At 42.2% G+C, this 144,179-nt stretch overlaps 3 protein-coding genes, 1 long non-coding RNA gene and 1 pseudogene across 12 annotated transcripts; 3 read left to right on the top strand and 2 right to left on the bottom strand.

Annotated features, from left to right (window-relative positions):
* The first annotated feature begins 4,922 nt into the window (after positions 1–4,922).
* On the top strand, positions 4,923–52,585 carry ADRA1B (adrenoceptor alpha 1B). The gene is made up of 2 exons (XM_045552685.1): positions 4,923–6,294; positions 51,505–52,585. Exons 1-2 carry the CDS (start codon positions 5,346–5,348, stop codon positions 52,113–52,115), a joined length of 1,560 nt encoding a protein of 519 aa, XP_045408641.1. The 5' UTR covers positions 4,923–5,345; the 3' UTR covers positions 52,116–52,585.
* A 10,800-nt stretch (positions 52,586–63,385) lies between these two features.
* Positions 63,386–69,244, top strand: LOC123638747 (annotated as a pseudogene).
* Positions 69,232–99,275, top strand: TTC1 (tetratricopeptide repeat domain 1). 2 transcript variants are annotated; one of them, XM_045551259.1, is made up of 8 exons: positions 69,232–69,305; positions 70,388–70,750; positions 83,415–83,475; positions 84,937–85,049; positions 90,017–90,053; positions 91,374–91,522; positions 92,577–92,631; positions 98,644–99,275. In XM_045551259.1, the coding sequence occupies exons 2-8, from the start codon at positions 70,421–70,423 to the stop codon at positions 98,775–98,777; spliced, it is 879 nt and encodes a 292-aa protein (XP_045407215.1). In that variant the 5' UTR covers positions 69,232–69,305; positions 70,388–70,420; the 3' UTR covers positions 98,778–99,275. The 2 variants fall into 2 exon arrangements, with proteins under 2 accessions (XP_045407215.1, XP_045407216.1); XM_045551260.1 differs by having other exon boundaries at positions 69,260–69,317.
* On the bottom strand, positions 88,509–106,904 carry LOC123638006. Its single transcript, XR_006735134.1, has 3 exons — positions 106,712–106,904; positions 97,617–97,753; positions 88,509–88,655 (listed from the first exon to the last, which is right to left on the bottom strand). It is a non-coding gene; the product is annotated as an uncharacterized LOC123638006 (long non-coding RNA).
* A 297-nt stretch (positions 106,905–107,201) lies between these two features.
* Positions 107,202–140,475, bottom strand: PWWP2A (PWWP domain containing 2A). 8 transcript variants are annotated; one of them, XM_045551255.1, is made up of 4 exons: positions 139,814–140,475; positions 121,723–122,687; positions 111,993–112,112; positions 107,202–109,509 (listed from the first exon to the last, which is right to left on the bottom strand). In XM_045551255.1, the coding sequence occupies exons 1-4, from the start codon at positions 140,392–140,394 to the stop codon at positions 109,496–109,498; spliced, it is 1,680 nt and encodes a 559-aa protein (XP_045407211.1). In that variant the 5' UTR covers positions 140,395–140,475; the 3' UTR covers positions 107,202–109,495. The 8 variants fall into 8 exon arrangements, with proteins under 8 accessions (XP_045407211.1, XP_045407207.1, XP_045407213.1 ...); XM_045551251.1 differs by lacking the exon at positions 111,993–112,112 and having other exon boundaries at positions 120,990–122,687; XM_045551257.1 differs by lacking the exon at positions 111,993–112,112.
* Between the last annotated feature and the right edge of the window lie 3,704 nt (positions 140,476–144,179).

Genomic DNA, 144,179 nt, shown 5'->3' with positions numbered 1-144,179 from the left:
ACAATAGCATGCACCTCATAATAGTATTGTTAGGATTAAATGAGATAATGTACATAAGGTACTTGGGGCCCAATGCCTGGCACCTAGGAAGCACCTAATAACTCTTGGCTGATAGTATTACTATTACTCTGTGCTAGGTGCTTTGCACACATTGTCACATTTAATCCTCACCATAGCCCTAGGAGGTAGAGACTATGATGATCTTCATTTCACAGGTGAGGAAACAGAGGTCCAGAGTGGTTAAGTGACTTGCCCAAGGACACACAGCTAATAAATAAGTGGAACTGGGATATAAACCCAGATCTGTCTGATGCCAGAGTTCAGGTTCTTAATCACTTTACTCTCCTGCCCAAGGTCACATTAGTAGCTATTAAATGATAGAAATGGGATTAGATTCCAAGTTGGCTCTCAGCTCCTCAGCAGAACGAGCGCTGGCCTGGGAGGAAAGGAAGACTAACTCTCTCTGGAACCTTCCCTTCCCAACAGCGCTACCTTGCCCTCCCCTCCCTGACCTCTGCCTTACTCAAGTCCCAGATCACATTCTGTTTTCTGCTGTTATTTCCTTCAGGCTAACACTGAGCCTTCTGGTGCCTTTTTTTTTTTTTTTAATCTCAGTCTGGTGCAGGGAGAAGGATGCGAGCTTTGGAGCCAGACAACAATGCTTTGCATACCAATGCTGCTTACTCACTGAATGGCCTTGGCCATGTCACCGAACCTCTCTGAACCTCAGTTTCCTCATTTGTAACATGGAGAGAATTCCTTTCTTGCATTGTTGCGAAGATTTGCATAAATGCACATGGAGTACCTAGCACAGTGCCTGGCACATAGTAGGTACTCTCCAAAAAGCGCTTTACCATTGTCATGTCCCACAGCACCTCGCTCAGTGCTACGTTATTGTTTACTTAGTTTAATTCATCTTTGATTGACTCGTAGCAGCTAGTGTGGTGCCTTACACAGAGTAGATGCTCCCTGTTTGTTTGGTTGAATTAAAAACTGAAAACAGCTAGAGAGAGAGAGAACTATGCAAAACTACATGATCATGGGATAGATATCCTCCCATAGATGCCCTAAACAGATCCCTGAATCTCCCACAGCCTCAGTTTCCCACAGTTCAAATTTCGTGGCAGCTTCTCCTAGAGGGTTCACAGAAATGGGAGTTTGCAACATCAGAGGCTTCTAATGCAATAAGATGGATAATGAAAAGGTTCTTCTTCCCCAAGCATCCAGTGAGTCAGAGCTCTGTGCTTGGCTTTGCCCCAGGGAGTACCGAGAAAATGAAATATCGTCTGTATCCTCATGACACCTAAACAAATGGTCACGTCCATGGGTCAAAAATCAGCCAGAGGGGTTACGAGGCATCTCCAGTGAGGAGAGGAGAGGGGCAGCCAGGAAAGGACCATTAGCAAATGTTGTTGAGTGGGGTCCTGCTACATGGCTACTATTAAAGCTAATACCAATTTGCCTTGTGGTGGGATATTTGTTTTGTCTTCATGAAAGATGCCAGTAAATGACAACATGTCTGAAATCTGCAAGAATTTTGAACTTCTCCATCTGGCCCAATAAATTCTTCCACATCCTGACACCTGAATCACTACAGAAGTCCTCCTCTAGGTAACAAACTATTCTCCTTCATAATAAGGATAAACCAACTCTGAATCTCAAATTTGCTCTTTTTTTTTTTCCTCCTGGCCTTTTACCGCCATAAAAAAAATGTCTGCTAGGCTGAGTTTTCACATTGCAGCTGGTTACTGTGATTATGTAGACACAGCCTCCGTAAATTCAATGGTGTGTTGCTGGCTGTTCAATAGCTGGTGAAATTAATGCCCAGGGAAGTGGGAAATGGGCCACCATAATCAAAACTGTGGATTTGGAACTTGGTCTTCATTCTGTCCTACCCCTTCCCTCCCCACACCCTTGCCTTTGTGCTAATTGCCAGCTTTATGCCAGGTTTCCAGCATTCTCTTCCTCCTCCCTCTCCCCTTGGGAGTAAACCAGCTCAAGAGAAGCTCCATTATCTTAGACTTGAAGACACATGGGAATGTGTATATGACACCTCATTCCCACCTTCATGGTAGATGTGTTTCAGAAAGGGCAGCAGGTACCTTCAGGGGCCACTTTGTCCACAAAGAGAAACTGACCACGTGGGAGCTAGAGGATCTCAAAGACCATCTGGGCCAGCCTCTATCTGCAGACAGATGAGTACATGAACCACCCAGGACCAAGGACAACCTCTCCTTTTCATGAAGACCTCTGGCACAGTGCTATCCATGCAGCCACAGTCTCACACCCCACTGTGCAAATCATGAGTGTCTGCAGCAGTGTTAGGAGCACCTTCTTGTGGGCCAGGGAAATAGAGTTTGCTAACTAGCTCTGCACCTGACCAGCTATGACGGCTTGTTGATTCCTTTGCCTCCCACACCACCTCCAAAACAGGAAGATGGGGCCGGGCGCAGTGGCTCACGCCTGTAATCCTAGCACTCTGGGAGGCCGAGGCGGGCGGATCATTTGAGCTCAGGAGTTCGAGACCAGCCTGAGCAAGAGCGAGACCCCGTCTCTGCTAAAAACAAAAAATAGAAAGAGATTAACTGGACAACTAAAAATATACATAGAAAAAATTAGCCAGGCATGGTGGCTCATGCCTGTAGTCCCAGCTATTCCAGAGGCTGAGACAGAAGGATTGCTTGAGCCCAGGAGTTTGAGGTTGCTGTGAGCTAGGATGATGCCATGGCACTCTAGCCTGGGCAACAGAGCGAGACTCTGTCTCCAAAAATAAATTTTAAAAAAAGACAAAATGGAAAGATGGGCAAGCTGGGATCTGGAAAGCTCTTGAAGATCTAAATCACTATAAACCTGTAACTATCTTATTTTAAAATCTTCAAATACAACTGAGGCCAGTTTAATTGAAATAAGAAAAGAACATCTATTTTCAGAGCTGTCTCTACCACAGATTTCTTAACCTCTAAGAAACCCCTTGAAATTGTATATTTTGTGCATTTGAGAAGTCTGTGCATTTGGGTGGGAGAAGATTAAAACCTTAAACAGGTGTGTGATCATTACCTGCCCTCCTTCCCAAAAAAATAAAAACAAAAAGAGGTTAAGAACATACATCTAGGTTGAGGAGCTTAGATGTAAATGGTTTTCCCACTGCTGAATATCAAGTTAGAGACAGTGTCAGGGGTGAGAGGTGAGAAGTCTGAGATGCAGGCTGGTGGGCTGGAGGAGAAGGAGGTGTCAGGCTTTACTTTTCCATCTGCAGCTGCCCCTGCCCATTGCTCTGCCAGCTTTCTGCTAGCCTATGACCTCAGGAGTCAACTAACTCTGAACCACCATTTCCTCAGCTGTCAGTGGAGAATGGTTATGTCTCTCTCAAAGACTTGTGAGAAATGAAAGATGAGTAACTGCTTGGCTATCCATAGGAGCTCAGTAAATGGGAGTCCCCTCCCAGCATCAGCAGCTCATGCCCCAAAATTTACTACTTAAGGGACAGCTCCATCTATAACAGTCATTCTGTCTCCTTCCTTCCCCTGGGGGTGTCGCAACAGCTAAGTGTTATTCCAGTGATAGGCACATTTACAGCCCTGACTCAAGCCTTGTAACAAAAACATTTGTACCCCCTTAATATTTTGAAATTTAAAAAAAAACAGTCAAGTGCTCAGCTTTGGAACAGAACCACAGTTGGGTTCAATTCCTAACTCCTCTCCTCCATGGCTATGTGGACAAAGAGTTAAACTTCCCTGTAGCTTGGTGTCTCATCCACAAAATAGAAATGAGGATGAGAATAGTCCTTCTCTCATAGAGTCATGCGCAAATGCAAAAAGAACTTAGCACACTGTCTAGGACATGAAGGTGCTGGATAAATGTTAACTAATATAATGTTCTTCCTCGGCTTTTTTTGGCCCATCTTTCTCTCCCAAGTACCACTCAGCCACCTCTGGGAGGGTGTGCCTGTACCTGAATGCCCAACGTGGATATCAGACAGAAAATTAAAAATTCAACAAATAACCAAGATTTCCTAAGTCCCTTCTCCAGATACTTGGAGGGCTCTTCCCCTCCTCACCTCCTAGTCCCAGAGAGCCAGCCAGCTTCCTCCCTCATTTCCTTCCGGTCTCTGCTCAAATATCACTTCAGTGACATCCCAAGCACCCAGTTACAAGTTTGAATCACACACACACACACACACACACACACGAAGACACACAACCACACCCCACTGCATTTCCCCCTCCTTGTTTTATTTTCTCCCTAAAACCTGTCATCATATGACACACCTAAGTAATTTGCTTATTTATTGTTTATTGTCTCTCTTGTCCCTAGAATGTAAGCTCACGGAGGGCAGGGGTCTTTGCCTATTTTGTTCAATTGCTATGCCCACGGCACCTAGAATAAAACCAGGTACTCAGTAACACAATTCCTTTAAAGAATGAGTGAGCGTCTCAGTGAATGAATGAACGAATGCAGAAAAGCCAGGTTTTATTGAGACCAAAGAGGTTGCACGGGGCAGATAAAAATGGGGGCTGGTCTCAGATCTGGCTCACGTCCCTTTCACCTGCCTAACCCTAGAACCTTCTTCTCCCAGGAGCCAGACAGGTTGCATACCCCGATAAATCCGGGGCCGACTCCCGGCGCCCCTATTAGAGGTAAGCACCCCCGACCCGCCTTTGAGACTGAGGACTGGGTAGGAGGGAAGACAGTCCCAGCGGGCCACCTCAGGGTGCGCGAGCGGGGATCTCCACGCCCGGGTCCCTCCCCCGCGCCCACCCCCGCGCAGGGCCGGCCCCGGGAGCCGCGGGGGCGCGGCCGGCCTCCCGGCTGAGCACGGTGACGGCGTCGGGGCTGCGGGCGCCGTGGCTGGACCCGCATTGCCCCCTAGTGCCGCGCGGAGTCAGGGCGCCGGGCTCCCCCGCCTGATGTCACCGCCGTGCAGTCAGCCCAGAGGTGGCTCATTGAAAGCAGACCCTCCTCGGCGCTCGCCGGGCGGAGCAGGCGCCGCGGCCCGCAGCCCCGCCGCCAGCCGGGCAGGCCGTGCGCCCCCGCCCCGCGCCCCGCCGCCGCCGCCCCGCTCCCGCCGGCCCGGCCCGCGCGCCTGACGCGGACCATTGAACTTGGAGCCGCCGCCTCGTCCCCTCGCTCCGCCGCCTCCTCCTGACAGGCGGGCGGGCGGGCGGCTCGGTGCGGGCAGGAGACGTGCAGCCGGGCTGGGCTGCCCGGGGAGATGACTTCTCGCCGGGAGGGCGCCCCCGGGAAGAAGACCGCGGGGGAAGCAAAGTTTCAGGGCAGCTGAGCAGCCGGCCCCGCAGCCCTTCCGAGCCCACTCGCCCCCCTGGCGATGGAGGGCGGACTCTAAGATGAATCCCGATCCGGACACCGGCCACAACACATCAGCACCTGCCCGCTGGGGGGAGTTGAAAAATGCCAACTTCACTGGCCCCAACCAGACCTCGAGCAACTCCACACTGCCCCAGCTGGATGTCACCAGGGCCATCTCTGTGGGCCTGGTGCTGGGCGCCTTCATCCTCTTCGCCATCGTGGGCAACATCCTCGTCATCTTGTCTGTGGCCTGCAACCGGCACCTGCGGACGCCCACCAACTACTTCATCGTCAACCTGGCCATTGCCGACCTGCTGCTGAGCTTCACGGTCCTGCCCTTCTCGGCCGCCCTGGAGGTGCTCGGCTACTGGGTGCTGGGGCGGATCTTCTGCGACATCTGGGCAGCCGTGGACGTCCTGTGCTGCACGGCGTCCATTCTGAGCTTGTGCGCCATCTCCATCGACCGCTACATCGGGGTGCGCTACTCCCTGCAGTACCCCACGCTGGTCACCAGGAGGAAGGCCATCCTGGCGCTCCTCGGTGTCTGGGTATTGTCCACGGTCATCTCCATCGGGCCTCTCCTTGGGTGGAAGGAGCCAGCGCCCAACGATGACAAGGAATGCGGGGTCACTGAAGAACCCTTCTACGCCCTCTTCTCCTCCCTGGGCTCCTTCTACATCCCTCTGGCGGTCATTCTGGTCATGTATTGCCGCGTCTACATCGTCGCCAAGAGAACCACCAAGAACCTGGAGGCCGGAGTCATGAAGGAGATGTCCAATTCCAAGGAGCTGACCCTGAGGATCCACTCCAAGAACTTTCACGAGGACACCCTCAGCAGTACCAGGGCCAAGGGCCACAACCCCAGGAGTTCCATAGCTGTCAAACTTTTTAAGTTCTCCAGGGAAAAGAAAGCAGCCAAGACCCTGGGCATTGTGGTCGGCATGTTCATCTTGTGTTGGCTACCCTTCTTCATCGCTCTGCCACTTGGTAAGTTGGGGACTGGCAGAAGGGAACTGGGCATTTTCAGGTCTTGGGTTTACCGATGAGCTTGCTCTAAAGTTTTTTGTGGATTGTGTTTCTTAGGCAGTCTGTGTGTGTGTTTGGAGATTGACTAATACTGTTTGTTCTGCAAAGGCTTTGCAGATTGGGGAGCTGGCTAAGTACCAACTCAGGTGTTAGTGGAACACGCTAAGGTACTAGCCGCTTGAAATAGAACCACGGGAGGAAAATCTGGTATGTGGAATGACTCATTCAACAGCCTCGGTTTAATAATTAAAAAGGACACTGGGCTTGAACATCACAGCAGCGTTATTTCGGTAGTAATGATGTGTCGGCTAAGGCAGCGTCACTAATGCAGCATACAAAATAGTTTGTAGTTACTGCAGACGCGGCATTTGGGAAGCAGGGAGGCAGCTCACACACAGGCAGTGTTCATTCAGCATTTTCAGGGCTCTTGCAGAGGCCACGCTTCTCAAGAGCTTTGCAGAAGCTGCATTCTCCCCCTCCTCCCTTCCCCGATGGCTATCGCCTCAATGAAGTACGGTCATTAGCACTTAATAGGAGCATTTCACAGCCACACAGCCCCAACCCACCTTTAAGTTATCTAAAGCTTGAGATCTGAAAGAGAAGATGACTATAGGGTCATACAGTTTTCACCCCAAAATGTTCCTAACTCTAGTGATTCATGGCATTAAATTATAGTTGTCTCTCACCTTCAGCTGACAGGCACCAAATCCTGGTAAGATGGAATTCGGTCATTCAGTGCATCCCTCTCCTTTTAGAAAATTGTGTCCACCTTCTTTTTGTTTGGTGTTTCTACAAACTGAATGGTTCAAAAGGCTACCTGATTTTTCCTAAGGAAGAAGCCAAGGTCTGGCTGGAAGGTTAACTTAGAGGGGGAAGGTCCACATAGGTTGGGAAACCCATGTTCCTCCTCTCAGGCAGTGATGTGCTCAGATTTCTTCCCATATCCCTGGGGGACACTACAGAAGATGAATGGAGGGAGGTGACCATGGCACAGTTTTGTGCCATGATATCAAGAGAGGTAACAGCTGCTACATGCCAGGGACCATATATGCCTGCAGTCACACCAGGGTCTCAGTACTGAACATAACCAAATCCCTCATGCAACTAAAATTTCTGAAGACACATTGCTTTCAAGAGAAAAAGGCCAATGGAAAAGAAAGCAAATGGATATCAAGAGTTTTCCCCATTTAAAAAGAAAGAGAGAAATAAATTTTTTTTTTAAAAAACGTGCTGTTTAACCTACTCTCTGTGGCATCTTTTCTAAGGCAGGCTTGCAGGCCAATGGCTTTCAGAAATATTTTCAATGGTAAGTGTTAAGTGGAAACGGCTTGAAGTTCTACCCCCCAGGAGTAATCACATCCTGCCACAAAGGAGCTTGCTTTTCTTTCCCAAGGTCTCAGAGTCCTTTTGCAGGCTTGTTGGGTTAACAGCACCTGATGGCTCACACTGCATTGGGCCATTACAAAGATCATGGTTGTACATGGAGGTGATTTGGTCTCTTATTAGACAGATGATCTTGGGTAAAGGACCACTCCTATATGAGCCTCAGTTTCTTCATCTACAAAATGGGGCTAGTTAGTATGTGCTTCATGGGGTTTGTGCTTATGCATGGAAAGGACTTAGTGCAGTATCGGGTGCACAGCAAATGCTCAATGAAAGTTAGCTGTTAGTACTACAAACCAAACCACCATCTCCCCTTGAGTATAACTGTGTGTTTTCTCCTTCTCTACTCATTTGCCGATCCCACATCTTCTACTAAAGGCTCAGAAGAGCCTTCTTCCTTCTGCCCCTGCCCTGCAGCCTGCAGAGGCTGTGACCAGAGCATGCTCAGGAAGGAGAAGGCCCCAGCAGGATGCAGGAGTGGATCAAGGGTGCAGGCTTTGGCTCTAGGGGGCAGGGGAAACATCTCTAAACAGGTAAGGAGGCTTCCAGCAGGTTGCAGTGGAAACAGCACTGCTCTGGTGGTCAGGAGCAATGGAGTTTCCCATTTGAGCTCTGCTGTCAATCAACTCTGTGACTCTAGGCTTGTTGCTTTCCCTCTCTGGGCTTCAGATCTCACAACTGGAGAAGAAGATTGAACTAGATCAAGGGCTCTCAAACTTTAATAAGTATGAGAATCACCTGTGAAACTTGATAAAAATGTAGCTGCCTGATAAAAAATGTAGCTCAACCCCCAGTGAATCTGACTCAGTAAATCAGAGGGATCCCAGGAATCTGCCTGTTTCATCAGCCCACCAAGTGATTCTGAAGTTCAGATCAGGCTTTGAGCATCACTGGCCAGAGGCTCTGTCAGCTCCCTTTAGGCCCCAGCATCCTGGATGCCAAGGTTCTAAATGCTCCACAGCTCAGAACTTTCCAGCCACACGGTGGTCTGGGATGATGTGGCTTCTCCTTGGATCTTGCCCTTCAGAGTCATCAAGCCCACCCTAAGTTTCTTCTCATTCACATCACTCCTACTGTCTCTCTGCTTTCTGTCTGCACCTTTCTGAGACGTTGTCCCCCTAACACCCCAGGTCCTTGGCTTCTATGCAACAGAAAGTAAGAGGTTCTTGCCACCCTGATGCTATCAGAGCTTGGTTCTCCTCTCCTTGCAATGAAAACTTTCTGACTACGCATGCCGTGATCTCCCAATGTGCTGTCCTTCCTCCCTGGAAATCCAACAGGTGAGGAATGCAGCCTCCAGGCCTTGGGTTTCAGATAGACTCCAAAGGGTACCCAAGAGCTTCAAACAGAAAATGTACTTAATTAATGTTTGCTTAATAATTCAGGAAGAGTATTCCAGCAAAATGGAGATGTAGGTTTCTCCTTCCTCTGAGCTGAAATAACACCCAAATAAAAGTAGCATGATGTGGAACAATAACTCCTTTGGAATCTGAAAAAGGTTTCCAATTCTAAATTTTCCATAAAGCGCTTTTCACTCACAAGGGGAGGAGGCAGATCTGGGGGAAGACAGAGCTTGGCAAACAGAGAAGTGCAGGTACAAGTAACTTCCAATTGGTGATAGACTTGCAGGTGCCTGGATGGCATGAGATTTCCATAGCTGTGTTTGTTTTCTCCATGGGAGGGGAGGGTTGGGATCCCTCCTGGGAAGGAGAGAAAATAGCCATCCCTCCTACAGGATCCTGGTCAGGGGCCCCACTTGTTTTCCTTCATCCTTTATTTTTATTTTTGGGAACAGAGTTGGGCTGCCTGCAGAGAGAGGCCTCTCATCTCCTGCTATGCTCCCCCCACCTATAACACCCTCCCCACGTCCCCTCCACCCTTTCCCTGTGGCCTCAGACCAAGTTGAACCACGGACCAGTGCGCACTTACTCGGGAGCAGGGATGGACTCCACCAAACAAGGACTTCTTTATCTGGCCCCTGGAATGAGGCCAGGGAGGGACAGGGAATAATTGGAATAGAATATAGCAGTATTTCTACTGCATGCGCCATGCACAAGATGTCCAAGAGAATCTCCAGCTGCCCAGCATTATAGTGAAGACCAACTTCCACTCACCCAGAGAAGGCCTGGTCAGGGTCTCAAGAAGTGACTGATCAATGGAGGATGTGCATTGCAGTGTCGAGGGAGGAGGGGCAGGGGGTGGGTAGGAGGAAGTGCCGCGCAGCCAACTAGTGGCTGGGCTCAGTGAGTTGTTTAGAAAACACTGGAACCTTTCCTTGCTCCAAATCTTTCTTCTGTCTTTTAAAATGCTGAAAGGCACCAGGAAGCCATTATTGAACTAACTGCTCTCCCCTCCAAATAAATGAAGGTCAATTTCAGAGAAACAGTTGTGCTCTCTGTAGTACTGGAACCAACAAGGAATCCCTCTCAGCATTGATTGGATTCTCTGGCCCCCTTATTCAAATTGGGGCCGATGAATTTCCACCTTCCACACGTGCAACGGGCATTGAGGCTCTCAGAGACGATTCAAGTCAGAGCCACCTGACAAACACATAATTTAATTCTCCAGCTCCAAGATTGCAAAACAAGGGATTAGAGTTGCCCACAAGGAAAGCAATTGGTTTGAGTACTTGGTGAGAGGATATTTTTACACACAGGGAATCCTTCCTGGAAGAGGGAAATCCTACTAAAGTAAAATGCATTTGACCATGTATTAAGTCATTAATGAAGACTCCTAAAGCATCTCCTCTGTGCTGGGCACTGCACTAGACACGAGGTTATTGGTCCAAAACAAGCATGGCCCTGCCCGCCTCGGGCTCCCAGCCTAGCAAGATCCCATTATTATTGGACACATACTAAGTACCAGACATTCGGCTTGCCTCCTTCAGACGTTATCTCATTAACCCTCACAGCCACCCTGACAAGGGAAAGTACTCCCTTTTTACAGATGAATATACTGGAGCTCAGAGAGGTTAAACTTCTTGTCCAGGGTCACACAGCAGTTAAGTGATAGGGCCAAGAGTTGAATCCAGTTCTGTCAGAACAGGCCTATACCTGCTCCACTGCACCAAAGAGATGTGTGGCCTTTTTGCTTCCCGGTGGCAACCTGTTCTCATAGCAAATGGTCCCCAGGAAACCCAGAGCCGTCCTGCCAAAAGCTAGTCATGATGCTTGTGTTGCAAGACCCTGCCTTTCTTCCACTGCCTGCTCGCTCCTGAAAAGAGACCAACACAGGAAATGTCAGGGCAGGCCATCTAAGTTCTAGCTTAGGGCTAGATGATCTCCACACTCCTGCACTGTGTGTGACAAGGGGCTCTCAGAATGGGGCACTTTGTCAGTCACCCCGGGCAGAAGAAAAATGTGGGAGGGACCTTGCCCTTCTTCTAGGGTTGTGGGTCTATATCTCTAATCATTCATTTATTAATTCGCTGAAAAAATATGTTTATTAAGTGGCTACTATGTCCAGGCATTATACTGGAGACATAATGGTGAGCAAAATAATATTCCATAGAATTTCGTTCTCATGGGGAACACAGATATTTTGAAAAACATGCACACACACGCACACACACACACACACACCAGAAAAAAAAACATGAATTCAAATTGTAATAAGTGACTTGAAGAAAAGGGGTGAGATGCTGTTATGATTCTATAACAAGGATCAGTATCTCATGGGTCCCTGAGGGAGTGACATTTAGGCAGAGCCCCAAACAGTGTGGAGGAGCTAATTCAGTGAAGGAGGCAGGCAGAGGGAGAGGGCTGTGGGCAGAAGGAAGGGCACGCCTGAAGGTCCCAAGGAATGAACAGAGCCCGGAGAATAAAAAGGAGGCAGCTGCAAGTCAAGGCTGGAGGCCGGGGCAAAGGCCGTGCCATGCAGAGACTTTTAGGCCACATTAAGGTCTTCAGATTTTTATCTTAAGTGCATTGGCCACTACAGCAGGGCTTGAAGCAGTTGGAAGACACTATACGGTCTTTAAAAAATGACTTGGGTCACAGTGTGGAGCACAGACTGGAGACTTTGCAATGGCTGTGAGAGATGACGGTGGCTTTGGCCAGGCTGGGGGCAGTGGAAGTGGAGGGCAGACAGCTTCGAGGACTTGGCGGTGGGCTGGGAATGGTGTAGGGGCATAGGAGGGTTAGGAGAGAAAGAAATGTGTCCAGGATAAGCCTGGGGTTGCTGGGTAGAGCTGCCTAGGTAGATGGCGGCACCACTTACTGAGAGGTGAAAGACGGGGGTAGGGGGTGAGCGGGCAGGGGGTGGCTAAACACAGCCAAGAGGATTCCTTCTGGATCTCCCTCAGACCTTTCGGCAGGGCTCTTACGACTCCATGCCAGAAACGACCCACCAGACACTCTCATAACTTGAGCAGACAGAATACCCAACCCCAAAGCCAGGAGCTGTGAGCAGCAGCAAACCTAGTTGCTCATCAGAAACATCTGGCAGGCGACTGTTTTTAAAACCACAGACTCTTGGGCCCCACCGTAGACATGTCGTGTCGGATTCTCTCATTGTTATGCGGAGAATCTCCATTTTTAACAAGTTTCCCAGGTGATTCTTATGCAGCCAGCACAGCACCAAACTTCCCCATGCCAAGGAACCCCTGGAATACTCTGCAGAGCAAGCATCATCATCCCTGCCTTTACAGGTGAGGGAATTAAAGTTCAGAGAGCTTCAGTAACTTGCCCAAGGTCACACAGATAGCAAATGGTACAGTCTATCAGAGTACATGTTTGGCACTCAGTAGTCATTATATTATTCCTGGTGTTACTACATTACTTCTCTGATACTTATCTGAGGTCTGGCACCCAAAGTTTTTACTGACTCATGGCAAAATGAGGAAAAAACAAAATAGAAAAAAAGCTGTGTTCTTTTAAAAAACTAAATGTATTCCATATAAATGACTGTTCTTTTATTCTAAAGACTATGTTCTTTCTATTTTGGAACACTGAAATAGCATTTCTTTGATGGAAGGATGGTAATAGAGTGCGTGTGTGTGTTTGTGTTCTAATGTTCTACTTGGCAAAATAAAAAGTTGCTAACCTTGTGTCGGTCCCCTCCAAAAAATTGTTTTGAAATTTTACTGTGAGTCTCCTGAAGCCTTGGAATCGTGGAAGACACCACGGTGGCTAGACACAATAAATATTTGTGAGGACAAAAACAGGAGGGATGAGAGGGAGGAAAGGAAAGATAAGAGAAATGAAAGGAGGGAGGGATGGAGAAATGAGTTAGCCTCAGCATTGCTGGAAGAGTCCGTGCACTGGGCCGGAGGGGCACAGAGGGGAAGGGTGACACGTGTGAAGGATTGTGCCTGTCAGGTGTGACAGGATGGGGACCAGTCATGGAGGCACCCAACCCTGCTGGGGCAAAACAGGCCACAGAAACGCCAGCAGGTGCGTGTGTAGCTGCAGTGCCAACGCAGATGGGCCTATTAAGATCTGTGATGCAAAGATGCCTTTACCTGGGTGTGGCTAGTAAAAATGACAGACATCCGCCAGGCCGCACCGGGAAATTGCTTCCTCCCATATATGCAGGATGTTTCTGCAGTTGCTCTGCTCCCTGACCACATCTGATAATACTAATAGCTACTGTTTATTAGGTCTTGCTGCGAGCCAGGCTCACTGTTACTCCGTGCTGAGCGTGCTCTCTCTATATCCTCTCTCATTTGCTCCTCTCCACAGGCTTGGGAAGTGGTCCCTGGTGGTGTCCCCATTTTACAGATGAGAAAACAGCTCAGATTGAGTGACTGGCCTGGGGTCACCCAGCTAATCAATAAGACCTGGATTCGAATCTGAGCAATCACATGGGTTCATCATGGAAGGTCTCCGAATGTGGGGCTCTGAGCCTCCATTTCTGGAAGTGCAGGAAGGAACTGGAGAAACCAGAGTTTATTCTGAGAAGGAGGAGAGACAGGGCATGGGGCTGCCGATCATTCAGCAACTGGGAGGCACGGTATCCCAGTGAGAACACAAAGAATATAAAAATAATTGGGTCTTTCCTCTAGCAAGATAAGGCAAAATTTCTCTTGTATTATTGATGCTTCAGAAGATTTTTTTCAGCTACACAACTTATTATTGGTAATGTCACATACGTTTTTAAGGTTTTTATGAAATTTGAGGAAATACATAAAATTTGGAAGATTTTTTTTTCACAGCTTACTTTCTGGCTGCACACATTTCAGACCTAGATTCGCCTCCACCACCCACCTACATGTGGTGCCAGCACCACGGGACACCCTTCCATCTCAGATCAGCCTCTGGTCCTACCTCTTGATGTCACAGGTCAGGTGAGCCAGCATCGTGGGCGACACAGTATTTCTAGAAACTGTTTTTTCACTTGGCAGTACCTCTGGCTAGTGATGACCTAGCTATACAGAAAGAAAGGATTGCAAACCGCATAGGATATATTCAACAGAACCTAAACAAGATGTGTCTTAACTCTTAGCTAGTTCCCTTATTGGAGAAATACAAATAATATTTAAATAAGGAGGATAACTAAGTGCAGTTAATAGACCTGACTTCTGGAAACTTTGGACATGGGGGAACATTGCTAGGGTCCCTCCTCAGGCCTTGGAGGGTCCCTTGAAGAGAGGAGCCCTGAGGCTAAGTAAACACCTTTCGTCCACACCCAAACACCCCGGGGTTGGCTCTTGCTAGCAACCTCATGACTTTCTCCTTTACCAGCTGTGAACTTGTCAGCAGTGACCAAATCTCTGCCTAACACGGTGCTCACACAAGCTGAATGAATGAAATAATGAGCAGCACTGTGAGTTCAGCGGAATAATTAGGAGTGCATTCTAATTGCAGCAGAATTATGTGCCATTTCCCAAATACACCTTGCATTTTCCTTCCCCTGTGCATTCGCGCGTACTGTTCCCGCTCCCATCGGTGCGCTTCCTGTACCCTCTGAATATCCAAATCCTGCTCACATGGAAATGCCTGGTTCTACTGACACCTTTCTCGTGAAGTCTTCCTGGTTCCCCCACCCCTTGCCCTGATAACAATCACTCCCTTTATATCTGGTTTGCGGTGCTTGTCACATTTGTCTGTGGGGCTAAGGACTGACACGTGCACCTTTAGCAGTGCTAGCCCCAGGAGGAGGGCAGGGTTGTCCTCTTCTTGTCCTCTGTGCTCAGACAGGAGGTGCACGGTACACTTTCAGTAAAAACAGCAATGACAGCTGTGATTCATGCGGTGTGTGCCAGACTTTTTCTACCATTTGGACCTCCCACAGCCCATCAGATAGGTATTTTGCCCATTTTATAAATAAGGAAATGGGCTTAGAGAGGTTAAGTGGCTTGTCCCATCCCTTGAAACTACTACAAACCCATTACAAGGAGTCTATCATGGTGGACTGGTCTTCTAAAACCAAAATGCCAATCTGGGCCTGGCGGATGGGTGACGACCAGCATGGACACAGGGCAGGAGCTTGGAAATTGGATGACGTCTCTGTTCTTTACTGAAAGGCTGTCATTCCACCTGCCACTGACCTTTGCGTGGCCAGTTGGTCCCCAACTCCCCTCACCTTAGTAGCCCTCATCACCTCCCTCTCACCTCTGGGAGGGATATGGTCCCAGTTGGCGCAGAAGCAGAAAAGGAGGAAACAAATCTGGTGACTTTACAGCAGGACCAGATTAAGACTTTAGAGGCCCAAGGTATTGAGAAGGGAATAATGAAATGCTAAATTAAAACATGCACACATCTACACGCACATGTACACATAGAGCACTAAGATAAAGGAAGGCCAATAAGATTCTAACTTTTTCCATGAAGGTGACTTTGATTCCTTTAATATCAAATTATTTCCCCAAAAAGTGCAGGTGCCCCAGCTTTGCTAATGCTCTAAAGACACGCTGGGTCTTTTCGTTGAGTGATACAGCACTGCTTTCCAGTGGGGCGACCATACATCCCAGTTTGCCCAGGACAGTCCCCATTTGTGCCTATTATCAAAGCATGATTATTACTGTTATCATTATACCCCCCCCAATTCTCAATTTCAATGATAAAAAATGTCCCTGTATGTTAAAACCTGAAATAAGGGTGTTTATAGTGGCACATCAATAGTACCCCAGAGCCTGAGATGAGGAGTGGAGAGAAACTGACACCAACAGTCTCAACAGTCTGGAGGAAGATTCATCACGAGAGACCAAAGCCACCATCCATTTGGGAAGGAAAGAAACACCTTACCATGTGTGCATTTTGTGGGAAGCAGGAGTTATTGGAAATGTTGGTTTGAATTTTTTAAATAAAGTATTCATTTATTTCACTTCCCCTGATGACACGAGCGAGTGGCTGAGCTGGGATTTGAATCTACGGCTGGTTGGGCCTAAATACTTAATAAGTGAATAAATGAAAGAATGGATCAATTGGAGCACAAGCTAAATGGTATGATCCGAATGATGAGTGCTTCCAGAACACAGAGGAGACAGAAAGAAGAGTGGGCTGAAATAAGATTTGGGGGATAAGGAAAGGAGCTGTGTTTTAAGGACTTGTGAGGCTGGAATCCCTGTGGAGGGAGGGGCCTCTTTGCCCCATCCATCGTCACCCCTCCTGGCATGACAGCATGAGTCAGCCCAGGGTACAGTAGAATCTGTCCTGGCAGGCAGGCTTTGCTCTTAGGACTCTGTCAACAAGGCACTCTCAGCCATACCCACCAGCCACACCTCTGAGCCCCCTTTGAACATTCAGGTGCCCCTCTCCAGTGTAAGCACATGCACTGTGCTAGAAAAGTTGCACCAAAGAGCAGTTCAGTTGAAAATATTCAGACACAGAATGTTCTAGCATTTGCAAGTGAATCTTTCCTCAAGGAGCCCCATTTAGGTTTTTCCGGGGGTGTCTGCCCTCAGTGTCTTGCTCCCCCTAAGCTCTCGCTCGCTCTCTCTCTCTCCTCTTGGGATGAATTTAGGGCTTGACTTTGCATGTTTTCTGAAATTCTTAAGATAGAGTTTCCTGCCGGGCCAACATGTATCACTTAAGAGGCTGAGCTTAGCACCCTGGCCGTGCCCCAGAAGGAGGTTAAAATGGGACCAAGGGCAAGCCGGGCTCACTGTCATTCGCAGGCATCGGCCCCAGGCTCACACCACCAGCACGGGGCCGGGCAGAGATCCAGAGAGGCAGCTGGTTGGGGAGGAGGAGGATCCACCAAATGGAACAACAACAAAAAAATTACATCTCCAATTCCTATATTCAGGCCATTAATCGCCTCCTGGCATCAACAGAAAGTGGTAGGGTCCTTTCTCTGTGCTTCTAGGGATATCCCCTCAGTGCCCATGTGTGACTCCCTGTCCCCAACCCGTCACAATTTACCTTAACGCAAGGGTTCCTGGGCTTTGCTGTCTCATGGAGCCCTTCAGCAATCTGATGAAGCCCCTTCTCACAATAGACGCATAAAATAAAAGACAAAAGATTCCAAAGAAAGCCAATTATATTGAAATACAGTTGAAATGTTGGAAAAACAGATTTATTATAGAGCAGAAAAATGTCCTTTAACATATTAAATAAACAAGATGTAGCAGCAAGTCAAATAAATAACTACTATAATTTTGAAGTAGTGACAAGTGGAAATATTTCAAGATATCTGCAACAAATGTAATATGATATTACAAATCTGATTTTTATTGGTGACAAACCCTGCTAACTCTACTATGGCTTGTTGCCTACATTCCTATCGAAGGAAATGCAGACTTTCAGCCAAAGGTTAGTTTTGTTGTTGTTTTCTAGGGGAAAAAAAGGTTTTGTTCTCATCCAAGTCCTGGGACGCCCACCCCTACCCCCAGAATAAGAACCCTACCTTGGAACATTAAGGTAGTTCAGGATGTAAGGTATCCTGTACTTTTCTTCTTCTTTTTTTTTTTTTGTAACAATTTTTTGTAAAGAAAGATTATTTTAGTCTTAGGATCACAGGGAACTTGGAGTATGCCACCATGCTTTGCAGCTATTTTGCATGATTACTTGTAACAATTGTTTTAATCAACTGGTTTGTTTATTTTAAAATGATGTGTGGACTTTTATTCAAATCTGAAAGAAGAAAAAAACAGAACAACAAAAAATATTCTGCCCTTATCAGATCCCAGATTTATACCCACCCAACACTCTCAGTCTTTTTCTCCAGGAGTAAACACCATTACCAGATTGTTTGTATATGCTTTCAGAAACATTCTACTTCTTTGTAAGCATACATATTCATATATGCATGTGCATATATTTGAGTATGTATGCATACAGAATGTGTGTTTTCACCCTGTTTATTTTTACTAATGGTGTGACTTTAGAAACAATTCAGTGAAGGTTACATTTTCCACTGAATAGCGTATCTTACAACTAGTTCTATGTTAGAATGTGTAGAGTTACTGCTCTTTTTTTCATGGCTGCATAGTAATCCATTTTATGGAGTGTTTTATTTTACTTACCAATTTCCCAGTTGATTGACATGTAGGTTATTTTTGGTCTTTTACTACAAACAATGTTGCATTGACTACTCCAGTATGTATGTCTGTGCCCCCATATTCAGGATAAATTCCTAGAAATGAAATTGCTGGGGCAAGGAATAGTTGGTATTTTAGGTTTAGCCTGATTACATTCAATTTTACTAAATTGAAATCTTATTTCAGCCCACTCTTCTTTCTGCCTCCTCTGCATTCTGAAGACACCCATCAATCCAGATCACACCATTTAGCCTGTGCTGAAATTGATCCATTCCTTCATTTGTTTATTCACTGCAATGCAATAAGAAATTTTTTAAATGACACATTGTAAAGTGGTGTTAAAACAAATAAGTCGGATCTATATCTACTAATCTATTAGTAGGGATATTCATGATATCTAAGTAAAAAGTAAAGTCATAGAGTAATGTCTAATCCCATTTTTAAATGCTAATAACTTGGTTATTCCAAGGGATAGGAGGAGACTATTTGCTTTTTCATACCTTCTGTATTATACCACATGTTGGAATGAGCAAATACTCTATTTGTGATTAAGAACAGCAAATTAAGAAAATATGATAGAATACAAATTGGGTTTCAATGGAATTATAGTAGGGACTATCATACATTTTTATGATTTTAGAAGAAAAAACTGTCAATGGCCAAAAAAGAAAAGACTATTGTCTTTAGTCATTTTCAGTCTAATTGTACTGGTTTAATATACATATCCTGCTCTGTGATTACTAGCCCTAGAATATTTAGAAATTACTCTGGCCCCTTCCTCTGCTGGTTACAGCCCTGCCCACTCCCCTGCTTTGAAACCATGTTGTTAGGTTGCTTGTTGGTTTTTATTTTTGTGTTGTTTTTTTTTTAATGAGAAGAATTTCCTCTCTCTTGGTAGCAAAAAAATAATTTTTATATATATATAATAACCATATTGAATATTTTCCTATGGAACTTTGCAGAATTTCTTGTGTGTGTGTGTGTGTGTGTGTGTGTGTGTGTGTATTAACACAAATGGGATCACTCAGTACTTTTCTCACTAATTATCAAGCACAGACTTCTTGTCATATCAAGAAATCTGTCTTTTCATTTTTTTTTGTTTTTCTTATCCTTTTAATGCTGCTTGAATTCCATAATAGAGGGTACCATAATGTACTTAAGCAACCCAGTTGTGTAAGTAACCCACTTATGTAAATAGGTGAGGCACACACTAGGCATCACATTCACAAGGTACAAGTGTAGTGTGAAGAGTATGTCCCTCCCACTTCTCTGGCCCCTCAGCCATCCAGTTTCCCTCCCTGGAAGCAACTACTGTTACCAGTTGCCTATATAGCCTTTCAGACATGTTCTGTGTGTATACAAATGTATTCATATGTTCTTTTCCAATGGAAATAACATTATAAACACTATTCTACACTTTGCTTTTTTCATTGAACAATTTGTTTTGGAGATCTTTCCACAACAATATAAATAGAGCAGCTTCATTCTTTTTAATCACTGCATAGTGTTCCTTTTTTTCCTGCAAATAGATCCCTGTGGAAGAACATTTAGGTTATTTAAGATTTTTTTTATTACTACAAAATGATAATCTTATACATACCTCACCATTTTCCACGTGAGTAAATAGATCTGCAAGATAAAATCTTGGAAGTGGACTATTCTAAGATTTTCATTTCTATAAATATTGCCAAATCGTCCTCCATAGAAATTGTACCAATCCACATTTTCATAACCAACATTTGAGGGTGCCCACACATTCGCCAAGTGTGTTATCAAACTTTTTGACCTTTGCCAATTTGACAGGTGAAATGTTTGTGAAAGAGGTTAAGCATCTTTTCATATGTTTAAGATAAGCCATCCTCTCTTGATGTGCAATTTGCTTTTAGCTGTGATAAATATTCTAATGCACATGTTTTTCCCTTAATATCTTTTGTGCATCTGCCCTTTAGGATTTCCTCAAGATAAAGTTCACTTTGAATGCTTAGACCAAAAGGCAGACTCATGGGAAAGGCCTCAGACATATATTGTGAAATTACCCTCTGGGAAAGGGCTGGCAATTTGCACTCCCACTAAGTACATTCTAATGTAGCTGAAGAAAACCACTTTCTATATTGATAGCTTCTCGTTGCCTGAGGCCTGAGAAGTTTCAGGCATCTACCGGACAAGTCAGCTTCCCTCCCAGGTGATAAGATGGCTTGAAAGCTTCAAATCCTTCCAGCTAATTTGGCGTCAGCTTCCCAGAGTCCATGGCTAGCTAGCTGCCCTCTTGGAATGCACCACCCCATCCATCAGGGGAGCAGAGAATACGGCAGCCTCAGACTGTGTGTATTTTACCCAGAACCCGAGAACAAAAAGCAGTCACCCACGGTGTGTAAACGGATTTGATCTTTCGCACGGCTGCCAGGCCCACCACGGTCCACATCAGTGGTTCGAGGCTCCGGGACTGACGTCCCAATTTAAATCCATAACAGAATAAAATGCTGTAGCCACCCCCAGGAAAACAACTGAGTTTGAGGCACTCAGAGGATGAGTTAATAAAGAAGGATTCCTCCAGGCATCCAAGTGGGCCCCGCCCCACCATGGGGGCCTGTGTGGACCCAGGGAACGCAGTGGACGGTCTATATTTAGACAAGGGCATGGCAAATGCACCACATTTTAGTTGCAAAATTCAAATTGGCCCTGGAAGATGCCAGGCTTACAAATTTCAAAAATGAAAATTCACTTGAGCACCACTCAAGAAGCAAGGAGCTGGCTGCTGAGCAGACTTTGCCAGGGAAGGAGGCTTTTGGAGAGGGAGTAAATGGGCCCTGGTCAGTCAGGGTGTAATTTAATCCTGACCTTGAACTGCTGGTCTAGAAGGAGAGACCAGGTTATTTTCAGACTGTACTAAATCTAGAGGTGTTGGAACCAGACACAAGAACAGGGCAGAGACAGGGTGAACTTTGACCCACTGCCACAGGGTTGGGAGATCAAGGAAACACGATAATACTACCTGGGCTCAACCAGTGATTCTCAGAATCTCACCAGGAAAGCCCTTCCTGCCACCTGACTCTGTGTCACTGCCATCCTGCCCCTCCCACCCCCATCTCGATGAAGAGCGCTGGCACCTTCCCTTCTCTGGGACATCCTTGCTAGCTCTTCATGACAAATGTCTGAGTGGCAGCTTAGAGTACCAGAAAGCAGGGACATTGGAATCAGACAATCTCGGTCTGAAGTTCTGGCTCTGCCACTCATCTCTCTAAGTCTCAGTTAATCCATCTGTAAAATGGGACCAAAAGCATCTACCTCATATAATTATAATGAGGAATAAATGAAAAATGGATGAAAAGGACTCAGCCAAGTGCCAAACACTAGTAAATGTTTCACAAACATGAGCTGTTAAAGCATGTGAAGCTTCTTATATGGTACCCGCTTCGGAGGAGAATTTCGGTACCTGTTAATGTTATGATTGTGATAAATTCTATGAATGGGCAGTGTCTTTTGGGGAAACAAATACGAGATGGGTTCCTTCTCATTAAATAGTTGGGAGAATGCCTCTATTAAAAAAGAGGAAAAGAGTAAAAAAACTAAATTTTTTTAGAGCACCGGGTATGATGGTTACATGCTCTAAAAATATCGGAAGACTTTACCTAACATTTCTGGTTGTGTTTCTCTCTTTTTAAAATTATTTCGATATTTAATTTTGTGATGTTTCAGTCCTTCCAAAAAGTACAAAAAGTAATTTGACACCCATGAATCCTCCACCCAAATTTAACACATTTAACATGTCACTGGATTTGCTACACATCTTCTTTTAAGAAATAAAAATGTTACAAATACATCGAAAAGGCCCTGACCCCTCATCCTATTCACCTCTCTCCTTCCCAGAGGCAGTTACCACAATGCCTGTGACTGTGGGGAATCCCTTCTCTAAACATTCTTAAATGTGTGCTCTAAGAAGCAAGGAGAACAGTGGTCAAGATGGGGACTCTGGATTGTCAGTCTTGGGTTCAAATTCCACTCCTGCTCCTTCACTAGCTGTGTGGCCTTTGACAAATTGCTCAACTTCTCTGTCCCTCCTTTCTCTTCTCTCTAAAATGAAACTAATAATGCCTATTCGTTGGGTTGTTACAAGGATGAAATAAGATTATTCATGTAAAGCGGTAGCTCTCAACCAAGAACAATTTTGCCCCAGGGGACATCTGGCAGTGTTAGGACACATTTTTGATTGTCACACTGGGGAGATGCTACTGGCATCTGGTGGGAGAAGCCAGGGATGCTGCTAAACATCCTACAGTGCTCAGGACCGCTCCCCACAACAAAGAATGAACCAACCCAAAATGTCAATATTACTGAAGTGTGGAAAACCTGGCATGAAGCATGCTGTCACTTTATAAGGACTCAGTAAACATTTGCTCAATAAACATAATAACATAAATTATTATAAATTTTATTTGTAAGACATTGCTTTAGACATTTTTACATACATTATCTCATTGGTATTTAGTGAGTTGCCCCTTCTTGCTAAAAAGAATGGTGGACAGAAAACACTGTCTCTTCCGCATGTCTGAGAATTTGTTACATCAAAATGGAAAACTTACTAAAACTGTAAAATTCCAGACTGGTGGATTAATTGGAAGCTGTTACTCAGAGCCTAACTCCTCCTTGCTCTCCGTGAAAACAAATTATATCAGTACTTTCAGCCACAGAATTGGTTCATTGAAACCACAAATATGGCTTCCACCTAAGCCAGCCCAGGGACCGGCATGGCGATAAATAAATAAATAAGAAATCATAATTAAGAGAACATTTTTGGCCCCTGTTTGCAAGGACTGGCTCTCGAGGGCTGAAGAAACCACAGAGACAGGGTGGAAAGTGGGACAGAGGACAGAAGCCAGAGCTCTACTTCTCTGACTTACCCCGGGCTCGGGTGGACTCGGAATACTCTGCCCATGGCCAACCAGGGATCCAGGCTGCTGCCTGGGCTTGTCGGAGAGCAGGCATTGGAGGTGGCCTTACCTCTCCCAGTGGGGTTCCCAGCCCAGCAGCATCGACATCGCCCAGGAACTTGTTACAGATGACAATTCTTAGGCCCCCACCTCAGAACAACTGGATCAGAAACCGGGGGTGCAGCCCAGGCGATCTGGGTTCTCCCAAGCCCTCCGGGCAGCACCACTGCACACTCAAGGTTAAGAACCACCAACCTATTAAGATCAGATCCCACTTTCCCTGTGTGTACATTTGCCGTTTCCCCACTGTGGCCACGCAGCCCTCCAATGCCAGTCCAGAAGTGGAGGGGCCTCTGCTCACTGGCACTGTCCTTGTGTCGGCTGCTTGACATGGATTCTGTAACTTTCACAATGGGGATATGAGGAAGAGGCTTTTATCCCCTTTTCCAGATAAGAAAACCACAGCTTAGAGAACCCAAGCAACTTGTCCAGGGTCATACCCGCGGAAAAGAGCGGGAACCAGGATCTGAATTTGGGTCAGCCTGATGCTAAATCCTGTGCTCTTAACAATGATGTCATACTGTGACATCACACTGCCCACTGATGAGTAAGAGAGAGAACACAAACAGATCGGCACCGCCCGGGCCAAATTGTGAGCCCTGTTAAGTTCGCCTCTAGTGCCCCTCTGTCATCCATCCTGGGGTTCACCTGGCCTCAGTTAATGCCACCCCCTAGAGCCCAAAGCTTCCCACATGGCAAGCCCACCTAAGCTTTCCCTCTAACCAGCTGTGTGACTTTGAAGCTGACTCAACCTCTCTGTGTTCTCATTTCTCATCTTTAAAGCAGTGACAGTAATACATTCATATTAAGGTTGTTAAGAGGACTAAATGGGATAATAAATGTGAACATATCTAGCCCAGAGCCTGGTGCAGAGTAGAAACTAATCCACTCTTGGTTTTCTTCCACCCTCCTCTGAACATCAACAACTATCAAAACTGCTCCACCCAGGTTTGATTCTCTTGAGATCTCATTTATCGACCAGTTAGCTAATACGATGAGCTGATTCTCGCTGAGGTGTTAATTCACAATAATGGCTTTCTGTGTTTGCCTCCGAAATAACAGTTGCATTTCTACCAGGGGCCGTCAAAATCTCCTCAAAATTTTGCAGCCATGGAGTAATCAATGATGGGAATGTCAGGGAAGTTGGAAGGTACTGGGAAGAGATTTCTTGGCCTTTCCTTATCCTTCACGTCACTCCAATATCGTATTTCTGGAGTCAGCGGGCAGGGAGTCCCAGAGAGTGGGTAATGAGAAAGGAAATACGCCTTCTTCAAGGTTGCACCTGGCTTTGAAGAGGAAAAAGGAACTACAGGCATCTGAATCTCGGGGTAGGTGAGAACAATGCAAAACAGTGAAATCAAAGACTAATGGGTCATTTGCCAACATTTAATAAAATTGCTTGCGATTTGCGTAGTTGAATGTAATAAAGCTTCATTTAAAAGTAGTTATAACAACTAATAAGACCTTAATTAAATTACCTTTTACAGGGCAAGCTGCTTTTGAGGTCCTAATTAGGTTATTTGCTGCCACTAGCCTAGCCTGAAAACAAAAGAAGACTGTTAAGTCCTCGGCGATGTCTAGAAAGCCTGGTCTCTGGCCTTGTGCAGGGAATGCCAGGAGGCTCTAAATTTGGGGGCAGCCAGTCTGCGACTATCTTAGCTTTCCAGAAATCATGGTGTGTAGCCAGAGTCACGTCCCACTGCTCTTAGGAGGCAGACAATTTTGAAGATGAAAAGGGCATATGAAGGTGGAAATGCCAAGAATTTCATTTTACAGATGAGGAAATTGAGGCCATGTGAGAAGTGATTGGTCCAAGGTCCCTCAGCAATGGGCAATGTCCCCCACGCCCCTGATCTTCTTCCACCATGATCTACAATAAACCTAGAACTCGGGGCGCCTACTATGGGGTTTCATTTGGGAAGGGAGACGGAGACAAAACGTCCTGGGTTCTCAGAGGCGCCTTTCGTGGAAGCATGGCGGATGTGTGTGTCTGTGTATGTCTGTCTGTCTGTCTTTGTGTGTGTCTGTGTGTGAGAGAGAGAGATGTGTTGATGGGCGTTCAGCCCAAGGCGAATTGCTGATCTACCTGCAAACAGTCTTTGCATTGCTGCCACGATGATCTTCCTAGAACACAGATCCAGGTGAACCAGTACCCTGCTGAACTGCCCACACGGTGGCTTCTGAGCTCCTGAGCACGGCAGAAAGTTCTCCTCACAATTGGAGTCCAACCTGCCTCATCTCTCGAGACTAGGCTTTGTGGTCAAACAGACCAGAAGCCCAGCCCTGTCCCTCACTAGCTGTGCAACCTTGGGCAAGTTACTTAATCTCTCTCAGCTCCCATTTTTCTGCCTAGAAAACGGGAAAAATATTTTACTTATCTCATTGGCTTAATAGGAGAATTAAGAGACAATGAGGCAGGCCCATGCTATTGCTCCTCCAGACACACAGGAGCCGTCTTCCTTCCCTGAATACGCCTGGCTCATTCATGCCCCAAGCCTTTGCATATGCTGTTCCTCCTGCCTGTGACACCCTTCCCCTTCTTTTCTGCACCATGAATTTTTCCAATTCAGGTGTCCAGCTCAAAAGTCCCCTTTGCTGTCTTCCACAACTCCCCAAGCAGTGGCTACTGCCTCTCCTGTGCTTCCTCTGTCCTCTCCCTCCATGTCCATCAGAGCCTTGTCACACTGGCCTGAAATGAGCTTTCTGATGTCTGTCTCCCCCAGGAGATCGGGTCTCCCCGAGCACAGGCCTAGAGCACAGTGAGAACTCAGTAAATGAACAAACTTTAATCACAATAACTACGAGGAGGAACTCTGAGGAAGGAACAAGATCCGTTCAGTGTCACTTCTGCTCTTGTACCAATGCTAAAATACAGACGAATTCTGTGTGTACTGACAAAGATTCTTCACTTGACCAAATCTTCATCAGCCTCCTGAACCTTCTCCTAGACCCATTTGTGCCCTCCTTGTAAAATCCACTTTTAGCAAGACCCCTGGTAAGCCAGTTCAGGAAGAACCCCCCACTCTTGGTAGCTGATCACCTTAATATCTGATCACTCCCGCTATCTGATCAGGTTCCTCATCCTCCACCATCCCCCAGGTGATACTGGCCTGCCTTCAGTAAGAATCCTGCTTGGTTTAGCCAGAACCCTCTTACCCCTGATGTTTCCTCATAGTAAATTTCCATCTCCTGACTCCACCCTGCTCCTTGCCTATAAGTTTCCACTTGCCCAGGCTGTATTCAGAGTTGAGCCCAATCTCTCTCCCACCTGCAAAATCCCATTATAGTTGTCCCCATACCTATGTCAATGGTCCTGATAAAGTCTTCCTTGCTGTGCTTTAACAAGAATCATTGAGGGGGCAAGGGCAATATACGTAACCTAAACTTTTGTACCCCTACAATATGCTGAAATAAGAACAACAAAAAAAAAAACAAGAATCATTGAATAATTTTTTTCTTTAACAATACACACACATACTCACATACACATGCATATACACACACATGCCTGATACACACAAAAATATACACCATCACCCCCCAAGATATTTGCAGCAATTATCTGTGGTAGCTTTTATTTTCTTCTCATGCTTCTCTGTATTGAGCATATATTGTTCTTGTGGTACAAAACATAACAATAAAGACAGTTCTTTAAACCAATGGGCTGAAAGAATACACAAGAAATGCCAACTTTCTAAACATATCCCTACAACAGTGGGGAGCTACCTGAATTTCAGTGTGGTGCAATTCTGATTTAAGGCATTGCAGTCTCTGAATTTCTTCTCTGTAATGTCTGTGATAAGAGCCAGTTTGGAGCTGCAAGGTACATGCTGTAAGGTGAATCACTTCACCGGTATCTTCACGGTGATCTTTTTGAATACTGTGAGTTTTTACAGACAGTAGAGGATAAGTACTGTGCTATCCAATATAGGAACCACTAAACACATAAGGATAATCACGTTTAAATTAATTAAAACTAAAATTAAAAATTTAGTTCCTAAGTCACAGCAGTCACATTTCAGAGGTTCGATAGCTACACGTGGCTAGCGGCTACCATATTGGACAGCACAGATTTAGAACATTTCCCTCATTGCAGAAAATTCTACTGGATGGTGCTAAGTTAGTACATTTTTTAGCTTGTTCCAAACATGGTTGATGATCCAGCAATCCCATTACTGGCATCTACCCAAAGGAAAAAAAGACATTCTATAAAAAAGACATCTGCACTAGAATGTTTATAGCAGCACAATTCACAATTGCAAAGATGTGGAAACAACCCAAGTGCCCATGAATACATGAGTGGATTAATAAAACGTGGTATACGTATCCCATGGAGTTCTACTCAGCCACAAAAGACAATGGTGAATCTAGTACCTCTTGTACTATCCTGGATAGAGCTGGAGCCCATTCTACTAAGTGAAGTATCCCCAAGAATGGAAAAATAAGACTCATATGTACTCACCACCAAATTGGTATTAACTGATCAACACTTATGTGCACATATAGTAGTAACATTCATCGGGTGTCGGGCAGATGGGAGCGGGGAAGAGTGGATGGGTATATTCATGAACCTAATGGGTGCGGTATTCATCATCTGGGGAATGGACCCTCTTGAAGCTCTGATTCGGGTGGGGCAAAGGCAACATATGTAACCTAAACATTTGTATCCCCATAATATGCTGAAATAAAAAAATAGAAAAAAAAAACCAAACATGGTCGATGACATCTTAAGAATAAGCACATCCATTTGCCCTTCTAGTTTAAAAAAAAAAAAAAAGCATTCATGGCAATGTAAAAGGGCACAGCAAATTTGAAAAACAGTTTGGCAATTCCTCAAAAAGTTAAACATGGACCTTATAACCCAGCAGTCCCACTCCTAGTATAGACTCAAGAGAATTGAAAACACATGCTCACACAAAAACTTGTACATAGATGTTCATAGCAGCGTTATTCATAATGGCCAAAAAGTGAAAATAACCCAAATGTCCATCATCTGCAAAATGAACAAACAAAAGGTGATGTATCCATACAATGGAATATTACTTGGCCAAAAAATACAATGAAGTACTGATACATGCTATGACACAGAGGAACCTTGGACATGATATGCTAAGGGAAAAAACAACAACAAAAAGTCACATACTATATGATTCTGTTGATATGAAATGTCAAGAATAGGCAAATTCACAAAGAGAGAAAGTAGATCGGCGTTTGCAGAGACTGAGAAGGGGGAATGTGAGTGACAGCTGTGGTTCCTTTTGGATAATTAGATAGTGGTGATGGTGTACAACTCTGCAAATATACTAAAACCCACTGAATTGTACACTTTAAAACGGTGAATTTATAGTATGTGAATGATTGTTCAATAAAGCTGGGGTTTTTAAAAAATACTGTTCTAATTGGGAGACAACCTAATTGTCCACCTGTAGGCAAGTGAAGAAATAAACTCTGACACATCCGTATAGTGAGTTGTGATGCAGCTGTCAGAAAAAATGAATTAGATCTGTGTAGTAATCAAGAAAGATCTTTAAGACAAATTGTTAAGGGGGGGAGCAAGTTTCAGAGTGCTGCATACAGTATAAAATGTCACATTTTTTAAAAATCCCAAATATTCTATTTTCTATGAGTATATATATGGAAATACATAGGAAAAAAACTAAAAGGTAGTACATCAAAAAGATTAAAAATAATTGCCTCTGTAGGAGGGTCCTAGAATTAGGGATGGTAATAAAAGGGTATCTTCTTGATTTTTTAAAGGAAAAGGTATTCATTTATTACATGTGTAATTAACAACTTTTAAAGCTCTCTTTATTAAAATAAAAATCCGAATTGGCTGGGCACGGTGGCTCACGCCTGTAATCCTAGCACTCTGGGAGGCCGAGGCGGCCGGATCACTCGAGGTCAGGAGTTCGAGACCAGCCTGAGCAAGAGCGAGACCCCGTCTCTACTAAAAATAGAAACAAATTAGCTGGCCAACTAAAAATATATATAGAAAAAATTAGCCGGGCATGGTGGCACATGCCTGTAGTCCCAGCTATTCGGGAGGCTGAGGCAGAAGGATCACTTAAGCCCAGGAGTTTGAGGTTGCTGTGAGCTAAGCTGACGCCACAGCACTCACTCTAGCCCGGGCAACAGAGTGAGACTCTGTCTCAAAAAAATAAATAAATAAAACAAATAAATAAAGAAATAAAAATAAAAAATAAAAATCCGAATTAGATCATCTCTATGGGGGATAAAAAGAAATATAATAAAGAACGAGTTTCAAAAGAATAAACTACTTAAGTATAACCGGGTACTTTTCCTCTTTGTTAATTCAGCTCATATTTTCCCAGAAAAACAAACTTAACTCTTAATCTTTGCTTAGCCCTGAACTCTCTAGGGCTGAAAATACACCCGCTGGGCCAATTCCTCTGGTCTAAGCCCCTGCCAATAGAGCCCTAGGCCTGAATGTTCTAGACACCCCAGCTCCAACCTGATTAAAGATCGTTAGTCTAATGACTTCCTCCCTGTGTCACCTGTCAACATCTCTCCCCACCCCAATCTATCTAGGTGATGCCTCAGAATTCTTTTATGCCTCCTGTAGCCTGAGCCTCCGCTGAGACGATTGAGGATACTGTGTATGACCTACTTAGCGGATTTCTTTTTTTTCAGGGATTAGGGAGAGAAAGAGATTTGCCTTTCATTTGATTTTTCCCCAATTTTTTCCAATCTTTCCTTCCCCCAGATCACAAGGAAAAAAGGCAAAATTTTAAAAAGAACAAAATGAAACACTTTCTCATTTGGTAGCTAAAATTCTGTGATGATTTTCTTCCAATCAGTGTATTGTTACCTGGGTGACTGACTTACTACCACAATTGGCTTCGCTCTCATTCATTCTCTCTCTCCCTCCCTCTCTGACTCTCACTCCCCAATTTTATTCTTCTGCGTTCTGTCTCCCTTTCAAATCAATACCTCTTTGCCATTCAATGAGGTTTCTTACCCACAATGTGCTCTGTTATTTACATCAGATCTAACAGAGACCACTCTTCATCAACCTAGATTCTTAAAGCGGACAGGTCCTGTTCCTTTCTGAACCTTTTGAGCAGGGATTTTTTTTTTTTTTTTAAACAAAACGCTTCTAAAGATACCAATTTACTCAGGATGCCCCAGGAACCAGTGGCCCCATTTGTTACAGCGGAGAGCGGTGGCTATCAGCTTCCTCTTCCACCACTGTATCCCGGCCTGAGTGCCTTGTGCCTGTGTTTTCCTTTATTACCTGTCTGGCCGTGGTGCAGCGTCCTGCAGGCTGCTCATTATTCTAGATACAAACTCCATCTGCAGTGTCTCGTGAAGAATGATCCAAAGTAGCACAAGGTCTCTGTTAATCAGTTAATTATCGTACGTCACACGGAGAATGGCTAACACTTGGCCAGAGAAACATCAGAATAACGTTGGGAAACCTGGTCTCTTGACAGGCTGGGTTACCATTTTATCAAAGTGCTCCTAATAAAACATGATTGCTCGCTCATGGTAAACAAAGGAGAGAGGCCTTCGGTGGGCATAAAATTAACAAAGCCTTACGATTAGCAGCCAGGGAACACAGCCACCGTGTGTACCATGTGCCAGGCACTGTGCTAAGTGCCTCACATACATCATCTCTTTTCATCTTTACAGTAACCCTGGGGGGGAAGGCTTATATGCTTAATTTTACATGGAAATTGAAGTTCAGAGAGTGAGAGGCTTGTAAAGATCACACAGCCAGATACCTTTTAGGTACCTTCTATGTGTCGGGTACACTTTAAGGCACTATAGATATAAGAGTGAACAAGGTAGGCAATGCCTCCACCTCCATGCAGCTTATAGTCTTAGAGAGTGGGCATGGACAAGGAGTACATATATAAATAAACAATATGATATCAGGTAATTTTAAGTACCATAGAGGAAATAAAATCGGTGGTGTTCTAGAGAGAGGCCAGGTGGTAAAGATCAAGAGAAAGCATGAGAAGGCTGGGAGGGAAGGACTCTTTGAGGTCATGGACTGAAATTTGGTAAGTAGAAGGAGCCAGCCATGCAGGGATCTGGAGGGAGGGCATTCCAACCAGCAGGGGCAATGAATGCAAAGGCCCTGAGGTGGGAATACATTTGACATGGTTGCCATGGAACATGGCAGCCAGAGTGCTGGAGCAGAGAGAGGGAAGGAGAGAGGGGTGACAGATGATGCCCCATAGGAAGGAAGCATGGACATCTCGCAAGGCTTTGTAGTTCACAATGAAGAGGTTAGCATTTTCTCTAAGTGCAATAGAAAATCCCAGGAAGGTTTTGGAAAGGGAAGTAATTTAATCTGATTTACATTTTTAAAGACCTCATGGGGAAAATAAAGAGTGGGTTGTAGAGGCTCAAGGGTGGAGACAGGGAGATCAGCTGTGAGGCTGTATCAGGGGTCCAGAGAGAGAGGACAGTAGCTTCAGATTGCGTTCTGTTCCCACGTATAAAAATCTAGACCATCTGGGGAAAAGCCTGATCCAGGATTTACAGAGAATTCCCCGCCTTCCTTAGTAAATTGACACGAGACACCTTCAGGACTTGTCCCACTTCATAACAAATGTGTCCAAAGTGTGTGCCACTTATTTTTCTTTGAAGAAACTTTTTATCAAAGTGTGACATACATACAGAAAAGTGCACCACTCATAAGGCCACGGCCCTGTCAGTTCTCACAAAGCGAACACATCCGTGTAAGCAGCACCCAAAGGAAGAAAGAAAAAATTATCAACACCCCCAAAGCTCCCTCCCCCTCCCCCTCCCCCTCCAGTCACTCTCTGCCATTCCAAGTGTGTGTCTGTCATGTGTTTTGCCAGAATGACATTCTGTAAATCCATTTTCTCCGTCTTGCTTAGCCCATGACCCTCTTTTCTAAACTGAAAAATTGCCCTCTGCAATCAGGGATTTTCTGATACCACCCGCCAAGATGATTTGAATTTTGTGTTCTGCAATGTGTGTTATGAAAACAACAGGGTTTTCACATTTTAAAAGTATAGATAATACTAAAGATGCTTTTTAAAAACTTGACATAAATTCCCACTCCCAGATTCTGTTGTGCCCCCTGTTAAGAATCAGAGCTCCCTGGCTGAGCACGGTGGCTCTCGCCTGTAATCCTAGCACTCCGGGAGCCCAAGGTGGGAGGATTCTTGAGGTCAGGAGTTCAAGACCAGCCTGAGCAAAAGCGAGACACCGTCTCTACCAGAAAATAGAAAAAAAATTAGCCAGGTGTGGTGGCACACATCTGTAGTCCCAGCTACTTGGGAGGCTGAGGCAGGAGGATGACTCAAGCCCAGAAGTTTGAGATTGCAGTGAGCTATGCTGATGCCACTGCACTCCAACCGGGGTGACAAAGCAAGACACTGTCTCAAAAAAAAAAAAAAAAGTATCAGAGCTCACACACATAAACATGGCATAAATTCTGGAAAGCCTCTAGGTTACCTTGTCTCTAATAGTCTTGAAATCCAATGGCACAGACAGTTGGACTAAGATACATGAGTTTGTAATAAAGAACAAAGACAAGATTTCAGGCTTTGTTCAGAGGGCAAGACACTGATGGAAAACTAATATTTACTGAGCATTTATTATGTCCCCACCACTGAGCTAGGTGTTTTAGTATGTTATCTTATTTAATCTTCACAACCCTTTGAGGATGGTCTAATTCTCTCCATTGTACAAATAAGAAAACCAAGGCTCAAAAAGGTAAAATTATTGACCAAGTTCTCAGGGCTCATGAGTGGCAGAGCCCAGCTTGCAACCAGCTCTCTCTGCCCCCAAATCCCGTGCTTATTTCACTCAACCAAAGCAGCCTCTTCAGTGCTTTTCTTCCTTTGATCTGCATTAAATAGGTTGAAAATGTTTGTCTCAACACTTGGGTGCTGCAATAAGTCTCATTTCTTCTAATGGTTTCCCTTTTATATTCTTTTTCTAATACACTGGCTTTCAAATTAATGGTAAAGCTATTCATAAATGAAATGAGGGACCCAGCTATGACTTTGCTTCTTTCCAGAAGCCTTTCCAAGGCTCTTTAAGCCTGATGAAGTTTAATGCTTGCTGTAAATCCACGAAAAAAAAAATGAATGAGCACAATTTAAATCATCCCAGTCCATAGTCTAGCCACGTGAGGGACATGCAAGGTATATTGCGTCACCGTATTATCTGTTATTGAGAAAGGAGCCAGCAATTAATGAAGCAATTTAGATTAACCACATTAACATCTCAGAGAGGGATTCACGTTCTCTGGCTTTCTGGACGCTCCTCCAAGCTCAGGCTGTCCCTGGGTTCTTTGGCTTTGCGTCATGAAGGGAATTGATTTGATCAATTACTTTGCTGCTGCCTAATTAGAAAGCATGGCCACACTTGCCCATCAGTTTCACAGAGATTAAACTTGGGATCCTCCTGACTGCGGACCAATTTCCGTGGCTGAAAGTCGCTGTACCTTTCATCGTCAATCCATACCAAGTTCCCAGAGTTAATCATAATGGGCCTTTAGCCCCAGGGCTGGAGGAATGTTCTCAAAGTCCAGACAGCTGGGCCTCCTGAGTCCTCCTGCACAACAGTGAGGATTATTTTGCAAAAGTGCCTTGGCTTGAGAAGCCCTGTTTTTCCACACATGCCACGTACCACCCTTCACAAAGCACCTTTCCGCTCCCCCTTTCATTTGAGTTTCCCAGTATCTCAACAGGAAAGAAGGTACAACTCAAGTGCAACAGGAAGAAGGGCACCTTCCCAGAAATGACCACTCAAAGTCACAAAGTGTTTTGCAACTGACATCAGTCATCGTTTTTTCGAAAAATAACTTTTATTGGATGAGTTTTGCCTTCTTACAAGAAGTTATACACTTCAGTATAGAAAATTTAGAAGCTACAGAAAAACAAAGAGAAGATAATAAAAAGGTGCCCCTCAAACATAACCACTGAAATGTTTAATGCCTGTTTATTCAGCCATCTTTCTATGGGATGATGTCAGACATACTGTTTTGTACCTGCTCTTTATCTTTTAACATATTATGAACACTTTTCTAATCATATTCACTGATTTAATCTTCACTGGTTGAGCTACATGTATCATGAAGCCAATCACTTATGCTGAATATTGGGGGCAGTTTCCAATATTTAGTGATGATATGATAATTAATGTGGCAATAAAATCCTTGTATCTAAATAATAATAACATTTATTGAGTTTTTGTTGTGCCTCAGATACTGTAGTAAGTGTTTTATATGTATTTTCTCATTTAAGCCTTCCAGAAATCCTACGGATAAATAACATTACCTCCATTTTACAGATGAGGAAACTAAGGCCTAGAAAGGTTAAGTAACTTGCCCACAGTGACATAGATAATAGGTAGCAATGCTCAAATTTAACTCAAGTCAGTCTGACTCCAGAGCTAGGACACTTAGCCACTAACATAAATTCTTAGAATTATAATTTCAGGGAAACTAAATTCTTAAAACTGAGCCTTTGAGTCACATTACCCAATTACCTTCCAGAAGGTATGTTCCAATGTATACTCCCACGACCAGGATATGAATGCCGATTCACTCACATCATTACCAACATGAGGTACTATTAAATTTGTATTGTTCATTAAAGAAATGAAGCCCAATCTTCTGACAGCTCATTCACGCTTTCAGAGCATGCATGCAACCTGGTTCCTGATCAAAACAGTGATTTTCTTTAAATCAATGGCTCTTATCCATTTTTCAGTACATGGGCCCTTTTGAAAATTTGCTGGAAGCTATGAAACAGTTACACAAAAAACGTACATGTGCACATCAAATAATCCCTTATTTTTCAGTGACTCACAGACACCATTAAGAACTCCTGTGCTTGCTAGAGGATTGATGCACTAACATTAAAATTAGAAGTAAAAGTGGGACTAATAAACCCAGTCATCAAATGCTGGTTTTACCAGATTGTTCTTTTTAACAGTCCTGCAGCATAAGGATCCTGAGCGGGAGGGACTGGAATAAAATGCCCAGGCACTATAATGATGCATTTGCCATGTGAAGGCAAGTGCTCAGGTCAAGACTGTCTCCTGAGGTCATACTGTCCTCTACCAGGCCAGCAAGACCTCCGAGCAGATGGACCGGCCAGCACCAGCCTGCCTCCATTTGTGCACTTCAGCAGCCTCGGAAGAACAAGTCTGGAAGCCTCTTACCAAATGCACTTCCTCACACGCTGGTGTTTTTCATTATCTCCCCTTGCATCCTACTCCTTTATGGTTTCCAAAGCCTCGTCCCAGATCAGTCAAACCTCCACGGACCCCTCCACCTGTCACGAGCAGTGGATCAGGGCAACGGAGGTTGGGAGAGTGAGGTCCAGGGCCTCGCCCATCCATCTGCTCTGAATGCTGCTATGCCAGGCGCGTTTTTTCTGCGAGACCTCGTTGGCCTGAGCACGTGCCTCTGGGAGTAGCGGGGCTGTTTTTCATAAAGATCCATTGAGGCTCAGAGACATTTTCAGAATTGGGGGTGGGACATCTGGTCCCAGCCTGTAAAGAAGAAGGTGGACAGAGGAATTAGCAAGCTTGAGCGAACTGCCCTTTTGGGTGACCCAGTGGGGAATTTAGCTCCATCCGGATGGGCAGGGCCACACCACCGTGAGACACGCACGCGAGCGCAGGCAGCTCCTCGGGCTGGAACGTGAGCTGCCCTGGCCCGGCCACCCACCCATGGCCACCTTTGGGGTCTCACTGTGCTCAAGACCACCTCATCCTAGGCAGAAATATGGAGAGGAGTGGTAATGGGAACAAGGGCTGTTGTGCCTTTTTTTAGCCTTTTTAGTGCCTGGCTTAATTCTATCTTTTCACCTCCATCCTGTGAAAACTTACCCTTGCCCCATCTTCTCGCATTTGTCCTTGGCATTGCCCATCTACAGAGCATGGAAGAATTTGTGAGTTAAGCGTCCACCCTCCCTCCACCTTCTCAGGTGCCCAGGACTTACCTTTCACGAGGCCTAGAGATGGCAGGTGGATAACTTTTCAATTCTAAATAATTACAGTTTCTCCTGGATTTGGCTGGGAAGAGAAGTCATCTGAAAACGGTATATTCACACCTAAACCTGGCTCTTCTTTACCCCTGTGCACCTGCCAGTCTCCTGTGAACTCTGCTCCACTTTCCCAGATTTCCTTTTGGTACAGTGGTCACCCCTTATCTGTGGGGGAGTCATTCCAAGATCCCCAGCAGATGCCCAAAACCACAGATAGCACCGAACTCTACATACACTATTTCTTCCTATACACACATACTTCTGATAAAGTTCAATTTATAAATTCAGCACAGTAAGGGATTAACAATAATCTGTAGATGGGCAATGCCAAGAACAAAAGCGAGAAGATTGGGCACGGGTAAGTTTTCACAGGATGGAAATGAAAAGATACATTAAGCCAAGCAATAAAAAGTCACAAAAGCCCTTGTTCCCATCACCACGACTCCCCGGGTTTCTGCCTAGGATGAGGTGGTCTTGGGCACCATTAGCTATTGTTATGATTAGAACAATCATAACACTATACTGTAATAAAAGTTATATGAATGTGGTCTCTCTCTCTCTCTCTCAAAATATCTCATAGCATGTAATATTTTCGGACTGCAGTTGACCACAGGTAACTACAACAGTGGAAAGCAAAACTGTGGATGGGGGAACTGCTGTCCCTGGTTTCTTGGTTTCTTCGTGGCCTGCCTCACAGGGTCCAAACAGTAGTAGATGGGAAAGCAGGAGCTCGTGGCTTGTAATGAGTTAGTTCTGTGACTCTAAAGAAACTGCTTCTTTTCTAAGCTTCAATTTCAGCATCTGTAAAATGGGGCAGTTGGCTGTACCTCCCACTTAGAATTGTTTGGGGCACTGAATGAGACATGCATCTTAGCGGTCGGTTATGGCGATTGCCCCATGAGCTCTCGATAGATGGTAACTGCTTTTGCTATTGCCATTTTCGTTATTAAAGTCAGATCACCACTATCTTGTGTATTTTCTTTGGAAATCTCATAAAGATTGAGTCTATTTCTATTGCGAGAGTCAGCACACATTCTCCAGGACGCCGTGTAAGAAGTCAGGCCTCCTCTCTCAAGAGCGCAATAACCTTAAGTTACAGGCTTTCTGAAACACGCTTTCCCCACTGCGGTTACGCCCCCACCCACAAAAGGGGTGCCAGTCCCTGCCCTTCCAGCTCCTGTCTCCTCAAAACATGCAAAGACGGAATCATCTTTGCAGGAACATTCTTTGAAAGTAGCAATATCAAATAACACCTCCTTCCCACACATCTCTCCAGCCCTACGTGTAACCGTGTAACCGGCACCTCCTGGTTTTCCTCTAGACACCTCCACAGCGAATGTTCCAGGGGAGTGACAAGCCTCCAGGCTGTGGAAATCAACACTGGGGTAGTGGAAAGACCAGTAGTTCTGGGTTAGGCCTGGAATTGAATCTCCACAGCTATGTAATCTTGAGCATGTTTCTTAATCACTCTGAGCTGTCATTTTTTTTTTTTATTAATCACTCTGAGCTGTCACTTTTTTTTTATCTACAAAATGGGCTTAATAAATATAACCACCTCGTAGACTTGTGAGGACAGAATAATCAGTGAAATCTCTCTGCTTCCCTACTCAATGTTAGTCTCCTTGACTAGATGCTCAGCCCAGCTGCAAGCATCTAAGAACTGTTCAACAAAGACTTTCTCAGTAAAAGGGAGCAAAGCTTGGGGCCCCTCACTAAGAATGATAATCCAAAAGCCTATGTCAAATGGAGAATGGAGCATTTATTCACATGAAAAGAGGTAGAGAGAACCGCATTTTCTGAAAAATCTAGATTTTCTTTGAGGAAACGAAGTGTCTTTGGAGAATTTAGAGGTAGAGGTAGAAGATGAAACCCATCTCTCCCCATCACCACCCCCGACTCTCTCCTCCCTGCTGCCCTCAACAAGGCTGACAGCAAAGCTACCAGAAAAGAGGCTGGAAATTCTCGCCTTAAAAGAGACATAAGAATTTGGAACTCCTGGGGCAATCTGGGAGGGAGGCGGAGAGGAACAGAGATGAGAGGGGCAAGAAGGGGATCAGGGAGCCCAGCATTGAGTAGTTCTAAATGCCTGATGTCAGAGTCATTCATGTTGCTATAACAAGGTGCCCTAGAATGGGTGGCTTATAAACAACAAATGTATTCCTCACAGTTCTGGAGGCTGAAAGTCTGAGCTCAAGGTATCAGTAGGGTTGGGTTCTAGTGAGGGCTCTCTTCCGAGCTGCAGACGACCACCTTCCTGTTGTCGCCTCACATGGAGGAAAGAAGGCAAGAGAGCTCTCCGGGGTCCCTTTTATAAGAGCACTAATTCCATTCATGAGGACTCCACCCTCAAGACCTAATTACCTCCTAAAGGCCCCATCTCCTAAACCATCACATTGGAGGTTACAACTTCAACGTATGAATTTTAGAAGGACAAAAACATTCAGTCCATTCCACTTCATGTGGGTGATTTTTCTCTTGTGGAATCATTGCCTCAATATGGTACAAGAAGAGGAGGTTGTCAAGGGCAATGAAGCCCAAGAGGCAAGAGAGGCCAGATTGGAGTTAGTCCTCCCACCCCACTCCAGGAATCCAGAGACTCTAATGGAGTGTTTTGAACTTCCAGGGTTATGACAAAAGGATATAGGAGATAATCTCACCTAGCTTTCAAGGGGTGGAAAGGCTCCCAGCTGGTATCTGAGCCACACATATATAAACAGCACAGGCAATAATACTGAACACATTCAGACCTTTCTTCGTCGAATTTCTCAGAAAACACTCTTGCATGGCTATAGCAAGCCCACCCAACTTGGTGTCCTACAGGATATCTCCTAGTTGAGCAATGAATCGTGCTCCAGGAACTTCCACCTGGAAGGTTTCCCTCAAGCTACGAGAAAGGGCACGAATTTCCGGCTCGTGTTATGACATGTCTGTAGACCTAGACAGAGAAGGAAGACAAAGCCTCACTGTGCTGGGATCTGAGAGCCGCACACATTCAGCAGCAAAAACCAATCATTTCGTTCTGCAATACGCACCATACCAGTCAACGCGTTTGGCTCTCGGGATACAGAAAGGCAAGAGAGGGCTCCAGCGAGAAGAAAAGACGCCCTGGAGACGTGCACCAGCATCATTCACTCAGGGCTGAGAAACCCTGAGGGCTGCAGGCGACAAGGAAGGGCATGAGTCCCAGGTGTGGCCCGTCAGGGAGGAATGTGTCCCAGACTGGACCAGACAAGTGGAGAGGTGACACAGAGCCTGGCATACCAGTCTGAACATCGGAAAAGTTTTGATTCCCACCAGTCAAAAGACAGAACAAAGAGATGAGTCAGAGAGAAGAGCGCAGGGAACCCAGCAAGCAGCTACTGAGAGAGGGGATGAAAGGGACCACACAGAGCCTAATGGCTTGAGCGGCCCAATCTGGGTGTTTTACCGTCTGATTCTCCAGGGCCAGAAATTGTCCCTGTTCTCTCATGGAGCCTTTCATCCCAAGACACCCAGGCCCGACACCCAGTCGGCAGGTTCATGGACCACCTTGGAAGAATGGATCTAGTGTTGTGGGCCTGTTTGTCCTAGGCTCAAAGCAGCTCTGGCAGGAGGTATATTTGTACCTTCTCCCCTAATTTCCATTTTTTCTCTAAAGAGTGAACACAAGGCTTAGAGTCAGAGAAAGAGGAAGCCCTGGTAGCTAATGCAACCCTCTTATTTGTGCATGGAGAAACTGGGGCCCTGAAAGGCCACGACCCAGCCTGATTGTCTGCCAGCTAATATCCCATGGCTGGCTCTTTTTTCTCCATATATATATATATATATACATATGTAGTTGGTTTTTTTTAGCTGCACTCATGTTCAGGACATCTCCCCCTATATTTTCAACGTTTGTCTCTCTCTCTCAATATCACTCTTTTCTCTCTCTCTCTCTCTCTCTCTCTCTCTCTCTCTCTCTCTCTCTCATTAATTACTAAAGGAATATTTGTTCTTTGCAAAAGAATTGTAACTACAAAGTGAAAATCTTTACATAAACATATCTTCCAGAGATAACTACTATGAATAGTTTTGTATATATTCATCCAGATGTTTTTGCTGTAAATATACTGATACACACACACATAAAGTTTTTTATAGAAATCAGATCATACTCAGCATTCTGTCTTGAAATTTGCATCATTGCCAACTTAGCTTACCATTTTAATAGATGTACACTTTTTCATTGTGTGAATGCTATATGGTTTATTTCATAATCCTCTATTGTTGGAAATTTAGGTTATTTCCTATTTGGGGGGAACATGACTGCAGTTCCTTATACTTTCATCTTTGCTCCCTTTCAAGAATACTTCTATAGGATAAATTCCTGAATGTCAAGTACTTAGATCAAAAGCCATACTCATTTTAATCTTATTAGATAATGCCAATTTTCTGCCCAAAATTGATACCCCACCCAGAATGTATGACAATATGTGTCTTCCCACACCCTCATCAAATTAAGCATAAGCATTTTTAAAATATCTTCCAAATCAATAGACCTAAAATATTTTGCTGCTTTTAAATTTGTATTATTTATTTTATAAAAGAATTTTACATTTTTTCACTAATTCATTGGGTGTCTATTGTGCTTATTCTTGTTATTTGTTCATTCATATGATTTGGTTATTTTTCAATTGAGTTGTTTTTCTCTTATTGATTTGAAAGAGAGCTTTGTGTTTTACAGTGTTCCTTTTACTGTCATTTGAATTACAAATATTTCTCTCAATTCTTCTTGTTTTTGAAGTTTACCGTCTTACAGAAATGTCTAGATACAATACATTTCTTTACAGATCCTGAAATTCAGTTGTGCTTAAAAAGGTCTTTCCTATTTCAAAATTATAAAAACATTTGCCTATGTCCTCCTCTAATATTTTAATAACATTTTTATATTTAAAATCTCGGATCTGAGTTTATTTCAGTGTAAGAAATAAAGTAGAGATCCAGCCTTATTTCTTTCTAAATAGCTATCCTGTTGCTCCAATACCATTTATAGAATAATCTATTTTTTCCCCAAAAGCATTGAAATGGCATAAAAGTTCCTGTGGATATTTGGTTCTCTTTCTAAACTACATAATCTCATTGATCTTTCTGCCTTTTCCGGCACTTCCTGCCCTAGTATTTTTTTAATTACTATGATTTTATGACAGGTTTTAATCTCTATAGAGGTGATTTACCCATTCCCCCGCCCCCATCCCCTACCATTCCTCTTTATTTTCAATTGACCTGGAATTTTTCTCATAGTTATTCTTTCAAATTCCATGTTCTTCCGTACATTTGGTTTTGGATCACTTAGCACACTCACTCTCTCTATCTCACACACACACAAAAGACAAAAACAAACAAACAAAAAACTTGTTAGAATTTTAATGAGATTGTTTTGAATTTTCAGATTAATTTGGAGAGAACTGAAATTATCTTGGATAGAGACTTCCTGTACAAAGCAAACCATGCCTCTCCTTTATAGATGTGTTCTTTTCATGACCCTTTATAAAGTTTCACAGCTTCTTTACATCAAGTCCCACCAATGCCCGGTTTCTAAAAGTGTTCTGCAGGGAAATTGCCATTTTCAGTGAGGTCAAAGCATGGAACAAACCCAGCTTCACATGGAAGACAAACCCGTAAGTGCTGCAGAAACCATTCTGTCCCATCTGCTCCCAACTCTGGGCCTCAGCCAGGAGGTTGCTCCCTGACTGGAAGTTGGAAAGGGTTGATCAATTAATCAATTGGTAATCAATGGGCACTGACTGCACACCTAGCCCTGCGCTAGAAGTCCTGTGCTAGCAGTGTAAGACACAGACCCCATCTTTAAGGTGTTGAAACAATGCCTAAAGTGACAAGATAAAATATATGTAAAGACATCATTACAAAAAACTAAGTAAACAATTCTAGCCTCCCCCACCCCAGAAGTGTTCTAAGAGTCTGGAGACAATATTGTGTATTATGGAAACTGCTCTGGAGCCCAACAGATTTGGGTTTGAATCCTAACTCCACCACTTGATAGCTGTGAGTTCTGCACACTCATAGCCCTGATTTCCACATTTATAAATAGAGAATTACAGAGACCACCTGTCCCTCCTGCCTATTGTGAAGAAGAAATTAGGTAAGGTGTGCAGGTCACCTGGATTTTACCTGGTCTTCTTGGCCTGCTAGTTCCTTTCTGCTGCCTTCACATTTCAGAGGAAGGTAGTTATGAGAAGGAGTTTGAACCAACCTGGAAAGGATGGAAAGGAAGAAGGGAGAGGAAATGGCATCTCAGACCAGTGGACAGCCTGAATAAAGGGGAAGGGGCCAGAAAAGTCAATGAGTGTTACAAAGAATTAGTCCACTGCAGCAAAGTTGAGCGGGTCTTAAATTCCAGCCTAAGCAGTTTGAACTTTATCCTACAAACTGTAGGAGTCACTGGAGTATTGGGAGCACACGGGAGCACGGGAGTCAATCCCTTGGTGAGGTGGCTCTCAGCCCAGCCTTTGCTCACCCATGAATCCCAAGATACGCAGGGAAATAATTTTTAAGAATGAAATTGTAATGCAAACTAAGGCAATACTTCTTACCTCGGGATCTTGTTAAAAAGCAGATTCTAAGCTGGACACGGTGGCTCACGCGGTAGTCCCAGCTATTCAGGAGGCTGAGGAGGGAGGACTGCTTGAGCCCAGGAGTTCAAGCACAGCCTGGGCAATATAGTAAGACCCCATTGCTTAAAAAAAAAAAAAAAGCAGCAGATTCTGACTCACTGGATCAGAGATTCGACATTTCTAGCAAGCACCAGGAGCTGCTTACCTATGAACCTCACTTTGAGTAGCCAAGGGTTAAGCTAATTTCAGTTTTATTATTTTTATCACTGTTATTTATGCAACACCTGTTCACTGAGTGCCCATCACATGTCAGGCACTATGGTAGGCCTTGGGCAGGGAGAGAAGAATCAGGCATGAACTCTCTTTTCTAGACATTCATAGTCTAATCAGAAGATATGAGACGTAGACCTAAGCATTTGAGATCCAAGGTCGAAAGTGATAAATGCCACATTTTAGGTTAGGAAAAAGTGCTTTAACAATCCAGTGGAGAGAGAAAGTGTTCCCAGTTAAGGGAGAAATTGCCTAATGTTTAAGGAATTAAATAGATGCACCTATTTCTTATTATTAAACAATGAGGAAGAGCCCAGGCTTCAGAGCTGGGTTTTCATCCGAACCCCACCACTTACTAGGCATATGATCTTGCTAACCTCTTAAGCCTCAGTTTCCTCATCTGTGAAATGAACTATTAATACATAGTAGCAGGGCTGCCACAAGGATTATATTAGAGAATCTTTGTAAACATAGCACCTAATAACTGATTCAGGAACCGGCAAAAAGTGGCTCTGGTGATTAATACTGTTTTCAGCATTTGCTTTAAGACTTAACATGGCTCTGTTGGCCCCAAAGATATTGGATTTGCTGGACAAGTTTATGATCTCATTCCAGGGGTAAGTGGCAAATGAAAATGGAAAAACCTCGAAAGGAATTTCCAAATCCAAGGAAACCTCCTTTTACAAAGCCGCTGCTGAAAGAATTAGTAACTATTTTAAATTTTTCTAGTTTTTATTGGGCCAAGCTCTTTCAGCTGGGGAGACTTGGTTTGGCCGAAGATGTAGCCAAATGCTCCTAATAAGAGCCATGTTGAGAAGGAGTTCCACTCCATTTACAAGCGGATCAAGAATGGTTTCACCACCCACTGGCTCCCCTGAGGCCGTTGGCTTGTTTGACGCTGACTGTGAAATAAATCAAATCAAATTTACAACCCCAGAGTCCCAGAATGTCAGGGCCCAGAGGGCTGTTAGAAACCACCCAGCCCAATGCTGGCATTTTGTGGACCAGATACGTGGGGCTTTAGGTTCCCACACCTCGCTGCAGTCTCCAAAACAACAGATTTCATTTCAAACCTCTCTGTCTCTTCCATTCGGGGACCTTGGTCTGGGGCTGTTCTCCACCTGAGTCCCCATTTCTTCATCTGTAAAACAGGGATAATCCCACCCCGCTCAGGGACCTGCTGTTGGGATTAAATGACATGGGACCTAAGAACGTTGGCTGGCACATGACGAGGACCTAATAAAGACAGCATCTTTTGGCTTGTTTGTTTTTTCGCTTGTAAATAAAATTCACTGGACTTTTTCCCAGTTCCAGAAGTAAATTATGTTTATGGGGAACGTTTTGGAAAACACCGAAAAGCACAGAGAAGGAAAATTCACCCGTAATTCCCCCACTCAAGGATAAGCACTGTGGACGTTCCACTGTGTCTCCTTCCCGTCCTTCCCATACACGAGCATGTACATTCTGTCTTCCCGTGAGCTGTGGTGTTGGTGATTAAGAGCCTCTGGGAGAGGCTGCCTGGATTCAGATTCTAATATTCCATCACCTGCCAGCTCTGTGACCTCTGGCAACTTACCTATCAAACCTGATTTCTGCTCCCCTGCGTGTAATAGTCACGGCCCCCAGGCCCGTGCATGCAGGTTGGCCATGTAGTCACCAAGGACTGTTGTAGGCGACAATATGAATGCTGCCCCCTAGAGCCGTGCACAGCACAGTCGTAAGGGGCTGCCCTGGTCACAGGGACTGTTGAAGAAGTAACTGGCACAACAATGGTTAAGCACTTAGCCCGGTGCCTGGAACAGGGTAGAGCTTGTTTTGAAGAGTGGAGGTTCACAGAGGGCTGAGACCTTCACTGTTCACTGTTTACTGTTCAGATTTGAATGGCACCTTAAGGATGACCTGCTGGGACCATGTCCAGCCAAGAAATACTTCTCCCTGTACAGATTCTGCTCGGCATTAGCCTTTGATCCTTGCACTTCTCAATCCCTCTAAATCGCCCTTGGGCACTCAAAGCCCAAGTGACGCAGGTGGGTTTACAGCAACATCTGTTCCTGGACTTATCCCTCCTCCCCCAAGCTTCACCTTCTATTCCCCCAGCCCCCAGTGGGAAAAAAGGGTAAAAATAATAGAAATGCCTCCCCAAGGTAGTGAGCTTCCAACCCCTCTAAGCCCTTTCAGAAGTTTTGCCTCATTTGATCTGCTTAATGAGTCTAAACAAGAGGCTGCCAGGAGGTATCAGAGTAAAGCCACAGGGCGTCCAGCATGCAGTTTCTCAGGGTCACGTGTGCACCGCAGGTCGAATTCACTATGGATGTAGTGGTGACAGCTAGAGATAGCACAAGAAACTCTGAGTCACATATTCAGTCAGTGAGAAAATATTTATTTAGCACCTACTATGTGCCAGGACCTGGACTCGCTAGTGATCAAGTGGTTCCCTATTCAGATTTTTTTCAGTCCTTTCAGTTGCTCAAAGAGGGATGCCTCTCAGTTTAGGGCCAAAATGCCTCAACACCTTTCAACCCCTGCTAATCTTCCTTTTTGAGAAAGAGAGAGCAGGTCCCAGGCCCACCACAGTCTGGAGAGATCCAGAAGGTACAGATACTATTTTGTTTTCATCTTATTTTTCTCTAGTATGACATTTTATTTATAGCAAATGATGCAAGTTTTTGAATCGCGACAGAAAGCTTCCTTCAAAAGAATGGAGTTGAGATACCAAAAGTGAATGGACTCGAAGAAAAGTGTTAAGTAAATGTCGGTCCAGATGTGTAGCAAGCCCTAGACTTGAGATGGGTCAATGTCTTAACCCTCTGAGGGTTACGGGTCCCTTCAAGACCACGATGACAGCTATGGACCCTCCCCCTGGAAAAATGCATGAATGTTGCACACGATTTTAGCAGGTTCGGAAACCACGTGGAGTCCATCCTTGGGCTTGTGCTGGAAAGAGCAGCAGGGAGAGAGTCCCAATGCCCGGACAGTGCAGTAGATGTCATTCTCTTTGCCACTGTCCTCATCTCCGTAGCAGTGGTACTGGTGGCAGCAGCAGCACTGGCAGGAGAAATAGCAGAATTCAAAGCAGTCTTCATAGCTCTACTTATTGAGAGCTTTCCATATGCCAGGCACTTACCAAGCCTATGCTCATCTCATCCATGCAAAAAAGAACTATCTCCCTCCCCATTTTTCAGGAAACTGAGCCTTTCCAAACTCAAGGAGTTTCTCCAAAGTCACACAACAGAGAATTCCAGGGCTAGGATTTGAACCCAGATCCACCTAACCACAACATCTGAGCAGGTCCTTAACCACTAAACTCCCCTGCCTCAATAAATGTTTGTTGAAGCAAATGAATGGCAACTTGAACAGGTCCTGGCAGCCACTCTGCCATTCGCCAGCTGAGTGACCTTGAGTGAGAAACTCACCCTCGGCGAGCCTCCATTAAGGAAGGAGGTCTCTCGCAGTCCTGGCAAACCATAATTTTGAGAGCCAGGGCAAGGAGCACTGGGATCATTTCAAGAGCAACAGAAGTGGAGCCAGGCTCAGGGACATGCACAGTGAGTTAGTGGCATTGTCAAAGAACCCAGCACAGCCCTGACTCCCAGCACAGAGCCCGGAGCCTTCCAGAACCCCACACTTGCTTGTATTTGCCTCCCTCTCCTGGCAGCTTCATTAGTCCCCACCTACCCTCCTCCAGTGAAAGGTCTGGGTACCCAGGGGAAAAGATCTCTGTCACCCATCCTCTTACACGCCTAACAGTCTCAGCACCTTGTCAATTAACTACAGCTTCCTGGCTCCCACCCGGGCAGGCACAGCAAACAGGGCCCCTAATCCCAGTAGCTACTGTGCTGCTGCGGGAAGAGGGAGGTGGGAAGAGGCCAAAATATTCATGGAATCCATGGCAGCCTGGAGATCCAGTCCCTGACACACACTGCCCCTCTGTGGTGAGAGCCTAGGACAGCAGGGATGGGCAGGGCTTCCGTCTCTGGCTTCATGGAGATTGAATTTTGGACCGAACTCAATCCACTCAATTAAAGAAGGAAAACTGGGGCAGAATGGGAAAGCAATTTATCCAAAATGATACATGGAGTTAGCAAACACAGGTCTCAAATCTGTTTCCTTAAATTAGATTTCTAGCCCAATCAGTGATTTGCAGAAATAATGTAATAATTATTATTTGGTTAATCATAGTTAATGCAGAGTTGATTGGGTGGCAGGCACCTGGTATGCAGAGTGCTCATGAGGACTTCACATGTGTTATCTCGCTTGATCCTCACCACAACCCAGAGAGGTCAATACTGTTATTAGCCCCATTTTACTGATGAGGACCTGAAGCTTAGGGACAGCGTGCAACTCACCCAAGGTCACAAGGCTGCTGATGGGAGAGCCAAGATTTTACCCCTCAGAGTCCCATTCCAACAAAAAAAAAGGGGAGGTCCCTCCTGCGAGAATTCACTGAGGTCATGTTGGGGGGGGCGCCATGTTGGCATCTGCCTGAGGGCAAAATTAAATGGAATGAGAGGGCAAGATCATTGTTCACCTACCAAACAAACGAGGATTAAAAAGACTGACAAGGCCAGGCACGGTGGCTCATGCCTGTAATCCTAGCACTCTGGGAGGCTGAGACGGGAGGATTGTTGGAGGTCAGGAGTTTGAGACCAGCCTGAGCAAGAACGAGACCCCATCACTACTAAAAAAATAGAAAGAAATTAGCTGTACAACTAAAAATATACAGAAAATGTTAGCCGGGCATGGTGGCACATGCCTGTAGTCCCAGCTACTCAGGAGGCTGAGGCAGGAGGATTGCTTGAGCCCAGAAGTTTGAGGTTGCTGTGAGCTAGGCTGACGCCACAGCACTCACTCTAGCCTGGGCAACAAAGCAAAACTCTGTCTCATAAAAAAAAAAAAAAAAAAAGGCTGACAGACCCCAGAGGAGCAGAGATGCAGGGAAAATGTCACACGCCTGCACAGTTGATGGGAGGATAAATTGGTGCAACCAGTTCAGAAGGTAATTCTGCTAACTGTCAGTGCTGAAATGTGGAAATGGCCCAGTGATTCCTCATGTGGGAATTTATTCTACAGAAACACTCAAATGTGCAAAAAGTGAAATGTGTGAGGCTTTTCATCACTGCAGTCCAGAATAGCCAAGAATTGGAAATCACCTACTCGACTATCATTAGAGAGTGTTAAATAAACTACTCTATATCCAGACAGTAGGCTGTAATGCAGCTCTTGAGGGGAGGGGAGAGAAGTGAAATAGCACCATAGACCCTGACATGGGGAAATATACATATTCTAAGCAAAGAAAGCAATTTGGGGAAAGGTCTGTGTAGTATGAACCCATGAAAAAAAAAAGCTAGAAGGATTAAAAACAAAATTGTTACCTCTTGGTCCCTTCTTCTGGAATGGAGAAAGAATTTTCACTCTATACTTAATAGACTTTGTGTAATACATAATTTTTAAAATTTAGCATGTGTCACTTTTGCAATAAAAATATAAAAATCTGGAAGGGAAAAAGAAAAGAAATGAAGGTATGGTTCCTGCCCAGAAGGAATTTATAGTGAACAAGGACTCAGCCAGCCCTGGGATGGCTTAATATTAACAAGCAAACAATAAAATAACAAAATAAGATGTAGCTGTATGGCTGGGCACGGTGGCTCACGCCTATAATCCTAGTACTCTTGGGAGGCTGAAGCGGGAGGATTGCTTGAGGTCAGGAGTTCAAGACCAGCCTGAGCAAGAGCAAGACCCTGTCTCTACTAAAAATAGAAAAAATTAGCCGGGCATGGTGGCACGTGCCTGTAGTCCCAGCTGCTTGGGAGGCTGAGGCAGGAGGATTGCTTGAACCCAGGAGCTGGAGGTTGCTGTGAGCTAGGCTGATGCCACAGCACTCTAGCCCGGGCAACAGAGCGAGACTGTGTCTCAAAATAAATAAATAAATAAAATAAAATAAAATATCCCCGTGGACAGAGACAACTTGCCCCATCATGGGATGCTAGGTGTTCACACACCATAGTTGCATTTCAGCTGACTTTTGTACTGTGTCTTATCTCCAACGGTGGGACATTAACCTAACGGTGTGGCCCTTGTCACAAATCAGACCACGAGATGGCGCCCTCACCTGACTTACTTAGAGCAAATCTAGAATGTAGCCCTCAGTTTTTCCCCTAAATTGAGAAAAGCGGTCAATACTTCAGTTAGCACTTACACCCAGGCATGGACAACTCTCTTCCTAAGTTTAAACCCTTGGCTGGCTTGCTCCTATACCAGGAGCCCAGCCATCTCTCTCGTCCCAGCTGTCACCAATGGGTTACTAAGCAGAGAAATAGGAGCTGGGCTCCCTGTACCTACAGGCCAAATCTCACATAATCAAGGTGAAGTGCTACAGAAAGGAACCGCAAGGGCAGTCCAAAATCAAACATAGGGTTTTTTGTGGCATCTGTGTCACCACCTGGGGGATTTTCAGCTACTCTCTGGGTCTCGGCGTCTCCATCTGCAAAATGGTTGGACTTTGAATTGCTAAGATCCCTCTCATTCAGCTATTCTAGGAGTGCTGGCTCTCCATTCAACAAATGGATCAAAGATGATCCCACAGTCCAGGCCCTTGGGAAGCTCAGTCTAACAGAAGAGATACAGCAGGAATATGAAAGTCAATACATCCCAGGTCAGGGTTAGGGGCATGGTTTAAAGATCCAAAATGTTCTGAAAAGTATAATCTCATTTTTAAAAAAATATTTAAATATGTATATAAATATTTAACAGAATACATAGGAAAAATCTGAAAGAATATGAAATCTGAAAATAATGTGATATTTTGGCATTGCAGGATTATGTGTGCTTTTTAAACATTTTTTCTTTTCTTTTTGCTTTTTTATATTCTCTCATTTTTCCAGAGTATTATTAATAGCATCCTTTTTTTAAAACAAAACATATTTTGTATTCAAATAGAATTTAGTTTAAATCCCAGCTGTATTACAAATATGCTAGTGACCTGGGGCAAGTTACTTAACTTCTGCAAGTTTCACTTGCCTTGTATTTAAAATGGAAATCATTTTTAATTTAATATTGCCATAAAATGTTTTCGGATCTCAAATTCAGAGGGGTGAGTTAATCATGTTTTTTGATTCCTAACATCTCTCATCATCAGTCTATGCCAGGCCTCACTCATTTTATTGATTTATTTCCTTTCATTCCCATTTCCCTCTGCCTCCACCCCCCCGCAAACATTCTATGTTTAATACGTTTTTTTTTTAATTTGAAAGGTTTTTGCAAACTGCATGCAGCTCTTTGCTAAGTTACTTAAACGGTCTTATGTCGTAAATCTCATTCTCTTTCCTACTTTTTTTCACAAAGAATGATGTATTTAAGATCCTTCCATATTGCTGCTATGTGGACAAGTCATCCTGGACCTCTGAGTGCTGCATAATCTCCAAGTATGCACTTTTCCCAGGGGGAGACACCCAGGTTTTCTCCCACTCCCTGTCACCACACACGAAACTGCCATAGGCACCCTCATACATGTCCCCTTATGGATCTGTGTGAAAATTCTTTGAGACCTGTGCCCTGGAGCAGAATGGCTGGGTCACAAGGTATGTTTATACATAATTAGGCCAAGTGGTGCCACAGTTTTCTCCAGAAGACTCACCAGCCACGCGGAAGGTGCCCCCATCCCCCACACTTGAAATTACCCAGTTTCCTAATTTTTGCCACCCTATCAGATATGTTCTATCTCTTTGTGGTTTCTATTTTCACTTATTTGACTGCCTAATATTTTGAGCGTCTTGTCATGTGTTCATTAGCCCTTGGGTTTTCTATTTTGCAAACCGTTCATTTTCTTTGCCTGGGTTTCTACCGGGAAAGCTTTTTCTTATTTATTTGCAGGAGAGCCTTACATATTCTAAGTGTCAGTCCCTTGACTGTTTTAGACATTGTAAATATCATCTCCCATTTTTGCTTCACGGTTTATCCTTTTGAAGTGTGAAGTTGTTTTTCTCCACCCCTAGATCAAAAAGAAATTGTCCTTTATATTGTCTTTTTTTACCTTTAAAGTTTTGCCTTTCACGTTTAGGTCTTTAATATATCTCCTATTAGCCACGGAAATAAATCAGCGACTACTGCATGGCGTTCTGTGAAGGATAAACTACTATAGGTAAAACACCCAGCCCAGTACCTGGTCCCAAAGAGCTGTGCAATTATGGGTAATTTTTATTGTCACATGGGTTGAATGTGGCAAGTGCTGCCCAAGGAAATCTATAGATATAGGAGTTTAGATGCTGCTTGGATAGATCAGGAAAGGGTTCACGGACAAAGAGGAAGTTATTGAGGTTAGCCCACAAAATGACTGTAGGATTCATTCATTTTTGAAGCAGAAAGGCGACGATCCAGCCTGGGGAAAGGCTGGCAGGAGGCATGCCGGGGGATGGCAAGGTTTAGGAGGGGCGCACCGAGGACAGAGCCTGACTACTCACAAACCGCTGTCTGTCTTTCTGCCCGTGCCCCCCCCCGCCCCCTCCCTCCTGCAGGCTCCCTGTTCTCCACCCTGAAGCCCCCCGACGCCGTGTTCAAGGTGGTGTTCTGGCTGGGCTACTTCAACAGCTGCCTCAACCCCATCATCTACCCGTGCTCCAGCAAGGAGTTCAAGCGCGCCTTCGTGCGCATCCTCGGCTGCCAGTGCCGCGGCCGCCGCCGCCGCCGTCGCCGTCGCCGCCTGGGCGGCCGCGCCTACACCTACCGGCCGTGGACGCGCGGCGGCTCGCTGGAGCGCTCGCAGTCGCGCAAGGACTCGCTGGATGACAGCGGCAGCTGCCTGAGCGGCAGCCAGCGGACCCTGCCCTCGGCCTCGCCGAGCCCGGGCTACCTGGGCCGGGGCGCGCCGCCGCCGCCCGTCGAGCTGTGCGCCTTCCCGGAGTGGAAAGCGCCCGGCGCGCTCCTGAGCCTGCCCGCGCCCGAGCACCCCGGCCGCCGCGGCCGCCACGGCTCGGGCCCGCTCTTCACCTTCCAGCTGCTGGCCGAGCCCGAGAGCCCCGGGACCGACGGGGGCTCCGGCAACGGGGGCCGCGAGGCTGCGGCCGACGTGGCCAACGGGCAGCCGGGCTTCAAAAGCAACATGCCCCTGGCGCCCGGGCAGCTTTAGGGCCCCTGCGCACAGCTTCCTCCCCCGGGGGAGGAAACCACCGTGGGGGGAGGGCGGGGAGTGTCCCCGCGCCCCCGGGGGACGGGGGGAGGGGCGGCTGCTTTTCTGGCAGGGGCATGGGTGCCAGGTAGAGCGCGGAGAGCCGGGCCGAGCATGCTGAGAGCCTGGGGGACCCGCCGCCGCCGCCGCCGCCGGGACTCACCTCCCTCCCTCTCCCCCTCTGTATATACATAAACGAGTCCCTCTCTACATGTATTTAACCGTGGGTCCACGTGCGTGTGTCCGTGCGGTGTGCGTGTGGCCTGCGTGGGCCCCCGCGCGGGGCGAGCGAGTGTGCGCCCAGGAGGCAGCCGCGGGCGCTGTTTGTCTCGTGACTTCGTACCTCTCCAGCCCCTCCTTGTACTTCACCGAATGGTGGCACTTCGGTGGGGTTGCAAACAAAGTCAGACATTAAAGGTCATTTCTCCTGTGCGGCTTTGAGTAGTTTGTGAACTTGGCGGTAGGCAGAGCCTGGGCTGGAGGGGGAGGGGGCGGAGGGGGCAGGGGGTTGTCCCCTCTTTCTCAGATTTGACCCCGTCCTAGGTCTTAGGCTCCTTCTTCCCTCGGGTTCCCTCCACACCACCCCAAGGCCTGCTCTCACGAGGAATCTGCAGCCGCGGCCCTCCCTCCGGTCCTGCGGGCAATAGTTGTGCAGGAAGCCCCTGGGCTCACTTATGCCTTTGCCATTACTGACCTCCAGGGGTAAACAAGTCCGGCCCTGTGACTGAAAGTGGCCCCCTGGACTTGCTTCATAAATCCTGTTTACCTGCTTTTCACACTTAGCAGCATCTAAATCTTCCTGCTGTTTCTTCCTGCTGTGACTGACACCGGGCACTGTCTGGCCTGGCCCTGATCCCTAGAACCCGGATGCTAGCTGGGGCTCCCTGGCCAGTGCCCTAGGTGGGCCTGTCCCCTGAGAAGGGATGGAACCCAGGCAGAGAGATGGGAGGATTCCCTTCCCCTCCCCTCTGCCTACCCAGGCCTAACACTCCATTGTTTGCCTGAGCCCACAGAACCTGAAAAGAAATCCAGACTGCAGAAGTTTCTGGATAAGGCATGGATCCTGTGGCCCTGAAACACAAGGGCACAAAAACTTACTCAAGCTCTGCTAATTTGTGAGCCTGCCTGGGAAAGTCTCACAGAGAGGGGGAGCATTCTTTGGCGAAGATAACTCAGGTTCTAGTCTCAGCCCTGCTACTGATTTACTGTGTAGCCAGGAGAAAGTCACATCTCTCTGATCTTGGTTTCCCATCTGTGTAATAATGGGGTTGATTCTAAGGTCTTTTCTGCCTCCAAGATCCCCCAGTGTGAGAAGAGAATAAAGGACAAGGAACAAAATATGAAACATTTTTCTTCAGAGATTTGGAAAAGCATGGGAGGAATTCCCCTCCCCCATCCCATCCCTTTCTCTTCCTACTTTGCTTTTCTAAGTTGAGCTTCATATTTTCAAATGGCTAAGAGCCTGTTCCAATAATATTAGCACATCAGTCATTCATTCTGTAGGTGATTGAAATAGAGCCAGAAATTCAGGTAGTTTAAAAGTGGGGGAGGGGTAGCAGGTATGGCTGGATCCAGGGGCTTAAACAAGATTGTCAGGTTATTCGCAGTATCTTACTCTTTCATCTAGCTACCATGTTTTAACTCTGCTTATCTTTGCATGTTTCCCTTGTTTCCTTACTGAAAATAGCTTCCTCACACCATTCTTAAAACTTGATACCCCCCCAAAAAGGAGAAACAACAGCAGTTCTGCCCAAAAAACGAAAAATACATTTTTTAAAAGTCCTGGGAAGCCAGAGATTCTGTATTTCAGACCCCTTTAAGACTTTGATGAAAGGTATAGACACTCTTTCCAGAAAAACACACATGCAAAAAAAAATTTACAAACTTTTCATGCAATTTTAGGTACTTCATCCCTGTTTAATATCTCATGAATTAAGTATGGTACCCAAGATTCACAGGTTGTGTGAGCTGAACTGGATCTTAGTAATTATATGAGCTGACTCCCTCATTTTTTCGGGGGGATACTGAGATAGATAACTTTACCAAGTCACACCAAAGTTAGCACTAGAATGCAAGTCTTCTGCCTCCTTGTCCAGTACCTTTTACATTCCCCTGTGCCACCATCCTGGAGTTGACTACATCCATTCTTGCTCCTAGAGAGAAAAGGGGGTCCTAGAAAAAGAAAAGTGTCAACCCCATTCCCAGGAGGAAAGGAATAGTTTGGGGAAGTTTCAAAAACATTTTGTTAGCAACACAACTCTTTCAAACAAACCACACACAGAATCCTGATATAAGAGCAGCCCAGAGTGAAGGGGGGTAAGTATGACAGAGACTGGCTTTCTTGGCCTCCTCCTCAGCCCCTTGTGCTGGCCTGCCCCAATCACCCTGGGGTCCCACTGATCCAGTGCGAGTGAATGGGATTTGGAGTCAGTAGAGGCTGGGTTCAAGTCTTGGTTCTGCATGACCTTGGGCAGTTCATCTTGCCTCTTCTGATCTAGCAAATGGACGTGATCATCACAGCCCACCAGGAAGCACAAAGGACTCAGTGAGATCATTGTGGTATAAACACTGAAATGTAATCACTGGGCAGAGGCAAGTTATAATTGGGACCTTGGATATCTGAAGCCACCAGCACCAAAGGCATTTCCCGAGCTGCTCATTTCTGATGATCTCATTCATTACTGGTGTTTGGAGATCACCCAGGCAGTGCAGAGAGGCAGTGGCTGCCTCCTGCCTCTTTCCAGAAGGAAGGCTGGCCAAGCAGTGGCTCACGTCCCCCAGACAGTGCTGAGTTACAGATCTGTCGCTAGCCAGAGTCTGCAGAATATGCTAGCCTCTCCAAGTTGCCTCACTGTGGCCAGGCCCAGGGAGGGTCCAGAGTTCATCAAGAGCCCCTGGGGCAGAACGGGCCTCTCTGCTCTGACCTCCCAAGTGGCAGCAAAACTTCCCTACTTTCTCCTCCAGCCACCCAAGCCCTGCTGGGTCATTTGTCACAACTGAGGCACACACAGAGATAAATCTGCCAACCCAAGTAAAGAGCCAAGTGGCTTTGCAAGCAGACTAATAGTTAATCCTCCAGACATGGGCTCAAATCCCACCTGTGCCAGTTAGCAGCTGTGTGTCCTTGAGCAACTTACATCACTGTTCTAAGCCTCAGTTTCCTTAACTATAAAATAGGGATAATAATAGCACCTACTTCATAGGAACATTGGGAGAATCAAATGAGATCATGAGGCTAAAACAGCACCATGCCAGGCACTTGCTAAGCATCCCATAAACAGTAGCTATTAACAGATGTATTAATTATTGAGTTCTTTACTTAGATATATGAAATTTGGAAAATCTGAATATAGAGACAAAAAGCCCATTTTGTTCATCAGATTCCAGTTTTTCAAGACTCCATGTCCACCTTGAAGAAGAAAGACAAATTTATCACAGAGTAAAAGAATTCTGCATCCTACAGCACGAAGAAATGGGTTACTCAAAGAGGTAATCAGCCCAAACTAAAATAAAATTGAATAAAAGTTATAGAACATTACAGGTGACAAAACCAGAATGGCTAAGAAGGGAAACCTAGATGTCTTAGGAATAGTATATATATCTTGAGACCGAGGAGCTGGAGGAAGGGACATGGGACAGTGGCTCTGGGTTCTGTGTTTGGGTTTCTGTGTTTTCTGCGGTTGCCTGGGGCTCCGATCCGCCTTCCCGGGTGGGGCGCAGCGCGCGCCCGGGTGCGCGGGTCTGGCCTGCGAGCTCAGCTCAGGGCGCCGCGGCGTCCCCAGCAGCGCGCACCAAGGAAGGCGGGGCCGCTCCTCGCCGCATGCAACCGGGCATCCTCCCTCCGTGCGCGCGGAGACTGGGAAACAGTTCTTTAGACACTGCAGTGAGCGACACCGCTCCACGCCCCCGCTGCCCTGAGCAGGTGCTCGGAGAGGGCCAAGCTCCGCGGGAGGCGGACGGGAGCGCCACCTGCTGTCCAACGCGCCTAAGCGACAGGAGTGTAAAGAAAGAAATTTGGTTTGCAATTCAGCATGTGCTGCTCTGCGGTGCTGGTGTTTCAGCCACAGCCAGACATTCTAGAATTCTAGGCTAGGGATGCTTGATATGGGGTCCGTGTGTTGGCTTCAAGGAATCTGGGAACCCTCTAAAATGTTACGCAGAATTGTAATATTTTTCTGGAAAAGGGGTGCAGAGTTTTCATGAGTCTAATAAATATGGTATATGGACCATGTGCAAGCCATTGGTGGTAAGTGGTGACCAAGCAGATATGTCACTTCTCCTCATGGACTGTACAGTCTATAGTAGGCTGAAGAATGGCCCCCCAAATATGTCCACATCCTAATCCCTGGAACCTGTGAATGTTACCTTATATGGCAAAAGGGACTTTGCAGATTTGATCAAGTTAAAGATCTTGGCTGGGCACAGTGGCTCAAGCCTGTAATCCTAGCACTTTGGAAGGTGGAGGCAGGAGGATCGCTTGAGGTCAAGAGTTCAAGACCAGTGTGAGCAAGAGCGAGACCCGTCTCTACAAAGCATAGAAAAAGTAGAAGGTGTGGCTTGCGCCTGCAGTCCCAGCTAACAGGGAGGCTGAGGCAGGAGGATGGCTTGAGCCCAGGAGTTGGAGGTTGCAGTGAGCTATGATGATGCCACTGCACTCTAGCTGGGGTGAGAGAGTGAGACCCTGCCTCAAAAAAAAAAAAAAAAAAAAAAAGAGAGACAAAACAGGTAACAACAGTATTAAATCACAAAATAAGGTTACTCTCTTTTCAGTCTCTTTTTATTCTCTCTGATTACATTAAGTTAAATATCTCCCTTTGGCACTAATGCAAAGCTGGTTCACTGTGCATGGGTTACTTGCCTAAGTCTGATGGGACAGAATACTCACACACACAACACGTTCAATTAAGTGGGCTTATTACCTACAGATAGGCACCAAAAACAACAGAAACTTAGTATTCACAGTGAGCCAGTCCCTCAAGGCTTAGGAAAGCTGCCTGGGGAAGATTAAGTCTCATCTGCACATGCTCCACTTGCACCACAGCTAAGGGACCCCAGAAAGCAGCTCACCCTGAGTTTTATACCCTGGGGCCACCTTGACACACTGGGCTAAAGCACTGAAGGACATCCTGTTTCTAGGAGGGACTAGAACAGAGCCCAGGCTATTCCGGCCAGTTCCTCCTTGTCTTGGGTTGATGCTTTCCCAGCACATTCTACAGTTATTTTTGCAAACTGTGAGCAAGAAAGGGTGGAGCACTGGATCAGTCCAAGGCCACCCAGAGATCTGTCCTGCAGCTGGTCGATACCTAACATCCCTCTAATACTTGCTGATCTCTCTTTTTATTTTCTTTCTTTAAGCAAAGAGATACCAGACCTCAAGCTCAGAAATTTAGGCAGGCAACCTCAGAGCTCAAATTTAATAACGCTGTTTTGTTTTCATTTTTATTTATTTCTGTTGAAAACATCTCTTTAGAGCAGGTGACACTGGTATTTCAACTGCACAGATGACATAAAATTTTTCTCTTAAAATAAATTTTATTGAGTGAAAAAGTGATGAAATGACTTTAACATTTACACAAATAATAGAGGACTGCAGAAATGGCCAGGATCATGACTTGGATATGATAATTACTGAAGTACGGGAAACAATACACTGTTCAATTACTGACGTTACTTCTTAGGAACTGGGAGCAAGACCTGTAGCTCATCAACTCTTTAGAAATTATAGGCTGTGAACAAAGTTTTGGCCAAGACTCAGATTGTACCAGCCCCACCCTCCCCACTGTGTCACTGTAATGGAGTGACAGGAGTGGGCCAGGGAGGCCTGCAGTTTGGAAATGAAAGCTGAGGAGACAGGAGCTGGCTTCAGGTCCAAGACCTTTCGGGCTGGCCCTGAGACTAGCTGAGGACTCTGATGTGACTCCATCCCAGAAGCCCTCAGCAGGAGAAGGGATGGACAGAGAAGAGAATGCCCAGTGAATCCCACTGCCTCCCATATCCCACCTCCTCCCCCAGTGGTGACTGAATCTTCTAGAAGTAGGCCTTCACAAGTTGTGCTCACACTGCTGGCCATTGCTACCCTCTCAAGAGGATGCTACTGACAGTCAGTTCCTGTGAGGATTAAGTGTGGTCGAGACGACTTTCAGAGCATCCTCCTTGAGCCCTCCAATTCTGTCTCATCGTTCATCCTATCCCCGGAGTCCCTCAAAAAGTGATGACTGAGAAACCCAATATGAATGCCATTTCTAAATCTAAGATCTAAAGATCTAAGGGGCTGATCATTATAAAGAATAACAAAAGCAACTCACTGTGTTTTTTTTTTTTCTTGAGACAGAGTCTCACTCTGTTGCCCAGGCTAGAGTGCCATGGCATCAGTGTAGCTCACAGCAACCTCAAACTTCTGGGCTCAAGCGATCCTTCTGCCTCAGCCTCCCGAGTAGCTGGGACTACAGGCATGCGCCATCATGCCCAGCTAATTTTTTCTATATATGTTTTTAGTTGTCCATATAATTTCTTTCTATTTTTTAGTAGAGACGAGGTCTTGCTCTTGCTCAGGCTGGTCTCGAACTCCTGAGCTCAAACGATCCACCAGCCTCAGCCTCCCAGAGTGCTAGGATTACAGGCGTGAGCCACCGCGCCTGGCCAACTCACTGTGTTTTAGCCCTTAGAAAATTCTCCCTAGATTAGAAAATAAAAATTTAGGAGAGTTCCTAAAATCCCCTAAAGTAAAGACTCGAGAGCCCTGAAAATTTTAGTGTAGACAGCCGGATTAAGTAGCAAACCAGAGCTACCTGGGGTGACCACAGGGGGAGGAGAGAAGAGGGGGGATCTATAAGAAATGCTGAAACATTACTGGGATAAATTGGTGGGAAAGTCCACTGGTCTCATTCCTGTTAATATTGCTTCTGGGAAGTGGTATGGGAGCTCCAAGTTAGTCCTATTCTAATGTTTGAATTTTTTAAATTGTGTTATTTTATAAAGATGATGATTATAAAAGGATATTAATTAGAAGGGATGCCAAATTTTAGCCCATCCAGTATACTTTTGGGGACTCAACCAGCCCTTGGTACAGAGAGCCTTGTTTCTGCCTCACTTCAAGGCTTTGGGTCTAAGGAGGCCCACACTGGCAGGCATTAGCATCCTAAGTGGCCCCCGAACCATCAGTGCTAAGGAAAGCAATGTCAAAGGCAAGAAAAGAACCAAGTAGAGAAATGGCACCATCTTTTGACAGGACCGTAGGCCACGTGTGTCTTTGGCAACCCCATGACATCTTTGTCCTTGGACCCCTGGGCCGGTGGACTTACACCTGCCGTATATGACCCAGGGGGACCCAGCTCAGGTGGGAGAAGGTCCAGCAGAGGGGCCACTGGAAGAGAGAAGGTGTTCGGGGTCCAAAGGTTCTTCACAGCCCCCTACAACCTCTGCACCACTTCTCATCCCACGTTCTTTCTCTAAAGTCAGCACTGTGGTCAAAAATACTACCTCCGGGGCCAGGCGTGGTGGCTCACGCCTGTAGTCCTAGCACTCTGGGAGGCTCAGGTGGGAGGATCACTTGAGGTCAGGAGTTTGAAGTTGCTGTGAGCTAGGCTGACACCATGGCACTCAAGCCCGGGCAATAGAGCAAGAGTCTTGTCAAAAAAAAAAAAAAAACGAAAGAAAGACAGACTATCTTGGGGGCTCAGGCAAGAAATTTGAGGAATAAATAAGAAGTTGCTTTAGTCCCCTGAATTTATGTAAACCTCCTAATTGCCTCCATGTCTGTGGTTGCTAGCCACTAATTATTAGGTGCTTTTTCTCTGTCAGCATTTTCGTAAACTGTTCCTTTCCGTGGGACGTGATAAGCATTTCAGCAAGGCTGAATCTGAGGCGTGTGATGCTTACCAGAGCTGCAGCAGGAGGGGCTGCCTGCGGTGGTGGAGAGCTTTCTGGAATTTTGAGGCTGTGTGTGTGGTTTCTAAGCTATGAGTCAATATGGTAGAAAGAACACTGAACCGAGATCCACAAAGACGCTAATAATATTTAATAACAACTGCCTTTTACTGTACCAGGCACTGTGGCAAGTCTTCTGTATTCCCGAATCCTCATCAAAAAACCTTGAGTGGTGCTCTTGTCAATGAAGGACTCAAGACTCAGAGAGGGTTTAAGTCACCTAGCCAGGAAGAGCAGCGTATCCGTTAGGGAGTGAGTTCGGCTGTACATGCCGGAATGCAAGTAACAGTGGCTTGAACGAGTAAAAAGCATTTTTTTCCCCCATCTCATATGAGAAGTTGGGAGGTGGGCACTCCAGGGATAGCATGGCTAATCCATACTGTCTGGAGGGGCCCATGTCCCTTCAGGTGTTTGCCTGCACCTTCCTTAAAATGTGGCTGTAATATCCCTCTTCCGGGCAGGGAGAGGAAATGGACAAAGGCAAAAGGCACACACAGCTGAGTCTGCCCTCTTTTACGGAGATTTCCAGAAAGTCTCAACTAGCTGCTTCTACTGTGTCATGTGGCCACTGTGTCATGTATTTTCTACAAATGGCTATTGTGTTACTGGCACTGTGCTAAGCATTTGCATATATTATTACATTTATTCTTCATAACAGCCCTGTAGGAAACGTATTGTCAACCCCTGGGTTCTAGTTTAATCCTTGCTGTTATGTAGCTAAGTAGTCTTAGAGAAATCACATTTCCTCTCTGGTCTGCATTTTTTCATCTATTTTATGTGGGATTGGACTAGATAAAGATTTCTTAACTCAGGGTCTACAGACCCCTAAGGGGACCATGTATAAAATTCAGGGGAGGGGGTTGTGAATTTGGCTGGGGGAAAAAAATACATACTTATTTTCACTAACCTCTAATAGAAATTTAGCATTTCCTAAGCCAAGCACAGAAAGACAAATTTGTTTGGAGATGATTTGGAGATAGAGAGTTGAAATATGGTTACCAGGCCGGGCACGGTGGCTCACGCCTGTAATCTTAGCACCCTGGGAGGCTGAGGCAGGTGGATCGTTTGAGCTCAGGAGTTCGAGACCAGCCTGAGCAAGAGTGAGACCCCATCTCTACTAAAAAATAGAAAGAAATTAGCTGAGCAACTAAAAATACATATATAAAAAAAAAATTAGCCGGGCATGGTGGCGCATGCCTGTAGTCCCAGCTACTCGGGAGGCTGAGGCAGGAGGATTGCTTGAGCCCAGGAGTTTGAGGTTGCTGTGAGCCAGGCTGATGCCACAGCACTCCAGCCTGGACAACAGAGCCAGAGAGTGTCTCAAAAAAAAAAAAAAGAAAAAGAAAGAAAGATGGTTACCAGAGGTTGGGAAAGGTAGCAAGGAGGGGGAAATAAAGTGGGGATAGGTAATGGGCACAAAAATACAGGTAGATACAATGAGTAAGATCTAATACGTGATAGCACAACAGGGTGACTATAGTCAACAATAAGTTGTAGTATACTTTGAAATAACTAAAAGAATTGGATGTTCCTAACACAAAGAAATGATAAATGCTTGAGGTGACAGATACCCCAATTACCCTGATTTGATTATTGCACATTGTATGCCTGTATCAAAACATCACATGTACCCCATAAGTATATATAATTATTATGTAACCATAATAATTAAAAGTTAAAAACTTTTTTAATTAAAAAGAAAACAAAAAAAAAGAAACTTAACATTTCCTTTTTTCGATGACTGTAGGCAATAGACCACAGTAGTATTAGCAGAACCTCTGACTTTTTCACCAAAAGAATCCCAGATATTTTATAGTATATTACAGTTGTTTCAGATAACTTGAAATATAGTATATACTCATCACTGCTTCAAAATTATGGTAGTTATTAGACCTGCTATATTTAATGTGGTAATAAAGAGGTATGTGTGTATATATAGAGATATCTTGCAAATTTTATTGTTAATATTTTAGTAATTGCATTTCAATTTATGTCCTTCATAATCCTGTGTATTTTGTTTTATGCATTTAAAAACATTTTTCTGAGGAGAAATTCATAGGCATCAGCAAGCCATCAGTGGAGTTCATAGACCAGATGAGATCAAGAGCTCCTAGACTGAGATCTCTCTGCCCCTCTAGCTGTAATTATAACTCTACTGCCAGTTATCATGGTCATCCTGATAAGTCCCTTCACCTCTCAATTTCCTCAGTTTTCTCTTCTATAAAATGGGAACAAAACCTGCCTCGTGTAGCTCAGAGCTGTTAGGGGAACCAAAGTAAGCTGCATGTAAGCACACACAAATGCAGAGCTTACGTGTATTCAGGTACACAGGGCCAGCTTTTGAAGGGCTAAGTAAATGCTGAGTCTTATGAAATTATTCAGCTGTAGACCTATTTCCTAGAGATGCTGATGTTTTTATATCAATACCACATAAGTGTCTTTCTAGAACTGTATGTTTTTTAGTGGCAGATTGGGATTGAACTAGTATAAAATTCAATAATAAAGGGGGAAATGCACCTTAAGTACACTTGGATGGAATTACTTAAGAACACAGGCGATATAAAACGGGATTTCACTTATGGGTCATGTAGCTCCATTATCTTAGGCTCTTTGAAAAACTTGAGTCAGCATACCACGATTTTAAAAACAAGTTATAGATCAACCACTGCCCTTTTCTCTACAATCTCTAAATACAGCAATAATTGGACAAAAGACAGAAAAATTGGGAAAGTTGGCTTGTCTCCATAATCTGTGCCTTTGAAATATTTATTAAATATTTATTCATCCCATAAGTTTGCTTAGGTGGACATAGTGTTTTAAATAACAAAGTAAAGATCTACAAATATCTTATTTGTTAAATTACATTTAGGAAAGAACATCAAATTATGTTCGGGCTGTTACTAAATGCTTTTAGAGTCTTGAACCCAAAGAAACAGGGTACTGTGAGGTAAACTGCTTGGAGAAACAAGATGGTGCCTGAACAAGCTGCTGGAGTTTTTTGTCTTGTTTTATTTTGGTTTGGTTTTCGTTTTTGGGGGGTTGGGTCTCACAGTGTTGCCCAGGCTGGTCTCTAACTCCTAGGCTCCCCCAGTTCTCCTGCCTCAGCCTCCACAGTAGCAGGGATTCCAGGCGCACGCCATCAGGCCCGGCTCAAGCTGCTATTTTGATCGATCTGTCCAAAGATCTACAGAAATACGCTGAGATGTTTATGCTGGGGAGGATGTTTGGTTTGCACAATGGAAGCTGCCCTTTTTTTCTGGCTTCAAGAGAATTCCAGGCTGGAAGCGTGCTGCCCAGGTGTGGGAATGGTGTTTCGCGGTGGGAGACCAGAGCACGGCGGTCCCCAGAGCTGTTTTACAAGAACGAAGCGTGGAAATAGTTGGCAACTCACAGGTGCTGGATGTCCCGACCCAGGCTGCTGGGCGAGCGCTGGAGCGCCTCTGCCAGCCTGAGGGTCAGCCCTGTTCCCTGTTGGATGTTGGCTGTGGTTCCGGGCTGAGGGGAGATGATCTCTCGGCTGAGGGGCACTATTGGGTGGGCATCGACATCAGCCCTTCCCTTCTGAATGTGGCCTTGGACCGAGACCTGGAGGGAGACCTGCTTCTGGGGGACATGGGCCAGGGCATCCCCTTCAAACCGGGCACCTCTGATGGCTGTATCAGTATTTCTGCTGTGCAGTGGCTCTGTGATGCTAACAAGAAATCTGACATCCCTGCCAAGTGCCTGTACTGCTTTTTTTTCTTCTCTTTATTCCGTTCTTGTCTGTTCTTGCCCGAGCTGTCCTGCAGCTGTACCCTGAGAACTCTGAGCAGCGGGAGCTGATCACAACCCAGGCCACGAGGGTTTCACTGATGGCGTCGTGGTGGACTGCCCAAACAATGCCAAAGCAGAGAAGTTCTACCTCTGCTTATTTTCTGGGTCTGCGACCTTTCTGCCAAAGGGACTGAATGAAAATCAGGATGGAGAGGAGGCCGGGGAGTCCACGTTTACTATTGAGGGGGTCCGGTACAAGATGGCGAGGCTGGGGGTGGTTTTAATTTGCATTTCCCTGATGATTAGTGATGTTGAGCATTTTTTCCTATGTTTGTTGGCCATTTGTCTATCTTCCTTTGAGAAAAATCTGTTCATGTCTTTTGCCCACTTGTAGATGGAGTTTTTTTGTTTTTCTCATCCTGGCTTGTTTGAGTTCTTTGTAGATTCTGGATATTAGCCTTTTGTGAGATGTATTGTTTGTGTAGGTTGTCTATTTACTCTGTTGATTATTTCCTTTGCTGTGCAGAGGGTTTTTTTAGTTTAATGAAGTACCACTTGTTTATTTTGTTGTTGCTGTATTTGCTTTTGAGGTCTTAGTCATAAATTCTTTGCCTAGGCCAATGTTGAGAAGAGTTTTCCCTACATTTTCTTCTAGAATTTTTATGGTTTCAGGGCTCACATTTAAGTTTTTAATCCATCTTTTTTTTTCGAGACAGGGTCTTATTCTGTCACCTGGACTAGAGTGCAGTGGTGTCATCATAGCTCACTGCAGCCTCAAACTCCTGGATTCAAGTGATCCCCCTGCCTCAGCCTCCCAAGTAACTGGGACTACACACTCACACAACCACACTCAGATAATTTTTCTTTTTTTTTTTTTTTCTTTTTTTGTTTTGTTTTGTAGAGACAAGGTCTTGATCTTGTTCAGGCTACTCTCAAAATCCTAGCCTCAAGCAATCCTCCCTCCTCAACCTCCCAAAGTGCTAGGATTATAGGTGTGCACCTGGCCTTTTAATCCATCTTGAGTTAATTTTTGTATGCTGTGAGAGACAGGGATTCAGATTCATTCCTCTGCATGTGGCTATCCAGTTTTCCCAGCACCGTTTATCGAATAGGGTCCTCCCCCGCAGTGTATGGCTTTGTCTGCTTTGTTGAAAATCAGTTGGTTGTAGCTATATGGCTTTATTTCTGGTTTCTGAACATGCCCAGTCTCACCTGAAAATAATTTTTTAAGGTGCTGCAATTCATGAAATGGGGTACATATGAAAGAGAATAACTGGAGTGGTGGGGAGTAGTTAGACTCACCCTCTTTAACATGTAAGCTCCCAGAGAGTGGACATCCAAGCTGAGCTCTCGGTCTCCAAACTGAGCTTCTTGCTGAGGAATTTGTAGGTTACTCAGCAACCCAAACATCCACTACCACTGCTTTGACTTGAACATAGGATGACAAAGAAACTATTCTCCTTTCTGGAGTGAAAATATTTCCTTTCCCTTCAAAGGGAGCCTGGGAGGATTCGGTGAGGGGCATGACAGCTGAAAGTGTTTGGCTGGGTGCTTGGCACCCAGTCACCACTCGGCAAACGTCCTCTTCTTCCATCAGACTCCAGTCCTCGCCACCTGCTGAACCAACCTTGGCCTCCTGCCTGAACTTCCAATGGTTTGTACATCATGGACACAATGCTTTATGCTTTTAAATGGGCATTGACATTTAATATAATAAAGTGAGGGTTGGATGTTTGTTTCGTAACTCAGAATAAATTGTTTGGTCCAGCTGATGAGTCCCAGGGAAAAAATGTGCTAGCTCAATCATTCCATTTGTGGTTGAGGCACTGAACTGTCATTCTTTGTCCAAATGACCAAGGTCTAGGGCAAAGAGGGATTGGGCACTCAGACAAGTGGGAGCAGGATGCTGGCCTTGGCAGCCTTCTGGATGATTCTCTCCGAGACTGTCAGTCTTCATTTCATATGGTACCTTCACCCATCCAACACCAGCATTAATAACCTCATCTTTAACCAGGCTCTGAGCCATTTTCCTGACACTGAAAAACTGCTGAGTTTTCCTGCCAAGTATATATCAACATATTTTTTTATAGATATAAACCATCTTCAAGCCACTTCTTTTTGTAGTTAAGGTTACCATGTCTTTCTGGCCCCTTTGTTCTTTAGAAGAACATAGACTTTTTATTTTAAAAACACAGAGCAGCACAATGTTCAAGAGGGAAAGTGGTATGAGATGAGGTCCAAAGGAAAGGTGGAGGCCAGGAAACATGAGCTTTATGGGTCATAGGAAGGATTTTAGGTTTTATTCTAATCAGGGTGGGAAATCAATACAAATGGTTAAGAATTGTACAGGATTTATGTTTTTAAAAGATCAATTTGGGCTGGGTGTGGTGGCATGTGCCTGTAGTCCCAGCTACTCGGAAGGCTGAGGCAGGAAAAACTGCTTGAGCCCAGGAGTTTGAGGCCACAATGGGCTATGAGCTTGTCTGTGAATAGCCACTGCACTCCAGCCTGGGCAACACAGTGAGACCTCGTCTTAAAAAATAAATTAATTTGAAAAAAAAATCAGTAAATAACATCAGTTTGGTTACTGTGTTGGAAAAGGATTATAAGAAACAAGGGAAGCCAGGGTTGTTGTAAGAATTACCTACAATTACAAATGTAAAATAATGAACACAGCCCTTGAAGCATGTAAGTTCTCTATAAATGCTAATTAGTTGTTCTGTAACATCTAAGCCTGTCACATCCAATACAGTAGCCACTAGCCACATGTGACTCCTGAACATTTGAAATGTGGCTAATGCAATCACGGACATAAATTTCTCATTTTATTTAATTTTATTTAATTAAAATTTAAATTTAAAACCTGATATTTGATTCAGTTATAGGGAACTATGTTTGAAAAACTTGGATATATGAATCTACTTTTTAAATGTAAATGTTTTTAATGTGAATACAGATTCAAGTATTAAATATTTTTGATAAAAAATTGATGTCCACATTGAGATATGCTATAAAATACATACATGATCTCAAAGACTTAGTTTGAAAAAGAGAATGTAAAATAACTTATTAATAATTTTTATATTGGTCCAACATGTTCAAAGGATAATTTGTACATATTTGGTTAAATGAAATATTGATTTATTGAATAATAGTATTATATATTAATTTTACTTCTTTTACTATTTTTAATGCTGTTACCAGAAAATTTTAAATTTCATATGTGGTTCACATTGTATTTCTACTGGGCATGCTGATCTAAGAGAAAACAGAAATCTAGAAATTTAAATGCACAGAATGTTAACTTTTTTTTTTTTTTTGAGACAGTGTCACTCACACTCTTGCCTGGGCTAGAGTGCAATGGCATCATCACAGCTCACTGCAACCTCCAACTCTTGGGCTTAAGCGATCCTCCTGCCTCAGCCTCCTGAGTAGCTGGGACTGCAGGCACGCACCACCACGCCAGGCTAATTTTTTGTATTTTTGGTAGAGATGGGGTCTCGCTCCTGACCTCAAGCGATCCTCCCACCCCTGCCTCCCAGAGTGCTAGCATTACAGGCCTGAGCCACTGTACTGGGCCAATGTTAACTCTTGATTATGTCTCTTATCAGAAATCTCGATTCAAAGATTGGAACTGGGAAAAAAATAAAAAGCAATGGCATCTTTTGGAAACACTATAGGAATTCAGGGTCTACATCTCAGTTATGTATTTTATATACATCTCATTCTCAAGGAGTTCTTTTGGCATTCCTGACAGTTCCTGGATATTGGACCCTGCTTTGCGAAGCTCAGGAAGTCCAACTCTGGGGGAAGGAGGAGAGTGAAGCCCAGGACTTAGAGGATCCCAGAGTGTAAGGTTTTATCCCTAAAACCAGGCTCAGTAAGCCTCTTTGTATTAGTATATCCACTTTGAGCACAGAAAGGACTGAGTCAGTCTAGCATAGCTTTAAATCTCTAACTCCGGGGAATGTAGATGCACAGAGCTTCCCAGAAGTTTAGGACAACGTGTGCATAATAAGTCACTAGGGAAGGCAGTAGTGACTCGTGTCTCTGCCTGCAGATTATCTGCAAAGCAATTTTTAAAAAAATTTTTTTAACCCTGCAGAAAAACAGACAGTAAGGCAATTAATTTCAAGTTAAACTTATGTGCCAGAGTCTGTACTAAGTGCTTTTGGTTTGTTACTTCATTTAAGTCTCATGAAACCTTATAAGACAGGTATCACTATTACATCCATACTATGTTAATCAAGGTTCAATGACTTGTTCAAGATCACACAGTGAGTAAGAGGCAGTTTGACTCCAGAATCTATGCTTTTAACCACCATACTGGACAGCAATCCAGTGGCATGCTAAGGACTCAAAGGACCACCTTTGAAGAAGAGATTTCTTCTCTTGTATGCTCCATCATTACCAGCCATGCTGAGACTTGCTCATTTCTCCCTACTGCCTACCCTGTTCCTGGCACAGAGCTGGCCACAAACTAAGCAGGCACTCATTACTGATTTAGGGATGGACATGTGTCATTAAGAAACCACCCAGCTGCTTCTCCAGAAAGAAAAGCAGAGGGAAATCTGGTTCCTTTGCTACTCTCTTGATCTATTGCTGTACCAACCACTGGACCTACTATGATGCCCAGCATTCATTCATTATTCAGTTATTCATGTTCAACATCAATTCTTTCAACAAACTTGGGTGCTCGGCCCCCTAAGCGGTGTGAATAAAAGCGTCACAAACATTACCACTATCAATAATATTATTAGGAATCATCAGTAACAATAGTAATAGTAGGGCTGGGCACGGTGGCTCACACCTGTAACCCTAGCACTCTGGGAGGCCGAGGCGGGAGGATCACTGGAGGTCAGGAGTTCAAGACCAGCCTGAGCAAGAGCGAGACCCCGTCTCTACTAAAAATAGAAAGAAATTAGCTGGACAACCACAAAAATATATGGAAAAAATTAGCCGGGCATGGTGGTACATGCCTGTAGTCCCAGCTACTTGGGAGGCTGAGGCACGAGGATTGCTTGAGCCCAGGAGTTTGAGGTTGCTGTGAGCTAGGCTGATGCCACTGCACTCTAGCCTGGGCAACAGAGGGAGACTCTGTCTCAAAAAAAGTTTATTTTTGGACAAGGTTTATGGTTCGGGATTCCTCAATACATTGCTAGCACGAGAGATCAGGGTGAGTAAAACCAACACCATGGAGACAGACTTTTTCTTTTCTTTTCTTCCTATTATGCTGAGTAACGCGGCGTTTTGCCGTAACCCAAGATGTCAGTCGCCTCTCAAATTTCAGTCCGCACAATGACGTCACACAGCGACAGCGACGCCCTCCCTCCCTGGGGTTTCCACTACATTACCCAGAATACCTTGCCAACAGCGACGCCATTGGTCGGCGCCGACGGAAGTGCACCTGACTGGGCGGAAGTAGAAGGTCGCAGAGGCCAGGAAGGTGGAGAGAGGAGGGTCTGTGAGGTTGTGAGTATCCCGGTGTGTGTTCAGGATTGGTGGTGAGGAATGGAGATAGGGGATAATCCGCTGGGAAGCGCGGGGTGGCACTTCCCAAACTCTGGGGGCTCATCTTCGTATGTTCTTCTACCAGACTTGGGAGCAAAGAGAAACAAGACATTGCTTGGAGGCGAAGTCTCCGTATTAAGATTTTGCTGTTTTTAAGTTTTGTTGGAACATCTAGGGCAAATTGAGATTCCGGTCACGACGCGAGGTCGTTGGCGTGATTTTGCTGCGATCAGAGGGACGGGGCTGCTGACAGTCTGACTCAGCTTCTAGAACAGTGGTTCGCAATTGGCTGCACATTGAATCACCTGGGATTTTTTTTCCCCCCAGACTACAGATGCCCTTGCCTGAAGCCAGACCAATAAGTCAGAATCTGGGCAGGGTCTGGGCAGTGGTATTTTCTAAAGCATCTCTAGTGTTCTGTTGTGCAGCCAGGGTTCAGAGTTACCCCTTCAGTGCCTGATTCTGACCCTCACGGGGATCCTGATTAGGACCACCTGAATCAGCTCTCCCCTTCCACTATAAGATGCGTGGGCTCTACCACATGCATTTGGATTAAGCTGATGATCACAGTTTTGGCACGGATTCTGTTTTGAGCTCCACCAGACGCTTATTCCGGGCTTCCTGTGGTGGTTCTGGAAAGACAAACCATAGTTTGGAAGTCGTAGTTTGTTATTCACAACTTGGTCATTCATTCTAAATGAAGAGTAGAGCTGCTTCGTTTTTCTTGCCACTGTTTTAGTTTCTGCCTATTTTTTGCTACCTCAACAAAATGCCAGCAGTGGAATGTGGAAGAGCCACATTAAAATCGATCTCTTTTGCGGCTTATAAGAAGTTCTGGTACCAGATTTAACCAAGAAAGGGATATCAGTTAAAATGAGGTTTGCCATTATTTATGGGCTTATGAAAACTTTTTTTAATAATTCCAATGAGAGGAAGTTAGGGTGTGTTTTTGTCTATGATGCAGAGATTCAGTTAGGGATGAAGGGCAGATTAGTTTTTTTCAATTAAACAGCATTACATAGCAGATGTTTTTTCTTTCCCAGAGGTTTAGCATCACCTCCCTCACTGAATTCAGCATGGGAGAGAAGTCAAAGAACTGTAGGGTTCCAGAGGATCTGTTCAATGGTTTGAAGGTAACAGATACCCAGGAAACAGAGAGTGCTGGCCGTCCAGTTCCCGATCCCAAAGATCAGCATTCCCAGAACAAGCTGCTCAGGGATGATGAGGCCCATTCCCAGGAGGACCAGGAAGAAGAGGAGTGTTTTCATGACTGCAGTGCTTCATTTGAAGAGGAGCCAGGGGTGGACAAGGTTGAGAAGAAACCTGATGATGATGTGAATTCCTCTGAACTAGATGAAGAGTACCTAATAGAACTGGAAAAAAACATGCCAGAAGAAGAGAAACAGGTAAATATTTCATTTATTGTATACAGTGTGCCACTTAAACTGCTTTTAAAAATAAGTGTGGTGGATACTGTATCATAGACCACTTCATATGTGGTAAAGAGTAACTTTGTCTTATTGCTTTAGCAGTGATGGGTCTCAGATAAATCAACATGAGAGGGAAGCATTGAGTGTGCCTAGCAAAGAAATTTCCATTTTTTTCCTGTGAACTTTGAGCTATATGTTTGTCTCCTACTTCAGGAGTCTGTAACATAACTGTCCTTTTATGTACTTATTTTCGACGTGTGTGTGTGTGTGTGTGTGTGTGTGTGTGTGTATGTATAATACACACCTTTTAGCTTTCCTTTATTTTTAGAGATGGGATCTTGCTCTGTTACCTAGGCTGGAGTGCAGTGGCAGGAACACAGCTCACTACAGCCCTGAACTCCTTGGTACAAGCAGTCTTCCCACCTCAGCCTCCCACATAGCCAGGACTACAGGCGCACACCTCCATGCCCAGCTAATTTTTCTATTTTTTGTAGAGATGGGGTCTCACTATTGCCCACACTGGTCTCTAACTCCTGGCCTGGAGCGATCCTTCCACCTTGGCCTCCCAAAGTGCTAGAATTACAGGTGTGAGCCACTGCATCAGGCTCCTGTAGCTTTCTTTTATGACCTTTTCTATGATTGCTAAAATTTCTGCAATGAACATTTTTTGTAAGACTGTTTAGGATCAGATATGCTTCCTGTTTATGTTGATCCTTTGTTAGCAAAGTATGACTGCCTGAATATCTTGGTGCTGTTTTGGTTACAGAGAACAGTGATTGGGTCTCAAAGAACAGAATTGTGGATGATAGGGGCAGTCATTTGGTGAACATCTATAATGTGCCAGCCACTGAGCTTAAAATGTTACTTGTGTTTTCATTTAATCCTCACAACACACCTATGAGATACATACTGTTATTATTCCCCATAAGGAAACAGAGCTTAGAGTGGTAAAGTAACTTGCCCAATATGAAACACCTAAGAAATGTCAGAACTGATTCTCAAATCGATATCTATTTGATTCCAAAGCCAAAGTATAATGTAGAATTTAATGACAAAAACATCTCTCTTCCTACAAAGCAGATACACTAATAAAATGTTCAGTTTCTTGCTTCTTTGACCCTGGGCCACATCCTTAACAGGCAAGCCTTCACTTTTGGAGATAAGTCCGACTGTCCTCCACATATCCTTCCTTCTGATCTCACAAGCAAAATAGTCTTTGAAGAGTTATCATAATATCTGAGTTTGTCTGCAAAGAACTTAAATGAGATCATAGTTTATGCCACTAAAGAGCTCACTCACTGAACAGGTTGTGTAGATTGGTAATAGGTTGAGATAAATGTGCAACATAATAGTGGGGGTGGGGTGGTAGCATGAGATGGGGAGGACATCTTCTCTTTATCTCTCCTTAGGCACTTTTCATTATCAAATCAGCTGGTTATAATGTGACAGTATTAGCTTTTGTGCCAGTGTGCTCCACCAGAAGAGGAGGATAAAGGGCAAAAATGAGCCAATTACATAAGCTACCTGAAAAAATATGGCTTAGATAATTAAATCAAGTACTGTTTCATAACATTAGAGAAATGATGTTCCAGAAAGTGACTTCTGTGTTCAGGTTTCAGGCTTTTAGAAACATTGATTAAAAGTATGTGTTAAAAGTTGGCAGTGCTTTTCTGATACCTTAATATATTTTGCCCTAGTATCATAGTGAATTTTCTAACACCATCTGGGTTTAACAATCAAGTGGTTTGGCTCAAAGTGTCACATACTCTGCTCTCCACTTCTCATTTAGTAAAACTGTTTTATGGTCTCCTAGGCCAGGAAATCTATTTTAAATTCTATAAATATTTTTAATTGAATTGTTTTTATGGCCTATAAATTTAATCTAAATAGCACAATACTTTTTTCACTCTTTTAAAAATTGAGATATAATTTACATATAGTGAAACAATGTATGAGTTCTAATGTGTACAGTTCAATGAGTTTTGACACTGCAGTGTCCAATATGGTAGCCACTGGCCACATATGGCTGTTGAGCGCTTGACATGTAGCTAGTACAGCTGAGAAACTGAATTTTATTTTAATTAAGTTAATTTAAATAGTCACATGTGGCTAGTGGCTACCATATTGGACAACATGGCTTTAAACCCCTGATTCTTTTCTAATTATTTGTTTTAAGGAAATTATTAGAGAAATGCACAAATGTATATACATAGATGTGTTGCAGCATCATTCATGATTTTGGAAAGTTAGAAAATGTTGAACAGACGTATTTCTGGTATAATAAATATATCTGGTCTTTGTCCCTAAAAGGGACGGGTCTTTGTGCCTGTCACAGAGCCCTATGGAGGTGCTAGGAGGGTGATACGAGAAAGCTCTTTGCCCCTTCTCCCACACATTGCCTGTGCATCTCTTCACCTGGCTGTTCATGTGTACCCTTTCAGTACCCTTTATAATGAACTGCTAAATCACAAGGAAAGTGTTTCCCTGAGTTCTGTGAGCCATTCTAGCAAGTTATTGAATCCAAGGAGGAGGATGATAGGAAAGAACCCTTTGGTAACCAGTCAGAATAGGTCACAACCTGGGACTTGTGATTAACATATGAAGTGGGACCAGTATTATGGGACTGAGCCCTTAAATTGTGGGATCTGATACTATTTCCAGGTAAATAGTGTCAGAATTGAATTGAATTATAGGCCACCCAGTTGGTGTCCACTGGAGAACTGCCTGGTGTGGAAGAAACTCTCACATCTGGTGTCAGAAGTATCATGAGGGTAGGAGAGAAACAGTGTGTTTTTCTCCAAGTATTATTTAAATTTTTTGTCATCTTTGTACAGTATACAATGCAGTTGTTAAATAGAAAGATAAATCTTAGGCATTGATGTGGAAAGATCCATGTAATACAATGTTAAATGAATTAAACAGGTTATACAACAATGGTGATTCCTTTTAAGTTAAAAAACTATGTGAAAATATGTTCATATATAAAAGTCTGGAAGGGTATACACCAAAGTATAAGTAGTAGCTTTGAGGGGTGTGATTATTAGGGATTTTTATTTATATTTAATGTAATTTTGTAATATTTTATTTTTAATAGCAGACATATATTACATTTATAATGAATAACAACAAAAAAAGTTGATTCCATTTTGAGAATATAAATAAATAAACATTGATTCTTTACAACTAGTGTACATTCTACAAAAAAAGCACATAAAGCTGACCTCTAAGGATTTGGGAAAGAAGTACTATCCTATGCTGCAGTCCCCAACTCCCAGACCATGGCCTAGTACCAGTCTGTGGCCTGTTAGGAACTGGGCCACGCATCACTGCCTGAGCTCTGTCCCCACCTTTGGTGGAAAAATTGTCAGGCCACACAGCAGAAGGTGAGCAGTGGGCAAGCGAGCGAAGCTTTATCTTTATCACTGCCGAGCTCCCCCATCCCTCCCCTTGGAAAAATTGTCTTCCGTGAAACCAGTCCCTGGTGCCAGGAAGGTCGGACACCACTGCTGTAGGGTCTATTTGTTAAATAAAAGTTTCTCTTTGGGCACAGTATCAATAGCCAAGGTCTGTTAATCAAGCTTGTGTCTGGGAAGATAATTCAGACTCAAGTAGTGTGTCACTTCTCAGTAGAATTCAGAAATCAAGAGTAACGGAGGAGAAAAGCAGTTAAGATTTGGTAAAAACAGGGAAGATCTCTTCATGAGAGCACAGTGTATGTGTGTGTTTATTTCAACAGCAAATCTTAGCTGTGAAAGCTTAAATGTAGACCTGACTACCCACAGGAATGGGATTTTAGCTAACATTTGCGATGTACTAGATATTTGAGGGAAATAAGTGATTCTGAAAGGTTTGGGTGAGGTGAAGTACAGATCTAGCAGCAGATGAGAATTATTGCTATGATAATATCATACAAATATACTATCTTTGTGCTGCTATAACAAAATACAAATTATAAATGGGTAATTTATAATCTATAGGAATTTATTACTTGCAATTCTGGAGTCTAGGAAGTCCAAGATCAAGGTGCTAGCAGCTGCAGTGTCCAGTGAGGACCTGTTCCTCACAGATGGTACCTTCTGTGTCCTCGATGGTGGAAGGGGCAAGGCCACTCCCTTCAACCTCTTTTATAAGGGCACTAATCCCACTCATGAGGACAGAGCCCTCGTGATTTAATCACATCCCAAAAGGTCCCCCATCTCTTAATTATTACCACAAAGGGGATTAGGTTTCAACATGAATTTTGGCTTGAGGGAGCCTGTGTGGCCCTTCCATTCCCCTTCCACCCCTAGTTTCACCACGTGAAGGCACAGCAAGAAGACACCATCTTGGAAGCTGAGAACAACCCCTTACCAGACACTGAATCTGCTAATGCCTCCATCTTGGATTTCCCAGCCTCTAGAACAGTGAAAAAAATTTTATTATTTATAAATTACCCATTCTGTGTTATTTTGTTATAGCAGCCTGAACAGACTAAGACAGATGAAGAGGACTACTTGAGATTGGCTAGTCAAGAAAGGCCTCTCTGGAGAGGTGGGCTATCAGCAGAGACTTGGAGCAGGGGTGCGGAAATGAGCCAAGCATGTGACAGTGTGAGAGCATTCTAGATAAAGAGCAGTTTGTATTAACATAAAGGCCCTAAGGAAGCAACAAGCTTGGTGTTTTCTTGGTGTGTTCCAGGAATGGAAGAGCTGGAGCATGGTAGTTAAGAAGAGAGTGGAGTGATAGAGTAAGCAAGGGTCTGGTTATGGAACGGTTCATAAACCATGGTAAAGAATTTGAAGTTTATTCCAAGTGCAGTAGGAAACAGTTGGGTAATTTTAAGCCAGGGGAGAGACAGAAGTTATTAACATTTTAATAAAAGAATTTAGGTTCTTGTGCCTAGGATGGAGGGTTTGGGGGTAGGGGAGGGACATGAATGGAACAGTGGAGACCAGTGAGGGCCTGATGCAGTAACTAGGCAAAGATCATGGTAGCTTGAACTGTGGATCTGAAGCTAAATGAAAGATTTCAGGATATATTTTAGAAGTAAAATTGACAAGACATACTGGTGGATTTGATTAGAGGGATGGAGTGGGAAATTAGGATGATTCCTTGGCTTCAGCACTGGATGGATGGTGGTGGCCTTTACTAATATGAAGAAGATGAAGGGACTTTGAGTTCATCGGGACTCTGGTGATTTAATTCTTGTCTGCAAACAAAAAAGTTTTTAATTTGTTAAGCCAAAATGCAGATTTAGTTATTTTAATGGGCTTGCTCCCTGTCACCAGTTGTTTGTACATGGTACTTGCATAGATCCTTTTAAGTAAGGGATCCAAAGGTCTGTTGCTTGGTGAACATGGACTCAGAATGCATGATATCTGGGATTTTAAAAAATTTTTATTAGGCTCTGAAAATGTATAAAGGATTATTCTTTCCTTTAAGGCTGTTTCCTCTTTAACTAGGAGAAACTTTAATTATCAAAGTTTAGAAGAGAAGTTTCAATTTAGAACAGAAGTTATGTTTCATTTCCCCTCCCTATCCCTGTTATTTTTCCTAAATTCCACATTATTTAATCCTTTGGATTTCCATGTTTCTGCCACCTCATGGTATTATTTTTATAATCTTATCAAGGGTTATAACTGTGAGCATGTTTGCAGGGATTACTCTCTTGGTTGCTTTCAGAAAGTTTTCAGTAACTTCTTTAGTGGCCTGCATATTCCTGTTAACTTTATGAGCAAACCCTTTTTTTTTTTTTTTTTTTGAGACAGTGTCTTGCTCTGTCACCAGAGCAAGGTGTCAGCCTAGCTCACAGCAACCTCAAACTCCTGGGCTCAAGTGTCCCTCCTGCCTCAGCCTCCCGAGTAGCTGGGACTATGCCTACCATGCCCAGCTAATTTTTTCTATTTTTAGTCGAGACAGTGGTCTCACTCTTGCCCAGGGCTCAGGCTGGTCTCAGAGTCCTGAGCTCAAGGGATCCTCCCAGAGTGCTAGGATTACAGGCATGAGCCACTGCACCTGGCCAGTGAGCAAACCCTTTCTGTTTTTGTTGTTTCTCTTTCCTTTCATTTCTAATGGGCATCCTTTGGAACTAAGGTTGCCATTTTTATTAACTTCTTAGAGTCACCGGTATTGTGCTTAATGCTATTGGCAAGTGATTGAATCAAATCTTGGAATTTATGAGCTGGGAGGGACCTTAGATTTCTGACTCTGAGTTTAAATCAGAGAAAATAAGGGCTGCTTGCTCTAAAACTTTTAGAAGTTAATGGGATGTGTTTACAGTATTTGCTGGTAGAAAAGTTAAAGTGACATTCATTATTTCCTATGTTTATTAAGGAAGATCACTTTGTGTAGATCAGTGATTGTCAAACTTTATTGTGCCTAAGAATCACAGGAAACTTATTAACCATGCAAAGCCCTGAGAAGTGTCTGATAGCACAAACCTGTGAGGTGGTGACCAGGCACTACTTTGTTAATAGGCATCCCCAGGTAATTTTGGCATAGGAAGAACTGTGGCCACACTGGGAAACAGAGAGCCAGACAGACACAAATGACTAAGTGTCCAAAACAAGAAGTATTGACCTAACCAGTGCATCCAATATCAGAACTAAACAGGAGGTTTTCTTTTATCTACATCTGTGCTCAAGGTCTAAAAATGACTTTTTAGGTAGAATTTAAGCAATAGCAAAATAGAAAATTTTTTGAGTTTTGGGAAATAGAATCTTCTGAGTGAAGAAACCAGGAAATATTTCCAAGATTAATTCCTCCGAGATCAGTCGTTTTTCCTCAGAAGGATAAGACTTAATGAGAGCCAGGTTCTAATTGTAGCTTCGATCCAAAGATCTTCCCTCGTGACTTCCTAGAGGGCCTATAAAAGTGACTTGTGGAAAGAATAAATGTGCCCATGTGTGAAAAGCAAACGATGTCTGATTTCAGAGAAAACAAAGCTGAAAGCTCTTTTTCTTTCTTTTTGGGGGGTGGTAAAGAATTCCCTTCAGAATAATTTGTAGGACTGGTGTCCCTAGCCCTTTCAGTATTTGCATTCCAAGAGTAGTTGTCTCATTCCACCTAGATAGGACTAAAGCAGAAAATTTTGTTGCATGTGCTTCCATTTTCCAGCACATTCGTGAGTATGTAGCTCTCTTTACTCTCCTTTTTACTCAGACTATTGATCTCTGGGTACTGTGCTTGACTTAAATTTATGTTTTATTTTGTAGCAATTACTTCACAAAGCTGCAGAGGGAAGCAGAGAGCTGCTGATAGATGTATAATATGGCCATCGACTTGCTGGCCTGAAGCTCTGGGCTTTCTCCCTGTTTGTCTGTTAAACACATGTTCATCAGGGGATTATGAAGAGATTATTTTTTAATGCATTTAATGCAAGTTTTTATCATTTAATAATGATAGAAGGGATATATACTTGAAAGCTCCACATCAAGTGTGTTTATGTTGTATTCACTGACATAAAGTGAAAGGAATATTCTAGCCAGCCACTGCATTATAGAGTCTCTGTTAGAGAATGGTTTATTTGTAAGGGAATAGAGGAGCAGTCTCTTAACATTTTTGCCAGGTTACCACAAGATTTAAAATTATATCAGTTGAAGTTCTCTAGCTTCAGTTTTGGGGGAGTTTTGTTGTTCATTAAAAAAATAAAATTCCAGCTCCTTTCTAATATTTTAAACAAGTGAATTCATCCATAAAGCTTTTAGCACAATGTGTGGCACATAATATTCCACACTTTAGCTGTTTAATATAAGGTACTGATGTGAAAAGTTCACATTCATCTGGTATTTATTCAGTCTCTGCTTATGGGCGGAGACTGTGATATGTACTTCTATGAGTTTTAGCTCATTGAATGATATGAATTATACAGCCATGGAATCAGACATCAAATCTAGTGTAGGTGATCTAAGCAAACAGGATTACTGTATTAGAAAATATGAATTGGCAAGGTAAGATTATAGCCAAGTTATGGTTATTTGCTTTACAGGAAGAGTCTTCACTTAGCAGTACTATGATATCATTTTTCATCCTAACCAGTATTGTAATTTATCTTCTTTATACAAAGCACTACATCATTTTAAAATCCTTGATACTCTAATTTCATTCTTCAGAAAGGACACTTGTGATAGTTTTCACCCCCATTTCCTTTTCAGATAAATGAAAATTAAGACATATATGCTACAGATTCAGGGTAATTCTGGAAATTGAGTCATTCGTTCAGCAGACATTTATTAATACCCTCAATAAATAGTCAAAATTAGTTTTCCTAAAGAAAATGGTTTCCTGTGTCAAGAAATTTACAGTTGAGCTAGGGAGACACGTAACTATGTTTATATTTTTATTTTAGGCAGTTTCATGTTTTATCAACATACTCCAGTTAGCATGTAAGTGTGGTGGGCAATAGGTAGAGCCTTATCCTGTGTACTATTGTGTTCCTAAGCACTTAGCACAGCACCTGCACATTATGTATTATGTGCCATAAATATGTTCAATAACTGTCATTACTGATGTAGGAATTTAAAATCTTTACTGGAGATGTTGTATTTAGCCCTTCAAGGATGAAAATGATTTGCCAAGTAGCGTGTTCCATTTTAACTTTTTATTTTGAAATCATTTTTTATTTCTTTTTTCTTTTTTATTTTTTTAGAGATAGGGTCTTGCTCTGTCAGCCAGGCAGGAATGCAGTGCTATGATCATAGCTCACTGCAGCCTCAAACTCCTGGGCTCAAGTGATTCTCCTGCCTCAGCCTCCTGAGTAGCTGGGACTACAGGCATGCATCACCACACTGGCTAATTTTTTAAAATTTTTTGTAGAGATGAGGTCTTCCTATCTTGCCCAGGCTGGCCTTGAACTCCTGGCCTGAAGCAATCCTCCTGCCTTGGCCTCCTCCCAAAGTCTGCATTCAAAGAAAGATCCTGTGGGAAAGGAAGTGAAAGGTTGCCCTGGGAAGGAAATATGGTTTGTGCTGGACTTTGAAAACTAAGGAATATTTTGTTTGGGGAGTTGGGAGGAGGATATGGAAGAGCATTCCAAGGTAGAGATGCATAAGCAAACAGATGGAATGAAGAATAAGCATGGTAAGTTTTGAGAGAGAATAATGAGATGCGACTCTAGAAGGGTTGCCTAGTATTGGTTAGTAACATGAGATAGGTTAGGTAGGGTGGAATAGAAGTTTGATGTAGTATAAAGAACAAGAGAGTTCTAAATCTTGATTTTCTCACCTGTAAAATGGGTAAAGACCTCCATGCTCACCTCTCAGAATTGTCTTGAAAAATTAATGAACTAGTGTGTGCAACAGCAGATTTTAAGCAGTGAGATGCTATAATGGTGTAGGTTGTACTAAATTTTGAATACCAAGCTGAGAAGTTTGTGGTTCTTCCAGCAACTGTTGAAATAAATTTTATTTGTTGAGGGCATTGTCTATTTGGGGTTTTCCTTGGCAGTTCCTATGATGATTTACAATGCAGAATAATGTCATTATTTCCCCCTGAGTTTCAGTGATGGGGAGGAGTACTGAGTAGAGCCCTGTACAATTGCTTTGGATCCCATTTCTGTTAGAAGTATAATTCAAGAGCAGATGTTTCCCTGCGAGGCCTCCCTGGAATGTGTTAAAAGGCATTGTGGAGGCGTTTGAGAGGGCTCCTAACCACAGTAGAAGCTTCTGTTCGTAGAACAAAACCTGGAAAGATTTGCCTCTGATAGTGCTGCAGAATAGCAGCACAACCAGCTCATGTATGTATAAATGCTCCTGGCACTTAGCATGCAAAGTAAGACCCATATACTATAAAATCTGTCCTTGAATTCCAGTAACATTATATTAATACAATATGCATGTCATCCTTTGGAGAAAGAGTATATTCAGGCTGCAGAATAAACCCTGGTCTTTGTACTGGGATCAAGTACAAAGCTCTTGGCACAGCTGGGAGTCATTCAACTTTCTCTTTCAGGTGCTATTTTTAGCTGTTTCCAAGGAGATGTTCAACATGATATTGATAATTGCATTAATCCTCAATTTGTACAATCTGTGGAGAGGGAAGCAGCAGCTCTTTCCCTGTGTTTAGTGCTTAATGGGCCACTGGGTTGTGGTTTATCAGCCAAAACAGTAAGATGCCTTCCTTAGAATAATTAACCTCAGAATTATGTTCTGGAGCCCTTCACTTTGCTAGTTCAACTTTTAGTCCTCCCTCCTAGTTAAAAAGACATGGTGAGCTTTTCTGAGGGTGGCTGCTCCTTATCAGTAAGTCCCTTCTGAGTGTATGTTGGGTCTAGGCTTTGCCAACTGGGAACCTGATGTTATAAATTTACCAAAGAATGATTGGTCTCCTAAAACACACACACACACACACACACACACACACACACACACACACTCTTACACACACACTTCACAAGAGCCTCATCTGGCAGTCTGAGTGATTCACCTGTTCATAGAGCATTCCTGATGAGTTGACTCTGAAGAACAGATTATGGATCAGAAAGTTGCTTGAGATTAAAGTTAAAGCAGAGGAAATAGAAAGTTCTTAAAGGATGAGCATTAAGCTCTAGTAACTTGATGAATTACCCCTCTCTAAAGAATTTCCATTTTTCAAATAACTGCTAACTGGATTTGTTCTGTTTTTTTGGCTCTCCAGCATCCAACTCCCCTTCCTGTTTGGAGGAATTCTCCTGTGTTGTAATCTTGTTGAGTGGCAGTAGCCTCTATCCCTCCATAGGTCACGTGACCTATGCTTGGCTTATTGGATGTTTCCAGCCAAGACCTTGAATCTAGATCAAATAAAACAAAGAAAAGGGAATGTTTAGAATTTATTTGCTACCATTGCAGCCCTGTCCTGGCCAGATTCTCTCACAGAAAGGCACTCACGCTTTCTGCTTCTTGACTTAACGGAGCTGCCTTGATTCTACCTATTTTCTAAGCCTGTTCTTCAAGCCTCCCATTGACTCTGTGACCCCCCAATATCTTTCCAATAAACCTGTGCCCCTTAAAATTGTTTGCTTAAGGTAGTCTTTGTTGCATCCAAAAACCCTAAACTAATACAGTAGGGATCATTACAATCTAAGCACCTTTCTTGTGGGTAGTGCTAGGCAAATATGGCCACATTCTTATATTTTGATTCCCACCATCACCACTATCCATTTTATTTTTTCTGAATTTCCTTAGAATAGCCCTTCCTCATATATGTTATATTGTAAATGAATTAGGATTTGTATCTGCTGTGTGTCTGGCACATAGTAGATACCATAAAAACTAGGTTCAGTTTATACTTACCTTTTATTTCCTTTATTGACATTCATCAAGTGCTCTGTTTTATCCACAGTATAATAATAAGGCATTTGGGAAACACTGTGATCTCAGCAATAGCACATTTACAAATCTTTTTCAGAGAAATAATATTTTTACTTTGGTTCCTTATGTTAAGAGTACCAATTGTTCAGGCTCCAGGCTTCTCCTGTGTATGAAATACCCTGCTAACTATATTTTCTCCCTTTAAAGTTTTTATTTAATTAGAAGCTTCAAAAATGAAGGGGAGTTAGCTGGGCCTGGTGTTGTGTGCCTATAGTCCAGCTACGCAGGAGTCTGAGGCAGAAGGATCACTTGAGCCCAGGAGTTCAAGGTTGTAGTACATCATGATGGTGCCTTTGAATAGCCACTACACTCCAGCCAGGCAACTTAGTGAGACCCCATCTCTTTAAAAGAAAGAAAGGAAAGAAAAGGGAGGGAAGAATTAGAGGGGACTCTCTGTTTTAAAAAAAAAAAGCTCTGTCAAAAGTGGCAGGCAGACAGACTCTTCTGCCAGTTCGGCTTGTGCCAACCATATTGTTAAGATGTTTGGGAAGAAGCATGGATAGACTCAGCACGTGTCATCTTTGCTTTGCAGGATAACTTTCTCTCTGCCTTTGTGTTTGGTGGGTGTTTAGCCATCTGTGTGAATTTAGTTAGTTTGAAGAAGCTAAGAAAAGAGAGATTTATTTAGGTTTCTTTAAATTTCCCTGTTAGCCTGCTGACAGCACAGTGCCCTGACCTTGCAGACTTGGCTTGTGCCCCCTAATCCATTCTCCCACCATACTTGTATGTCTCCATACAGTATTAAATTACTTCTTTTACAGAAAAAAACCAGTGTATATTTACTGAGTCCTTGCTAGTCACTGTGTTGGAGGCTTTACATACATTATCACATTAATCCATTAAATATTAGTCCATAAAACTATTAAAGCTTCATGTTTTAGATGAAGAAGCTAAGGCTCAGAAAGATTTTGAAATTTGTCCAAGATCGTGCAACTATTATAGTAAGTAGTAGACGCCAGAATTGAATTTACACTGGTATGCAGACAAGCGGGTATGTTATTTAGTTTCATTTCTGAATGAATAGAAATTAAATGACACCTGAATTAGCATTCCATGCAAAAGATAGTAACATAGATAGCAAAGAACATGCCAAGAAAACCTAGGTTTTGTGTTTTAAACATCAAGAATACATTTGATAATTAGCCAGATGGTCATCTGTTTTTCCTCGATCACTGTTTGAGATTTAGGTGAAACTGATCCAGTCCTTAAAACTCAGTTGCAGCCTATTAAATAGATTTGTGTATAAAGAAAGCGGACCTTTTTGTTCATTTATAATAATATTATGAGAAATTATATAATTCTCTGATCTTTTTCAGAAAAGAAGAGAAGAGAGCACTAAACTAAAGGAGGAGGGAAATGAGCAGTTTAAGAAAGGAGGTAAGATAACTGTTTTAGCACTGATGTCTGGTCATCTTGACTCCTCATCCTGTTTTAGAGCCTGTGAAGAAATAGTTAAGAACATTTGGAAACAACTAGCAAACCTAAACTACTCACAAAGTAATGTTGCTTCTCAGCACCTTGGAATTTTAGGTTTTTTACCAGGCCAAATTGTTTTTAGCTGACCGTGACCAGTTACCATGTGTCTGTTGGCCCAGGCATAGTTTTTCTTTTCTGTAATCCACTGTCTATTAATCCAGAAGATAAAACCTTTCAGCTGTTGCTTTGGAAAGCACTAGCCTTGGATGATAAAAGGCTTTTTGCCGCATTGCTGCAAAAGCAGGGTCCCCATTCCTCAGTTGCTGCAGTGCTGTGACGACAGGGCTGACCACTTCAGTATGGCCTAGGGAAGTACTTTGCCTGCTCTTTGGTTGCTCTTTTTTTTTTTTTTTAATTGTGCATACTGCTTCAGAAGTGTTGCTCTTTTATGTGCTTTTTTCTTTGGCTAGCTTAAGTACAGAGATGTTTTTTCTTCATGTGCTTCCACATTTCCTACATTTGCTTAGAAATAAGTTGGCAGTTCATTCCAGTAATTTGGGGAAACTATTTGATCTTATAATAGCCTTCTGTCACATCTCAAACTGTATATGCTTCAGAAATCTAAGAGTGTTAACATTTTTCCCTAGTTATTTTCAGGTTTGAAATTTTTTATAGCCTAGTATACTAATTATCATTTCTTTTTTTCTACTAGAAACTAATGCTTCTAATTTTGAAAGCATATCTCTTCATATGTTAATATTAAATATTTCAAACCCGAGAAAAGAGTGAGTAGGCTATTTTCTTAGTATCCTGACCATAATTGTTCATATAACAATGAATATATAAATTTATCACCATTTTCTCTTTTAAAATCTTGAATTAAATACTGATTTTTACAAAGTTGCTTTTAGCTCCATAAAATGTCTCTCTCCAAACATTCCATGGATGCAGTTTTAGCCAGGTTGACGATATGAAAGCACAATAGCCTTAATGAAAACATATACATGGAATTTTTTTCTTGATCCCAGGCCATGGGTTCCAGAGTTTAGTTTGTTTCATCTGTCCAGTTCCCTAACCTCCTCTGAAAACTCCTTTCTAAATTGCTAAGTCAAATGACAGCTGAACATCTAGGGCATGCTAGGACCCCTGAGCATTGAGGGCTCTTCACTGACAACAGTTTCAGCTGTCAGTTTGCCAGGCACACCTCATGAGACTGGCGCAAGGAAGCACTGTTTCTTCAAAGAGAGAGGATAGGAGGAAGTGACTTCTACTGTCCAGAGAACTTAATAGACCGTGACTATCTTTTTATTTGAAATCTCTGTCCTATGAATGGCAAACTATGCATTCTGAGATCCTATGGAATATAATACCATCAGGAATAAAATCATAATGACCGTTCATCCTTTATCATATCATCCTCAGATTATATAGAAGCTGAAAATTCTTACAGTCGAGCCCTGGAGATGTGCCCATCCTGCTTCCAAAAAGACAGATCTATTCTGTTTTCAAATAGAGCTGCTGCAAGGATGAAACAGGTATGAATCTTTGACCTTTTCTTTTTAAGAGGCACATAAAATGCAGTGTTTTCATAGGGTAGTTTCTCTCCAAAAACTAGCATATGGGGACTTAAAGTTGCTACCTCCCTTTTCCTGCCCATATGTTTCCCCAATATAAAGGGCACAGGGAGGACAGAAAAATATTTTTTAAAACTTGAGTCAGATTACTGTTAGCATTCTTCATTAATGTAGCTGAGTGAATACTTTCATGGAAGGAAGGCTGGCAAAGTTTTCACTAAACTAGGGCAGGTTAACAAGCAGAGACAAGTAGCACATGTCCTAGAATAGCTATAGATGCTTATTTTAGACCTCTGGAATTCTAGATAAGGATTCAAAGGCATGGAGAACTACTGATTGAAACTCCAGGCTTATTCCTAAGATTGTGATTTTTCTGTTGAAAGTATGAGCATTGGAAGAAATGTCCAATAGTTGGGATGAAAGGTGTCTTTAAATGCAAAATAGGTGTCAGAGAAAGTTCAGAAGCATTTTATATTTCCAAAGGATTGAGAACCTGGTATAGCAGGGTGAGTGTAGAATAGGTGAGCTTGCAAACATATTTCTTTTATACTGTATTGGTGTTAAAAGTTAGATTTGTTGCTGATTTGTCTGATTTTCCTATTTAGTCATCATAGTAAGTCTCATTGGATTGAAATGAGGAGTTTAAAAAAAAAATACCACTTGTTTAACTATGGCTACTTACATCCAAAGTGCAAAGGATAGGTTATTTAACCTACCTTTAAGCAAACATGATGGGCTCAAAATTGGGTGTAGTGGGTTTTTGTTTGTTTAGAGGATATCTCTTTGATATTGCCTGAAATTCTTTAGTGCCTCTACCAAAGTTACTTTAGGTGACCAGTTTTTTTGTTTTTGAAGGCCCTGAAGTGGGGAAGGAGGTGTGTGCTTGAATGCTTGGGCATGCAGAAAGGTTGTTTGTTTGTTTGTTTGTTTTTTTAACTGTAGGTTGTATAATTAATTGGATATAGTCTCCAAGGCAAAGTGTTTTTGGAGTGTTTCATGTGGCATGAGAAAAGAAATGTTACAATTGTACAGAGTATACGAACCCATGTTTTGTATTAGGGGAAATGAAACAATTGTTTTAAGTTTATTTAAAACAATAGAGCCGGACATGGTGGCTCACACCTGTAATCCTAGCACACTGGGAGGCCAAGGTGGGAGGATCACATGAGGTCAGGAGTTAAGAGACCAGCCTCAGCAAGAGCGAGACCCCATCGCTACTAAAAATAGAAAGATTAGCCAGGCATGATGGCGCATGCCTGCAGTCCCAGCTACTTGGGAGGCTAAGGTAGGAGGATGGCTTGAGCCCAAGAGTTTGAGGTTGCTGTGAGCTAGGCTGACGCCACAGCACTCTAGCCTGGGCACCAAATCAAGACTGTCTCAAAATAAATAAATAAATAAAAATTAAAAAAAAAACAGTATCATTAATGCATTTTACAAGAGATCAGAATTTATACCTGATTGTTTTTACACTTAACTGGAAATTTTGCATTTGCTTCTCCACCTTGCCACATTCTCAGACTGGACATGGTCATCGTGAAATGGGATCAAGGATACCTTCAATGTCAGAGAAAATGTATTAATACCGTAGCCAGTTGTGACACTTTGTTTCCACAGTTACCCAAGTTATTGATATTTCTAAGTTTGGGCTAGCATAATAGACTCTTCTTGAGTTAGGAAAATGTATGGTCTGCTAGTCTTTTGTCTGTCACATCTGAGGACTCAAAAGAACATTGCTCTGTGACTGCTTCCTATACAAAGGATAGTTTTATTGGTGGAGTTTTTTGTTTTGTTTTTTTAAGTTGCATTCTTAATACTTTGAGAAGACTCTAAAACTAGAAGCTTGAAAACTTTCAGGATTAGTGCCCTGACATATGGAGCATATTCTGACTTTTTTTTAGAAAGTTATGGATTAACTGCTTTGAAAGGTTAAGAATAAGAATTTCTGAAAGGCAGGCTTGCAGCCTCAGCATCCCAGAATGAGTGCCCCTGGCCAAATTCACATTTCATCTGGAGAGAGAGGTGGTAAACTGGTGTTAGGGCAGAGTTTCAGATCTAGGTCTTTGCTAGCGATACAAGAGCCCTCGAAGAGTAGTCTCTGAATATTTTAGAACTACTGGCCTTAGATATTATGCATATTATTTTAATATGTAGAGATAGATTTGTCTTTATTATGTACATTTGTTTTGTCCATATATTATGTACATTGTTTTATGTAGATATTTATATAAAATTATGAAAGGATGGTAAACAAGTTCTGGTTTGGAGACTACCGCTCTAGACAGCAGACACCTGGGTCCCCTGACGTGTTGGTAGACTATGAGCCTCAAACAAAGGATTCTGCAGAAAAATACCATCAGTTGTGATCTGAAGAGGCCAATTGATGGTAAAATGCACTGCAACTTCATAATCTCTGCTAGGCATATAAAAATACCACCACAGCAGCTGTACACATAAATTGTAAAGATTTATTCCTGTTTCAGAAACGTTAGGAAATTGTGTGTCTTCAATTTATGGAAATGTGATAAGTTGACTTTTATAAAGTTATACAGATTTATTTACTACAGGACTTCTTAGAGCTTTTAATATTTGAATTGGTATGATGAACATGGGAGAGATATAATACAGCATTTCCCAAATGCCATTGGAACCTTTTGTGTTTATTGTAAAATAGATGTAACATAAAATTGTCCATTTTAACCATTTTAAAGTATAGTCACGGGTGGCTTAACAACAGGCATAGTTCTGAGAAATGTGTCTTTAGACAATTTCATCCGTGTGCAAACGTCACAGAGTGCACTTACACAAACCCAGATGGCATAGCCTACTAAACACCTAGGCTACATGGCATAGCCTATTGCTCCTGTGTTACAAACCTGTACAGCATGTTACTGTACTGAATACTGCAGGCAGTGGTAACCGCAGAGTATGTATGTATGTATCTAAACATATCTAACTAAACATAAAAAAGGTACAGTAAAAATACAGTGTAAAAAATAAAAAGTGGTACACCTGTATGGGGCATTTACCATGAATGGATCTTGCAGGACTGGACGTTGCTCTGGGTAAGTCTGTAAGTGGTGAGTGAATGCGGAGGCCTAGGACATTACTGTACTCTACTATAGACTTTAGACAAACACTGTTCACTTAGGCTACACTAAATGTATTAAAACAAATTTTCTTTAATAACAAGTTAACCTTAGCTTACTTACCTTTTTTACTTTATAAACTTTGAATTTTTTTAACCTTTTAACTAGTATAATAACACTTAGCTTAAAACAAAAAACACATTTTACAGCTATACAAAAATATTTTCTTTATATCCTGATGATTTAAGCTTTTTTCTATTTTTTATTTTTTTTAACTTTTTAAAGTGCTTTATTAAAAACTAAGAGACAAACACATACATTAGCTTGGGCCTACACAGGGTCAGGCTCATCAATATCACTGTCTTCCACCTCCACATCTTGTCTCACTGGAAGGTCTTCAGGGACAATACAGGCACGGAGCTGTCGTCTGCTATGATGAAAATGCCTTCTTCTGGATACCTCCTATGGGACCTGCCTGAGGCTGTTTTACAGTTAACTTTTTTTTAGTAGGAGGAGCACACTCTAAAATAGCGATAAAGAGTATAATACAGTAAATACATAAATTAGTAACAGTCGTTTGTTATCATTATCAAGTATTAGGTACTGTACATAATTATACTTTCATAAGACTGGTAGCACAGTCGGTTTGTTTACACCAACATCACACGAACACATGAGTAATGTGTTGCACAGTGACGTTAGTTGGCTGTTACCTCATTGGGTGATAGAAATTTTTCAGCTCCATTATAATCTTATGGAATCACCATCACATATGTGGTCCATCATTGACTGAAACATTGTTATGTGGTGCCTGACTGTGTACAATTCAGTGGCATTAAATACCTTCACAATGCTATACAACCATCACTACTATCTAGTTCTAGAACTTTTCCATCACCCTAAAAAGATACCCCATACTCATTAAGTATTCACTCCTCATCCTGAAACTGTGTTTGATTGAATCCTGAAACACAATTTAGTAGACTTTGCTAAAAAATAAAAATATTTAGTACTTGCTACAGTAGGCATTATAGGAATATTGAACATTAATTTAAAATAACATTTCTCTAATATTGCAGAAAACTTCTAATTTGGGAAAATAGACATTTTAGAGCTGGAAGACATCTTACATGGCATTCAGTCCAGCCTACTCATATTTTAGATGAGAAACTGAGCCCTAGTGAAGGAAAGTAGCATGACCAACGTTAAACAGCAGGTTAGGCTCAGAGCTGGGACCGGAATCTGGTTCTTTTGACGTCCAGTGTTTTTTCTCACTACACCATGCTTCTAGACTCAGCAAGTTAAATTAATTAGATATTTTATTTGGTGAACTGTTTTGTATTTTTGTTTCATCAATGGATAAATTAAAGTTTATAACTGAGACTACATGACAGGCCACCACACTGAGTGTCTGCAGATGGACCATCTGTATACTTTCTGAAAAAATACCACTTGGGTGTGATGGTATAACAACTATTCAAAGAGGAGGGTAATTAATTCAGCTATTCACATATTATTTGCCCTGTTTATTGATCACAAAGTGATCTCAACATCAGCATTCTAATGTAAAGTGTCTTGCAAAAGTAATAGGTCAATTAGAACAATCTAAAGACACTTTAGGAAAGAAGCTACTTGAATAATTTGTTACTAGGAGGCTTTCAGGTCAGAGCCATCCCCACATTAATTTTGAATTTTATCTTGGAGGCAATATACTCGTTTTCATGGGATTTCTTTGAAAAGCATTGTATCTCTACACAATTATTGATAAGATCATGTCATTGAGCCTTTGGGCCATGGAGCTAAAACTAGGGCAACACATATTAATGTTGTTTTTCCTTTTAGGACAAGAAAGAGATGGCCATCAAAGACTGCAGCAAAGGTACAACTTTTTTTGTCTTACTACATGTTAACATATAAGAGGCCAGGCACGGTGGCTCACGCCAGTAATCCTGGCACTCTGGGAGGCCAGGGCGGGTGGATTGTTTGAGCTCAGGAGTTCAAGACCAGCCTGAGCAAGAGCGAGACCTTGTCTCTACTAAAAATAGAAAGAAATTATATAGACAGCTAAAAATATATATATAGAAAAATTAGCTGGGCATGGTGGCGCATGCCTGTAGTCCCAGCTACTTGGGAGGCTGAGGCAGGAGGATCGCTTCAGCCCAGGAGTTTGAGGTTGCTGTGAGGTAGGCTGATGCCATGGCACTCTACTCAGGGCAATAAAGTGAGACTCTGTCTCTAAAAAAAAAGAACTTCTAGAGCCAGGACATTGCTTTCTGATAGAAAAAGAAGCTACTCGGAAGGGAATAGGATAAATACAGTATACTTGAACCAAAACACAGCAAAGGATTATTAGAAGGGCAGTTGTTGCCAAATAAAAGAAAGGCTATTATGCACCAGCTACCTTGTGGTGCTGGAGTAATAGTTTGAAGGAACAATGAGGGTTTAGCTAGAAATACAACCTTAGTAGTCAAGGCCTAGAAAAAAAAGAGAATGATAAAGTCTGCCACTAGATGGTTTTCCCTCAACTCTTTAATTTATATCCTCAAATTCTCTTACTCTTTTCACTGTGCACTTGAACTCTGTTATCTGGTGTATTCTGGACTGGGTAAAGGACAAGTAGGCAAAAACCAGGACTTGGAGTATAGACCAAGGTATGGCAGACTACAGCCACAAGCCAAATCCAGCCTGCCACCTGTTTTTGTATAGTCCGCAAGCTAAGAATGGTTTTTACACTTTTAAATGGTTGGAAATCAAAAGAAAAACACTGTCTCATGATAATGTAAAAATTATGTGAAACTCAAATTTCAGTGTCCATAAATAAAGTTTTATTGGAGGGGGGATGGGGGGGCATGGGCAATATATATAGCCTGAATTTTTGTACCCCCATAATAAGCTGAAATAAAAAAAAAGTGTTATTAGAACACAGCCACCTTTATTTGTTTACATATTGTCTGTGCCTGCTTTCGTGCCACAGTACCATAGTTGAGTAGCTGAGACACAGATGGTCTGTGTGGCCCACAAAGCCTAAAATCTTTACTATCTTGCTCTTTACAGAAAAAGTTTGCCAACCTCAGATACAGACTTTGACAAATTATTCTTCCTTTCGTACCCCTGAAGGATGGTTGATGAAGGAATTTGATATAGCCAAATATATAGGTGTTTTTCTTCGTGGTACCAATGATGTCTTCTCTTTTTACAGCCATTCAGTTAAACCCCAGCTATATCAGGGCAATATTGAGGAGAGCAGAGTTGTATGAGAAAACGGACAAACTAGATGAAGCCCTGGAAGATTATAAATCTATATTAGAGAAAGATCCATCAATACATCAAGCAAGAGAAGCTTGTATGGTAAAACCCAAAATTTTAAAATATTTTTTCTTCTGTTCCCTATGTTGCTACTCAGTGAATCCTAAATAATTTTTTCGAACACAACTAAATTCCATTTCAGTGCTTTTGAGGAGCTTATCAGAATATGGGAGATCTTTGTTTTATTGTAATAAAAGAAATTATTTATTTTATTTTGATTTTTTTATAGTGAGTTATTACTAGAATCCCACAGAACTTGGGGCCGTGGTGTTTTTATTATTATTTTCTATGTGTGAATTATATCCAACTTGAAAAATAGTTCACAGGGCTCCCAAGGTAAAGAGATGTGTAAATTACATATGCTTCACCAGGCCCCGGGCTCAAAACTAGGATGAGTTAAATACAACTCACATGGCAGTGAATGTGTTGAAAGACTCTAATTTTGGTTCCCAGGGACATCTGGCAATGTCTAGAGACACTTTGATTGTCATGACTGGGAGGGTGCTACTGGCATCTAGTGGATAGAGGTGAGAGGTGCTGCCAAACATCCTGCAATGCACAAGACAGCCCTCTACAACAAAGAATTATCCAGTCCAAAATGTCAGTAGTGCCAGGGTTGAAAAACCCTGAGCTAGATGATTATTTAATAATGTCCAAGATTGATCTAACCCTTTCTCAACAAATTAGATTATATAAAGAAGGGACTTCAAGTTAGAAAACACAAATAAGTAAAAAAAAAAAAATTTAAAAATACAGGTATTACCCATAATATTATCCCACCACCCAAATATACCACTGTAAACATCTGATATATAGCCTTTCAGACTTTTTTCCCAGTATATATTTATTCACCCAATTTTTACTGAGGCCCTCCTTTGGTCCAAGCATTCTGTTACGAACTGGGACTATAGCCAAACAAAACTCCTGGCTTTATGTAGCTCGCCTATATACATAAATGCTTGGTTTTCTATTTAATAGGATCACAGCCATGTACTTTAACTTGATCTTATTTTCACATTAGGTTTTTAATGTTTCTCAAATTCAAAATAAAAGCAAAGGATCTTTCACCAACCCTTGATTCTCCTTTTTTCCTCAGAGATTACCTAAGCAAATTGAAGAACGTAATGAAAGACTGAAAGAAGAAATGTTAGGTAAGTTTGCTTCCCTTACTTTCTCCTGATCATAAACAGGTAGGAAGCAAGGGTGGGGACATCAGTATTTTTATTGACTAGAGGAGAGCAAAACAGGTAGAAATAGCTCTAGTGCTCTTCCTTTGCTGTGGGCTGCAGTACCATGGGGCTAGTAACTTCTTAGCCATTTCTGAGCCCAGAAGGAGCAGTGTGGTTTAAAGAAGGTGTCAGCTTTTTCAGAAGCCAAATTTCCTCTTTTGTTTTTCTTGGAAAATTTTCTTGCCTTCAAGAATGCAAGCATAATTCAACTCCCAACCTTGGGATACCACCAACCTCTAGATCAGATAATAATTCCATAAAAACTGTTGGATTTCTTCACTGAGTAGTCACCCCTTAAGGTTTTAAGTTCATTAGGATGTAGTCAGCACTGCCAATACCATGTCAGGATCAAGGGAATTTTTGTTTTGAAAATGGCACTGGCAGTCCCTGTGGTGTTTGAGAGCACGTGAGAGGTAAGGGAAGAAAAGACTGGGGGGGTTGTGTTCACTGGAGCAGCACTTTTAATTTCCTTCAAAAACTTTTCCTTTGCATTCACAACTTGGCTAACGGGTGCAGGAGGCCTCACTTGCAGCCCATCTTGGCTTTTGACTTGCCTTCCTCACTAAGCTTAGTCATTTCTAGCTTTTGATTTGAAGTGAGAGATATGTGACTCTTTCCTTCACTTGAACACTTAGAGGCCATTGTAAGGTTATTAATTGGCCTAATTTCAGTATTTTTATGTCTCGGAATAGGGAGGCCTGAGGAACAGAGAGGCAGAGGAGTGGTCAGTCAGTGGAGCAGTTAGAATTACACCCAACAATTATCGAGTAAGTCCACTGTTTACGTGGGCACAGTTTGTGGCACCCCAAAACAATTACAATAGTAACATCAGAGGTTACTGACCACAGATCACCATAACAGATAAGATAAAAATGAAAAAGTCTGAAATATTGCAAGAATTACCAAAACATGACACAGAGACACGAATTGAGCACATGCTGTTGGAAAGATGGCACCATAGACTTGCTCAACGCTGGGTTGCCACAAACCATCGATTTGTAAAAAAACACAGTATCCGTGAAATACAGCAAAGCAAAGTGCAATCAAATGAGGTATGCCTGTGTAAGAATTTAAATTGGGTGTGAATTGTATCCTTTCTGTGCTGTGCTATCTCTTGATTTGCCTTTTGCTCAGAGAAAAGCAACAGTTAGCTGCATGGTTGGTTTCCTGCCTCATAAGAAGAAATGCAGTATTAGGATTCAGTTGTATGCAATTTGATTCTTCAAAATAGAGGAGAAAGTCCCAAAGGAGCTATTCCATTGCACCCAAACCCCGGTGTTCTTAAGGAGATGAAAACAAATGGCATCATTGGTTATCCTCGGGGTAAACTGCCTAGTGCATGATATCTCCAAAGAGAAATTATGCAAAAGAAAATCAGCTGGGTTATTGTGATATAATGTTGCTTGGAGGCAGGGAGGTTAATATTTATCAGCAGGATCCAGTGGCTAGCATTGATATCTAGTCCTAAATATTCTTGTCTGAGTACAGGCAGTTTTAGACTCTTCTCTTTGCCGTGAGATCCAATCTAATGGATGAGATCCTTATAGTTAGGGACATGTTGACACGTTCAGGTTGAGTGAAGGTACCAGGTGTGCTACAGGTGGAAACAAGGAAGCCTAACTGATTACTGTCCAGATAGGGAAGGCATAGAAGTTGGCAGCCAGTGGAAGGCATGGCAGATAGGCCAGTTTGGCAAATGACCCAAATATATTTTGGGTACAAAGAAGCTGCTTTAGTCTCTGAGCATCCAACCTGACTGTAAACAGCAAGCAGAAAAATTCCCGAGTGTGTGATTGTGTGTATATTTAGGAGCATGATCTCTGCTGAAGCTGCTGCTTCTCTGCCACCATCATGAACTGCAAAGGGTGAATTTTTCAGACACCAAAAACTTGTATCAAACCGTTTTGCTCTGTTCTTTATGTTCCCACTGAGCACACGCTGGTATCAGAGCCTGTTTACCCAGCATCGTAGACATTTCAGTGAATAAACGGCCTCTTTCCCATAATGTTGCACTAACCTTCTGTCAGAACCACCCATAGGCGCTCCCCTTCTGATTCATTCACTTTGCCACAGGATTACTAGCCCTGAAGGTTCGATTTTCGAGCCGCCGGTGGTTTCTGTGGCATAGCAACCACAGGCCTCTGGAACTGGCTCCGGACAGCCTGCCAGGAGGAGCCTTCCTGCCCCCGTGTCAGCCCCGTGGGACCCCAGGCTCACCCTTGCCTGCCTCCCTCTGGACATTTGCTCAAGCTGTTTCTGCCTGCACTGACCACCCCTCCATCTCAGATGGTGGCAGTCGTGCCTGTCCGTTAGTCCCTGGTTCAAGTGCGAACCCTTCCACAAAGACGGGCCGAATCTCCTTTCACCATTCCTTTCCTCTCTTCCTGCCCAAGCTAGGAGGAATCTGCCTCGCACTGACTCTCATAGCATTTGATATCTCAGCTACACATAAACTTGCTTTTGTGTGTATGTCCTATCTTCCCTGTCAAATTCTTAACTTATTTTGGTGTATAGACTATCATATATGTCTGTATCCTCACTGCACACGGCAAGGTGCTGCACGCGTGTACTTGGTACATGTTGGTTGAATTAACTCAGGTGACCTTGGGTCTTCACTAACATGGAGACTGTTTAATCATGTGTCTTTATTAGGTGTCTGCCACCTGCCAGGTACTTTATATATGTTGTCTCAGTTAGCAAGCAGAACCTTCCATTTTCTATTCTGTTCTGGAAGCGATAGTTGGTCAAACTATTATAGAATGTTAATAAAGGCACAGATACTGGAATAGAAGGAAAAAGGAATGATACCATAGGTTAGGTTGCCTCCAAGCAATAGAAGCCACAATAGGACTAGAAGTACAAGAGGTTTGCTGGGGGACAGTGCGGCGGGAGCTGGAGGAGGCTGGCAGAGCCATCAGACGCTGTAGGGGAGGAAGGCACGGTAGGGAGGAAACGTCTTCCACTGCAGTCTGATGCTAAGACAGTTTCAGCAAAGCCACTGGGGAGCCAAAGTTGCCCATCAGAGTCATCCCTGGCCTGTCCCTCCCATGCCCAGGCATTGGCTAGAGCAGCCCGTGGGAAGGGTGGCCTTTGCCAAACATGCTGATGGATTTGGAAGTACAGCCACTGTGCTCCCTGTGTCTGGAAAAGCCTATCTTCGTGACTGCCACCCCACAGAATCAACAAGCTGTAAGTCCAAAGTTGCCACTCAAAGGTGGCAGGCGAGTCCTTCTGCCAGTTAAGTAAAGTGAGGGCCTGGGAAAAAGAACTCTCCCTCTCATCTGCAGTTTGAATGTTTGCACTCTTAGCTCGGAATGGCTTTCCTGCACTAGAGGAAAACTCTCCCATTAGTGCTACCTGAGGGAACCCCGTCTCTGGAGCGTGGTGGCCTGCCATCATCCTAGACCTGCTCACCGTCCTTCAGAGCACTGCAGTGTGTGGCCTCTCCTGAGCTTTGCGAGGTCAGAGAGCCCCTCTGGACACACCTCCGTCCACTGCATCTGTGTCCCCACTAGACCGTGAGCATTGCAAAAGCTGGAAACTACTCTTGTGCTTTAGATCACAGTGCCGCACAGAGTAGATGCCAAGTAAAAGGCCCAGTTTGCACTTGACGTTGTTTTTCTGGCACTGGAGATGGGCTTTCAGGGATCCCTCCATCCAGGCAGTGGCCCGCGGCCCAGTCAACAGTCAAGTGGCCCCCGAACAGAGGCTTCTCCGAGCTGGAACTGCCCCTCTCTGGGAGTCTAACGTGAGTGGCTCTTAACACATTCTAACTTCACTCACTCCACTCACTCCACGTCACAAGAGCCAAGGATTGTCCCGGTAATGACATTGTTTGGGCTTCTTTAATTTTTTTCTCCCTATTCTCTTTTCCCAACCCCAAGACAAAGTGCTGCAGTTCTGGGTCAGTGCTGCCAATTCAAGTTTTCCTGAGGACCCCTGTCGTCTTGTCTTTGCTTGTTGTGATCCCCTCCCCGTACATCTGTCTACCCGCGCTCAGCCCTGGGCCCCTCTGTGCTGCTACTGTGTGCAGGCACCCAAGGCTCGTGCCAGTGGTTCTCCTAACAGAGCAGCACTGAGCATGTGTGTCCCAGGTTTGAGTGCAGGAAGTCTGCCTGGAGGGTGGGCAGCCCAGGTTCTGGGAGCTTTTCCTATTAATATTTTCTGCACGAATGGGTTGGCCTTTCTCTAAACATGGTAAGCTTCTGTGGGCTAGATCTTAAGACAGACCAAAGGTTCTCACGATGAGTTATCGGGAAGGCCTTTAAAATGTAAAGGCCATGGCCGGGCACGGTGGCTCAAGCCTGTAATCTCAGCACTTTGGGAGGCCAGGATGGGAGAATTGCTTGAGGCCAGGAGTTTGAGACCACTCTGGGCAGCATGGAGGTGCACATCTGTAGTCTTAGCTACTGGGGAGCCTGAGGTGGGAGGATCACCTGAGCCCAGGAGTGCAAGGCCGCAGCGAGCTTATGATGGCACCACTGCACTCCAGCCTGGGTGACAGAGCAAGACTTCATCTCTAAAAGATAAATAAATAATAATTTTGAAAAAAATATTCAAGGTCAGGCATAGTGGCTCACGCCTGTAATCTTTGCATTCAGGGAGGCCGAGGTAGGAGGATCGCTCAAGGCCAGGAGTTTTAGACCAGCCTGAGCAAGAGCGAGCCCCCATCTCTACTAAAAAAATAGCAAGAAATTATCTGGACAACTAAAAATATATAGAAAGACTTAACTGGGCATGGTGGCGCATGCCTGTAGTCCCAGCTACTTGGGGGGCTGAGGCAGGAGGATTGCTTAAGCCCAGGAGTCTGAGGTTGCTGTGAGCTAGGCTGACACCACGGCACTCTAGCCTGAGCAACAGAGCAAGACTCTGTCTCAGGAAAAAAAAAAGTAAAGGAGGTTCTTTACCTGGACTTTAAGATGGGAGGCTGTCTTAGAATAAAGCCCTTTTTATCACTTTACTCAGAGTGACCAAAGCTGTACCTCTCATGACTAGGAGTTTCTCTTCCTGTCTACCCCCATTCTCATCTCCACTGGAAGCAAACCTGCAAGAAAAATTACAGCAGTTTAGACAGGGTTGATACTGTTTATTCACCCGTCCCAGCCAAGATTTTCCAGAACACTCCTAATTTCAAATATTCCATCCCATTGCCCTGGAAATTCCAACTTTTGACATACAAACTCAACAGCCCTCTTGTATCTAAAAACAGCATAAGAACCCTTGGTATAGACCATGTGTCTCAATTTTGACTTTAGGACATGAGAATCACCCAAGTGATTAATAAGTAAAACCTGAAACTTGGGAAGAGGAGACTGGACTGTTGAGGTTGATGGCGCTCTGTACTAACAAGATCCTGTTTCCCAAGAAATGATAAGTTTGGTGTAGAAGTTATGAATTTGCTTAGAAAAGCAAGAGGCTCTCAAGTTTGAATCCGAGCCCAGCAGAAATTTGCTGAGTTGAAATAAATTTAGCAAATGGCTGCTGTTGTTTTAGAGAGAACAGACACGGGGAAGGGCACTCTGCCTTCGCTGCCTGCAGACTGGGCTCGGCGGGGCTGCCTTGAGCCCCACAGGGAGCCGAGGTTGACTTTTCGCAGCACTCCTCCCAGGAGCCTGTGTCCTTTGGTTGTCCTGGCCAGTTTGGACAGGGGGCTTTGATCTCCCAGAGGGAGCCAGCAGGACCCCCTCCCTCCCTCTCGTCTCTGCAAACACAGGCTGGGGGTGGGGGGTGGCGCTGAAGTGACTGCACTGCTGAGTGGGGAACAGGGGTTGGGGACTCGCCTGGAGGGTTTCATCTTATTAAAGGCAAGCATTTCTTTAAGTGCAGAGAGATATGTCTTATATTTTGTAAGCAGGTAGTAAGGCAAGATTAACTGGTGTGTTTTTGCTTCTGTCCCTTCCTGTATTCATTAGAGTTTTTGCTTTTACGTTGCAGGTAAACTAAAAGATCTTGGGAACTTGGTTCTCCGACCTTTTGGGCTCTCCACAGAAAATTTCCAGATCAAACAGGATTCCTCTACCGGCTCCTACTCCATCAATTTTGTTCAAAATCCAAATAATAACAGATAACAAAGATAACAATAGCTTTAACAGCTGACATGGAAATTGTGTGCTGCTTGCTGCTAGCGAGGGGAAAGGCCCTGCCAATATTTAACTTTCCAAAGCATCTTATCTAAAAGAAAGGCCATCCAGTAGAGCCCAGTGCTCCCTTTCCCTCTTGTATGATCAGGGTGAAATATACTTCCTGATGAAGTGAGCCTAATTTGATTTCCATTTTAAGGTGGTGTCTGTAGTTGTCCCTGGTTCTGGCTGTCTTTTGTCCAGGAAGAAGCCTACTTTCAGGGCTGACCTTCCTGAGCCACACAGACAGACCAGCCGGGCAAAAGCCTCTCCCGAACCCAGCAAACCTGTTGGTTGGGAGATTGCCCAGACATGATGGATGATGACACAGGGTTCCTGCCTGCTGTCCCCTTCCCTGATCACACACTGTGTGGCTGCTGTACGTGACCTCCTACATTTCCTGATTTCCGACTTCCTCTGTGGTAATAAAAGCTTTCTGTGACAGTCTGGGCTGGGTTGTAAATTGTGTCTCCCTGGCGACGGCTAAAGCAGAAGACTTCTCTGGCTTTGGAGCAGTGTTGGTTTTAAGCAGGGTTTCTGATTCTGAATTCCACAGACCGGCCCAAAGTTTTAGTTGCCACCTTAAAGATTCATCTTGAAGAGTTGACCGTTGGAATTCAGAAGCTCCACCTCACAAGCTGTCCTGGGCCCCACCAGGTTTGTGTAGCTAATTATGAAATCAGTGTTTTTGACCAAGCATTATTCTGAGTAATTTCAACTTAAAATAGCTTCATTTAGAAATGGTGGAATGTGACTCCCAGAACAAAGCTATATTCGTTTAGACTGCATGAACCCAGAGGTTTCAAAGATTGACTTTTTTTTTTTCTACTCATCCGTTGATGCTAGTGAGCGGCTTTCGGTTGTTCTGATTTAAGTGTCGAAGGCAGTGACGTGCAGCAGTCGTGCTCTCCTCGTTGGGGCCTGTGCCGATTCTTTCAATCCCGCAGCACACTGGTAGGCAGGGAGGGGAGTGATGTGCGGCATTAACTCTGTGATTTGCCAGACCTGTCTCAGACTGAAATGTAGTCTTCGTGCAGCGTCCAAGGGGAAGGGGAAAGGGGGAAAGGGGTTAATTTTGCCTCATTGTCTTTATGCTAAATCTGGCATCAAGGCTTCCAAAAAAAGTTGTGTGTGAAGAATCACACAAGTTGTACCGAAAGCTCAGCTGAAGGAGTGCGGCTTGGTGGCCGTCGCACGTGCTTCCTGCACAGCCAGCTTTGTGCCGGGGCCGCGGTTCTCAAACTGTCTAATCTCAGGACCCCTCGCACTCTTGAAGAATATTTAAAGAGCATTCTGTGTATGTAGAGTCTACTAATATGTACCCTATTAGAAATTAAGATAGGAAATTTTTAAATGTTTAATCCCTTTAAAAATACACCTTTCATGTGAATATAAATATTTTTATGAAAAAAATCTCCCAAATCAAAGACACATTTTGGTGAGGAGAATGACGAGACTTTACATTTCTGTGAATCTCTTTAATGTGTGGCTTGATAGAAGGCAGCAAGGCTCTCACGTCGTCCGTGCTGTTTGTCCTGATACCACACATCATGTCTTTGGGAAACTCAGCTGTGCACTTGCGACAAAATGACAGTGAGAAAAGTAACTGTTTAGTATGACGAAAATAGCTTTGACCCCGTGGCCACCTGAAAGGGTCTCAGGAACCTCTAGGGAACCTTGGCTACATTTTGAGAACCGCTTTGTCAGACTGACTTTTGAGCTCAGTGACTGAGACTGAGCAAAATCAGGACTGAGATTCCAAAGGACATCTGTGCTCCAAGGAACAGGAAACAGACTTGTTTGCCTAGAAAGTCTTCATTAAGAGAAGACGCCTAAGACTACCATTGCTACTGAGTGTGGAGGTTTTGCTTCTTAGGCCTCCCTGCGCCTCCTCTCCCTCTTTCTCCTCCTCCTCTTCCTCTCCACCACACTGAAATCTTACAGGATGCCAAACAAGGCCAACATTTGTGTGCTTCCCGTGAGTGGGCCAAGCTGTGCCTCTGGAAAGGAAAGGAAGAGATCTCAGCGTGAGTTTGCGTAAGCCAAAGAGGTTTCATCTAGTACTGTTACTTCCCTGCTTCCAAAATTTGGACAAAAAGATTTCAAACCTTTTGAAAATGTTTGACCACAGGAAAATCCTGAGAGAGTTCAAAAGTAGGAAGTGTATAAGGCAGGAAGGTGGCCTGTATTTGCCTACTGCTGCTAAGATGTATGATTTTGAAGTTCATTGGTGATGCCTTCCTCCCCCTAACAAAAAAAAAAAAAAAATAGTATACCAGAATTTACTTTTAAGGTATCACACAATGACATTGTATGTTTTTTTATTCCCACAATACTGCAATGGATTGATTTTTTTTTTTTTAGACAGTCTCCGTCACCCCAGGTAGAATGCAGTGGTGTCATTGTAGCTTACTACAACCTCAAACTCTGAAGCTCAAGCAGTCCCCCTGCCTCAGCTTCCCAAGCAACTGGGTCTACAGGCGCGCGCCACAATGCCTGGCTAATTTTTCTATTTTTGGTAGAGACGGGGTCTGACTCTTGCTCAGGCTGGTCTTGAACTCCTGAGCTTAAGCCATCCTCCGGCTTCGGTCTCCCAGAGTGCTAGGATTACAAGCATGAGCCACCAAGCCTGGCCCGAAATAATTTTTGATCTCCTTTTACCTTGAAGACTTTCAGACACATTCTTTAAAATACTGTGATCTATTGTTTCCCTATCTGCCTCCATGAATAGGCCACAAGATTCTAGAAAGAAAGGGCCATACTTATGTTCTTAATAGCACTAGCACCTACCACTCTACTAGAGACTTAGTAAATTGGTATTAAAGGATGTTCCACAAGAGGTGGTCTCAGTGTGAGCAACCATCGAAATCCAAGTCTTCAAATGCTGCCCCTTCAGTGCCTGTTTTTAAAAATGTCTCTTTTGCTACTAACCAGTGTCTGGACAAGTAGAAACTAGTCAGTCATCTTCTCCAAAAATTTTAAGACACAGCAAGTATGATAATTAAAGTGTCAGCTTAGAAGGCTTCCTTGCTATTTTTCACATTCCAAAGAATGCAGTGGGAGGCAGTAAGTGACATTTTGATGTCACCTAATCAAGGCCAGTGAACTATCTGACTTCCCTGGGTATTGACCAGAACAGCCTCCTCCACATCCTGGAGTTTCCAGTCCTAGTTACTCAAGTAAACTTTCTGCAGTAGTGTTCTTCCGTGGGTAAGTATGCAGTTCTAGCAAATCTGGAGGGCTCAGCTAGGGCTTCTCAACAGAGAATTCTGTGGGTGTTCCCACGAAGCTCAGAAAGACATTCTGTTAAGAGGGTCACTTTAAACCAATCTGGCCTATCTTGCCCAGCCATGCAGAACGTCCTCAGTTGTTGAACATTCAACTTTGCTTGTAAGCATCTGTCTCCTGATTAATTTTCATTTTTTTGCATATTGGATATTGGCAAGGACTTGTCCTGAGACTTCATCAGAAATCTCCAACTTGTCCTTTAGTTTCTGCCTCCCACCTTCTCCAGAGCACATTTCCATCAAGTGTTGTGTTTTCTGTGTATTCCCACACTATATTTAACTACTTTTCCAACTTTCACCTGAGCACCTTTTCCATTGGCTGGAGCCTCTGCAAAAGGCTTACCCAGGAAATCGGACCTATTAACTACAACTAATCCATACTCCTGTGGTGGTTTTCCTGTGTAGAGCACACTGTGGATTATTTCACCTTGCTCCAAGCTTGCCTCACTTCCCAAAATGCCCCATCTTCTCATTGTACAAGTAAGTGCTGTAAGGAGTAGAGAGCATTACGCCATGTCCAAATGTGGAGGCTGGGGAGCAGCTGAGGCTACTTAGCTGGTGATCTTAGGAACATCACAGCACTGGGCCTCACTCTGAGCTCCAGCAAAATGACAAGACCTCACATGCTGGCCCATCAGAGCTGCTCAAGTATAGTCAGATGTGAAAGTTTGTTTAGTCCGTAAGGGTAAGAGTCATATATAGTTCCTACACTTTGTGTAAAGGTAGCAGAGCGCTTTAGGAAATGTTGCTGGGCCTAGTGATTATTTCCAGTGCTCCCTGAGTCTCTGAGCTGGCCTCCAAGGCTCCTGGTAAGTAACATTTCGCTCAGCTTTCAAGCTAGAATCAAAGCCGATTCAGGGCCGGGCGCTGTGGCTCACGCCTGTAATCCTAGCACTGTGGGAGGCCGAGGCGGGTGGATCGCTCGAAGTCAGGAGTTCGAGACCAGCCTGAGCAAGAGCGAGATCCCGTCTCTACTAAAAATAGAAAGAAATCATATGGACAACTAAAAATATATATAGAAAAAATTAGCTGGGCATGGTGGCGCATGCCTGTAGTCCCAGCTACTCGGGAGGCTGAGGCAGTAGGATCGGCGAAGCCCAGGAGTTTGAGGTTGCTGTGAGCCAGGCTGACGCCACAGCACTCTAGCCCGGGTAACAGAGCGAAACTCTGTCTCAAAAAAAAAAAAAAAAAAAAAAGCTGATTCAGGAAGACCAGACACAGGTATTTCTTACAGACATTTTATTGCATGAATAGATAGATGCTAGTGGGATGGGGAGCTAGCACCAGGTGTCAGATTTAAACCTAACTGGAAGATGTGTTTTTGCAAGCGCTGTCTGTCTGATCCAAAGAGCTAAGAAGGCCTACAAATCCTGTCTTTTACAACCAGTTCTTCAAGACTTGGGATGTCAAAGGGGAGGGCTGTTGAGGCAGCTGTGCAAGTTAATGGCTGTTTTAATCTCTTTGACAAAACGATCTTTAGGAGGAGGAGTGTGATAACCCCCCCACAAACAAAATGCAAATCTGAGATATCACATAGGACGGCACAGATCTCGACAAGCCCTGCGTGTGCTCTGTTATCCGTGCTCTCCTGAGCTTGCCCTGGCAAACATAAAAGGCTGAGGCTGCTGCAGCTGTGCCCCCGCCACACACAGCTTTGTCAGCCTGCAGCCCTGTGGTCGCTGCCAGTCAGACTGTATGTTCCTTCCTGCCGCTGTGATCACTTTCCGTCTTTACCATGCCTTTCCTCTCCCTACCTTCATCCCCCGCCTCTTATTTCTTAAGGCACCGAACTCTGCCCTTAATCCTTCCTGTGTGTACTCGGTACCTGATGCACAGCCACGCAGCCCAAGTAAAACCTCCTTGGAGTCACTTCAGTTAGGGACTCTTTCCGGCCTGTCGCCTCTCTATTCAATAGTAACAAGCTGAATCCTTGCATCACCTGGACTTCCTTTAAAAAAGGAAGTATGTGCGCATCCCACCAGGAACGGCTGGCAAGTCTGTTCCAACTGCACAGTTAACAGCTGTACAGGGAAAGGAGGCGACAGTTCCAATCACGTCCTCCTATTGTACGTACAGTTATCCTAGAGGGAGTCCATTAGTGCTCCTCAAGATGAAAACTGGACTACTTGCTACCAGCCAGCCCAAGAGGTAGGGGCTAAAATAACCTTAGAGCATGAGAACAACTACTTAAAACCTCCAAGGGGCAATCAGAGAAACTAATGACAAAATTAGTTTGTGAAAACTAGTGAGGATGTCCTTGATTTTTATATTTCAAAGCATCCAAAATTTCAATCTTCCTGGCCACAAGTTGGCAACTATGGAAGCTAGAATGGGTACACGGAAGGTTTCTTACACTGGTCTGCCTTTACTAATGTTTCTATAATCAAAAAATAAAGTTAAAATTGCTTCTAGTTGTTCTACCCTCTGCGGTCTGCAAGCCAAGAATAAGCTCCATCATACAAAAGTTAAGTTCTATCAGCCAGAACTAGAAATACGACTCCCTACCTTCTTTTTCCTTTCACTCAAGGGGAAACCTGGGAAGCTCACATTTCCCCCTTTGCTAAAGCACAGCAGGGCCTGCTGCTTGGCTGCCAGGGAAGACCACAACTAGCAATCTGTGGCAGCGACCCAGCGTCAGCTAGTCTTCATTCCTGTCAGTCCCAGCTGCCAGTCCCAGCTTGCAGAAAAATACAGCCTACGAGGATGGCAACTGCTACGAGGCACCGGGGCTCATCAGCCCTCCATCGTCATGACAGATATGAAGGGAACCAACCCACAGGCTTTTTGGGAAGCGCTTAGTTGCAAATCCGAAGAGCTGGATCTGAAGATACTGGCATCTCACTGTCCCTCTGTGGTTCGCAGTGTAAGACTGATGTCCACATCAGACATCGCACCTGGACTCACACCAGGCAGCCACCACAAGCCAACTGCGCACATGGGCACACAGCTTCCAGTCAGTGCTTGCAACTCAAAGTCGAACCCACAAACCTGAAACTCTTTAAGCAAACTACGAGTCTTCAGGGAGGCCAAGGATGAGAAGCAAGGAAATGAAGTGGGGAGAACAGTCATTAAATGTAGGACAGAGGCTTTGCTAGGCTACACGCGGTATTTGATCTCAAGTACATAAGACTCTTTATAAGGGGTGGTTTGACTGTCCCAAAACAATATGCTGGTTGCAGCTTCGCCTCATGAACTTAAATTAGGAGAAAAGGTCTGATAGTTTCCTAAGGCAGGTGATACTTGGATTGGATTCTGCCTTTCGCAGAGTTAGTGTCAGAGGCCGGGGATTGTATTACAGTTTCAGCTTGTGCTGCAAAAGCTTGTCGGGCCGGCCTCATTTCCTACAGGTGTTAAAGGAGCTGCTGCATTTAAACATGTGAGGGAGCCCACCCCTCACTGTCTTTGTAAGGTTGCTTTGTGTCTTACTGCAGGCCCTGGCTGTGCTTTTCTGGTGCAATGACAGTCAGGCTCCCCTCTTACCTCAAGGGACTTCACGCTGATGTCATCATTTACTTTATTTAGAAGATCACACAAGTTTTGAGCTGTCTACTCAGGATCCAGAGAACTTACGCACTGAGCTTAGACAGAACTCAGAAACAGTGGATTATAGAATACTTCAATTAACCAAAAAAAATTTCCTGATGTCTCCCCAGTTTGGGGCTGAGTAAGAACTTAAGAGCTTGGTGATCGGGACGCTGCATTTCCACACCCCATTTTGCCAGTGAGGGGACTGTGCGATTCTGCTGTCAGGAAAGTCACTGACAGAACTAAGGTTAGAACCCGTATCTCTTACCTCTTAAGACTAAGGCAGCATAAAAACATCTTCCTTTCCACATCACCGACTCACCTTCTCGCCTTCACATTACAAGGCTGCTTCTACAAACTTTCCTCACAAGGAAGAGATGAAAGGGCTAATCCTAGAAGTACTCAACTCTGGAAGACAATGACCTCGCCACCGTCGGCTCTTCCTCTGGCACGGTACTCCTGAATCTGTTCTCCCTCACCCCAGCTTCATCACCTTCTTGACACCAGAGCAAAGGAGGAGTTGTTCCTTTGTCCCATGAAATTTCATTCTGAATAAGCAAAGACTTGGCAGGACACTCATCACTAGAGAAAAGTATGCTTAAAAACCAAAGTATGCTTTATCCAAAGCACTGAGAAAAGAATCTTTACTTGAAAAAGGAAAAATGAACTGACGCTTCCTTATCTGAAGTCCAGCATCAGTAAGATTTTAAGTTGTATCTATATGTTTCGTCACTCATTCCCTGTATTTTGTAGAAGTTGTGTCTATAAATATACCGATCTATGCAGACAGCATGACCAAGAATGGTATGGGTCTCAGTAGGCCTTCCCAGATGATGAGCACGGGGATTGTTAACCTTTCCTGGTTCTCCCTAGTTCCACTTTCATTAATGAGAAACTTGAGAGAAAAAAGATATTAACAGAGCCAGATTCCTGTGGCCTCCTTTTTTACACTCATTTAGATAAAGTGAAATGGGAGAATGTTTAAGATTAAAGACTCCATGTACACTCTAGAATAACAGACAGCCTTCTAAAGGATTGCTTTACTGAAATGGAAAAAAAAAGTACACTGACCTGCGTTTCTGGGTCACTCCTAAAAAACCTCAACCGTCCTGGTAGGTTTTAAAAGCCGAATTTTTTCCTGATAACAGTGTTTCTGGTTCTCAGGTCAAACACTTGACCTCGTATTGAACATGTTGGGCTTTTTTAAAGAAGCAACCATTTATCCATAAGGGAAGGCTCCTTAAAGTTAAAACAAAACAAAACAAACCCCACAGTAAGTGTTTAATTACATCTAATTCGGAAAGGTGAGTTGTTTCCATCAGAAAAAAACTTATGTTTATGCACAGGGTCTTAATTAAACAATTCACCCTTCCTCTGTCCTTGATCATAAAGAGGTCCCATAAAATCTCCTAGTGATTAGAAACCTACAGGCTGTTGTTCTCCTTAGGAAGCATTGCTTCTCAAAACAAGCTCCCTAAAGTACTAGCGGTTGACTTTTAATATTTAAAAAAATAATAATCCTTAAATACTAATTCCTAAAAAGTAAACAGTTTTAAATAACTAAATTTTAAAAAAATCAAAGACTTTATTGGATAAATGTTACACAACATTCTTTAACATTTAAAACTCTGAGCATACTTAAGATGAGAAACAATTTTTATCATTCAAGTCTACAAAACAAAATAGGCTTATGGAGATTTGAGATACAGACAAAAGGTAGCATGAAGCAAAGCTTAAATATTAAGCAACTAAAGCAATGAAAGTGAAATAGCAACATGGTAGGTCTAGCTTTTACATACCACCAAGTTTCATTTTTTAAAAAATGAAAATCTGGTTTGTAACAAAACACCTGTGAGAATTTGTCATGAGGAAAAAATATTTAGATACTTAATACCTGATCTCTCCAAATTCATTTACTTTATATTATTACTTCTTGGTCATTTCCATCACTCTACACAAATAAAGAATTCTAAAGCTCAATTAAAAATCTTGATTATACAACCCATGTGTAATTCCACCATGGCTTGGGCGTTATCTGGTTCTTGAAGTGAGCCTGAAAGGTACTGCTGGTGTTTATGGATCTGAAAGAACAAGACGGACCCAGGCCAAAGCTCAAGGGCCTCACGGAGGAGAGCGCCCCCTGTAGGACACGTCCTCCTTAGAACTCCCTGCTGCTGCACTTCCTGAGCTGACTTTTTCTGATTTGATAAAATATGTAATGACTTCACAATATGGAACTTTCCAAAAAAGACAATTTCACAATGCAACTAAAACTTTTAATTACTTGCAGTGTAATTAGAATTTGCATTAAGCTCATTAGATACAAGACTGCCTGCCTTTTCTTTTTGAGTTGTAAAACAAATCAGTCAGGTATACTAAATATTAATATTCTAAAACTCTCACCCAGAACCCTTTGTTAATCCTGAGCATGAGGTTATTAGGAAATTCCAAGCCTATATAGTAACATTATGGAAAGTTCGAATACTTGAGCCAAGTATTCAGTTATCTGTTATGCTGCTTCAAATGAATTTTATGGTTTTTTATTTTTTGGCATTTTTTTTCCTTTTTTTTTGTAATAAGTAATCAATACGGATTATCTTTCTAGTTTAAAAAATAAATCAGTATTGCCACTAAAAAACTTCAGTTTTATTATTATTAAAAGTACGGCACCATCAAATATAAAATGCCTTAAAAAATGTAGTACTAACAGGTCCATCTGGTTTTCTCATGTTTTCTCCACTCATTAAAAAAGAAAAATTAAGGTTTTTCATATGTATTTACCAAAGACAAGAAAAAAAATTACAATCTCTATTAATAAGAATTCATGCTCCATGCATGAAAAGTTTGATGCTGTCTTAGGGATCTGTTCCTGCCACTTGTCCCCCAGGGCCAAGTTGACACCTGTGAGAATTTCTTGCACTTAGAAGGGGAGGGGGCTCTTTGTGGAGAAATGTCCACATCAAAATTTAGATATTGTCACCTTTTCTGAACTAGATAAAATCAGTAAGGATAGAGACAATAATAAAAGCCTTTCCATCTCAGTAGAATTAATAACTAGCTCTTGGAGTGTATGTTTTCACACCAAGATCAACACTAGCCTATCCACTTTGAGTCGAAATTTGAAAGAATGTAGTTATGAAAATGTGCACAAAATGTTAAATACTAGTGGAAAATAAATACATCTTAAAATGTTCTAACAAGCAAACATATATTCAAGATAATACAGCCCTGCTTTATTAAAGATGATCCAAATTCTGTTTGGGGATTGGGGTGGGGCACCTGCCATCCCTTCAGCAGGATGTGAGATACTCTTTTCTGTTGTTTCTACTGGGACCCTGAAAAAACCATTGGCCGTGGCCTACATGACTATTGCTGTTTCCTACGAGAGTCTTTTTAGAAACACCTTTCCTCATATCTGAACTGATTAACATAAACCTTGGAGAAAGCACAAAGTTAAAGTATGAAAAATAATTCAACATTTCTGCATCATCCCATACCTCTTAGGCATGTCCAAACTGTACTGATAAGAACTTCACATTCAAAAGAAGTTACTGTCAGTGACTCTTCATACATAAAATTCAAGTGAGTTCTTGTATGTGTATTTCACATCACTTTCCTCCTCATCTCATGCATAATTTATTGCAATAGTTTATTTTTTATAAAATACTCCCTAATACCTTTTCTTCGGGTTAATATAGCGCAATGTGCAAGTGCCCCATTATAGACTGTTGGTTTTAACCACTGCCTTAACATTTACTTCTTAGTGCAGCTTTAAAACTCTCCAATTTCATTCAGTCCTGATGCTCTGGTGTTCTCTGTGTCATTGTGGTACAGGTCCATGAAACCAGCAGCCTGCTAATGTCTTTGTGCTGAAATATAGTAAAGAAAAGGAAGAAAATGTAGTTAAGCACAAGTAATTATACGAGAAAAATGAAGTCCTCGTAGTTTAAATTAAGCCTTACACAGATTGTGGGATCACACCTGATTTTTTCCTTTAAATCAGTTAAACTTGTCCAATGTTTTTTTGAGAAAACAACTTACAGCCACTGTAAACCAGCAGAAGCATTCATGTTATTTCTGAAGTGTATCAGGCCAGATTCCAACACAAGTAAGATGGCTGTTATCTTCACATAGTCAATTTGTACTTGAGTGTTTTTTAAAAACTACTTGCTTATGAATATTTGCTTAATAACAGGGGAATTTTAACTCTGTTCTCTATGTTGCCATTTCACAGGTAACAATACTAAACTCTGAGAGTTAGCTTAGCTGTGGACTGTCATGAAGTACCAGCAGCCTTCCTCTGGCACAGGCTGGCCTATAGTCTTAGGAAGCAAATTTACATACAGAACCAGGCTATGTACAAATCAGCTGCAGATCACACTGTCTATATGTTTGCAAAGAGCAAAAAAAGAGGGGAGTGGAGGGTGCCTCCCAGAGGCACAGCACGTCAGAAGGCATCAAGAGACCTATTTGGATACTAGAAGACAACTTCTGTACCCTGTTAAACTGACCACAGTGCCCCTGCTACACCAGCAAACCTCAATATCAGCAGAGAGACGCTTCACCACACCTCCAACAAAAAGCAGGACTCCAAGCATACCATTTATAAAGGGCAAGGCTTATAAAAATTACTGCCAAGTAGCATGACCAGAATGCCCAACATTACCAACCTCCCTCTGATACCACGAAGTAGTAAGAATCCCACTGAAACCCTCTACAATCCACGGTTATGCCTCTCCAACCTGGGAGCCCAGGTACCAATAAAAAAATTCCAAAAGAGGTGATCCATGGAAAGAAAGATGAATTTTTTGGTCAAATGCATTTTTAAACCAAAGATATGGTATTTCAGTGGAGTAACAACAGACAAAACAAACACAGAATGCAAAAAGGAAAAGAAAAACCACCCAATCCTTCCCAATATTTAACATCCAAAAACTTCAAAGTAGGTATCTTTCCCATGCTTTGACAGAACTCTTGATTTTATGTTGACTTCCCAGTATTACCACACTTAACTCGCTTACTGGATCCAGGCCTAGAAAATAAATTTCACAGGGTATTCTGTCATGTTTCTTCTCAAGCAATGAAAAATGGCTTCCAGCCATAAATACTATACACATCAAGAAGACAGGTGAATGTAGTCCTTGCTTCTGAAGAAACAATTTAAAATTTTTAAAATTTGACACTGAGCTAAGAAGTTTTTACTTTCTAAAACTAAGGTACTGTACTAATATGATTATAGTACTAAAGATTTAGACTCTCACAGAACTTGGGAAAAAAAATGTTCCCATTTTATAAACTGAAAAAGAAAAAAAGGTAAACAGCCAATCCCATGCATAATTCCATTTCCTTCTATTTAAGACTCTCTCAATATTTGGCTTCAACTTTAGTGAGGCCTATTCAAGTTCAGTTGAAGACAAGGGCAGGAAAGCAAAGGATTCCAGACCTTACTAATCCTATGACAAACATACACAAAAAAAACACTATTCCCTCAAGAGCTCACCCTAAGCGTAGCTACCACCCCTGTACAGATAAGTGTCCAAAATCCAAGCCTCAATCTCTGATCCAAAATTTGCCATTCTGATCCAACTGGTAAATTACAGCTTATTTACAACTATACAGCTCTGCACTAGCTACACAAACACCAGAGGGTTAAATAACCTTAATTCAAGGAAGTAATAAAAGATCGTAAGTTTAAAAGCAACACACACACAGAAAAATCACTAAACCTTTCCTACCAAGTAAGGGCCCAAAATAAGCCTTTCAGGCATTACCCAAGGAGTCACTTAAACAAACAGATTACAACTACATTTCAGCATTATCTTTTACCACCCTCTGTAGCTCTGACTTGCCTTTGTAAATGACAATGGTTTGAGATTAATTCACTAAGAATATATATATGTTCATATATATAATTCTTAAATATACAGTAAGAAGTAATGACTATTTAAGAAGTTAAAGTAATGAATATAAAAGTGACAAAGAAAGACTGGGATAGTGAAAAGATAAGAAATCCAGTATTTGACTTTCCATGGAGACTCAGTTACTATTTGACATAATTCTGCAATGCAACATCCAACCTACTCCTACTCTAAGAAAAACTGATGTCAATTTACGAAAGCTCACAAGAAGTTCTACTTTTTTGGCACGGCAGGTAGTATCAATTGAAAATTATTTTCACCCATTAAAACTATCACCTACATGAGGCATACCCAGCTACCAAGGTCAATGAAAACTAAAGAAAAAGAACAAGAACTAATGAATTCTTTTAAGTCTAGCCTAATCTACTTCAGGAATGATCAAGTGATGACATGATGCCCTCTTCACTTTGTGGCAGGGCTTAAAACAGACAGACCTGCCCGTTTCACTGTTAACTTCAATGCTCCCAGACTGAATCCACAGTGGTCTGTCAGACACTGTAAGGGAGCAGCAGCACTCGTCACTGTCTGATGTAATAGCTGCCATTTGTTGAGACCTATGGTAGAAAAAACCAAGTTAACAAAAATAGAGCAGTCATTTGAGTTCTTTTTAATCCATTTTACCAAAAAATAATTTAAAAATAAGACCAAAATTCAGGTGAATATCCATAACGAATTTATTCTGGATAACTTGCTGGCTTCGCAGAATGCAAAGCTTTGCTACCAAAGGAAAACAGACTTGACAGCCGTGTAGACACACCAGCCTTGGCCAGGAGAGGGCGCTCTCCGGCCCAAGTCAGATAAGCAGCAAAATGCCGCACCAAGATGCTGCCCTCCAAGCAAATTTACAAATGAAAACGGGAAATGCTAACTCACATTTAATGTTCTAGACAAAAAGTTTTTACTAATCCAACACTCGCCTAGTGTTGTAGTAGTCATGATCTTCAGTAGGGCTGAACTTGTCGTCCCTGTCCATATTACATCATTAGTGAGCTCAATGACCCTGGTTAGCAGAATGACCAAAAAAACCTGCCTGAAACCCTTTCTCCTTTTATCCCAATGACCACCCTTGCATACTAACTATTAAGGACCTAAACTGTGTGAGGTAATACCTGGTTGAAATAATAGTTATGACAAGATAAGCTTTCTCACGTAAGCTTTCAGAAGAGAGAATTCAAATGTTAAGCATAATTTCAAGTGAAAGATTACTGTTTTAGGCCTTATTTTTAAATATACTTGTTTACTTCCCTAGTTTAAGTATAAATAAAGAACAATTCATCTATCATATCAATGTTGTTAACTTTGGGATCATTAAGCTAGGAAACATTCAGTCCTTATAATAAAATAATTACTTATTAAAATGCTAAAGTAAATCAGAAGTATCATATAATGAAAACTTTTAAAAAGGCTTTTCTGACACTGAAAAGGAGAAATTTTATATACATCTAATCTAGAATTTTAACTCAGAGGAAAACAATTGTTTAAAAATGAGATTTAATAATGAGGTATTTACCCTTCTGTTCCCAGAAAAATTTAAACGTACTATTAACTATAACCCAAGAGAAATCACACAAACAAAAAGAATGTGAATACACTAAAGAACTTATCTTTTGAAACTCTCCCTCCATAAGTAAAAGTTCTGTTAGGTTTCAACAATCATTCTATCATTCTCCTTCTCAATTTCAGGCAGAGTCAAGAAGATGCATCAAAAAATGATCTCATCTTTCCCTGTGCAATTCTTCACCTGCAACCCCTTGAAATGCCATGTAAAATATTAACATGCCAGTCCACAGTGCCTTGCTTGTGGGGCTAATGTTTAAGATGAGCTACCCCTCAATGCTTTTAGGGTCTCAAGGTTTTTCCTTAGCAATTTTCCACTAGTACAGAATATCCCTTAGGAATAGCCAGGGAACCCCTGCTGTGCTGCAGTAAATGGGAGGATATCCCCATGAAAAGGTGGTGATTTCATTGGAAATTACTTATTTTGTCCTTTAAGAGAAAGCTTAAGTGTAGCAATAACAACTATTCTGGGAGGTAGTAGAGATCTACAGGGGAAATCACAACAGGATAAGTAAACACTCATTCTCCCTTTTAGAGTGCATGAACAAAGTGGAGGTCATGCTCTTAGAGCAAAGCCCAGAATTAAAATCTAAAAAATTAAGATCACATGCACGTATCTATTTTCTCACTGAACACTCAACATTAACTTTCTTAATGCAGTGGTAAGGTATGATGTAACAAGAACAAGCAGGGAAAGCGTAAACAGTACCTGGTTTTACAACAGGACATTCTGGTTTTCTAACCAGTTATTTTTCTAGAGTTTTAGACAAACTGCACATAGTTACTCCCAGCATACCAGGACTCACACCAAGATTTGCCACTCCAGCCAGATTCCTTGTCAAAAACTAAACTGTGAGGGGAGATCATAGGTTTGTGATCAACAGCATCTCAAAAATGAGCCATGGGGCCAGGTGCAGTGGTTCACGCCTATAATCCTAGCACTCTGGGAGGCTGAGGCAAGAGGATCCCTTGAGCTCAGCAGTTTGAGACCAGCCTGAGCAAGAGTTAGTCCCTCTATCTCTACTAAAAACAGAAAAATTAGCCGGGCATCATGGCATATACCTGTAGTCCCAGCTACTCGGAAGGCTGAGGCAGGAAAATCGCCTGAGCCCAGGAATTTGAGATTGCAGTGAGCTATGATGACGTCACTGCACTCTACCCGAGGCAACAGTGCAAGACTCTGTCTCAAAAAAAAAAAAAAAAGAGCCATGGGTGAAAATGACTATCCTCTGGAAACTATGGCCACGACACATACAGATCAAGGCCTTTGGAATGTATGGTATTTCCCTTCTCGAAAGGGCAAACAATCTCCTACTCAATCATACAAGTAGCAATAAAAAAATGTTCAAATTAATCTCCACTTTTTCACCATTCAGAAAAACGTTAAAATAATAAAATGCCAGGGTCCCTGGGGAACACAGCATCTGTGTAAATCAGCTAATTTACCTAAAAGCTGACAAGTGTAACTCTGGTTCTAACACCTTGGTAAAGCTCTCCTAACAAACAGGACCTCCACTACACGAGCCCCACCAGCTCAGATTCTATCCCTTGGAAAGGATTTGGGATGTGCGGGGCATCTGAGATGGTGATTGGTGGTTAGTCCATATGTCTGAACCAAAATTACTCTTCCTCATACATTCACAAGAAAATGTTTCTACTCATGCCAGGCCCTGTACTTGGCACACAGGAGAACGGAAATGGGAAAGTGAGCATTAGATCCCAGGAATTCATGTTACATAAATAGTGGGGCAAGAGTTGAAAGATGATGTTAATACAGGTCTCCCTTAACCATAATCCCCACGACCCAGTTACCCTTCACAAATGCCTATTAAAACTAGTGAGTTCATGCCCCTTCCAGATATTTGCATAATCACAGTATGATTATTGAAATTTTTAGGTAAAAACAACATTACTATAACATTTTTCCATTTATACTGAACATATGTTGCAGAAAGACATTATCAAATGCTACCAGAATGAAATTCCTATGCCACACGCATAAAGTGGTGGTAATGATAGCAAGTATTTATATAGGTCCTGTGCTAGGCACTTCATTGTTCCTCTAAATATTAATTTGAATTCTCACAATTACCTTCTGAGGAGGTACTACAATTCTCCCCATTTCACAGATAACATTGAGGTAAACAGCCTAGGATTGCACAGCTTATAAGAGGCAGATCCAATCAGGCCTTGAATCTAGGAAATCTGGCTCAAGAGCTTATATGTTCAACCGTGTGCCTACAAAGTGAAAGAGAATGAGTCTTGGCTCAATAAAAGCCTGCTACTGAGCACTGCTGGTGCAAAACTGTTAATGATTGCTCCAACTCACCTGCATCACTGGCAGGTTAAATACTCATAAGTACCCATTAAGTACCTGTTCCTACCTTTTACATTCAACTGGATGACATTTCTACAAAAACCCAGGCAACGAAAAAATTCTGTATTTTACCTGAAAAAAAAACTATACTCCTAGGCTTTTTCAGTAGCTTTTAAGTGAATCTAAGTGAGGGACACTGAGGGTTACAGAATTACCTTAAATAGTAAAAAAAGAAAAAAAGCAGCCCTTGCCAAAACCTGATACGCATTATAATTACAAGTTTTTTTCATTTATGAGAAAAGGAATAAAGTCTGATTATAATAGTCTAACATTTCAGCTATGAAATATTTGGTTTTCCGTCTAGATACTGACACCAGGATAGAAAAAAATTATAAGAAGTTTTAAACATGGTTTCTGGTCAAGACTCAGATTTCTAAGGCAGTGTGAGGTAACTCACATTCTTATGATACAAGGAAAACTCCATATTTAAATAATGACTGTGTTTTCAACTTTTTTTTTTTTAATGAGACCTTACAAAAATATCAGGAATTTGAAAAAAATATATTTAATTTTAAACTTTTACGACTGGTCTGCTTTTAATATCCAATCTTTATGAAACTGTTTTACAAACAAAAGTTTTGTTCAACAAAAGCCGGCCCATCAAGTTAGACAACATGAACTACAGCCATCTAAGTTACTCAGCTGAAAAATGAGACTTTGATTCAGAAATTCAATATTTTGATAAATCATGATTAAATTTTGAGTCAATACTGTCTCCTTTTCCTTCACCCCCCCCCAATTTATCTTTATGTCAAAATAATACACGAATTTTTAACAAAAATTCAAGTTTGGTAATTAGTTATTTCAGAGAATTAAAGGCATTAAAATTTGACTCAATCCACCCCAAGATGGACATAAAGGCATGACATAAAAATTAATCCAGTGTTTCCAACCAAATTGTGATACAGAAGATGACCTTAGAATTTTATTAGGGTTATCTATGTTAAGTCAAGGTATATTTGTTTTCTATTAACTGTACTGATATAAAAAGTGGGAAAAATGAATAAGTCAAAGAAAATAGTATACATATTATGAAAATATGGCATAAAGTGTGATGGTATATAAAACTTGACATTTGGAAACTAGTTTAATTCCATTACTAAAATAATTTAAATGATTTCCATATTCAGAATTGTCCAAAAAAAAATGTTTATTATGTCACCGAAAAGGGATAGTTTTAACTAAAACCTACTCTTAAGAGTACTAAGTATATACAGTCACACTAATTCATTTATTTTACCATGAGGCAGTTACAGTTCTTAAAAATGAGGGCACCATTAGCACTGTGGGCAACAATATTCCCTTGTACAGGACTGCAGGTTGTTTAGGAAGGAATCCTGGAAGCCAGGCACTGCCAGTAGCATATTCCAATGACAATCCTGACCAAGAAAAACACTTCTGTGACTTAATTTCCAAACATCTTCTAGAATAATACCATCCCAAATTTAAAAGACTCCTATCAAAAAACAAATTACCGATGGAAGGTGGTGATGGTTGCACAATCATGTGAATGTACCTAATGCCAGAGAACTGCACAATTAAAAATGGTTAAGATGGTAAATAGCACACACAAAAATAATCATAGTTCTCTATTAACATAAGGAGAAAATGATTTCCACCTGGTACCACAAGGAAAGTAAAGGCAAAAAAAAAAATCCCGTTTGGAGCTATAAATGTAAAGTCTCTTATTTAAGTAAAGATTAAACAGAGTTGTTTCTCTTCTCATCTTAACATCAATCATCCATGGTAAAGACACCAAGATACCCTGGAAAACTAAAAATATATAGATCATCTATATCACTATGACTTTATACTTCCTATTCCTTTATTCAAAATGGCACAACAGAGCATATTATTTGCTAATGCTTTCATTTTTTGATTCTATTCACTTTGTTGAAGGAATACAGTAAATGTACACAAACTGTAAATATAGAATATGAAGACCCTATTAACTAAGTCAGAAAAGGTAAAAGTAATTAATGGCGCTTTGCTGTTTTATTTTCTCCTGGAAATTGGCATGGCACCAGCCTCTTGTTCTATTTCTGAATTCCTCTACGCTAGGCATTTCTATTAGATATTAATATTAAATAGCTATTAGTACAATCCCAGAACAAAACCTAAATTTTCCCCAACTTAGAAACTGGGTCTACATTTTCTTCAGCAAATTTCTACTGCAGGCCATCACTAGGCACAAATCCCTGAACCAAACATTGTCAACTTTTCTAGACATTTGCACATCTCTAAGTACTAATGAAAGTGAACCCATGCAGGCACAAACCACAGAACATTCATAACCTACAGGGAAAATCTAATTTTAGATCCAAATTATAGATTTCTTAAGGTATTTCTAATTCAATTATTCTATATTCTTGTAGTCTTTAAATGTGTACCTTTCCTTCAACATAAGCTGCTTATATAGGGGTATAACTCAATTTAGTATTTTGTAATTGAGATACTCAGATCACTAATGAACATGTACGTATTCACTGATTTTAGTATCAGTTCCATGTATTTTGCCTGTCTATTCTACTTAGTACTAATCTACAATTACTATTTACAGATTTTCCCATCAAAACCACTTAGGAATACACCATACAGTCATGCAAATGGGCTTCAGACTAGTGAATCCTAGTTTCCCTTAACTCTCTTTTTTAGGTCTCTGACTCCACATCTGTAAATGAGAGTTCAATAGAGGTCCCTTCCACATGATTAGTCAGCTTCCTGTTCTACATAAATTCTAGAAAAAGCAAAGGGAAAAATACTGTTTCCGAAAGTTTTCAGAAGTAAAGACATTCTCAGCTTCCACAACTCTTACTTAACTTGGTTTCTCCCCTTGCTAATCCTGTTTTAGCCACTTAAGTCACTGGAGATTTGGTCTAAGCCTAGTTTTCTCCCTCTGAAAGGGGAAAAAATACCCCCTTGGGTTATCTCCATACCAAGTGTAAGTGCCTCCTTTTATCATTTCAAAGAGAAATGTATAAGTGGGCTGCAATTACCCAATTCAATTCTATCTCCATCTGCAGTAGACCCTGGACAAATTTATCTAGCTGCCTAACAAATTTCCATTTGAATAAAACATTGTTTAATATACAGCTATTAGTGTTTAGAATATACATTTAAGATTACAGAGATTCTTTAAAATTTGTTTCCTTTTTGAAACTTCTGACGAAATATACCTGCCAGTTTAAAATGCAGGAATCATTTAGCATGATAATTAGGTAATTCCAATTTGTGATTATGCTTCAACCTTTTTTTCAAAGGTATGTTCTACAAAAATGAATGTTAGTTTTGTACTTAACAATCATGATTTTATTATTTTCTTTTTCCCCATGGCTTCTGGAACAAACCAAACTTGGTTTATGCCACAAGAGCACATTTACCAAAGCACCTGACTGTATTTAGTAAAATCCACTTTCAAAATGACTGTTAAGATAAAACTCATCATTACACAAAGCCTTGGAATTACATATTTTGGGTGACTTTTATTTAAATCTTTCTGAACTTTAGATTTCAAACGTTCAAAAATACCTGAATGAACAAGTTCATTAATCTGAAACAAATGTTTGGAAAAACTTAGGATACTTTCTTATACACCCCTCAATCACATTATGTTCTTCTTTCAACCTGTTATAATCAAAGAATTTTTTAAAATAGTATATAATTGTTTCTGTTTGCAGGAAAGAATATGTTCCATTCAAGTGAAACATCTTTTTAAAACTGTGTGTTTATTATAATCAAAAAGCATTGACTGAGTTCCCCAAAAGAAATTCTACTTGCTTTCGCAAAAATTGGTAATTAATCAAAGTCCATAACCTTAAGAAAGCTGACAAGACTACTGATTTTCAATCTCCATTCATCTTTTCATTATTAATTCCATAGCAACTAAGATATTTCAAATTGAATTATTTAGAAATCCACAAAAAGCTGCTCTTCAAATTTTTAAGTTTCCAAAGGTATCAAATAGAAATTACATCATATTTAAAAGTTAAGTTAAACACAAAAAATATGAAAGCAACTTAAAAAATCTTGGGATCAACTTGCCTCCACGGGCAATTAGATATATTTTTCACTAACAATATATGGCTAAAAATGGAAAATAAGAAATCAAATCGTAGGGACAGATGGACCATGCAGAAAAATAATAAGCTAAGTTACTAGCCCCAAAAGCAGTGATACATGAGGCAGAAGACCAAACAGAGGAGACCATTTAGAATTACCCAAATGTAAAAAAATGAAGCATATGATAAAATATTAAGGCTAAAAACAAAAATTAAAACCCACACATTTATGAGAAATAGGGAGGGAGGTATCAAATCTAGAATCATATCAGACCTCTACAATACAAAACCTCATTTTAAGAATATACTGATTCATCTCTTATTATTGAAGTTTACCTATTCTCAGATAATATATTCCCTGATAGGGTGAACAGCAAAATAAAAGTTTGACTTTTCACCTCCTCTAAACACTATCACAAAGAATAATTTTCTACCATCTTGAAATTTTTCAAAGCTTTTTGAGAAACACACACAAATAATTTGGATTTAGTCGATTTTATTTACAGCTTTTTTGTTTTTTTGTTTACATTTCAGAACATTACACAATTACATTTTCTCATTTTCTGACCTGCAAACAGATACCTTAAACGGAAATTATTTTTTTAAATTATCAAATTAGGTACATCCAAAATGCAACAATTACACATATGACAATTAATTCACAAAGTGTAATTTACTGGGACGTATCCTAAGAATTTAGGAACAGCCAGTCAGGAGAAATCTGACCAAATTTAGCAATCAACTATTTACATATCCAAAAATCAAACCTATCTAAACTCCCAAACCAGAAGCTTGAAAGTTTTGTTCAGTTGCCATTGGACAAAAGAGAGTGACGATTCCTATGCAGTCTTGACAGTTTTAGTACCAAATACTGGGCTATTCCCCAGTCTGTAACTGAATAGCAAGCATCTGTCAAACACCTAAGCATCAAACTTTTACACCAGTACGCGCATAATAAGGCTAAGTGTTCATTAATTGAAAAACAAGTAGTCATTAAATATCCACACTATTCTCCCAACTCACCAGCCCTTACTGCAATCCCAAATATGCAACCTGTGTCACATAGTGACAGGCTATAGATCATGTATGTGCGTGTGTGTGTGTGTGTGTACACACACACACACACACACAGTATTAGGTACAAACGGCAATTAACAGTCCCTACAAAAATTGAATTTCAGTCGAGGCTATGGCTCCTATGCCTTGGGATGGTTTTGGACTTCAAAACTGAAAAATACTGCTAAAATCTCACTTCCTTAAGACAAAATTTGATTGCGTGTCCAATTTAGGTTTCTCAGTCTAAAAATGGCTGTAAGGTAAGCATTAAAAAGCCAGCCAACTGAGTGCAACTTCTCTTTCCAATTTGGCCAACCTACTTTGTAAAAATTATTCCTAACTAGACTAGAAAATTTGTGGTGACTTCCAGTGGTGTTGCCTACCTTACTGTCCATGTTCACGTTTCAAACTGTGTCAACAAAGCCCGCACTTCAGGGGTCAGCTGCTTGGCAGCCTTAGCTGCCTCTGTGATAGCCTTGCGATACAGGCCCTTTCTCTTCTTATTAAAGCGTGACTGGAAGTTTTCTAAAAAGGGGGACAGTTGCGAAAGAGCAAGGAAAGATGTTGTTGGAGACCCAAACCATGAAATACGGGCCTCCTGTCGGACTAAAAGGCCGTTATCTTTCCGGCTCACAGTTATAGTAAGAATACGGGCTGGCCACCAAGGGAAGCCATATATCTTGGCCCAAACAATGTCCCCTACACATATGGTCCTGCCATCTGGTGTGACGCATTTAGAGACGTTTTTGGAAAAGACTTTCATTTTCAAGGAATTACTGAGCTTTTTCTCTTCCTTTGAGGAGGAGGAAGTGGAGGAGGTGGAAGGTGCATGCATACTGCCTGGAGGAAAATCAAAGCTTTCAGAAGAGCTACACTCAGAGTTGGAAGATTTCAAATCATCTGTGCTATCAATGCTACACACTGAAGCACTGGAAGAGTCAGATTTCTTTTGATTTAGGGTCATGTAAACAGAGATATTGCTTTTGCTGCCCTTTTTGCCCAATGTCTGTGGTTCATCCTGCTCACCAGGCACATGCACTTCATTTGTGTCCTGAACCTCACTGCTGGCCTCTTCAGGGCCTTTTGAGGGACTCTGATTTTCTGAAGGGGCCTCACCTGCTGAGCGGGTAGAGGTGCAACGTGACTGGGGCTTGGGTGCCATCTTGCCACTCCGCATTTTCTCAAGTCCTGTCTTCAGAGAAGAGTCATTTTCTTCATTCCTGTACCTCTGTGGTTTTAAACGAACCCGGGGTGGAAGGGAACCTGAGCTAGGATTCTGATATCGACGTGTGAAATGGACTTTTGAATGTGCATTTTTGGAAGTAGAGGTTTCACTTTGCTTCTTTTGTGCCTTTTCTTTGGCAATTTTTAACACTTCCCGAGCTTTTGCATGATCCATGTTCTTACTCTGGAGCACTTTTTTAGTACTTAACTGAGCTTTTGATGTATTTGCCTGAGCAGAAACTTTTACGACTCTGCCTCTGCTGTGAGCAATATTTGAAACCTTAACCACAGCATTTCTTTTCTGGCTTTCGTTTTGGTTTTTCCCATCCACTTTATGGTCAGTTTTCAGTTTTTTGTTCACAGTAGTTACACTTTCATTTCTCCGTTTTTTATCTTCATATTTAGAAGAGTCATTTGCACTGCTACCTTTTCTAATTTCCTTTTTTTCAGCAACAACACTGTTTTTACATTTATCACACAGGACTTGCCTGGGTCGTAGTTTAATAGCATTCATTATTGAAGTGGGTTCTTCCCTGTACATTTTTCGTTTGGGTCGCTTAATTTTCCGAGGAGGTGGCTGAGGTATTGATTGGTTATATGTGTCCCTGATAAACAAAGGGGGAGGATAAGGTGCTCCTTCATGGAAGAGAGGTGGTGGTTTGGAAGTCCACAGGCTTTCAGCCAAGCTCAGCTCAGGAGGCGGGACAGGAGAAGGGTCATCAGGAACAGCACCATTCACTTCACGCTTGACTTCTGTCCCTTCTTGGAATGTATTACTTTGGAGCTGCATGGCTTCCGGTTTATCTTTATATTCCCTTTTGGGAAATACTGTCACAGGGATACCATGGGGCCCAAACCTTTAAAAGAAATGAAAGAAAAAAAAAAACACATTAAGTTAACATCCATTATACAACTTCTTAAATGTTACCTAATGTTTACTTTGGGTCCTACATTTTTGGTAAAAACAAATGGTTGCCCTAAGCAATGAGAGAATAGCTGACTTTACCTAATAAGTCTTTCCAGTTTTGAATCAGAAAAAAATGTTCTCACAGATAGCTTAATAATAACATCATGTGATAGTATACAACATTTTCAGTGAATGCAATTATAAATTTGTGACATACATATATATTTCCCTCTGGTTATAACAGCTTTCAAAAACATCAGAGTAAATTCAGCCTTAGCTACGCAAAAATATTGAATCAGTAAAATCTCATCTCAACTTTATTGGTTAATTGCTAAAGATTCAAAGAAAAGTTGCTCCTTTTTTCCTGCATCCTAACTCTTAAGCCTCCTATTCTGCCCTGCAAAACCACAAAAATACCAGGAACTCAGATACTCAAATTACTTCCAAAGTAAATAGGTATAGAACCGTGGCTTTCAAATTTTTAAAATTGTATCTCACATTAAGAAATATTTTCAGGCCGGGCGCGGTGGCCCACGCCTGTAATCCTAGCACTCTGGGAGGCCGAAGCGGGTGGATCGCTCAAGCTCAGGAGTTCGAGACCAGCCTGAGCAAGAGTGAGACCCCCGTCTCTACTAAAAAATAGAAAGAAATGATTTGGACGGCTAAAAATCTATATAAAAAAAATTAGCCTGGCATGGTGGTGCATGCCTGTAGTCCCAGCTACTCGGGAGGCTGAGACAGTAGGATTGCTTAAGCCCAGGAGTTTGAGGTGAGCTAGGCTGATGCCATGGCACTCACTCTAGCCTGAGCAACAGTGCAAGACTCTGTCTCAAAAAAAAAAAGAAATATTTTCCCATTGTACCCCAATAAAAACATTTATGTATGTATACATGCATGCATAAATATACACATTTAAGCAGAAGTTTCACCAAATACTTAACATTTCATTATGTGATATATAATGATTTTTTTCCTCCTCTGGTAAACTTCATTTGTTTTTTTGTTTGTTTGTTTTGTTTTGTTCGAGAGAGCATCTTGTTCTGTTGCCTGGGCTTGCAGTGCAGTGGCATCATCATAGCTCACTACAGCCTCGAATTCCTGGGCCCAAGCGACCCTCCTGCCTCAGCCTATCATAGTGCTCAGAACCCAAGGATTGGCTTCAGGAAGTCAGTCAGGTAAAACCCCAGAAACTAGATGCAAATGTTTTGTATATGTCTGTTTTTATGGAAAACAAGTCTTTGATTCTCAGATTCTCTAAAATGTTATGTTCCACAAAAGGTTCAGAGTACCTTTCCTGGGAAAAAATCTTGAGATTAGGTACTAACAGCTGCAGACACACCTAGACTTCGGCAAGGATTTAGAAAAAACAAATACACATCAAGTATTCGGTTTCTAACATCTACATACTTTTTCTTCCTATAGTCTTTGTTAGCTTGGCTACTACAAACCAACAACTTAGAGCAAATACAAACCATAAAGGAAGAGGAAAGCATTTTTTACCTAAGGTAGGACAAGTTTGGCTGTGGGCTAGTCCAAAGAGGAAAGGTACCCTCCTCATTGTATCAGACTTCACAGAATGTTGCTTTCTTGTTTGCTTCCTGACTACCTAATTGGAAGGCACTTTGAGCATTTAACCTTTTCTTGTACGGTATACAGGTGTTCAACATCTACTTTTTCAAGATGACAGGACAAGAGGTGATTTTTATCTTTTAACATGGATCTATGTTAAACAACATGACTTATCTGAGGTGAGACCACTATTTACATTAATAAAACTTTCTAACTCATAAGATGCCATCCTTTTGCCCCATTAAATTTTCACAATATTTCCATAGCTGAATAAAGAAAAATTCCCTTCTTTTTAGGAATAACTAAACCATAATTATCTTAATGTTTGACATGAAGTTTCACAGCTGTCTCATATCAACTGTTTGTATCTTCTAAACTTCAGTTTTTCCATGTGTAAAATGAGCAACACTGTTTCCTACCTTAAAATATTCATGTAAAGATAAATAAGCCAATGTTAGTCATTTTTGTTGGCTAAAATTTACTGTATTTATTTCATGTAAGTAATTTTGATCTTATTTTCAAACCAATACTTTTACTAGAGTTTAGGGTTCTTTCCATAGCTTTAATTTATACTCTGAGGGAGAGGATAACCCAGCCAATTCCTTTAAAGCTGTTTATAGCAAGTAAGTTGTGGAATCTGATATGTTTATCTATGGAGTTCAAAAAGAATGTTAATATTTCACAACTGGATTTTTTTTTTTTTCTTTTGAGACAAGGTCTTGCTCTGTTGCCTGGGCTAGAGTGTAGTGGCATCATCACAGCGCACAGCAACTTCAAACTCCTGGGCTCAAGAGATCCTTAACCTCCCGAGTAGCTAGAAGTTTAGGTACATACCACCAGATCTGGCTAATTTTTTCAATTTTTTTGTAGATCAAGGTCTCACTATTTCCCAGGCTGGTCTCAAACTCCTGGCCTTTAGCTGGAGTGAACCTCATGCCTTGGCTTCCCTCTTGATAGATTATAGGCGTGAGCCTCCACATCTGGCCTGGATTGTTTGTTCTTCCTTTCCTTTTCATTGTTTTTAAATAGAGACAGGGTCTTGCTATGTTGCCTGGGGTGTTCTTGAACTCCTGGGCTCAAGCAATCCTCTTGCCTCAGCCTCTTGAGCAACTGGAACCATGGGCGGGCGCACATGCCACTGCACTCAGTTTGGATTGTTTTCTTAATTTGCCTTTCCCTCATAAGCTTACAAAATAGTCGGACATTAAATGTTTTTGATAAGATAGGAAAGTACCTAACTGTGTAATGATGAATGGAATTGTAGGCTACCAAAAGGAAAGGGGGGAAAAAAGTTAACCAAACTGATAACTGTGGGTAGTGAATAACTGATGAAGCAGAAAAATATTTCTAAATAATAACAAAACATCTTCAAAGAACTAGAAAGATAAATCACTTTAAGAGGAAAACAGGGACTGCGTGATAACATGCCCTTAGTCCTAGCTACTCGGGAGGCCGAGTCAGGAGGATCGCTTGAGCCCAGGAGTTTGAAGTCGTACTGAGCTATGATCACACTACTGCACTCCAGCCTAGGCAACAAGTGGAGATCCTCTCTCTAAAAAACATAAAAATAAATTTTAAAAACTAGGAAAAGGGAAATCACATGTCCTTGCTTCATCTCAGTTATCATGCTGTTACCCTTACATGAAGGACACTTAATACCTAGGACAGTGTTATCAAACTGAGGATGGAGATATTGGTTATGGACTCAATTTCAAAAGTCACACTATGATTAAAATAAAATCAGTGTATAAGAACAGTATAAGGGCCGGGCGAGGTGGCTCACGCCTGTAATCCTAGCACTCTGGGAGGCCGAGGCCGGTGGATCGTTTGAGCTCAGGAGTTTGAGACCAGCCTGAACAAGAATGAGACCCCGTCTCTACTAAAAATAGAAAGAAATTATATGGACAACTAAAAATGTATATAGAAAAAATTAGCGTGGCATGGTGGTGCATGCCTGTAGTCCCAGCTACTTGGGAGGCTGACGCAGGAGGATTGCTTGAGCCCAGAAGTTTGAGGTTGCTGTGAGCTAGGCTGACGCACGGCATTCTAGCCCGGGCAACAGAGCGAGACTCTGTCTCAAAAAAAAAAACAAAAAAAAAAATAGTTTCTGGTAAAGAGGTGAACAGTCTAAGAGACTTCTCTGCTTTATCTTTGCAACTTTTTGTGAATCTATAATTCTTTCAAAATAAAAAAATTTTTAAAAATAGCTATCTTCTTAATAATTTGAGTAACAAGTGCCAAAATTTTGAATGGGGGGAATACTAAAGTTGTAATAGTTACTTGTGTCAAAGCAAAAGGTAATCACTGCAGAAAAAGAATACTCAGCCTAATACAAAGGTGAAACAAATGTAAATGTGGAGGATTAAAGTCAAAATTTTAAAGGTGACTATTAAAGGAAGTATGGAAATGTTTTCTAATATTTGGGTCCCATTTAAGATGTCTGAATTTTATTGATGATTTTTGGCTCGACTAAATGAGTCTTCATTCACCTAACTGATAAACTTTACAAAATTATGGTATTTGGTCCAGATTTCTAGCATTACCAATCAATCCTATATTTGAATATGCATCCCTTCTTGGCATAAAGCTCATAACCACCATCCAAATTCTCTTTCCAAAGGAATACCTGAAACAAAACTAAAAATGTTTACCAAAAACTACCAATTTTCTTTAAAGTCAGACATATTTATAATTCTTACTTATTATTTTCAAAGTGTTTCTTAAATGCTGATATAGTGGTCATCGGCATTAACTTCACAGCAACTTCAGTCAGCTCATCTCTGACCTAGGATTATATTCTTTCCTTCCTGTTTACAGCAGTTTAACAGTACCCAACTGATTCCCATTTTCTTCCCTCCAATTCTTGTTGCCAAGCTGCAACTGCAGGAGGGATTTCTTTTTAAAATATTATACACTAAAATTTTAAAAAGAGCCTACAGCACGAAAAAATTATATGCAATTAAGCACTTAAAAAAATACCCAGATTTATTTCAAGCAGATGTTTTTCAGAAACTACCTCTCCTTACAATTAGCAACAAGTTAAATCATAAAAGAGGGAAAACTGTGAAGCAAGCTTATTTTGGTTCACATTTTATCTTCTTGTGAGATTGGTTATTATATCAAAGTTTAATCTCAGAACAAACTAAATTAATTCAATAGTCAGCTAAATATAGAGAATTTAACCAAAAAAACTGTACATATATTCCTCAAAAAATTAAAAATAGAATTATCATATAATCTAGCAACCCCACTTCTGGGTATATATATCCAAAAGAAGTGAAAGCAGAATATCAAAGACATATTAGCCAAAAGGTGGGAGCAACCCAAGTCTGTCCACTGACAAATGAATGGATAAACAACTGTGGTATAAATACACGCAACATAGTATTTTTCCATCTTAAAAAAGAAATTGTGCCACGTGCCAGAACATGCATGAGCCCTGAGGACATTATGCTAAGTGAAATAAGTCGATCACAACAAGATACTGTATGAATCCACTTATATGAGAGGTATCTGAAGTAGTCAAATTCATAGAAACAGAATGTAGAATGGTGGTTGCCAGGGGCTGGGGGAAGGAAAAAATGGAAAAGTTGTTGCTTAATGAATATTGAGTTCCAGGTTTGCAAAATGGCAAAGTTCTGGAGATCTCTTTCACAACATTGTGAATATACTTAATACCACTGAACTGTGCACTTAATAGTTGAGACATTTTATGGGCTTTTTCTTTGGGGGGGGGGTTCCAATTTAAAAAAACTTTTCAAAATATGTATCTAAGCCAGGCACACCTGTAGTCCTAGGTACTCAGGAAGCTGAGGTGGGAGGATTGCTTAAGCCCACGAGTTTCAGGCCAGCCTGGGGAACACAGTGAGACTTAAAAAAAAAAACAAAAGAAAAGAAAAAGAAAAAACAAGAATCTAAATACAGATTATTATCATGGAATTATTAGTGCAAGAGAAATAGCAATTACGTGGTGGAGAAACGAGACAGCACTTTAACTTGATGGAGAATCAAAGTGAACATCACCAATGAGGGCAAACGGCTATCATGTGTCTGCACATGTGGTCCCCTGAGAAAACAACACTGCCTGGGTAATCTGAACTTCCCAAGAATAAATACCAGACAAATCCAAATTGAGGAATATTCACTATATAATGATTGAATAATAATATAGTAATTTTGCATCTGAATGTAATATGCAAACATTTACTAGAAGATAAAAAGCTTTGAAGTAAATTTGTATTGGAAAAAGTGATGAAATAATGAAATACGGAATATAAATTAGATAAAAGTATTCTATCATTGTTTCCTAAATTTGAAAACTATACTGTGACTACAGTTTATCTTTGATCTTAGGAAAGAAATTCTCAAGTATTAAGTAAAGGAGAATGATGTCTTTAAGCTACTCTCAAATAGTTCAGAAAAGAAGTGTTTACACAGAGAATGATAAAGCAAATGTGGCAAAATGTTAAAAAAAATAGTGACTCTAGATCAAAGAGTTTATAAGAGTTCTTTGTTATTTTTAAATTATTTCAAAATAAGAAGTTTTTCAAAAGCATAATCTTAAATTCAATTTATCTCAGTTCCAACAAAAACTTTTAAGCAAACAAACTATATAAAAAAGAAAATTTGTCCTACTTAAGTGTAAATGGCAGCAAATTCACCAAGTATCACCAAGTAACACAAACCTATATTCAAAAACAAGTACGCTAATTAGTCTGATAGCATAAAACACAGTCCTAGCTCTAGGACCCAGCTTTAGAAGGTGAGACCAGAAAGCAACAGTCATTGCCAAATGATTTTACAGACTTCAGAGCGCAAGAAATCACTGTGGATTAGTGATCAGGAGATGGGCTTTGCAGGGGAACTGTACCTAGAAGAGCCCAAGCAGATTAAGTGAAGAGTATAAAACAGGGAGTGGTGAATAGTGAAGACTGTTTATCCATTTTTGAAATGTTGGTAAGGATTCAGAGGTTTAAATAAGCAATAAAATAAAGGTAACCCACCTGGAAGAAAGAGAGGAGGGCATGTTGATGAGTGTGTCAGAGGAGAAGGGGTTGTTCAGCTAAAAGTGTGGCAGATAGAGAATAACTGGTCTCTAAAAAAGAGGAGGCCAGTGAAGGCTTCAAACTGTATAGTGATGATCCTAAGGGTCCAAATCTTTGTTAAAAACTTAAACTCAGCTATACTAGTCTCATCCCATCATTTAATAAGTAAAAATAAGAGCACAAAAATATCTTCCTTTCCCTTACTTTGAAATGTGTCATTCTCAAAGCTGAGGCCCTTTTCAATTTTAAAAAACACATAGGGCAAGATGCAGTGGCTCATGTCTATGATCCTAGCCCTTTGGGAGGCCAAGGCAGAAGGATCGTTTGAGGTCAGGAGTTCAAGACCAACCTGAGCAAGATTGAGACCCCAGTCTCTACTAAAAATAGAAAAAAAAAATTAGCTGGGCGTGGTGACATGCACCTGTAGTCCCAGCTACTTAGGAGGCTGAGGCAGGAGGATCGCTTGAGCCCAAGAGTTTGAGGTTGCTGTGAGCTTGGGTGATGCCATGGCACTCCAGCCTGGGCAACAGAGCGAGACCCTCTCTCAATAAAAAAAGAAATATTAATAATAAATAAATAAAGCATATAAGAAGCAGACTGTAAGGACTAAATTTCCCTATTGAAACTACAACTTACTCTTCATGATAAAGCCTATAATTTCCTCATAAGCCATCTGTCCCAAGGTGCTAATGGGAAAAGATTGAGAAACACCCCCTACCCTCCATTATGCAAACTGTTATCTCATGCCCTAGTAAAATTTAAACATCATCCTTCCTAATTAAAAGAGGAAACTTATACTTTGCCAGTACTATCTGAAACTACCTGAAACTTCTACAGATTTTTTCAAAACATTTTAAAGATGCAGATTATATTGTAGACCACAGTACAAGAGAATTTAGGTTCAGTGGATATTCAAGTAAACCCATATTAAGTAACTTCAAGAGCTGTTATCACATTCATCCTAGCTCTGCCACTTAGTACCCACTTCATAAATGTAATAATAGTAAACACATATTTAGCACCACTATATGCCACATACTATTCTAAATATGTAGTTACATTAATTAATCACCACAGCAACCCTATCAGTAAAGTACTATTACTACCTCCATTTTATAGATGAGGAAATTAAAGCACAGAGAGGGCAAGTGACAATCCCAAGATCACACAGCTATTAAGCTGTAGAGCAGAGCCAGTATATGAATCCAGGCAATCAGCCCACAGTCAGTTTCTTAACTACAATCTCCCTCATTGCATCAAGTTACTTAATCTCTCTCCTCCACCTTTACTTCTCCACTAAGGGAATGGAGACGCTAATGGAGTCACATGCTCTTTTTTTTTTTTGGGGGGGGGGACATGCTCTTTTCTGAGTCCTGTGGAGGCAGACAGGCTTCAGAATTCAGAATTTTCCTGGTTTTCAGAAGACAACAAGCACTCCATTATCAGGCCTATTAATATTTGAATAGTAAAACAAAATGAAAGTACATTCACACTAAATAGGATGGATAAATAGATATAATAGCCTTATATCATCACAAATCAAATTAGGTTTTGTCACCAAAACAGTAACATAAAGTACAGTTTTCAGAGCTTTTTGGATTTTGGAATTGTAGCTAATGAATTTGGTAGAACTGTCATCAAAATTAAATAATACATATACATAAGTGCTTACCATAGGACCTAGTACACAGTAAATAGGTGCAATATATAGTAGCTATTAAAAATAAAATGTTATTTGATTAACTGTACATGATTGGATAATGTTTTTAATTAAAAGCCCCAAGTAATACAAGGGCAATCTGCAGGGTACCCAAATGGATGAGGTGTGGTTGGGGGGAAATTACTTTAGCAACATTAAAAACAAAACATGCACCTATTATGAAATAAAGATATCAGGAAATATTTTATAAAATTAACAGGTGGGGAGGGAGGCTACAAAAAAATTCTCAAGAGAACACTTTTCTGACCATAAGAATTTAAGCAGTTTTTTTTTAAAAAGTCTATTCAATTCTCTTTTATAAAATCACAGGTAACTTTGGAGGAGGAAAGAAAGGGTTTAAAACTAATAATTTAGACTTTAAGTTCCCAGCCTTGTACCTTCAAACTATCCTCTGAAACACCTTACCTGAATAATTAGGTTTGGAAATAAAAATGGAAACAACTACAGATATATACTAAAAAAAAGGCCGAGCGCGGTGGCTCACGCCTGTAATCCTAGCCATCTGGGAGGCCGAGGCGGGTGGATCGCTCAATGTCAGGAGTTCGAGACCAGCCTGAGCGAGACCCCGTCTCTACTAAAAATAGAAAGAAAGTATCTGGACAACTAAAAATATATGTAGAAAAAATTAGCCGGGCATAGTGGCGCATGCCTGTAGTCCCAGCTACTCGGGAGGCTGAGGCAGTAGGATCGCTTAAGCCCAGGAGTTTGAGGTTGCTGTGAGCCAGGCAGACGCCACGGCACTCACTCTAGCCAGGGCAACAAAGTGAGACTCTCTCTCAAAAAAAAAAAAAAAACCACTAGGCTGGGCAAGGTGGCTCATGCCTGTAATCCCCCACTTTTGAGAGGCTGAGGTGGGAGGATCGCTTGATGCCAGGAATTTGAGACCAGCCTGGACAACATAGTGAGACCTGGTCTCTATGAAAAATTTAAAAATTAGCAGGGAATGGTGGGGCGCACCTGTAGTCCCAGCTACTTGGGAGGCTGAGGCAAGAGAATGGCTTAAGCCCAGGAATTTGAGGTTGCAGTGAGCTATGATGATGCCACTGCACTCTAGCCTGGGTGACAGAGCAAAACGCTGTCTCAAAAAAAAAAAAAAAAAACCTGATGCTTCAGTCTTTTCAAAAGCAATAATGATTTAACTCTTCAATAGAAAATTCCTTTAAAAATAACCATCCAAGAAAATTACAATAGTCACACAGTGGCAAAATATTTAAGATCACACAAATCTTTACTTTTTCACATCATCACTTAGAGCAACATACTCGACAGTTTTGAAAGAAAATAAATGCTGGTATAAAAGGATCTTCTTTTGAATTGTTAATGTAAATACTCATTACAGTTTTCAAACGCTTAAACAGAATTCTCTTGGTCCTGGCTCTAAGATACCAATAAGCAGTGTTAGGTTTCCTATTTCCATTATGATTTCAATGTACTTTTAACATTTTATTTGTATTATGTCTAATGGGGTCCACCCCACAGAGGTCTAAGTATTTCTCAATTTCTCTTTTTTTTGTAAAAAAGCAACATGTTCAATTTATTTCACTATTCCTATTTTCCTATTCCAAAAATAGGTTATTTAACAACTTACTGTATTTTAGTCTTTAAATCCTTTTCAAATTCAGTCATCCAGCACTTAGTGAACACTGATCTGCGCTTAACAAGCTTCAAAGCTGACAAGTCGTCTTTCCCCTTATGAACAAGTGGATTTCACTATTGCCAGGGCCAGGCCAACCAAGGCAAAATAGAATGTTATCTAATTTAAGACCCAGAACCACTCAGAAGAAGAATCCAACTCCCAAAAATGTCCAGAGTTAACTACATTGAACTGAAAAACAATTAATATTTTTACAGCAAACAGGTATTGCCTGGGTAAGTGAGAAACAGAGAACGCTATCATTTCTCATTTCTAACTACCAGGTTAATTCCTCACCAAAACCATAAGCTAAATGGTAGTGGCAAAATATAGTTAAGTACATTTTAATTAAAACAGGTTATTTTCAAACCTTAAAGAACTGTGTATCATTCAACAATGCAACCAGAATACCTAATATCTACCATTTATAATTTTAGGCAATTTACTTAATTTCTGAGCCTTGGTGGCTTTATCTGTGAAATGGGGATTAACAGAATTTACTTAATTGGATTTTTCGGAGTCAAATGAAACAATGTATACAAAGTACTGGGAAAAGGTTTGGCATACAAACGGAAAATAAATAGTAGCTATTACTAAGTACAGAAAGTAAAGCTTGGCAACTTTCTGAGATGGCAGGAATATGCAGAGTGAAAGTATTATGAGTTTTAAAAGGCTAAAAACCATTCTTCTATAGTAAGGTGACTATATAAAATTAGTTCAAGGGGAAAGAGATGAAATTATAGACTAGTTAAATTGGAAGTGGACAACCAGATTTATGAAACCATTTGCAAGACTAATTACCAGTTCTCCAAGGATTTGGATCTGCCACCCAAGTTGCCCATCCCCAAACATAACTGCCTTTTTTAGTTCGCAATTATGTCCCATCCTAAATTTACCAGTAACTTTTAAAACAAGTTTAACAAATTTATCAATCTACTGTTTTGGTTAACTACTCCCTAAAAATCAGTTATCTCCAAACATTGTCCAAGAATCATCTGCATCAGAATTACCTTGTTTAAAATGCAGATTGGTGGAGTGGAGCTCAGAAATCTATGCACATTTGTTTTGAGGACCACTGTTTAGCAAAACATTCTATATTAAATCCACCCAAAACATAACTTAACCTCCAATTACTTTCTTGCAAGATCTGCCACTACAACAAGCTTCTGTTCTACTGGTAATGTGTGTCTGGATTAATTCAGGAAGTTCAGGGAGAACAGGACCAATAAATATCAAGAAATAATGATGCACTTTATAAACACAAGTAACTACTTTCATTTTTTTATCAACACAAAATTAACTCAGTCATTAACAGTTAAGAACATAAACTAGGCCCTACAGAAAAGGTGAACTTGGGAAGATAAGACCTAGTTTCATCAGGAGCTTTATTTTAAAATAGTACACATTGAAGTTTGGTCTTCTTTACACGTAAAAGGTTGAAAATTAACCTCATTAGAAACCTCAAGTCTAATAAAACATGCCTGGCATAGTTTGCATATAACATATCTAGTTATTTAGTATATAAAATCCACTTGCAAAATTTATTTTTAATTCCATACGTTACAGGTTTCTTTACACTCAGATTCAAACTAGGTTTTTAATGCCTAATGAATAATCACTTCCAAAACAAATCATATTAATGTTCAGAGCTCACCCTCAATACAATACTGTATAGCAACAGGCATACTACAGCTGTGCGAGTCGGAAAGTGACTGGCATTTGACTCTACTATTTATTTCACTGTGAGAACCCTTTATTGATACCTGGGGATACAAACAGAATAATCACCAAAAATTAAGTGTTTTAACTATGTACAACTCAACACAATCATTCAAGCATACTACTTGAGGGCCTAAATTCTCAACCTGGACGCTTTAGTATAAGCTACTGGATACCACTACTCACTGCTTCACCAGAATGGCTGTATATTTTTCCCACCAAAAGTAGGGCTATTGCACCATACGTTTCATGGTCTCTGTAAAGAAAAGAAATCATTGTCTTGGTTTATATTTCCTTAAAAAACAAGTAAATTTTCTATAAACTGTTTTAAGAACTTAGTGAAATCTGAAGTTTTTTAAAGAAGTCATCTCAATTCTTTTTAATGCAACAGTACCCCCACATACAATGTTTGTAAAAAGATCAATTTGAAAATACAACTAGCTACAACCTCTAATACACATGTATTACAAAATTTAAAGGCACTAGCATTTTTAAGCACAAACAATTTATGGTTCCTTATTTCATGTCAGGTCACAAAAAAATGGAGTAAGATTTTTTAGGACTTCAAAGAGGCTTTATAACTATTTTTAAGATGTGGAGAACAATCAGTAGTTTAAATCCCTCTGTATAGGGAAAAACCATTGGTTCCAGCAAATAAAGTCCCTTCAGGTATGAATTGAGAAGGCTGAGAAACTACCTTTTCAGAAGCCTGGGCTGAAGGCTTTTGCCTTTTGCAAACAATCTTGACTGGCTAAATTTTTCTACGTTTGGAATTACTAAAGTTGGAGGTGTGTTTAGGGGATAGATCTAAAAGTTGGCAGCCAGATAAGAGATATCCATACTCATTTCTACTGATCCAAAACAAGGAATAAGGCCCAAAAGAGGCCCTGAGAAGACTGTGGTTGTTGCCCCTTCAGTTTGCTTCTGAGGGAAAAGAACTATTTTAAAACATGGATATGCATCCAAAGGGGGATGCAACTGGGGAAAAAAAAATCCAGAACGTAGAAATTTCTACAAAACAAAGTCCATGGTTTATTTTACAAATAAATTGCAGAGGAAGAAAAGTAATAGCAGAACTGCAAATAAAAAAGACTTAAGAAATATCAACCATTTACAATGTATGAACTTTATTTGGATCCCAATTTGAAAAGTCTTGAGATGTTAATTTTGACTTGATATTTGATGATATAAAGGAATTGTTGCTAATATTTCAGGTGCAACAATGGTAATATGGTTATTTAAGTCCTTATCTTTTTAGAGATCTACACTGAAATATTTATGGATAAGTGATACGCCTTGGCTTAGCTTCAAAATAATACACTGGAGGCACACATACGATTTAATGTTTGGCTGAAAGTTTAAGTTGAATCTCGGAGATACAGACATGCAGGTTCATTTCCCATAACAAAAAGTAAAGGCCAGGTGTGGTGACTCACACCTGTAATCCTAGCACTCTGGAAGGCTGAGGCAGGAGGACTGCTTAAGCTCAGGAGTTCAAGACCAGCCTGAGCAAGAGCAAGAGCCCATCTCTACAAAAAACAGAAAAATTATCTCAGTGTGGTGGCACGTGCCTATAGTCGCAGCTGTTCAGGAAGCCAGGCAAGAGGATCACTTGAGCCCAGGAGTTTGAGGTTGCAGTGAGCTATGATGATGCCACTGTACTCTAGCCCGGGTGACCGAGGGAGACTATCTTAAAAAAAAAAAAAAAAAGTTCAACAGAAAGTATGGCAAAACCACTGATTTATTATTCTGTATAAAATAGTCAGCAAGACAGTTAAGCAACCTGAAAGAATACTTTTTATACGTCAGAAGTACAAAAGCATAAGATTAAGGAAGAAAAGAGAATAAGAAAAAACAATTTGTAGGGTTGAATATTCTCATCTGCTAGCATAGACTATTGTCATTAGACATTGCTGATGAGCTCAAGAGTAGGCAGATAGTTTAGACTAGCCAAGAGGGCTGGGTATAAAACAACAGTAGAGGAACTGAGGCTAAACTAGAGAATACATGCTTCACCTAAAGGCATCCAGTATTATCTGTCTATCTATTTATTTACTTACATGAGGTCCTTCAGGGAAAGGCATCCAGTTTTAAATAAATACTATGCCAAAAAAAATGTTTTGAACTAGTTATTCCAAATACTCTCACATGATCATGTCATTTATGACCCAAAGGAAGTAACAATCAAACCAGCATGATACAGGAAAACCAGGCCACCTGGTCACTCTATTCACTTTACATACACATAAACTGAGGAATAGTTTGCTTGTTTGTGTTTAAGTGAACTGCCCAAAGCCAAATGAATTTGCCTCATAAGACCTAGAGACTAAAGCCCAGAGGCAGTGAATTGCCCAAAGTCACAGCGCTAATGGGAGAGGGCCAGTACAGGTACTAGAACTCTGAACCCAACCCAAGTACCCTGAAACTCTGTCCAGGTTGATAATCTACTATTTTGTACCATTTTCTTTTCCTGGGTTACATGTGTCTGGCTCCTTTTTGTTCATAAAAAGATTTTTCTCAAAACTGTGTTCTTCAACCATGCTCTGAAAATAAGCCAATAATAATAATAATAATACAATGATAGGGAAATGAAGAATTTCAAATACTCACAAAAGCAGACTCCTAGTCATCCATGCACACATAATAATCCTGTGTTCTACAAACACCTTTTCCACATGATGGACAACTCTCCCAACTTTAAAACACAATTCTGTACCATGTACAATGTCAGTAATAAAATATAGCAGAAACTAATAAAAGCAATTAACTAGCCCTTTTGAAGACTGAAGAAAAGCATACATACATTGACACATATTTCATCTCCAAATGTTAATTCTTTCCTATCTCACTGAACAGGCAACAACCAAAACTTCAGAGCTTACTACATTTCCCCCAATATTCAGCTAAGCAAATAAGAAGTTTCCAGAGCAGTTTTCATACGTATTAATTGACTTAAGAATCTGGTTGGCTCCAATACCTGTATCCTTTATATTATTCCAAACAGCCACTAGAATCAAGATAAGCACTAAATTTCAGAAATATGTAATTCTTTACTTCCTGCTTAAAATAAAACTTACTGGCCCAACTAACTTTCTAATACAAAGGGAGAAAAAGCATGGGTTTCAGAATCAGATGAATCTATATTTGAAGCCTTACTTTGCCACTTACAAGGTAACTGGCCAAATTAAATGAGCCTCAATTCCCTACTATATAAATGAAAAATACCACCAGAGCTATAAAGACTAAAGCATGACGTACAATGCCTGGCACATAATAGGCCCTCAGTAGGTAGCTCTTGTAATTTTTACCAAGAGGTTTTTATTTTAAAGCCACTGATGAATATAGTCACAGCCTTGGTAGAGTCTATAAAAAGTATCTCTTCAGTCCATCCGTTAACTCCAAAACTGCACATGAAGGAATGTAATCAATGTAAGTGCAGATTACAAAATAAACTGGCAGATCTATTTGTCCACATTATATTAAATTATGAAAAAGGAATACCCAATTAGTCAATCATTGGTCCAATAATAATTCTTTGAATTGCTAAATTTTAAAGTAAAGTAAAATGGAATTTCCTGTCCATTTCCATAACTGATGCCTCCCATATAAGCTTCTGGAGCACAGGAAGTGTGTCTTATATATGTTATACTGAGAATACCTAGGAAAGTGCCTTTCGCACGATGTGCTCAATAAATACTTGTCAAATTAAAAGCTGATATCGTTCTCTTAATAGCTTTTAAAAAAATACTGTAATAGGATCCTTTCACTTCAAAACATTCAAATGTAAAAGATTCATATTAGGAATAGCTCCTCCAAAGAAACTGCTGTTTATAAGCACTACTGACAAAATAGACTAAAACTCAAAATTGCAATTCTCTTCTAAAGAAAATTTTAAAAACAAACAAAAACACTGACACATTAGGCACCTCAAAAGAGGAAAGCACTATCCATTCCATTTCCAAAATCAACTTACCTTTCTGCACCTTCCTTTTGCAGATTTGAAATCCAGATTCTCACAATCACTGGCCTTCTTTTCTGTTTGATTCAATAGCATACACACTACTGAGTATCTCTCCTCTCTCTCTCTCTCTCTCTAATACATCAATAGAAAGCACACTTGTCTTATTCAGCTTTCTAACAATGAAAACAAAAGTTCAAAAATCCTAACCCAAAATTCTTTAAAAAAAAAAAAAAAAACTTGAGATTAAACAAGGTATAGAGTAACTGTAAAGGCTATCATCTTTCCCCCCAAAACATCATACTTCAATTGAATGTAAACGGCCTTTTTCCCCAAATGGGAAAGGATTCCTGTGTCTTGATGGGAGGGAAAGGAGTTAAAAATAAAATATATATATATATTAATAGGCCACTTCCAAACAGGTGAGATACCATCAGAGTGTGTGCTGTTGCAGGAAACAGAATGGAGAGCCGTGAATGGGAGTCTCTGCACTTCATATCTGCAAAAGAAGAGAATAAAAAGGTTAACTTAACTCTAGACTTAGATTATCTCCTTTACCTGTTTAAAGCAGTGTCCATAAACTCTTTAAATCAAAAGATGAAAATGTACTGGTTAAGACAGAGGTTGGTAGGCGAACTCAACCTTCTTGTCCTTAATACATAAATTTAAACTGTATGTATAGTATTATAGTATTAGAAGTCACTTGAACACTTGTATACCACACCACCTTGACATTAAAGGTTAAAAAAAAAAAATCTCCGATCTCTTCTTTAAACTTTTCTTAAAACTACCATTAAAATTAGCAAAATGTGCTTCCCTAGTAAAGTTATCCTAAGGGAAATTACTTCTAACAGTAAGAGTAACAGTTAAAAGGTTCACTTTTACAAATGCTCGTCTCCCTGTAAGGGCTGACAGTAACCTTTTGGGAACCCCAGTGTGCACACCTCTTTCTCGAACCCTACTAAACCCTACTAAAGTTAAAGGTTAATTTGAGGATAGACAAGCGCCTCACAAGCAATCTCCCCCGCTCAACACCCCAATCTCTGCAAAAAAAAAAAAATCCATCTGCATTTTGTATTAATTAATTAACCCACCCGACCCAGTGTGGGTAAGCTGGGGCCAGGTTGCAGGAGGAGGCCGGGGACGGCGGGTGAGACCCGCGAGCCCATCTGCACCCGCGCCCTCCCACCCGGTGACACACCTGCCCCCGCCGGCGCCCACCTGGGGCAGGGACCGCCCCCTCCAGGCCTCGCGCGCCTGCCCCACTCGGAGCGCGCGCCACGCGCCGCGCAGGGCCAGAGGGCGGTGCAGGCGGCGGGGCCGGCGGGCGCCCGGGAGGCGGGAGCCCGGGGTGAAGGGGCCGCCCGGGCTCGCTCCCCTCCCTCGGGACCGAGCGGAGCGGGCCGGAGAGAGCTGGGGTCAGGCGCGGTACCTTTTGGACAGGTCCATGAGGACCCCGGAGAAGAGCTTCTCCCCGAGGCGGAACGACACGACGAGCGCGTCCTCAATGATGTGGTCCAGCGTGACCCGCACCTCGGAGCCCGGAATCAATTGCGACACCGCCGAGTCCCCGCCCGCCGGCGGCACGAGCGCCGGCGCTGCGGGCTGAGACAGCGGCGTCTCCTCGCGCTCCTCCGGAGCCGGGGGCTGCTCGGGCAGCGGTGCAGAAGGTGGAAGTTCGGGCCCTTCCTGCGGCGCGGCTGCCGCCGGCTCCGCCGCCCGAACGGGCAGTTTCTCCTCAGCCTCCAGCTCTGGCCCCGCCGCCTCCGGGCTGTGGGCGAGCTCCCCCGGCGGCGGCGGCGGTGGCGGGAGCGGCGGCTCGTCGGCCTGAGGAGCAGACTTCTGCCCGTCGGCCTCGCCATCCGGCACAGACGCTTCAGTGGCCGTGACCGGGAGGGGGTCAGTGCCGGCCTCGCTGCCGGGGATGGGTTCCATCTCCGGCTCGGCCTCGCCGGCGCCCCCCTCCCCGGGGGACGCTGCAGTCGCTGCCGCCTCTGCAGCTACGGCCGCCATTTTCTTCCTGGCTTCTCCCTCCTCCAACTCCGGCAGCAGCGGCGGCGGCAGCGCTGCTTGGTTCCCTGGGCCTTCCCCTCCCTCCCGCGAACAGTTTTGTCCCGCCCTTTCCCTGATGCTCGTTATTGGCACCGCGCCATTGGTTCCGTGCAACACCCCTCCCGCGCTTGTGATCTTCCATTGGCCAGGCGGGGACGTCTATCATCTAGTCAGTCCGTCCCCCTCACGTAGAGTAGGAACTTCTCATTGGCCAGATGAGTTGTCAAATGTGGACACTGAGAGGAGGAGTGGGAGGGCGGGCTCAAAGGGGGCGGGGGAAGTCACAAAAGATGAGCCATATACTTGTCGCCTCTTTCTATTGGCTAGAAGAGGAAATAAAGTTTTATGGTTGGCCTACGCTGCTGCCCGTTATCAGCCAGGTCCTCGGAGGTGGGAGAAAGGAGGCAATCACGTGGCGCACCAGTTCTTTCAAAGGCAACCGAGGGGAGGAGTAACAAGGTAATGCGAGAGGAGAGCCGCTTCCCAAGAATCTGTGCGCAGAGATCCTTATAATAAATGTTATTTCTAGGCGCGGATCTTCCTGTGGCCGCGTGTGGGCACGACAGGCTCCTTTGGGAAAGACAACTAAAGTTTGAAATACAATCCTACACACACTTTTTGAGTAGCTGCTATGCTAATCACGGTACTAGGTGCTGGTGATTGAATTATGTCCATGACCTCATGGCAGTCACTCCAGCCTCCACATAAGGAATGTTTTCTTTGACTTCTCTCCACTTTCTAGGAACAAAGCACCTACTTATCTCAAAAAAAAAAAAAAAGGAGAATGCTAATGGCAGAGAAGAGACACCTCCACACTGGATTAAGGTGATGGAGTCCTGAGACGTTGCTGGACTGCTATGTGAACACTGCTTATTCTCCAAATCCACTGGAAAGTGAACACACCTGGTTCCCTGCTTAAGCATTTTTCTTTCCTGTCCTCTCCTATGTTATCGTACACAATATCTCTCTCTTCAGTGTCCTGATGCCTCTCTTTCTCTACTCCCACTTCAGATTTCTTGCTTTGTTATCTCTGGAAGAATTTGCTGAACTCGTTTCTCTCACATGGCACCCCAGAGTCAGCCTTTTCTCCAGAAGAGATCATAAGCACTGATAATGCCTACAGGACATGGGAGAAAAGATGCTAGCATTAAGGGGAGTAAAAATAAAATTCTATTTAAAAAAAATTTTTCTAAGTCCAGGTGTGGTGGCTCACACCTGTAATCCCAGCACTTTGGGAGGCTGAGTTGAGAGGATAGCTGGAGGCCAGAAATTCGAGAACAACCTAAGCAACGTTGCAAGAACCCATCTCCACACCAAAAAAAAAAAAAAAAAAAAATCAAAAAAGATAATTACAGCTAATATTTCTTAAGTACCACGTACCAGGCACTAGTACAAACACTATGGTACATCATCTAATTTAATTCTTAACAATAACAAGACAGGTACTACTATATACTCATTTTATAGATTAAAATTTTGAGGCATGAAGAGAGTGCCCAAGGTCACTCAACTGGTAAGTTGTATAGTCAAAATTCCAGTTTTACACAGAAAATACTGAAAATGGCAATAAGCAAATATCACCATATGCTCTGCCTATTTCAAGCCAGGTGGCTCTTGAGGGAAAGGCCAGTAGAAAAGCCTAGTCAGGGCAGTTCCAGAATCTCATTTCAAAATAACAGAAGGAAATGAATGTACTTTGTGTTCACTTTGTACCAGAGATTTTCCCATAAACTCTCATTTAAAATCCTGTAAGTTAAGTCTCCTCCTTCTTTTACAGATGAGGAAATTGAGCCCCAGCTAGGTTAAAGATCTTATGGGTACATAGCTAGCTAGCAGCAGATCCTATCTAACCCAGGTCCTTCCAAGTTCATGACTGTTTCACTAATTCATTCATTCAACAGATAGTTATTTCCTGCAGGCTAGATGCCTGCCATTAGCAGACACAGATCCTGCCTTACAGGGTTTTCGCCATGACACTTTATCTATAGTTAACCATAATCAATTAATTTAACACAACATAGAGTCTATGAAATTCCTAGACCCTGAGGTCCCAGATTGTATAATCCCCCTCAGGGAGAAAACTACAGTTTTGATCCTAGGGTGGGATTACCTCTTGCAGTAATTCATTGCAGGATGCTGCAGTGAATAATTTAAATTTCAGGTTTATAACAGTTTTTGGCATACCAAATTACCCTCCTAAGTCATCATTTTCAACCTGCCACTCAAGAGCCTCTACTGGCTCCCTATGTGCACATGAAGTGTACCACCTTCAGCTTCGGTTTTAAGGCCCTCTCTGTGTTCTCACACTATCTTTCAAGGTCTATTCTCCACTACTCTTCAAGCCCCCAGTACTAGAAAGATATGGTCATGCATTCTTGATCCATTCATTCAACCAATAAATATCAAAGACCTATTACGTGTCAGTTACTGGGCTGGGCAGTAAAGAACATAAAAGATTTAGTAACTGCCCTGCTGGGGCTTATTTTTCTAGTCAAGAAGCTAGAAAATAAGCAAACAATGAATAAACAAGATGATGACATATTATGAGCAGTACCATAGGAGAAATAGACAGAGGTGATAGAGAGTAGCTGGAGGAGGAGCAGAAGGGTGTCTCCTTTAGATAAGGTGGTCGAAAAGGCCTCTCCGAGGACAGGACATTTTAACTAAGATGCAAAGGGAAAAAAAGGAGTCAGCTACTGGCATTGCTGGATGAACATTTGAGTCAAAAGGAATAGCAATTGCTTAGAGTTCTCAGGCAAAAGAGGGCTTGACTTATTCTAGAAACAGTTTAGTTGAAAAGGAATGAGGAGGAAGAGGAATAGGTGAGATGAGATTGAAAAGGAAAACAGGACCCAAATCACATGGTATGTACTACAGATACAAAAGCAAGTGATTCTGCTCTCCGGGAGCTCCAAATCTAGTGGGGAATCTGGCTTTTACATTTGCTGTTGTATCCTAGTCCCCTCTGCATTCTGCCTCCTCCTGGCATGGAATTAGCATAGAAGAGGCCCTTGATATTTGTGTAATAAATAATCACATGGTATTTGTGGCTGGCTAAATGGTTGGATGGATGGAGGGAGGGTTCAGTGGATTTGGAGGGTTGGATGGATGGTTGATAGATTGAATGGATAGTTAGAGGATTAGACAGATGGTTGACTAGATGGATGCATGGTTGGATAGACAGATGAATGGCAGGGATAAGGAATCCAGCCGATTGCTCAAGCAGATCCTCACTGTCATGAGCAGACTTTGATCTCAAGCTCTGCAGGGTACTATAGTTTGGTGGCTAAAAAGCCAGAGAGTAGAAATGAATGAACCTGTATCTGACTCCCCAGTCAGCCTCTTACTAGCTATATAACCTGAGCATGATCTCAGACAAGTTGCTCAACCTCTGTTTCCTCATTCATAAAATACCACAATAATAACTGCCTACCAATAGGGTTTATTTGTTTTTTGTTTTGTTTTGTTTTGCTTTTAAGACAGAGTCTCACTCCCTTACTCTCTTGCCTGGGCTAGAGTGCCATGACCTCAGCCTAGCTCACAGCAACCTCAAACTCCTGGGCTCAAGCGATCCTCCTGCCTCAGCCCCCCGAGTAGCTGGGACTACAGGCATGTGCCACCATGCCCAGCTAATTTGTCTATATATATATTTTTTTAGCTATCCATATAATTTCTTTCTATTTTTAGTAGAGACGGGGTCTTGCTCTTGCTCAGGCTGGTCTTGAACTCCTGACCTTGAGCAATCC

The sequence above is a fragment of the Lemur catta genome, chromosome 5, assembly GCF_020740605.2.
Source record: "Lemur catta isolate mLemCat1 chromosome 5, mLemCat1.pri, whole genome shotgun sequence".
In the NCBI taxonomy this organism is placed as follows: Eukaryota; Metazoa; Chordata; class Mammalia; order Primates; family Lemuridae; genus Lemur; species Lemur catta.
Note: the sequence above shows the minus strand (reverse complement) of the source record. Positions and strands in the feature narration are given on the sequence as shown.

Coding starts and splice junctions, on each gene's coding strand:
- TTC1 (XM_045551259.1), top strand. CDS start 70,421: ATGGGAGAGAAGTCAAAGAACTGTAGGGTTCCAGAGGATCTGTTCAAT. Junction 83,476..84,936: donor TGAGCAGTTTAAGAAAGGAG/GTAAGATAACTG, acceptor TATCATCCTCAG/ATTATATAGAAGCTGAAAAT. Junction 90,054..91,373: donor CATCAAAGACTGCAGCAAAG/GTACAACTTTTT, acceptor CTCTTTTTACAG/CCATTCAGTTAAACCCCAGC.
- ADRA1B (XM_045552685.1), top strand. CDS start 5,346: ATGAATCCCGATCCGGACACCGGCCACAACACATCAGCACCTGCCCGC. Junction 6,295..51,504: donor CTTCATCGCTCTGCCACTTG/GTAAGTTGGGGA, acceptor TCCCTCCTGCAG/GCTCCCTGTTCTCCACCCTG.
- PWWP2A (XM_045551251.1), bottom strand. CDS start 140,394: ATGGCGGCCGTAGCTGCAGAGGCGGCAGCGACTGCAGCGTCCCCCGGG. Junction 122,688..139,813: donor CTCATGGACCTGTCCAAAAG/GTACCGCGCCTG, acceptor TTTCTTTTAAAG/GTTTGGGCCCCATGGTATCC.